Raw genomic sequence first — 144,179 nt, forward strand, 5'->3', positions numbered from 1 at the left:
TGAACAGCCAGCCTCTTTTGCAATGACCTTTTGTGTCTTGCCCTCCTTGTGCAAGGTGTCAATGGTCATCTTTTGGACAACTGTCAATTCAGCAGTCTTCCCCATGATTGTGTAGCCTACAGAACTAGACTGAGAGGGCTTTTACACTGGGCTCGTTTGCTGCGGTCCGACCCCGAGCGATTGTTCCCGGCGCCGCCTGCAGCGTTGGTCTGCTTTCACACTCAATAGTTGTATCGAACCCAGAAGCGTTTGCAGTCACCTTACGTCATTGCAAACGCACAAGGAAACACAATGTGACTGAGCATAGTTGTAAATGTTTTGTTATTTTGGTGCTATTATGCACAGTATAATAATGAATTTTAATTATTTTAATTATTTAATTTTAATTAATTTTGACTTTTAGGAGTGTGTGGATCAACCTCGGCTCTCTCGTGTGTTGAGGAAACAATGATATCGACAGTGTTACGCATGCGCAGGATACTTTACTTCCTGAACAAGTGCACACCCGAGTCCGTGTTGCTTGCACATTCACGCGAACCACGCCACAGTTCGGGAGCAACCGAACTCAGACCACCTTTTCCAGGTAGTCTCGGGTTCGGTACCCCAGTGCACACCAGGGCCCGATGACAGCGTTCACATTAGCGATTTTTCATGCGAACCATGCCCCGTTCTGTACTAAACTGCCAGTGTGAAAGCCCCCATGAGAAACCATTTAAAAGGCTTTGCAGGAGTTTTGAGTTAATTAGCTGATTAGAGTGTGGCACCAAGTGTCTTCAATATTGAACCTTTTCACAATATCCTAATTTTCTGAGATACTGAATTTGGGATTTTCCTTAGTTGTCAGTTATAAACATCAAAATTAAAAGAAATAAACATTTGAAATATATCAGTCTGTGTTTAATGAATGGATATAATATACAAGTTTCACTTTTTTTGAATGGAATTAGTGAAATAAATCAACTTTTTGATGATATTCTAATTATATGACCAGCACCTGTATATATGTTTATTTATTTGTTTATTTATATGGATCCTATTAGCTGAAAGTCTGTGCAATCAGCTAGTCTTCCTGGGGTTCATTCGAAAATGTTTACAACAACATTTCAATCATGTGTTTATATATATATATATATATGTGTGTGTGTGTGTGTGTGTGTGTGTGTACATGGCCATAGCCAGGGTTTGAAAATTAGTGAGATCCAGGGGGTTTCTATAATATCCCATATAAATACAACTAATTATATACACTAACACTTGAAAAGAGACAGAAATGTAGATGTTTTTGGAGGGATGCTCATTTCTAAATCGTGTGTGTGTGTGTGTGTGTGTGTGTGTGTTTCATCCCTGTCTTTCATGAATAACAGGTTATTAGATTTTTTTTTTTACAGAAATAAAATTGGTACCAAGGGGACGATATGCCTTACAGATCGGATAAAATTACCTCAGTCTGACAGGATATAAATTGATTTATACTTCTACAGCAAAATCAGAGTACAGGCAGTTTTAACTTAAAATCAAACATAATATAATCTATATGAGTTACAAATTATAATAGCCTATTTGAAAAAATTTCTTAGCTGATGCTAGCTAACTAGCTACCTGATGCTGACTTGAGGCCATTTTTAAATATAAAGTCCAAATGTTTTTGTTCAACGACTAGAATGCATTTGATGGAAAAACAAAGGATTTGATGTTAACTACAGTAATTAAGCCATGCCTCCTGCTGATGATTTTGACTTTATCAGGTGGATATTTTGGGGAAAACAGTAGTAGATCATTTTACCACACGCTACTCTATATTTATTGTGTGTGAGAAAATTAAGCATGACATTATAAGGACAGCCTCTTGTTTCCAGAGCCAATTGCTTTCATATTGTAAAATATATTATATACATAATCTTGCGATAATATTATGTTGTATAATGTTTTGTAATTGGCTTTTCATACTAGTAATGCCAAATAAAATTATTCAGAGGTCACCTAATGATCTAAGATTGAGATCTAAGATGTTTACTACATCATCTTTCGATAGAATTATTATAATAACATTTCATCATATTTAATCATAATTATATTAAGTATTATTAGCAATGGTTGCAGTTTTTGAAGTTAATTGTTCATCTCTCTGAACATTTATTTTCAATTTGAATTTAGAATTCATTTATGCAAATTAATCATGTTTGGTGCATATTATTTTTTTTATATTAAGCAGTCTGTCAAAAGATAGATAGATAGATAGATAGATAGATAGATAGATAGATAGATAGATAGATAGATAGATAGATAGATAGATAGATAGATAGATAGAATATTGTACCCACTGAATAGTTTAAACGCGAAGCTCAGCACGTGGCGATTGTTACTTTTCTCAGCGCTGTAGTCGATGAACCAATCACCGCTGAGTTGGAAAATACGATTCCACGAAACATGCTGCGAACTTCTTTCCTTTGCATATGAACTACAAACCATTCAAAATTTGTGTATATGAATGATAACGTTAACACTATGACGACTGTTTCTAAATAGACGAAACACATGAGTGTATTTTAATGTGTAAGTGGGTTTGTGAGCCGCAGAACGCCCCCTATAAGTACATTGTGGGAGGCGGATGGTTACATTAGTTATTCTTCTCACTTCTGCTCATCGCTTGAAATGCATGTAGGTGAAGAGTCTGCAGTGCATTCTCCCGGCTACAGTGGCGCAGGCTTTCACATCTACTCTCCTCATCTTCCTCCGGTCTCTCGTGTTTGGAAACCGAGCTCTGTCGACATGCACGCGCTCTCGTCGACAGAGACCGAGATGTCTGTGTGCGCAAAAGTGAGCTTTTATTCTCTTTTAGTCAAATGAACCTGACCGCGCCGGCCAATGTAGCCGTCTGCTGCTCACTTCTGTCCGTCAGGCGCAATGTGTTTGCGGGATTGTTTTCTGCTTTAATACATTTACGTTACCCTCGGATTGGCGAAAGCATCTACACATCAGTCGGATCAAAGAAGAGATTCGGCTCTTTTTCCTCCGAGAGTCGGGGATAATATGTCCAGACGCAAACAGACCAACCCTTTCAAAGTGAATTGTAGGTATCCCAGGTATCGTAAACACTTTTCATTTCCTCGTTCGTGTAAAGCGGGTCTCGTGGAGGTGATCGTGACCATCATGATACAGTGTGGCATTCAAGTGTTTGCTTTCGTCAAGTCTTATATCCGCATTTTACTGTACGAGGACAACAGAAACAGGCCAGGCGTTCACAAACTCTCCTCACAATGTGTTCACAGTGACAGAAACCCGATCTAGAGGATATACACGCGAAATATATATATATATAGAGAGAGAGAGAGAGAGAGTGCTGCCAAACGATTAATCGCATCAAAAGAAAACAAAATTGTTTACATAATATGTTTGTATACTGTTTGTATTTATTATGTATAAATGCAATCACATGCATGTCTATATTAAAGAAAAATTTTGTTATTAATTAAAAATATTTATATATAATATAAAATATAAGAATAAAAAATATATCAATGTCGCCAGTATACATGTAAAATATTTTCAAAATATATACTGTATGTGTTTGTATTCATGTATATATAATAAATATACTACACACATATAAACACAAAAATGTAAAAAAAAATAGTTTTTGAATGCGATTAATCATTTGACAGCACTTAATATATATGTATATATATTTACTAAACAAGTTTCTTTGTGTTTTTGTATATACACATTACTATACATACATACTGTACAAGACTGTATTACTTGTAGAGACAGTACACGATCACATCTATGTAAGGAAGCGTTTTCCTCAATGAGTAACGTTACCCTTGAAACATGCAATTATTTAGAAATGTTACACACGTTTGCAGCCAATCTTAGTGACAACTTATGATTGTCTTATAGTAATCTGTGCTGTATTATATTGATATTTTATTGTATAAAGGTGCTACCTTATATATATATAATTCTTTTTACACACTACACTGTAAAATGGTTTACATTTACAGTTAAATTTTATAGTTTTACTTCATTTTTTCAATTGTTTTAGTTTTTTTTAAAGGTAAATAAAACAGAAAAAATACAGTTTCAGTCTTTCTACTTCTAAAAGTTTAATTCACCGTATCAATTATGGTTTCTTTGTAATGGTTTGTGAAATCCACTAGTGATTTCTGAGTGAAAATAACTGAAATGAAATCCAACAGCATTATTTTGAGTATAGTCCCCAGCAACTACTTTGTCGTATTCACGATTTTAATATTTTGAGAGCTGGAGAAAGTCAAAGGCTGAGACTTTTCTGTAAATGGTACTCCGTCTTTTCCTCTTCATAGTAAACACGTGGGCTCTTGCAGACACACTGGGGTGCACTATGGGAAGTGTTACTCCATGGGAACCTGTATGACTGATCTTGTTCTTCTTTGTCAATTAGGCAAAGTAAGGCCTGAATCGCTTGTCTGGGTTTATCTGATGAAGTAGACAGCGTGTGAGGGCCCCGTCCCCTGCCTGTTTTCTGTTGGGTTGGTGGTTTGTGAAGACTGTGGGATGGTTTGAATTCAGGACTGCTCTCATTGTTTGGCCTCCGAGGGAAGTTTTGTTCCCTCTCACCCACCCCCTCTCCTGACTTTAGCCTTTCTCTGGTGTCTGATGAGTTTGTCTCTTTGTCTGGATTCAGACAGACACTGCGTCACCTCCTGCCTACAGACACACAGACTCTGAGATAACATCACAGTGAGGAGAAGGCGGAGGGAGGGTGGAGAGACAGATGTACGGACAGAACTGGTGGAGGGGGATGGGGAACACGCTTACATCAATCACAGGCTGACTGCCGCAGAGCCGCTCTGTTGTATCCATTCCTATTTTAACGCCGATATCCCTCATGCAAGTCTTCTGTCCTTGGAGATGCTCCCAAACACCCATAGAAAGTGTCCCGAGGATGATGGGAAAGTAGGGTGGAAACTCTTGACAGTCTTTGGTGATTAGTAGTGGATGTGAAGTATTACATCCGTCGGCTGTTGTTTTTCAAATGGGAAAAAAACATGTGGTGGAGGCAGTCCTGAAATGGCTCAAATGTAGACCAAAGCTTGCTCAAGTTCAACACGATGACATTATGGGATAGTTCAGCTAAAAATTAAAATTTGGTCTTTATCATGTTGTTCCAAACCTGTTTGAGGTTTTTCTTTTCTGTGGAACAATGTCTTAGTTTTTTCTTCTTTTTTTCTTCAAGGTTCCACAGTGATGCAATAAAAGAACTTTTTTTGGTTCCCCCCCAAAGAATCTTTCAGTGAACAGTTCTTAATAGAACCATCTACACTTTTCCGAGTGTAAATAACATTTTAATAATCTAAAGAACCCTTTTCCATTAAAGAAAAACTTTTGTGAAATGGAAAGATTCCAAACACTTTAAAATAAAGTTTTTTTTTAATTGACATTGATGACTCCAAAAAAAAAAAAAAGTTTTTTGACATCCATTGAACCTTTCCGTTCCACAAAAGGTTCTTTACATTAGTAAAAAGAAACTAAATTATGGTTCACTGAAAACTAATGGAAATGAATGGTCACCAGAACTGTTTGGTTACAAACAGTCTTCAAAATATGTTTTCTGCAGAAAGTCCTACAGGTTTGGAATGACATGAGGGTGAGTGCATGATGACAGATTCATTTTGGGGTCAACTATCCCTTTAAGGTGTTTCGTAAAACCCCCACAGATATGCATCGATCAGATGACTAACAACAATATATGATACAATTAAAAAAAAATTCTGTATAAAAGCTTTTTTTTAACAACTGGATCACATTACCTTTATTGTCTGTTTCCTAATAGGGATACTAGAGTTACATCTATTAGAGAGCACAGAAGACTTGTCATTGTTCAAATCAATAAAGAGCTGTCATCAAACGATTGATGATCATATGCAATTTGTTTTTTTTTTTTTATGTCCAAGTTAGATACAGGAGTTCAATTAAATGCTCATGTCATACATATATTTTCATTGCATTTGTGAGTGAATGAAAATGTATCTGAATGTGTAAAATAGGAGAGCAACACCGTATCGTGTTGCACTGGCACTTTCATTGGAAAGCATAATATCTGGTGTATTCGTATGCTGGTTGCCGTTCATGCTGCGGATTAAAGCAGCTTCGCAGAAGGTGTTTGGTGTAATGGGATGCATGCAGAGGGAAAAGCATCTCGGTGTGGGCATATGGAGTGCTTCTGGAGGAGATGGTTCTCACATTAGAGGCACGGATCCTCTGCTTCCTCTGGGACTGCAGTGTGTGTAACGTGGGGGTTGGTGAGCGTGAGGTGGAGTGTGTTAATGCAGCATCAACTATTGTTCTGATCACACAACACCACCGCTGCTCTGGCCTCTGTTGTTCATACAGTCGGCCTTTTCTTTGAAATTCAAAATTTCAGTGAGAATAATTCAGATTCAGGCTTTTTGATGTGTTGTAAACAGTACATCTAGCCTGTATTTATAATGCATTATAAGGGTATTCATTGCAATGCTTGCATAATGCCTTATATTATATACATAAAAAGTAACACTTTACAGTAAGGTCCCATTAGTTAATGGATTGACTAACAATGAGCAGAAACACTTGTTTCAATGTTTATTCACATTTGTTAATGGTAGTTAATAAAAATACAACTTTTCATTGTTAGTTTATGTTAGGTTAGATCAATTAAATGATATTAAAAGATACAACTTGATTTATCATTGCATCTTGAAATTAAGTAACATTATTAAATCCTTTAGAAGAATTTTCATTGTTAGTTCGTATTAACTAATGTAGTTAACTAATGTAACAATGTAAAATCTACAATTGTTTCATCTTATGAATAATTGTAACAACATAAATAGTGTTGTCAAGATACTAGTATTATGACTTGGATATGATAACTAAAATATTTCAATACAGTGAACAGATAGCACAGCAAAAACATAAAACAACAGGAAAATTTATTTTTATTAATTTCAATAACAATACTTGCATTTAAAAAAACGGTTACCAGTGTGTACTTATTTCACAATATGAGTACATTTATATCATGACAACATAAGAATGCATCTCAATGTGGTTATTTTTGTTACTTTGTTATTATAGATGAAAGAAGATGCAAACTATATTACTTTTTTATAACCAACATAAATATTGACCACATTCTAAAACCTTTGGATGTTTATTTGGCACTTTACATTAAAAGACACAATATTGTGCTGACTTAAAATACATTATAACTATGGAAACTATAATCCATTGTATCTTAAATTGATATTATGTGTTTTATATGTGAATTGTATATTGTGTGTTATAAATCCTAATAATCCTAATAGTTATAATCACAAATAGGTAAGAATTATGGTATAACTTTCATATTCGATTATTCATGAGATTTTTTAAATAATAATGCATGCATTATAATGCGTCAAAAACACCCTTCCTTATATTTTGAAGAACACTGGGGTCCACACAACACTGGACTTTTAACGACTTTCAATAAAAACGCCACCGATTCATTCTTCAAAATGTCTTCTTTTGTGTTTCACAGGTTTGGAACAACATGCAAAAACAAAAAATAATTTTTACTTGAAAAACATTTAAGTATTATTGTTTGGCATGTAACTTCCCCAGACCATTAGTGCAACTAATGTTTTGGATGACAAAATAACAACAACAACAAAATCTTACATTAAAGTGATCCGACTTGGGCTTTGTATTTAAGACCTTAGCAATCACCCAGAACTAAATCTCTCCACTCTGCACTAAAATTCTACCACATACGAATGCAATGGAAACCAAAGCAGGCAAGCCCTTAAAAACGAGTTTTATATATGTTCAGTGACAATGTTGTTTCACTTACAGGGCCTTTTCACACGACTGGGTTGTGCGGCCCACAGCACACTTTTGAGATGGATGCTAGAGATGACTTCATCGAGGATGGAGAATGCCATAGCAACAACTCACAGGAACCTGAAGAGCAAGACAGCACAAGCGGTGAGACACACACACCTCACGACTGCACGTCTGTCTGTGAATTTATTTATATATGTGCTAATAAAATATTAAAAACAAGGAAGACAGCTGTGATTGTAGTGTTGAGTCTTAGAAACGAAAAGCAAAGTGACCTGTGATGGAGCCATTGATATGACTTTTTTTCTCTCTGTCCCGCCAGACGACGGTGATAGTGATTTTGACAAAGATGACTCCTCAAATGCCTCTGCTGATGACAGCATGACGAGTAATAAGAGCAGCCACGGCCCCATACTACATGATGACGTCAAGGAGGTGAGTGATGGAGGCTTGATAGAAGAAGTAGATAGTTGTGTGATTTTCTAAAATTCTTCTTTTATTATGATTTGCGTTGAGTTTCTCACTGTAATATGACTTGCAAAGCATTAAGGCATCGGCCTAACTTTTTTCATTTTAATGATAAACAAATAAAATGTATTTCAAAATGTTCTAACCTAAAGAATTCCATCAAAACATTCCCCATATTTTAGTATGTTGTAGACTTGGTTTCACACAATTTTTTTTTTTTTTGGGTGACCAGCTGACCAGCTTTGTATGATTTTTCATGTGATTGTGGCCCATTCATACAAGCATAAAATATTTATATTGTAAAGTACTATCTTTCTATATAGGCTAGATCTCATTATATTGTGCAATATCCTTCTCCATGCGATATGAGAATTTATGCGCTGGCTCTAAAAATCTATATTTTAAGGAATAAGACTCTAAATACTTCATGGCTCCTCGAGGTGGGGCTCAAAACATGAATGAGGGAAATAAGTTAACTAGCCTGAGAAAACTAGGTTTTCACCCACCTCAGCTTTTATACCATTGATATGCAATAACTGCATTATTTGCATATGCTTTAAAGCCTCGCCAGTTAAATATTTCAGTTGTGTGCTGTTCTGACACGCGCCTTTTCTGAGCGTTTACACCTAAAGCACACTAAAAAGCCTGACAAACAGCGTCTGATTACTGGACTAAGTTATCTTTCGCATCTGATTGTGCTAACACGGTCAAAAACACACATGGTTTACATGTAAACACATTTGGTAATGTCTAGTGAAAGAAAACAGTTGAAAGAATGACGGATGTGTGCCACTTAACCGTTTCACAGACATTTTGTTTTCATAGTTAGATATTGTGATGTATCATTATAAGATTGACTTGCAATATTTAGATTATCTCAGAATTGCTGTAATGTGATATTATCGGTATTGTGAGCCACCTTATGATTCCCACCCCTACAAAATATATATATATATATATATATATATATATATATATATATATATATATATATATATATATATATATATATATATACATACATATACACACACACACACAGGTGCTGGTCATATAATTAGAATATCATCAAAAAGTTGATTTATTTCACTAATTCCATTCAAAAAGTGAAACTTGTATATTCTATTCATTCATTACACACAGACTGATATATTTCAAATGTTTAATTTCTTTTACTTTTGATGATTATAACTGACAACTAAGGAAGATCCCAAATTCAGTATCTCAGAAATTTTGAATATTGTGAAAAAGTTCAATATCGAAGACACCTGGTGCCCCCCTTTAATCAGCTAATTAACTCAAAACACCTGCAAAGGCCTTTAAATGGTCTCTCAGTCTAGTTCTGTAGGCTACACAATCATGGAGAAGACTGCTGACTTGACAGTTGTCCAAAAGACGACCATTGACACCTTGCACAAGGAGGGCAAGACAAAAAAGGTCATTGCAAAAGAGGCTGGCTCTTCACAGAGCTCTGTGTCCAAGAACATTAATAGAGAGGCGAAGGGAAGGAAAAGATGTGGTAGAAAAAAAAAAGTGTACAAGCAAGAGGGATAACCTCACCCTGGAGAGGATTGTGAAACAAAACCCATTCAAAAATGTGGGGGAGATTCACAAAGAGTGGACTGCAGCTGGAGTCAGTGCTTCAAGAACCACTACACACAGACGTATGCAAGACATGGGTTTCAGCTGTCGCATTCCTTGTGTCAAGCCACTCTTGAACAAAAGACAGCGTCAGAAGAGTCTCTCTTCAAAAAGGACTGGACTGCTGTGGTCCAAAGTTATGTTCTCTGATGAAAGTAAATTTAGCATTTCCTTTGGAAATCAGGGTCCCAGAGTCTGGAGGAAGAGAGGAGAGGCACACAATCCACGTTGCTTGAGGTCCAGTCTAAAGTTTCCACAGTCAGTGATGGTTTGGGGTGCCAAGTCATCTGCTGGTGTTGGTCCACTGTGTTTTCTGAGGTCCAAGGTCAACACAGCCATATATCAGGAAGTTTTAGAGCACTTCATGCTTCCTGCTGCTGACCAACTTTATGGAGATGCAGATTTCATTTTCCAACAGGACTTGGCACCTGCACACAGTGCCAAAGCTACCAGTACCTGGTTTAAGGACCATGGTATCCCTGTTCTTAATTGGCCAGCAAACTCGCCATACCTTAACCCCATAGAAAATCTATGGGGTATTGTGAAGAGGAAGATGCAATATGCCAGACCCAAGAATGCAGAAGAGCTGAAGGCCACTATCAGAGCAACCTGGGCTCTCATAACACCTGAGCAGTGCCACAGACTGATCGACTCATGCCACGCCGCATTGCTGCAGTAATTCAGGCAAAAGGAGCCCAAACTAATAATCGAGTGCTGTACATGCTCATACTTTATGTTCATACTTTTTAGTTGGCCAAGATTTCAAAAAATCCTTTCTTTGTTTTGGTCTTAAGTTATATTCTTATTTTCTGAGATACTGAATTTGGGATTTTCCTTAGTTGTCAGTTATATTCACCAAAATTAAAAGAAATAAACATTTGAAATATATCAGTCTGTGTGTAATGAATGAATATAATATACAAGTTTAACTTTTTGAATGGAATTAGTGAAATAAACTTTTTGATGATATTCTAATTATATGACCAGCACCTGTATGTATATATATATATATATATATATATATATATATATATATTTTTTTTTTTTTTTTTTTTTTTTTTTTTGATTCTATTCATTTTTTTATTTTTTGCAGGCAAACATTAGCTAGACATTTACTTATGATATTCACACTTTACAATTAACTGAATAAATTAATAAGTATGTAGAACTTTTAAAGGGTGCCGATTGTAATTTTATGTACAAGTCTGTGTGACTTCATTCAATTCTGAGTAGAAAAGCATGACAAAAGTCTTTGTGATCCCACCTCACCGATGCTGGCATCTTTAAGTGTTGATAGATATTTTTGCAGGGTGACTCATGGCTCTATAGCAACCCAGTTGACAGTTAACAGTTGGAATGAGTCACATGGCTTATGTATCCATTTTTCTGCCACACTTCTCCAGTGCTGCACCACAGCTACAGTCATTAGCAGTTTCAGGGAATAGTCACTTGTGTGCAATCATACTATATATACATATATATATATATACATATATATACATATATATACATATATATATATATATATATATATATATATATATATATATATATATATATATATATATATATATATATATATATAAAATATTACCCTACATTTCAGACTGTAAGTCTTGTTACTCTAAACTTGGCTATCATTGTAACTGTTTGTTGTTGCATTGTGTCTGTTAGGAGAATGAGGAGGGGACAGACCAGGGGAGCAGTTTTGTATGTCCTCTTTGTTCCCTGGAGTTCAATAGCCCAGATCAGCTCATCGCTCACGTCTACCAGGTGAGGACACCACTACATAAGCCTATTGTATCTTTAGACTCTTTTTAGACCTTAGACTCTTTCTATCTTGGCTGATCCAATAACAAGTGGACAGTGCTAAATACTGTACATGTGTACTGGGGTCCAAAACACTTTGTGATCAGATCAGTTATGTCCAGATTGTAGAGCACCCCTAAAGGCCGGAATACACAACATGACTAAAACAATAGGCATCATATACTTGCTGACTTTGTAAACTGTTACAGAAAAAGACTGGGCATCATACACTCAACAAATGGGGATCAAACACTAACTGACACAACAAACTCACACACGAGTGACAAATGAAAATAGTTTAAAACGTGTTTTGTATCCTTGGACTGGATGGAAATAAAAAATCTGAAGTGAAAAAATTGGTCTGCGTCAATCGTACACTTCATGAATTTCTGTGAAATATGTCAGCGTATCTCCAAAATTTGCAGTCTGGCTCCGTTATTTCTTTTCAAATTATTTACATTAAATGGCGACTGCCTCAAATGATAAGTCCGTTTTTGCATGCTTTTTGAAACTTGAAATCTCTAGTCCCTGTCATAGTTGCTTGGAAACAATGACCAGTGCATTATTTAAAATTGTCTAGAAGATAGAAAGTCGAATGGGTTCGGAACAACAAAAGGTTGAGTGAATCATGACAATGTTCATTTTTGGAATGTTCCTTTTAGTGTTAATTTCGTCACCTATTTTTAATTTAGTCTTAGTCTCAGTCTTGTGCCAAATGTCCTTGTTAGTTTTAGTCATATTTAGTCATTCACATATCTTTTTTTGTTAGTCAAGTTTTAGTCGACTAAACGTCTTGTCATTTTAGTCTAGTTTTAGACAAAAGAAAACTCAAGATATCTTAGTCAAGTTTTAGTCGACAAAGTCTTTTAATTTTAGTCTAGTTTTAGTCAAAAAGAACAATATATTTTAGTCTAGTTTTAGTAAGAAAAAAATTTAGTCTTTTTTTTTTTAAATAACATTATTACTGAGATTATTACTTATAAACATTTCAGTAAAAAAAGTTTCACATATCTCAAACATTGGTTGAATGTCATAATTACCTGATAAAATACCCTTGTTGAATGCAAATGTTAAACGTGTCTGGTTTTCAATTTCTGATTTAGGAGACACATTCACAAATGATTAACCTGTTCTGAAGAGTATTTTATTTTAACCAACACAATTCAAAAGATGATTGTACTTAAAATGCGACCAAATATCGAGCCTCTTCCTTCGACCTAGCATGTCGTCGTCGCTCGCTCATCACTCGTGTTCACTTTGGGTGTTGTGCGTTCAGCAGTTTTGTGTTGCAGCCAGTATGACCCCTGTTTCACACCGCAAGCGTGAGCGGTGCGCGAGCAGCGCGTCCGCGCAACTACACCGTCACTGTCACTGGAAGCGTATAAGTACAGCGTCACAGCAGCGGCTGCAAAGCGTGTTCGGCAGAAAATATAACCATTTCAAACAATGTGTATAATTCTTTCAACATTTGTTTTTATAACAATACACCATACTTTCACCCAAAACGATTAATTAAAAAGTTTAAATGGGTAAATACATTTGTTATACTTAATTTTATTTTCTGGCATAATTGTTAAAACACTAGACATTGTCGTTGTTGTTAAAACTCTTGACATGCTTATTCTGTGCATTTTGAACAATTTTGTGTAAAATCATATTTATTTTTCCATCAAAAGTTTGCTTTCACTTTAATTGAGTGTGAGCAGCACAGCAAAAATAGACCGGACGCCGAAACCCCCGCTTCACTGCTGTTCACGCGACGCTCCTGCTTGACGCTCACGCGCTGCTCCTGGTCCCGGTGTGAATGCACTCATTGATTAACATGGACGCCGAAAAAAATACGCGCTGCTCGCGCGCCGCTCACGCTTGCGGTGTGAAACAGGGGTGAGACCTGTAACTTGAGCAACAGCGGGAAGCCGCAAACTCGTTCTGAATTTTTAAAGGCGTAACAGTTGATGAAAAAGCAGAGACGATTGTAGACGAAAATGAAGAGAGATTTTATCTTAGTTTTTATTTTATGCAAAACATTTTCGTCTCGTCTTTTTTCGTCAACAATAATGCATGTTAATTTATTCTTAGTCAGCGTTTTTGGACAGTGGTGCAGTTTGTCATCGTCTTGTCTTGGTCATGAAAAAAAAGGTTGTTGACGAACATATTTCGTCTCGTCTCGTCTGACGAAATTAACACTAGTTCCTTTAAGTCTCTTTATTTAAGAAGAATTTATGTATGAAATCTCTTTGTGTCTTATTGTCTATGTACAGCACACAGCTGTTGGTGGCAGTAAGAGTTATGTCTGTCCTGTTTGCGGAAGAGCACTTAGTTCTCCAGGCTCTCTTGGTCGACATCTTCTCATCCATTCAGAGGACCGATTGTCCAACTGTGCCGTATGTGGGGCTCGCTTCACAGACACCAACAACTTCAACAGGTAAGCTCTTTCCTCAAGACATGATTTTACTAGGATAATGTGATTTATTGTTGTTTCTAACTGCTTTAACTGTTTACTGGTTTGAAATTCTAGGGAAAAGTTGAAGGAGTTCCTTGACACAAGTAGTATAGAGATCAACAGTGAGGGTGAGGCCTGTGCCATGTCCGATTCTTTACCCAGAAGCACTATGTCTAACCCAAACACAAGTCCTGGTCCTGGACTGACCTCATTGCCAGATGGTCTTCTCTCTTCTGCACCTCCTCTTCCCCCACTCTCTGACAGCCTCAGTACTCAAAACACAGGACTTCCACCTTTTCCAGACCTCATGAACCCTATGCCTGTGTACCCAGCTGGGGTTTTGTTGGTCTGCAACAGCTGTGTAGCCTACCAGCAAATTGTGGATGCCCAGTCGCCGTCCATGCGGAAATGGGCAATCCGTAGGAAGAAAGAACCTGTAGAGGTGCGGATGCAGCGGCTTGAACGTGAGCGAACGGCCAAGAAGTCCAAGCGAGCATGTGAGTCACCAGAGGAGCGGGAGATGCGCCGCTTACGAGACCGTGAGGCAAAGCGGCTGCAAAGGATGCAGGAGACTGACGATCAACGGGCACGTCGTCTGCAGCGAGACCGGGAAGCCATGCGACTCAAGCGGGCCAACGAGACGCCTGAGAAGAGGCAGGCACGGCTTATCCGTGAGAGGGAGGCCAAGAGGCTAAAGCGACGCTTGGAGAAGATCGACCCATCCCTGAGAAACCAGATCGAGCATGACCCTGCTGCAATGGCTGCGCTCACTGCTGATATGAGTCTATTCCAGTTTTCCTTTCCCATGTCCGTCCCTTCCATGGACAATGGACTGTTTATGAAGCTTCCCTAACAAGCACAGCTCCAAACACCTCTCAGCTCAACATTCAAGAAGAATTTGCCATTCTTAAAGAATAACGATCTTGAACATAACGTTGATGAGAAGGAGGTGGTCACCCTGACAGCGATTTGCAGTGATGTAGGCACCAGATGTCTTTTATTTTCAAAGAGAGATTTGAAGCAACATGATAGACCATGAGTTGCAATGCAACAATGTTGATCAGAGTTCAGCTTTATGCAGATAGGCCGCTACACACATGGAGACTACCAATGGGTGAGTGGACAGCAAAGTTCAGATGTTATGCTGCCTGTTAAACTTGGATATTGCAGTTGAGTACAAAAGTGGTTCTACAGGATAGACAAGGCAGGCAATTGCATACCTAACGGTAACTGATTAGAGTAGTCATCAGTAAGAAGACAAACTTTCTGAAAACTAGAGCTTGGCAATGTTTAGTAGGCTACAATGACATATTTGAAAATCTCTCTAGGGGGCTTCATCCCTACAGAGGAAAGAGGAGCCTGCAACACCAGAGTCCCTTACAATCACAAACAGTCAAGTAGGAACACCTACTAGGAACCAACACAAACAGTCAAGTAGGAACACCTACTAGGAACCAACAGCATATCAACTTGTCAATCTCCAATTATTTAATTGCTGTCAATGTGAACAACCCTTTATGGATTTCTGTAACATAAACTGATTTACATAATTAACTGAACTTGTATAAGAAATTCCGACATTCACAGAAGGGAAAAAATGTTACCCTCTCTGTAAGCATGTTTTAGGAGACTTGTCTATTTTGTTTTCAAGGCTCAGACTTTTAGCCATCTTTCTTCAGAGCAGTGAGATCCTTCCACAAGGAGGTTCTCTGTTTGGACACGGACCTACAGTGACAGGAGTGAGATGTTTAGCCACACTCCGCACTCAGCCTTCTCTTTGAATTTGCCAGTCTAAAAGGTTGGAGTTTTTTACCTGCAATTATGGCTCACCTCCCAGGACCCCAGATTGGGTCACTACTAGCTCATACTCACAGAAGCAACTACCTCACCATTGGATCCTTGCATGGCTTAGACACACCTGTGGCCTCAACAGAAACCACAGGGGGCCGTGCAGGTCCACACACTGATGCACTGTTCCCTATGCCAACACATACTCTAGTCCAGGGGTGTCCAACCCTGCTCCTGGAGGGTTCATCCTCCAGAGTTCACCCCTGAACCATCTAATCAATGTATTCAGGGTTACTTGAAACCCCCCAGCAGGTGTGTTGGAGCAGATTGGAGCTAAACTCTCCATGATGGTGACCGTCCTAGAGCAGGATTGGACACCCCTGGTATAATCATTGCTCTACATGTTCACCGAAACGACAACACCTTATTTAAATGCTGTTTGAATCCCACTGACCCAAATGCTGAAATCTATGTGGGCTTGCGGTCTCTTGGTTTTTGCTTATGCAGTCTTTTGTTCACAAGATCATAAGATATCCTACGTGTCACGATATACAAGGATGGCACCTTTGCAGCCAATGTGTTCCTCGCCCTTTAGTTGAGCCTGGAGCAGACTTTGGAAACTGACTGCTACCCAAGAGTCTATGCGGCTTTATATCTCTTAAGTTTTGGACTTCAAGAGGTACTTCAAGGGATGAGGGTGCCATTTGGGACAAGGCCTCTTGGCTACTTTGTCTTTTTTTAAAGAGAAAGGTGCGGATGTACTTTTAAATACTAAAAGTATCTGTTTCAAAGCACATTCAGACACACTTCTCCAACCTCCGAAAGGCTTTATACCTTATCACAATGCTACACGGGTTGATATTTGTCTAGGAACTCAGGGATGGTGTGGATCAACGGCATCCTCACGACCTGAAAACACAGATGAGCAGGAGACTTCCTCATTATTATTATTATTTTTTCTCTTGTTCAGACTGCAAACTCCTTACCTGAGCCAAAATGTCGATTATGGATATTACGCAACTCCATGACGTCTCAACTAACCAATCAGTCTCTGCCCTCCGCTGCTGTCACTGTACTGTATAATGTGTATGTTACCTCTTTAAACCAGTGCGAACCCGCACTGGTCCTGGGAATGCTTGTTGTTAATGGTGAGGCACTTAGTGTGTGCTCGATCTCTATGGCAACATGCATAGTGTACACATTCAAATTGTTGCCTTTGTCACTGGAAAGTTGTGCTTTGGTTTTATATTTAATGATTTAAATGAATTTGTGTGCTATTTCTATGAGATGTGCAATGATGTAAAGGTTTAGCGAATGCATGTACCATGAAACAATCAGGACGAACACTTCCAGAGAGAAATCCCTCCTATATGAAGCAGTGATGATACTGCATATGTATGTGAAAAATTAAATGACAAGGTAAAGACACATTCACACATTTCACAATTATTTAAAGGTGAAGTGTGTCATTATTGCAAAGGCAGATGCAAACGTAACACTTGCATCGCAAACGCTGCCCCCTGTCTTCCATCATTCACCAAACAGGTACTCCCACCAAAAAACAAACAAGTTCAGAAGTTGACATGTTAGAACGCCCAACAAACAATGCATAAGCAGTGCAGAATAAGTGTTTATGGTAGTGGTTCTTAAACTTTTTGGGTTGACCACTTCAAGAGTAAAATAAAAGCAGACCAGCAAATTTCATTAGAGGTACGCCTGTCACGATAACTTTTTGTTGTGCGATATATTGCCCCAGAAATAATTGCGATAATCAATATTATTGTAATTTTAAAGACCATTTTATGCCACTAAATATAAAATCATAATGTTACAGCATAAAATGCAAGAATCCCTACACACTTCCTAATGACAACAAACTTAAATTTTTTTGAGAATATTTGGACAGTGGAAACAATTTTTTTTACAAAAAAATGCAAAGTAACAAGTAGTAAAAAAAAAGACAAATGAACAACAAACTTGTATGGAGATTTTTCCTTCCCGGACCTTCTTTTCTCTGTAAATAAAGGGTGCACACTAATGCTGAAAAACATAATCACTACTTAGCAATCAGATGTCTGTATGCACAAAGGCACAGATCCCTAAACAAGACCAAATCTGCAGATTAAACTATTTTTTCTTGTTGTTGTTGTTGGTAAAAGCATGTTTTAAATTCGAACTAGCACCTCATGACTACGTTATGTACGAGAAGCTGAAAAAGACACAGGTGCAAGTGGAATCTACAAAACATGGTGACATAAATTTTTAAGTGAATATAATGGGTGATATAGTGCATCACCAGAAATTTTTGAGGTCATGTACATATATTGCACAATAAGTCAATATATTGATTAATGCAACAGGCCTAATTAGAGGGGCTCATTTAAAGGCAGGGTAGGTAAAAAAAAAAAAAATGTATAAAAAACTTTTTTTCCAAATTAGTTTCAACTTTATTTATATATCAATACATAATTAAAATGTAAGTACTCTGAAAAAGAAAGTATAAAAATCGAGTGACTGTAGACCTCTCACGACTGTTTTAAAGACAGCTCATTATTTCCATTCACTCCACCCCCTCCCTTCTGGGCTCCTTCCAAAGCCTCTACTACGGCTCGCTAAGTAATGTTATGTTAGCTATATTACGCAGCTACGTGTGCTAATGACACATGCTTCATGAAAAAAATATATATGATCAAAATACAAAAAGAAAGATTTACCTGTCCAGCAGATATAAAGCCATCAAGGAGTCACTTTTCAGGCCCTTGAGTTCCCTCAGTTCTCGCCATCGCTAGAAAGTCACGCCGACATTAACTCGCGTTTTATTTCTTTGTTTATCCAAAGACTTTTTGTTCATTGCCTTTTCTTGTACTGTTACTGTCTTCCTTTTTTGGCCTGGTTTGCCTTCACTAACTGCATAGGCTGGTACTGTGAATTTTGCTTGCTGTTTCTCTGCCATTGTTTTGGTATTCCTAGGATCCGTGCCTCTTGAATTCCTCAAATCAAACGTGCACGCGCAAGTGAACAGGTCATGTGTGGCAAAAGGGTGGTTGCCATGGTTGCGAGAGAGTGACAGTCGCCTAAGCCAATCTATGTTTCGTCCCGAAATGGAAACAATGAGCTGTGTTTAATACAGATTAAACGGTCTAGAGTCACTCGATTTTTATACTCTTTTTTTTTATCAGAGTACTTACATTTTAATTATGCATTGATATATATAGAAAGTTTAAACAAATTTGGAAGAAAGTTGTTTTTACATGTATTACCTACCCTGCCTTTAATGCCCTTTTCGCAGATTTTGGCTTGAGCCACCATTCTATATATTTTACAGAAGGCCTTTTGGTTCTTATTTTATAGAAATAAATGCTTCTTTTAGCTAATAATCCAATGAGCCGACCGATTGCAAGCCAAATGCTTACATACATAAAGACAGACCACAAAACACTTTAAATTAAAATTAATGTTAATTCATTTTTTTATTTAATTTGTTAATTCAAAGTTGGGAGTACATTACACAAGTAACCTTGAAACTTTACTCACTTCTCAGCGTTTAAATTGGGTGGAAGGGTCAGTCATGTTAAAACGGACCACTGTACATCTCTAAGTACCTCTTGAAAACAGGGTAGATTTTGTGTATGATATGTCTAACTTTCATTCCAATATCTGTTATTTATTTATTCCTCAATGACGCACATTTCAGTGTTTTAAATTCACAATGTTGTCATTACCTTCTTTAGAGATACCTCTAGTACTCAAAGTGAAGCAGCTGAGCTTTCCCGCACAGTTGCCTTCAACTGGATAATGGTCCCATGTTTATGCTGTTCTGAAGTATCAATGATGGACTCCTTAAGAAAAAAAAGGATTTAATGTACATGTGATGAAACATCACTATGCAATTGAGAGCTGTACTGTACTCAAGAAACTTTGTATTACTACTATGCAGTTGATATGAAAGTAAATGGACTCAAATGCTCCAGATCACAAACCTCAGGCAACTCTCGAGAGTCAAGCCATTGGTCCTCAACTCCGTAACCTCACCATGAGATCCATCCTTAAGCTTTGTTTTCAGTTGCACCCTTGATAAAGATCGATTTGATGTTGGCATATGCACATTCAGGAAGAACAATGTAATGATTAATTCCCTGAAAATCATTATAAAGCACTGAGTTTTTCCACTCAGTAGCATTAAAGTTGTGGAAACCCATCCTTATGCAATGAGAAAATCAAATGATTTGCTGTAGTCAAGGACAAGATGTTGGCAGGATGTATTGTCTATTTAACAGAAAAAAAGAAAACAAATTATAAAAGGGTATTTTCAAACATTAACCCTATTTAGTCTTCATTATTCCTAAACATGTATTTTAGTGGTATGCATTGCCATGTGACATGTTGTGTATAAAACAACCATTTTCGTTTACACTGCATATAAGTCAGTAAACCCCGGCAATGGAACTTGCACGTTATAAAATACATGAAATTATACAAGCTTTTCATTAAGGATTGGAGTTCAGTAATGACTTGCCTTTTTGTAAGTCTATCTAGATATTTTCATGATAATGTGTTTACACTTCTAAAAGGCCAAAATGAATGAAATTTAATGAGAGTGACAAGAATAACACTGATCACAACGCCAAATGGTCCTGTTCGGAAAGCCATGCTCCATTATTGGCTAAAACATCATGAAAAGCAGGAACAGAATGTGGAATAAACATTGATTTCTCTGCTACGAGTCTGTTTTTCTGTCTTTCTCTCTTGAAAAAGAATATACCCCTGTAAAGTGAGATTTAAAGTGACCACATTGAAATTGTCATGCTGATATCATTTGTAATGGAAAAATCTAGCATTTTCAGGAATGGTCTCAGACTTTCAAGATGCATTGTACTTGAATTTGGTCACAAAACATTTTGATTCAATCATCTTAATTATTTTCAAAAGAATGCTGAAAACAAAAAATAATTCACCCCTTTGTGGAATATATATAAAAAAAGAGCAATACACAAAGTTAAACATTCACAGACTCACTGTTTGTATTTCAGATTAAAAAAAGTTAATGCATAATACATCGGTATTTTTGTAATCAAACTATTAATAATCTATGCATTTAATACTTCAGGTGCTTTGATGCACTTTTACAACTCTATTTAGAATTTATTACAATTACTAATTGAAGTGGAATGCATATTAAAAAAAAAAAAAAAAAACATCAAGCCAGCATGTTAATATTATATAGATATATATATTATATTGTGTTTACTTAAACATTATAAATGCAATGTTTCCAAGAAGTTAGCTGTAACAATAAAAATACAATATCTTTGTGTCCTTACATAGAATTAAAACAGGAAAACAAAAAACAGAGAAAAACAAAACAGCCTTAAGTAGTTTACAGAGAGGTACAAATATACAGTACAAATCTATTTTATTCAAAAAAGGGTACAAATAAAACGCAACAAAATATAGTTATTAATGCTTTATAAAGTTCAGGTAGGTGTAGGGTAGTCTAAGGGAGCACTTTGGGTAGACGACTCTAAGGCTTCCGAGAAGAATTAATACATATTGGTACGGCCATACGATATTAAGATGTACTACAAAGTTTATACAACCTGGATTATACTTGAGGATTGAATATTACACTTACATCATTGCATATATTTCGCAGATTTTATCCATTAAACAAAGATGCCATCTCTTTTAAAACCGGTCACACATCACATAAAAAGCAGTGTCACTTAGTGCCAAGAAGTACAATGACAAATTTGAGAGTATATAATGATTCCTTTAAAACCTTGAAACCGTTAGAAACCTGATTTCAGCCCACTTTACTGACTCTGGCCTGCCGTGCCACCAAATTCTGTCTGGGATTTACACAAAACCACCATGTGTTAGCTTCATAAAGCCTTCCAAAACAAACAAGAAAACAATCTGAAGCAACGATTCCACTATAACGCACTGAAATGTTATCAATACACAGAACCGCGCACTCATCCATAACCCAGACGGTTATCCTCAACTGGGTTCAGTTGTTCTCACACTTCACAAACTATGAGATGTTAGCGCCAAAAGCTTTCCATTCACATCGACAGTCAACAGGGAGACTAAATCTACTTTCAGCCTCAACTACATCAGTAACTGCTGAGATTCTCACTTTATACACACCATCTTCTAACACAGACTCCAATAAATTTAGCTTTCACTCACTTCCTCAAACCACTTCAATGAGAAAAGCGCAAGTTCCAATGATAAAGAGCTGGTAGGTTTTTTTTATATATATAAAAAAAAAAAAAGAAAAAAAAAAATTCATTTTATCTCAATAGCAATGCCCACTGAGGAAAAAAAAAATATTCGTAATATTTCAAATACAAAATTAAAAAATATTTTTCCCTCTCTCTCTCTCTCTCTTAACAGTATTAGATTTTCCACCATTTGATTTTGGGGCAAAATATGGTTTTGTCAGTGTTGGGGGGTTACTATGTACATGTAACAGTGTTAAGCGATTTAATTACAAAATAAATGTAACCGTAAACCATTACGGTAACTGGGAAAAAAAAGTTACTTATGAAAATGTTAATGATTACAAAGGGGGAATATTTTCTGTAAAAAGCTAGGATATGTTGAATAATATTAATTTGTTGCGTTGTCTGTTTTGGATGTGCACGATGCCTCCTGCCATTTAAAGGCTGTTTAATAAAGCAATGCTATTCTGATGCTTTTGATTGGTTCTCACGTTTGTAATCTGCCAATTACATCATTCCACACTGCTGCCTGTGTTGATCAACAGTTGAAAACATTCATTAGAAAAGTAATCAAATGTAATCGGTTATATTACAAACGTACTGATATAGTCACACAAATTTCATTTTAAACAGGGCATCCTATTACATTTCAAAAGTAACCTTCCCAACACTGGGTTTTGTGAGATTCAAACATCACACGCTTTCTCTACAAAGCACTGAGGAAGTGAAGGAATCAGGGATGTTAACAGTGCAAAGCATCAGTCTTCACTTCTGTCCTCCTAACAAGAGCAAAACAAAAATAAAACATTAAAGATTTAGAAAGTATGTTAAGCTTACATTTTGTTCAACAAAGATAAACATGATGAGCTAGTCCCAAAATATCGTCTTACAATCAGTAAGTGCAACGTCACTAATTGTTGTCAGTGAGCAACCCGAGCCACTTCTACAGAGGAGTCCACGGTCAATACAACTAGAAACGAATGAGACTGTCTCCATTTGTCTCTGCGGGGAGTCACTTTTGTTTACGAACGGTGCATATCTTAAGGCGTTATTGACAAGCTAATACTATACAAAGCTTATCTTCATATCTGTACAAGCATACAAAAGTTGGATGATTGTTTTACGTGGTGTCGAATGATTCAATATGACAGTGAAACATTTATCGTAACACTACAGGTGAGGGGAAATAAGTGCAGAACAGTTCATTGCATCAAAGTGACAAACATCTATGTTACATGATTAGTTTAGGCTCTATGGAAGAACTACATGGGATTCCCTAAATGCAAAAAAGTATAAGGCATCTACACACCAGATATACTCTAGAAATACCATCAATGAAAGAGTAAAGACGCAAGTGTCTGCCATGCAACCAAAACCGGAATCTGAACCACTTTTGGAAAATAAATTCCCTGTATACAGTACTTCAACTTATCTTACTCTTTTCACATTCAAAATGCTTTCGAACCATGAACCCTTACATTTATCTAGTGTGCTGATGCCCTAATCATTACAGGGACATTAAAGGCTTTAAATGGGGACGCTGTACTTGACGTATGCAAATGTGAGGTAAGGACATGTTTTGATTAATTTTCACACATCCGTACACGGACATGTACTAACTATAGGAATGAAGCTTGTGTTAACCCTTCTGTGCTGTTACAAATAAAGATAAAACTATAAACTGACCCTGAATGATAACAATTTGAGAGTCACGTTTTTAACACTCCCCACCGGAAATTAGGTCTGTGGTCCTCAATGTAAGCTCAAGAAATGTTCACTTTTTATTTTACGATACAATACATCATTGTTTTTTAAGCTTTTGCTTGTTTTGAAAAAGGTGGTTGCATAGAAATGGCTAAATGGGCAAAATGACTACAGAGGTTGGGTTTTTGTCGAGGGAACCAATGGGATTCAAACTTTCACGATACAAGTAATCACTGCAGCACTCCATCACAAATTTTACACTGTAATTTCTCTAATATAGTTTTTAGGATGCCATGAAGTTTCATGCTGAATGGTTTACGTTGAGATACGATCGAAATGAACCTCAACAGCACAGTAGGGTTTACAAGACATTAAGAGCAAAATGGAAACACACAAATCTCCCAGAGAACAAAGCTTAATAAGACAGACCAGAGTAAAGTTAAGACATTGGGAAGGCACAAACATAGCGTCAACTCTCCTTGCACAGTGCACAGGATAGTAGCTCAGTTCTTAATGAAAGCATAACTCACTCCATCTCCGCCTCGAAGGTTGCAAATTTCATCTCGACGAGAGACGGCTGGTAAGGCAGTGCATTTGAGAAGACAGAACAGTGCAACATTGCTGACAAACAAAAAACATACAGCACCAAACAAGCGACACCATATATTCTTCGGGTTACCTGACTTGGTAGTGCGATAACTAATCACCACCATAAAGGTCACAGAGCCTGTGGGTTACTAGGAAAAAAACAACAACGCAGAATGCACGATATTGAACGTGCAGCTGACTTCTGCGAACAGACCACAGACGAACTGGTGAGATTTGAGTATTGAAGCCGCATGGGGGGCTGACTGAGTCTCTACTGCATAGCTCATGCTAAAGCTGTATCGTTCTGCGGTTTTGAGTATTGCTTTATGTCAAATCTAATACTTAAAATAATGGAACAGATCTTCATTTTGAATAACAAAGCTGTCGGTGTAGAAACAGCATAATATCTTAAGCCAGCTGGATGACCAACTGGATTGAGCACAGAAAACCAAATCGAGTCGGTTTAAGCCATTTTTTTTCCTGGTAGGGAAGATATTCGATTTGTATTTGCAAGATTTTAGATGACAACTGTGACCCTTTTGGACAGTTCACACCAGGTTAAAGATGAAGTATGTGTCCTCTGTGAACTTAGAGGGGTCCAAGCGTCACAAAACGTTCTAGGACAATGGAGACAGGAAGGAAGAAATAACATGAACTAGATTTGGACCAGATTATAAATAGCGTGAAAGTGGGACTCCTTTTAAGAAGGAACAGGATGTCTTCAAACAAAAATATGAAGCGAAGAAATACAACAGATGATGCTTGTGAAATGCTTCATAAATACAAACAACAAATGGATTTGGACCAATTTAAGATGATCAAAACCAAATACTGTTTAATGCCTAATACACACATTGCCATTTCTTCGTTTCGTTTATATTGGACTTGTTGGGATATGCCGGATGGGCTTATACAAGGACCGTCGTCAATGGAGAACAAGAGGTTATGGGGCCCACTAAGTGCACCCTCATAATTAGTCATGAGTAGGGCTGTCACAATTTCTTGATTAAATTTGAATACTCGATTATACAAAAAAAAAAAAAACCTTGATTGCATTTTGCCCGTGTCGATTAACCCACAGAAGTGGCGCATTCCACGGATGAGAATCCATTATACATCCATTATTAGACCATTTTTGAAGGCTTTACAAAATATTAAAACCATTTAAACATCAAAATAGAGCATACTGCTATTGTGAATTCACAAAGGCTGTGATTCAGTTTAATAAATATGTGCTGCGGGTTTAATATGCGCTTTATTTATATTCATGTAGGGTACTTGGGCAGACCCGCTCAACCTCCATCTTTGCACATGCTGTGAGTCTGAGTTGCTTATGACGTTCAACTGGGAATAGTGTGCACCATTCTATCAGATTTATAAGGTAAATCATTTGTAAACCTCCAGCACAGGAGAATACATTATTATCTTTCTGTATACTAAATGTTTATAATTACTTGAAAATAAAAGCTTAAACCCTCACTCTGAGTTTGCATGTTTTGATGTCCACATGTTCTTGTTCAAGAAATGATAGTGGCGGGAGCATTTATATCTTAAAGTGACCAAAAATAAAAGATTAACTGGACAATTTAATTAAATGTTGTTAGGTCAATAGGTGCGTTCATGCCGTATGTGCTTAAGAGATACCAACTTGTAAAAAGCATCCTCTTTGAACTTGTAATGACAACTTATGAAGTTTTCTAAGAGCTACAACTTGTACCACCTGATTAGGCACTATGTTTTTATAAATATTAAAGAAGGATTAGATTGTGCTGTGAAGTGTAAAAACAATCATCAGGGCATTGGCACCCTCTGTAGGAATGTGATAATACATAATGTACACAAGTTATGATTACATCGTTTCATTACATGATGTGCTTTAACTGTTTTGTACAATAAAATAAGAATGATTATTTGCTTTAGATATTTTAACAAATTATTATTGCCTCATTGCTATTATACGTGTTTTAAGTCATTTTGAACTCTATTGTTCGCTACATTTTTATATAAAAAAAGACAAAAAAAACGAATACTCGATTAATCATCAGAATAATCATAATGGTTAGTGACAGCCTTAGTCATGAGTCCTGTGATTTCATGCGACTACCCTTGTTTTATACCTATACCGAATTTCTTCTTTAACATTAGAGGTTTAAGAAGTTCACAGAAATGTGGTATTGTTGAGGTTGATGCAGTTTGAAGGAAGTCGAAATCAAACCTGTCTAATGCTAGCGCTACATTTATATAAAAAAATATATTATTTATTTCCTAAATAAAAAAAACCCTTCTCTTAAAGCCTTGAGTGATAGCAAGAGGCCAAAACAGTTTAACCCTGGTCCAAACACAGACAGCCCAGCAATGCCAAGAGCCAGCCAACAATGCAGAGAAATATCAAAGGTCTCATAAAAGAACTTGGGCCTAAATGGAAATTAAAATTCGCATTTGACAAGGAAGAAAAAGAGAGAAAAAAAACAACAACAACAAAAATGGGAATGTCAGGCTCTCTCTGGAATGCTGTTTTGAAATAAAACATGAGCTTCCTAATGTTTATATTTGGTCTAATTGCACTTAAGTCATGATTTCATCCATCTGAAAATGTTCAGTAACTATAAAATGTGCAACTACAGCATTTTCTCCTGGCTAATGTGTAAACAGTGTCAACATTGCCTGTCAGTTTCTCATGAGCCAAAAACAACCAACAAAACCGAATACTTCAAAACAACACAAACATTTTTTACCTTCATTATAAAAAAAAAAAAAAAAATTTAAACGCATATCTGATTCCCATTTAAGAGTCAAAGTGAATCGAACGTGAACTTATCTGTGCAATACAAGACCTGCAGTACAAGTTCTAAAAATCACTCGTGGGTAATATTGCCAAGAAGAGAGATAGAACGCAATACTGTACAAGAGTTCACCAATTACAAACAAAAAGAAGAAACCATAAAAACCTCAGCACAGATTTTTCCAGAGAAGAGCTGTTTCAAGATAAGTTTTCAGTTCATCACCAGTCCTAACCAGGTGTGACGTGACAAGTTTCCAGTGAATTTGACCATCCAAACATGCCTGCGATAAAATCACAGCCTGTCAAAACCTATGGATTGAATTTGAACCAACAAGGTTTTAACAGTTGGAAGAGCTACCGAGCACAAAACTATACTTAACAATAAAAACAGACAAAAGTGAAAGACAAAGAGTCCTGTTGCTTAGTGCTTTTTGCAGATGCAACAAACAGCAACTCAAGCATGACTTTTATCGCTTGTCTTATCGTTTCATACCAGGTTAGGACACAATGTAAGGGGCTAAGAGCCTTCTATAAAGAACAAAGCAGATCCTAAACTTCCTTATCAGTGGGTGTTTTAGAAAAGCCCCATTTCAATGTGTGATTTCATATTAGTCATCTCTGAAGATACTACTGGTCAGCAAGAAAAACTACCTAAAAGAAAGAGGTGTTGTTTTATGGGTAGTCGCATACTTCAAATGAACTCCTGTAGTAACTGTTAGAATACGGATTATCACAATGTAAAACTGCATCATCTTAGAAAATCAAGAGAAGTGCAGGATAAGGATAAAAAGGTCTCTGCACATAGAAAACCTTAAATACAAGGAGTAATCGGTCTTACACGGGATAAAAAAAAACAACAACAAGAAAACAAGAAAAATGTGTTCTGACACAACTATTGCTTTGATTTTGATAACGGAGCAGGTCAGTCCACACCCAACAGCAGTGACTTGACACTTGTGTGTGCTAAACGCTTCCACGGGACGACTTAATTTAAACCTGCATGCTTCAGAGCAATAATCCGTTTCCACAGGACCAGGCCGTTCGCAAACAGCTAGAACCTGTTCTGCATTTGGTCTCAGGTTCGCAAGCAGGGCTGATTTTGGCTGACATGTTGTCTCCAGGAAAAGGGCACAACAATGTAGAATTAAATAAAAATAAAGTTATGATGCTTCCAACCATGAGGTACTATTTAGAGGCAGTTTTCGTAGGCCGGCCTTACTGGGAAATGATAACTCCAATGGGTCGAGGAGGAGAGATCACGACTGGAATGCAGATTCAGAAACACCGCTAACAACCTCTTAGGAGTTGTTAAAGCAACTGTTAAGATGAGTGCTAGACTTCATTTGGAAAAGGTTCCTGATTGTAGAAAAACTGTTGGATCAATTGATTGATGTGACGACACTGGACAACCATTCTCAAACTCCAGACTAGGATAGTCTCCTCAGTAGAAGCACCCTGAGAAGAGTCTGGGAGTGGAGGAGAGGGTAGGAAAGTGAGGACAAAAACACCTCTAGAGAGAGACGCATTAAAAACGGTCCAAGTTTTAAGGTCTTAGCCAATAAATGCCTGGCGGCGCAACAATGGAAGCAGTCAACATTTAGAGAGAAAGAGCCTGTCTTTTGGGTTGTTGAACAATCTATCCTCTTATGTCCTTCTTTAAAATATATATTTATTATTATTGTAAAGGCTTGTCAAGACTCTATGGCTGTATCCCATTCTTATCCCTGGCCTTTCTGAAATAAACATCTTCTCGAGGAACTGCAAGATATCTTCACACAAGTGATCCCTGCCAAACATGATAGTTCACCCACAGGAACACACAGACGACGCAGGCTTTGGTACATGATTTACTCGGATAAAGCTGCCCATGCAGATCAATGGGATTGCTGACTATGACCTGACACAAAAGTCCTCTGCTCGTGACCAGAACTGAAGAAGGGGGAGGCAGACGGAATCTTCCATTATGTGCAAAATCTCAAACATTCTGAGACTACATTCTCTCTCCCTCCGACCACACTCCCTCTTTCATATCTGTTCGCCCTACTGACACTTTGCTCCCATGGACAATCTATTTCGTCTGCTACTTCCCGGCGTTCGAGCGCCCCTCAATGGATAGCTTGATCTCTTGAGGGATAAATGACAGCCGAGAGGAGCCAGAGGTGGCAGCTGATGCTAAACTCCCTCCCTCCTCGTTCTTGATGCTGTATCTTTGGAAGCCAGGGGCAGACCAGCGTCTCTGGGATGCTACTACAGAAGAAGATCCCACTGCGGCTCCCGGTGGAGCTTGACCCTCAGTGTGCAAACAGTAGTTGCTCTGGCTCCGAGTGTGATCTGCTGAAGTCCTGTTTGGTCTTGAGGGTACTTCAGTGTGTCGCAAACCCCCGACCTGCATGGGCTCCTCCTTGTCCCGGTCCTTCTCTCTGTGGATGCGCTCAATTTTTAATTGGCTTTGTGGCCGAGGGGTGTGTTGGGGGGCAGGGGGGCCCATGGGTTGAGGTGGGGCTCCTGACGTGGAGTTGACTTTGGTGGGAGTCCGGGCCTGCACTTGCTGTGGAGGTTTTTGCTGCGACGCAGCTTGCTGCTGCAGTGTCACGGACACGCAAACGTCGCCCACTTGCAGGTGGTGGCAGGTGAGACCGTACAGTTGGGCAGTCCGCTCAGGGCTACAGGATGACCAGCCCTGTCCGAAAACGAAAAAGGGGTGTTCAGGGGGAACATCTATAGTCACTTTGCTCTGCTGCTCCCCTACATTAAAATGCAGCGCCACTAGACCATGCCGCTGTTGACTAGCACGGATGTCCACCACCATGCTTGAGTCGATCTTCAACCCCCCACTTACTTCTGCACTCCGCACAAAGTCCTGAGTCTGCAGATCTTCTACACGCTTGAGCTCTCCGGTAGCCAACTGTATGATGGCACCCTTCATGAAGTGTGATGGGCCGGAGGGTGCTAGCGTAGGAGTCTGTGGGAAAGTACCAGGAAGCTGCTGTGAGGGCTGCTGCCCCTGTTGGGGAGGCAGGTTCACCACTGACCGCTCTGGGGTACACGCTGCTGCATCCACGGCTTTTGGATATGTAGCAGGAGCCACGTCGTTGGATTGGAAATGCTGCTGCTGCGGTTGTTGTTGTTGTTGGTGATGGTAGTCCAGGGGCACGAGAACAGGCTGCCCATTGGCCAAGATAACGGCATGTCCTTGTTGAACGTACTGCTGCGTTTGTGCTCTAGATTCAGCAGGATTTGATGAATAAAGTGTTCTGACTTCACCCCGAATCTCTCGACCCCTCCTTTGAGAGGTTTGAGACAGGTTCAAAGGGACATGTGTTGCTTCCTTACGACTCATGCAGTGGACAGGAGAGGCAAGTCGTCCAACTACCTGCTGGACCTGAAATGGAATCAAATTTAAAGTGTCAATTTATTTTAGAATGTACATTTGGATGAAAGTTGCTTTTTAGAAAGCGCCACAAGCTGGACAGTGACAAATTAAAGACAAGACCGGACTCAGAACAGATTTTGCTATAAACCAAAAAAAATCTCTGTTGTTTCTAAGTAGTAGCAGTCTGAGTTACTCAATCCTTAATACACCCAAAGAACAGCTAATAAAGGAAGGAAGTGGTGTAACTGGTGCTGACTCACAAGAATTGTCTAAAAAAAAATGCAAAACTCTAGTAGTAGTAGTAGTAGAAGTAGTAGTAGTAGTAGTAGTAGTAGAAGTGTAATAGTGATGAAGCAGGAGACATTTACTACAACAGATGTAAAATAATAATAATAATAATAATAATAATAAAGTAATATTACATCAAGTTTGTGGAAAAATCTGACTTTGTAAAGCTACTGAGAGAGAGTAGGTGTACTCCAAGTTAACCTTACGAATTGGATGGTTGTATGACATTTGCCCAGATATAACTGTTATTGGCAAACAAGTAAATGGTTGTCTCAATTAAAAAACCTCACTTCCAACTTCAATCCAAATACTGATATCTGTAGTTGCAATAACAGAATCATAAAGATTTAACTTTAAAATGATTTATACAGTGCAGTGTTGTTACTGTTATGTAATACTTCAGTAATTGAAATAGTTGTCTTGGCAACTAAATGATATAAATCAAGTTTAAGTTAAAGGATTAAAGTAAAACAAATACATTTATGCAGAAAATTCATAACTGCTTGTAATGGAAAATGAATAATACTACAAAAAATGCTAAAGTAAACATTTTCACTACAGTACATGTAAATGACAATAGTCTTGTGTGTGGAACATTAAAGGGATACTCCACCCCAAAATGAAAATTGACGTAATTATTCACTTACCCCCACCCAAACCCGTAAAAGCTTCATCTTCGGAAACACAATTTAAGATATTTTGGATGAAAACTGGGAGGCTTGTGATTGTCCCATAGACTGCCAAGTAAATTAAACTGTCAAGGTCCAGAAAAGTATGAAAAGCATCATCAGAATAGTCCATCTCCCATCAGTGGTTTAACCGTAACATTATGAAGCGTCGAAAATACTTTTTGTACACAAAGAAAAGAATAACCATGACTTAATTCAACAATGCGTCTCCTCTGTTTCTCTTCACATCACTGTAGCACCATTTTGGAGAATATGAGCTGAATGCAGGAAGTGTATTTTCATGAGGAGATGACTTGAATAAAGTAATTATTTTTGTTCTCTTCAAGTACAAAAGGTATTCTCGTCTCTTCATAACGTTATGGTTGAACCAGTGATGGCAGATGGACTATTCTGACAATGCTTTTCATACTTTCCTGGACCTTTACACTGTTATTTACTTGGCAGTCTATGGGCCAGTCACAAGCCTCCCGGTTTTCATCCAAAATATCTTAAATTGTGTTGCGAAGACGATTGAAACTTTTACGGGTTTGGAACGACATGAGGGTTAGTGATTAATGAAATTTCCTTTTTGGGGTGGATTATCCCTTTAAATCAACATTAAACATCATCCTATTTACTTAAAGCACATTCCTGGAGATACTGTGATAACTTGCCCTTCCTCTGAAATGACTTGACTTTTTAGGCATTGTGTTGGCAAACTATCCGCCCCTCACCTCAAGATCAGTGTCCGGTGTGCTCCTCTGTCCTGGCGACATTCTGCCCTCCGGCCTGCGGCTTTTCAAGCTCTTGTCTTGCTGTGGCTCGGGTGCAGATGCCTGCAGCAGTTGTGCACTTCTGGCTGAATAAACTGCATCTTGATGGCTCTCCCTGCCTCCGTGTTCTCTATCCCCTCCATTCACCTCCCTCTCCTGCTCCTTGGAGCTGCTGTGCAGGTCTCTTTGAAGTTGGACACCTCTAATGGTGGGGTGATAGTACACAGCTCTCGGGCTGAGCTCCCCGGCAGGCAGCATCCCTACAGTCCCAAGCTGCGCTTGTGTTGCTGTTTGATTAGAAGGGAGCACCAAAGGAACTCCCATTTTGGTGTATGCATGGGTCGAGACCTGCTGCTGGGAAGAGCCAACTCCTTCCTGAATGACTGATGGATATGGAACCAGGTGGGAAACGGAGTGTGGCTGGGAAATAGCGGACTGAGGTGGTATCAAATGGCTGGGAACAAATCCCGGAGGCACGGCGTAGGGAACTGCAGCGGCGTACGGAGAGCTAACAAACTGCAAGGAGGAGTGAGGGATCTGGGCAATGCCAAGTGGAGAGTAGGGAACACTCGTGTGCTGGAGGGAGGGAACGGTGTAGGCAGGAGAAATATGGCTAAGAACGGGGTGCAGACTGGTTGGCGAGTATGTGCCAGCGGGCAGAGCTACTTTATAAAGCATGCTATACTGATCCACAGGAAGCCCAACGAGACCCTCGCCACCATCCACCCCATAATGCATGCTCGGCTGGGCCCGCACCCATTCGCCACTACTTTCTCCACTCACTCCAGAGCTTTGTGAAGATGGGGCATCCTCTCCTCCTGCACTCCCAATGCTACCGCTGCCTCCCACTCCGCCGCTGATGCTACTGCTGTTATTGTTGATGGTAGAGGTGTTGTTGTTGTTAACAGGGAGGTCCCGCTTCTTGGGAGGGAGGCACTCCTGGTTGCGCTCATGGACTGGTTTCATGGTGATTCGGGATAAGAATGGGTGCTGTTACTGAACAGAGGGTGGGACGAAGCCTGGCAACCGTAGAAATAGCACCGCTGGAATGAGCTCTGAAACCCTCTCGCTGGCCTCTTCCATCACCTTACCTGAATGAATAAAGAAATCATGTATAAACTAAATATTTTTAAATGACTGGTGTATAGGCTAATGCTCAACATGTTGGCAAGACCAATAAAACATCTGGTTTTTAGGTCGTCACATTGGTTATTTTTAAACTCTGCAAAAAACCTTGTCACATTATATTGCACTTTTTCTATACATTTCAAATATTTTTGGTCAATTTTGAGTAAATATTGTGTATAATAGGTGGCATATTAATTACAGCAATTTTGCAGCAATGTGCAAAAGGACTATGAATTTTGAGTTAATATAGCATAATTTAGTTTGCATTTCAAATTTGTAAAAGACAAGTCTAAAAAATTTTAACCAGATTTGTTTTGCAATATTGGTAGTATCTGTGATTAATGAATGCTGTAATCTTTCTCCATGTTAAAATGCACCCCGATTTCACCATTTAATTGTTAGTCTCTGAAAGCCCCTGTGTTAGATATCAACAATCAGCACTGACTCAACTATTAGAGTTCAGTTCAATTCAGATTATCTGGACAATATACACAAGACAATTTGGCTATTTATTTTGCAAATTAAAAATAAACATCAGAAATAAAAACAACTTAGAAAATTAGAAATGCTACCTTGACAGCTTAAAGAGATACGTTTACAATTGAGTACTAAAATCACTAACCTGAAAAAAAGTAAAATAGCAATATTTAAAACACAAACTAAGAAAAAAAATTGCACATAAACTTTATTTTATTTTTTTTAAACTAAAATTAAAATCAGCAAAAGTCTAAAGAGTGACATGTTGAAAATCCAACATCACAAAACTGGTTAAAACTGTCAAACTTGTCCGGTCAAAAACAACATTTTTAAAAAAAAATTTATTGAGGTATGACTGTGTGTCAGAGGAAAATGTGGAAGTCTTTGAGTAATGTTAACCACAGATCTTTTTTTCTCGTAAATCAAAAGTGACCCATTGGAAACTACCCAGGAAATACACAAATGTGGCTTCCAATTTGGCCTAAATACACCGGCCCATATCAATACTAGAAAATAAAATAAAATAAAATAAACCACAAAATAAAATCTTCATGACAAACATAATTAAACCGTATTAATGCAGTTAAAGCAGAATTTTGTAAACTTCTAATTTCAGATAATCATACAAACATTTTTAGATTTTCATCATATTTTACTGTCACTAATTTTATGCCCCAAGTAAATCAACTATAATATACTACAACCTTTTAAGATTTTAAATTTTATTATATAAAATAATACCATTTAACCTTGTATCTCAGAAAGAAAAAAAAAGCACATCAACAGTTATAACAGTAAATACAACTATACCTAAAAGATAAGTATCAAATTTGCCATTTTTTTGTGTTATTTAAAATTTGGTATATTTCAATCTAAGCATATCTCAAATTTAATACATTTAGTTAAGCTTATCTAAATAAATTATATATTTCCAATCTAAGCATAACTCAAATTTGGTATATTTTTTAATCAAAGCATAACTCAAATTTGATATACATTTCAATCAAAGCATAACTCAAATTTGATATACATTTCAATCAAAGCATAACTCAAATTTGATATATATTTCAATCTAAGCATAACTCAAATTTGGAATATTTTTAGTCTAAGCATAACTCAAATTTGCAATATTTTTAATCTAAGCATAACTCAAATTTGGAATATTTTTAATCTAAGCATAACTCAAATTTGGAATATTTTTAGTCTAAGCATAACTCAAATTTTGGAATATTTTTAGTCTAAGCATAACTCAAATTTGGAATATTTTTAGTCTAAGCATAACTCAAATTTGGTAAATTTCAATCTACGCATATCTAAAAATGTTATATATTTCAATCTAAGCATCTCTCAAATTTGGTTTATATTTAAATCTAAGATAATCTAATATTTGGTATATTTAAATTAAGCATATCTAATATTTGGTATATTTCAAATCTAAAAAAATTATATACTTCAATCTAAGCTTATCTAAAAATGTTATATATTTAAATCTAAGCTTATATAGTTAAAAAAAAATTGACATTCTGCTAAGTACGGAGACCCATACACAGAAATTGTGCTCTGAATTTAACACATCCAAAGTGGACACACACACAGCAGTGAACACACACAAACCGTGAACACACACCCAGAGCAGTGGGCAGCCATTTATGCTGCGGCACCCGGGAAGCAGTTGTGGATTCATTGCCTTGCTCAAGGGCACCTCAGTCGTGGAATCACCGGCCCGAGACTCGAACCCACAACCTTAGGGCTAGGAGTCATGCTCTCTAATCACTAGGCTACGACTTCCCACACGAGCTTTACGGGTATTAAAATTGCTTCGTAGTAAAACTAGATTCCTGATACTACAAGACAGACGGATAAAAAAAAAAGCTTCTGTAATGTTCAGTTTCAGAAATCAAGCAGAAGGCACTGAAAATAATGCAAAAATGAAAAGTTTATACGAAACGGAAACTTGACACATTGACACTATTAAACCGAAACAGAAAAGCGAAAAACACTAAAGAGCACCGATAAAACAGATTTTAAAGCACAGGTTTCAGCAGTCAGTGATTGTAATCGTGAATCGTGGCACAAGTAGAGACACCACTGATGTTTTCATGAAGACTCGAGCGTTAGCCAGCTGCTATTAAAGCCTGTAACCTCACTAGCCACACATTTAACACGGGAAACATAACCATTAGTTTGTAAAAGAGAGTTCCGTACGTTCGTTTTAGTCCGTTAGACCTCATTGTGTCAGTCAAAGCGTGTTTGAAACTAAAGCAGGAGTAAACGAGGGGTTGGGATTTCCAGCGGAGCGCCGCTAACAGGCTAACCGCTCTCCGCACAGACGCTGTGACGCTGAAAGAAGCGCAAACACTCACCTCCGCATGGCATCGTGTAGACGACGTGCTCAAACGCAGGCTCTCGGTGGAGTTCGTGCGATAAATCAGTGGTTAGACATGGGCTGGTGAAATCTGCCCATTCCGCAGGCCAGCAGACTGAAGCCCAGCGGCGCGCGCCGATGACGTCATGAGGGAGCCGATCCGCGCCTCGTTTCACTTCAGCATGGGTTACGTTTTTACTGGGTTTTATTAAATATATTTTATGTACGATATATTATGTAATATTAATTTATGTATTAATACGTTATGGTATATATTCATTTTATATTGAATCGTCATATTTGTCATTTTTTCAAAACTCAAGAACAGGATTTTTATTATTATTATTACTATTATTATTATTTTATATATATATTTTCCCCTCCCATGTTCTGTATAAAATCGATAGAGGGCTATGTTGAGCTGTCACTGTGTTGGTCCTCCAGGAGATGATTAAAGGGCTTTACTGTCTTTAAAATAAAAATACCCTTGCTCTGCACCGAGATGTTCAGACTTAGAGGCTAAAAACAACAGATCTGATAATACTAATGGTTAAAGAATCAAATCTGTTAAGCAAAGGGTTTTTCAGTCTTTTAGGTGCCACAGTCTCCCAAGTAGGCCATAAACACTAAAACAACATCTATATATTTTCACCCAATTTAAGGTGAATATTTACGATTAATCTCATCCAGAATAAAAGTTTTTGTTTAGATACTATATGCATGTGCACTGTGTGTATTTATTATATATATATATATATATATATATATATATATATATAATGTACATATGTACATTACCCGACCGTCACCGCTGATAAGCTACTACTAAATATATTATAGAAACATTGCTTTGCAATGATTTGTATCATGAATAGCGCTATACAAATAAACTTGCAGTATATATTTTGAATATATATACATGTATTTCCAAGTATATATTTATATAATTTTAGATATTTACCATATAACATAGATGTGACGAGTGGGGCGGGGCCGAGGGACGTGGGAGCGAGGCCGGTGGAGTGATTGGAGATGAGCTACACCTGTTCGACCCACCGGTCTCGAGGCCCAAGTAGGAGATGGAAGGATATAAAACTGGAGCGACGACAGTGAAGGACGAGAGAGGACCAGGCCTGGGCTTTTAGTTGTGTTTTGTGTTTATTTTGTAATTAAAGTTTCATTTTGATTGTCCGCCGGTTCCCGCCTCCTTCTTCCGGATGATTAGGAAGTTTTAATCATTACAATAGAATATAACTAAATCCAGGTAGCTGAGTCCTAAGCCATCTTCAAGAATCGGCATAAAACACATCTCTTCCATCTTTATTTGCCTCTAACTTTAGCACTCACTACTCTAATTCTATTCTTATATATATATATATATATATATATATATATATATATATATATATATATATATATATATATATATATATATAAAACTACCTTTCTAATCATTTTGTATTCTATTTTCTTTTCATTCATTATACAATTATATATATAAAAAGACCTCTAACACTAGCTTGCTCTATTCTTTTTCTATTCTATCTGTTTTCTTTTTATTTATTACATTATTTAAAAGCCCTTGCTACGTGTACTGTGTTTAAGCTAACTGAGACTTGTTATTGCACTTATATATAATTTCTCTTTTGTTGTATTTTGATTTCTTCCGATGTCCTCATTTGTAAGTCGCTTTGGTTTAAAAGCGTCTGCTAAGTGACTAAATGTAAATATAACATATTTTTTCTTAAATATATACATGCATGTGTTTGTATTTATATATAAATAATAAATATACACAATACACACTCATATTTTATGGAAACAAAAACTTTTATTGTAGATGTGTGTGGAGGCGGAGGCGTGGTTTGGCGAAGTCTGCAGCGGGAGAGAGAATTGGGAGACGAACGGTGAGTGAGCGGGCTGAACGGTAATAATCAACACCTGTCTCTTGTTTCGGTAATTGACGTGGAGAGAGTATTTAACGCCAGGAGAAACAGGAGTAGGCAAGAGAGGGAAGGTCTGCTGACGACTGCCGGAGCCGGAAAAAGAAAAAATGGGATGCTAGTGTCTGATACACCATTTTTGTTTATTTTGGAGAATAAAATCGTCAGCTGACAAACCGACCCCTCGTCCGCTTCCTTTCAACCCCTGAACCCTTCTACAATGTGATTAATCGTTTGACAGCACTAAATATAATATAATATAATAGTATATATAATAGTATAATAGTATATATATACACATAATAAATATACACACACACTTTTAATTGATTAATCGTTTGGTATAATATAATATAATATAATACCTGTTCATACTACTGCACAATAGGTGGCGGTGATGCATTACTCAAGTTTGTAAACAGCCATAGAAGAAGAATAAGAAGAAGAATGTTGTGCATGTATCAAGCACTGATTCGTTCTTGCTTTGATTATGGATGTATTGTATATGGTTCGGCATCCAAGTCTTTACTGAAAAAATTAGATATAATTCAATCCAAAGCACTAAGAATATGTTGTGGAGCAGTTAAAACATCCCCTGTAGATGCAATTGGAGTAGAAATGGGAGAGATGCCTCTAGATATTAGAAGGGAAAAACTGGCAATTACATACTGGGTAAATCTTCAGCAATCAGCAAATAATCACCTTACTCACAAAGTGCTGGGAATACTCATTTGATGGAGGACACAGTTTTGGATGGAAGAGCAGAGTATGGGCTAAGGAATGTTGCATGGACAATAAGATCTTCTGTCCCAGTATACCACTTACTGATACTCCACCATGGAAAGTCCCTGAACCGCTTGCAGATTTGAGTTTACTAGACAAGCCCAAAGAAGAGTACATTGGAAATGAGGTTAATGCTTTTTTAAATAACACATTTTATTCACTATTACAAATATTTACAGATGGTTCTAAGGAACCTATCAGTCAAAAGGTTGGATTAGGTGTATATATTCCATAATTTAAAAAACAGATTAGTTTGAGGTTGACTGATGAGATGTCTGTGTACACTGCAGAGTTAACAGCTATAATAATAGGACTACAGTGGGTCGAACAAGTAAGACCAAATAAAGTGGTAATATGTTCAGATTCTTTTTCAGCTTTAATTAGTATAGTACATGCAAGATCAAACAGAGATGATTTATTAATGGAAGTATATTTATCACTATACAGACTGAAAAAGGCTGGAATAGTGGTGTATTTCTGTTGGGTACTAGCCAGCACACATTGGGGTATCTGGTAATGAAGTTGCTGATAAACTAGCAAAAAAAGCACTAGACAAGAGGGAGGTGGATGTTAAAGTACCTATGGGGAAAAAGGAGGCAAAATCGATTTTAAAGAGAAAGTTAATGAATAAGTGGCAAATTAGATGGGACCATAGTAGCACAGGGAGATGGTGTTATAGTATCACACAGACAGTAGGGAAGATACATTGTCAGGGAAGAAATAGAAAGGAAGAAGTATTGCTGTCTAGGTTAAGATTGGGACATACAGGGTTAAACTCAACACTGGCAATAATGGGGTTACATGAAAATGGATTATGTGATGTGTGTGGTGTATCTGAAAATGTATGTCATGTATTATTTATTTGTAGTAAGTATAATATTTTCTGGGATGTATTGTTCAGTCATCTGAAGAATGGAGATGATAGAATGAAGAATGAGGATATTTTAGGAAAAGGTTTAATTGATAGACCGATATATAGAGCACTAATTACGTTTATATATGATTCAGGTTTGGGATTTAGAATATGATATACTTGAAATGTTGAACCTGCCATGGGGGCTGAGTGTGGACGAAGGAGCTGAACACGCAGCACCGGATGAAGCTCAATGAAACCTCTATTGCAGGTATGATAAATAATAATTATGATGTATGTGGGATGATAGAGTAGGGTTCAACAAGGAAACATAGTTAATGGTCCATTTGTGAAAGAAGGAAGAGGAAATAGTTTTAAACCTCAGACTTAAGGTACCCAAGGTTTAACCTCACCCAAGGTTAATTTGCCATCCAACACAGTAGGTGGCGATAATGCTCCTTTGGAGTTAATCGCCATTAAACAAGAAGAAGAAGAAGAAGAAGAAGAAGAAACAACCTGTTTATTCAATCAAACTCGTGTTGATCGTAGATAATATCATAACTCTTATATAAAGCCAGGCTGTTTGGATCCGTCATGTTTCATCAGTAGTCCAAGGATGTGATAATAAACCGGCCGCTATTACTTCAGACTCGTTGAAGAGAGCTGGTTTGGATCATGCTGCTGGATGTGATTCAGACTGTAGGAGGATTCATCCTCGTGGAAGGTAACATCATCGTCTCGTGAGCTCACATCAGTGAAGGTGCTGAAAGCTGAAGGTGTTCTTGATGTGTCTTTCAGACACCGTGCAGTGCTCCGGGAGAGGACTCCTCCGGTGCTTCATTAATGCAGCAGTGAAGAGGCAAGAAGGCTTCAGTTGACCTCCATTATATCGTTGTTACACTTCGTGTGATGTTTGATCTGTGTTTTAAACTCTGAAGGGGCGAGGACGTGCATGTGCTGGGCTTCGAGAGTCCTGAAGCAGAAATGTGTGCTGGTCTGGACAGCAGCTGCGTGCAGAGGTGAGTGAGTTCAGTTCATACAGACTACTCGTGATTGAGACTGAGACATGCTCAAAACATCACATGTGTTACGATCACATTTCAACTGCACCTACAGTCTGTCATTTAGCATGCACTTCAACGTGGTTCAGTGTTAGAGTGCACTGGATTTGCATCATGCAGGAGAATACTTTTTTTAATGCAGAGTAATAACATTAATTTTGACAACATCTGAAATATTATATGTCATTCAAATTAGCCATAATATCACGTGACTGAAGAATGTTTGCCAGTATGCACAACAATAGTTACTTTTTATTTTATGCATTTACCATTATTTTTCATTAGTGTTTATTAACATAACCTTTGTAAGTGTGTAAACAACAGCAAAATTATTGTTTTATTAATATTAGCAATTGTATCAAGTGACAGATTAATTTGTGACAAAATATGCACAGCCTTTGATATAATAAAACCTCTTTTTTTTTGTTGTTGTTGATAAATCTGGTTGTTTTGCTAAATTGCTTCCATGACTATGTATGACATTGTGTACAATCAACAGCAGAAATATTATGTTGTATTAATATCAGCCATAGGATCAAGTGACAAAAGTTAATGATTAATCTGTGCCAAAATGTGCACAGCCTGGTTATTTTGAAACGTTTTATTATTTGCATTTACCATTGTGTTCTTCCTGCTTTTTTATCAACTTACATTTATGCATTTAAGTGCATAAACACCAGCAAAAGTATTGTTAATTTATTAATTAATTACCCTAACTGTGTGTACAGTATTGTTAGTTACTTTTTATTATTTACAACTACAATTATTTTCCCTGTTGTTTGTTCACATTATTTTTCTGTGCCAATTTTGTAGTAATAAATTATTTATATTTCATCCTTCGCATCTAGTGACAGATTCAGTTTTTGATGTCCTTATGGCTTAAATAGAAAAAGTATCAGATTTTAGGCGTAGTTTATTAATATTAGTCATATTATCAAGCGATAGGCCAAAGTATGCACATTTTGTGAAGTTTATAATCCTGGTTGTTTTGCTAACTTAACACAATGTATGTGCAGTCTATTCATTATAGTTGATGCAGTTGTTTTGCAACTGAAATGTTTCATCTGATCTGTTTAAAGGCTTCATTTTCACAAGGGTTTCCCGGATCCTCTCGGCTGGACGCGCAGATCGTCTTTCACCATCGAGCGGTTCACTTCTCAACACATAACTCAGCTCTTCAAAGACACACAGCGAGCCAAAGCATCAGTGCTTGTTGTTGACTCTCTCTCGATGGTTTTGAGACATCGTGACCCTGTTGTCTTCTGCCAGACACTTCAAGAGCTCAGGAAAGGTGACGCATTTCGCTTTTCCCCACAAATGTGCTGGATCTATAAACACTGTAAGATCTAGGAAAACGTCTCCGGTTACTCGCGTAACCTTAGTTCCCTGAGAGGAGGGATACATTACGTATGGGGAAATCCATTTCCTCGAAATTATGAAGTCTGATTGAATAACTCTTTTGCTTGCAAATAGCGAATGGCGCCCTCGCCCTCACCTGATTGGCTGACAGCCATCAATATAGGTGACGGCGGGCGGCGTCAGAATCTTCGACTGAAGGAGAGTTATGAGGCTGGAAGGTTTTCCACAAGGCAGGTTACGTAATGTCTCGTTCCCTCCTCTCAGGGAACTAAGGTTATGTGAGTAACCGGAGACGTTCCCTTATCGAGTCGGTCTCTCGACATTACATATGGGGAACAATAAAACCCCCGCCGTGTGGGAAATACCGTCCGGCCCAGCTCTCATCGAGCCACAGAAGAGCATAAGCACTAGTTCTTAAAGCGCATTAGCTCTAGGTCGGGTACCGGACCTGGTTGAAACACCTCTTGGCACAGAGCACCATCGTAACCCAGTGCACACAAGCAGCACTGGTGTGATATGGGGAAAATGCAGCAATATGTTGGTGCATGGGAATACACTGCCGGCTTATAATGCGGGCATAATAAAGGGGCCACACTAGATAGTGAATGAATACCTCGACCGCAGCTATTACTAAAATAACTGACGCTGTCTATATGACCTGGTCGAAACCATAACTAGTGCACACGCCAGGCAAGGCGTGCCATAGCCTAGTCCAATGACTGCTCAACTCCCTCCTCCTGCACTGACAGCACATGTGATGCGAACGAGGGAATGTCCAAATTATAGAATCTCGCAAACGTGTTGCGAGACGACCAGCCCGCTGCGAAACAAATGTCCTGAATAGACATGCCTTTCGCCCAACCCCATGACGACGCCAAACTCCTTATGGAATGGACGTGCACCCCGATTGGGCAGGCGGTTCCCCGGGAAGCATAAGCTAGTCGCACAGCCTCCACTATCCAGTGTGATAACCTCTGCTTCGACAGCGCGCTGCCCTTCTTGGCACCCGCGTAGCAGACAAAAAGCTGCTCTGAAGTTCGAAACTGGCTAGTTCTGTTCACATATGCACGCAGGGCACGAACGGGGCACAAAGCGCACTTCTGAGACACTGAATTACTGTCCTCCTCGGGGCAAAATACTTGAATTGTAACTATCTGAGCTCTGAACGGCGTTTAGAGTACTTTAGGCGAATAGCCGCGTTTGGGTAAAAGTCTGACCATACAATCGTCCGGTCCAAACTGCATACACACGCTGTTCACTGACAGGGCATGCAAGTCTCCCACTCGTTTCCCGCAAGCTAGCGCTAGCAGTAGCGCCGTCTTAAATGAGAGCACTTTAAGGTCGCTAAACTCGGCTGGTTCAAAAGGTGGGTCGGACAGCGCACTAAGCACTAACGACATGTCCCAGACCGGCGTCTGACGAAGGCGGGGTGGATTAAGCCGCCTAGCTCCCCGAAGAAAACTCATTATCAGGGGGTGCCTCCCCACTGAATGGCCGTCTAGCAAGTCACGAAAAACGGCGATAGCGGCCACGTAGACTTTCACTGTAGATGGGGTACTGCCAGCATCCAGACGTTCCTGTAGGAAGGTCAGAATAATGGAGATATCCCAACTGCTTGGGTCCTCATTTTTGTCAACACACCAGTTAGCAAATACTTTCCACTTCAGAGTGTATAAACGCCTCGTCGAAGGGGCTCTAGCCTCTGCTATTGTCTGCAGCACTCGCTGATATACTCCACGCTGATCTGCCACACATGCAGGTCCCAAAGCTCTGGGTTGGGGTGCCATATGGTGCCCCTCTCCTGGGATAAGAGGTCCCTTCTCGGCGGGATCCGCCACAGGGGAAGCTGCGACATGTTCACCAGTTCCGGGAACCACGGCTGGTTGGGCCATTTGGGTGCTACCAGGATCAACGCACATCTCTCCTCCCTGATCTTTTGCAGCACCAGCGGCATTACCTTGACTGGGGGAAAATCATACTTCCGTCCCTTGGGCCAGCGGCTCGACAGCGCGTCTCCCCACAGGGGGGATGCTGTCAGCGAGAAGTACAGAGGGCAGTGGGCGTTCTCTTGCGACGCAAAGAGGTCGATCTCCGCTTTGCCAAACAGATTCCAGATCATATTTATCGTTTGCGGATGGAGCCTCCATTCTCCGTGTACAATGCCGTCCCTGGACAGCATTTCGGCACCGCAATTCAAACTGCCCAGTACGTGCACTGCTCGAATCGACAGAAGTACCCTGTCCATCCATAACAGCAGCTGTCTCGCTAATCCCTGCAGGGATCGCGAACGTAAACCTCCCTGGCAATTGATGTACGCCACCACCGCCGTGTTGTCCGTTCTGATGAGAACATGATGGTGTTTCACAAACGGAAGGAAACTCTGCAGCACTAGATGAACCGCTTCCATCTCCAAGCAGTTTATATGCCAGCGCGTCTGGTCCCCTGTCCACATACCGAATGCTGGTCTGCCATCGCATAGGGCTCCCCAGCCTGATAGTGAAGCATCCGTGGTGACCACTACACGTCTGACCACTCTGCCCATAGCAGCACCCTGCTCGAATATGGTCGTGCCGAACCAAGGCGCCAGAGTCTCGAGACATGAACGCGTTATAAGGCGTTCCGTTCCCGCTCTCCACGCCCGCGGCTTCACTCGGCTCTGTAACCACTGTTGAAGCGGTCTCATGTGCAACAAGCCCAGTCTGCAGACGGAGGCTGCGGCCGCCATCAGACCAAGCAGCCTCTGAAACTTTCTTAAGGGGATAGCTTTGCCTTGAACGAAGAGGGCTAGTGTATTGTGAATCGACTGGATTCTCGGCTCTGACAGCTTCGCGATCATAGTGCGCGAGTCCAGTATCATACCCAGGAATGTGATCTATTGGCACGGCTGCAGCGTGCTCTTCTGAATGTTCACAGACAGCCCCAAACCTGTCAGATGGGCGAGGAGTCTGTGTTTGTGTCCCTCGAGAGCGCTTCTCGACCATGCGATGACTAACCAGTCGTTGAGATAGTTCAGTATGCGCATTCCACTGAGCTTCAGGGGAGCGAGCGCTGTATTCATGCACATTGTAAATACGCGGGGAGCCAAAGCGAGCCCCAACGGCAACACTTTGAACTGGTACGCCACACCCTCGAATGCAAAACGCAGGAAGCGCCTGTGATGTGGGGCTATCTGGATGTGGAAGTATGCATCCTTTAGATCCACTGCAATGAAGTAATCGTCGGGCTGAATGTGCGCGAGGATCTGCTTCACAGTTATCATCTTGAACGTGTGTTTCGCGAGCGCTTTGTTCAGTAATCTCAGGTCTAAGATGGGGCGTATCCTAATTTCTCCACCCCTTCCACCGTCGTCAGCAGCTGGGTCCCCTGTGCATGGGCTCGGACTGAGTAAGGGGAGCGCCATGACCGGGTGAGTTCCTCGTGGACCTCAGAGAAAAAGGGCGCGGGTCTCTGTGGGGCTTCAGCCTGGCGGCCCGCGCCGAGGAAGGAGCCGTCCTTAGACGGCAGCTCCTTGGGGGCTGTCCACTCCAATTCCATATCTGCCACCGCCTCTGTAAGGATCGCCATAAGCTCGGCATCCAGCGAGGCAGGGGCGGCTTCAGACGGGGCCTCGGACCACGCTCCCGGGTCTGAGGCATTAGTAGACATGGCGTCGTCCTCGTCATATCCAAACGAGACCATTTCCCGCGCTTCAAGTGGAGGGCAGTAACTGGCCTCAGAGTATGAGAGGGGATCTTCCACGTGAGGGTGGCATGGGCGTTGTGCCGACGCCAGTACCTCGACAGAATCCGTCGACGGAGCTCTCTGCAGTCTCCCGCTTCGCGGCTCGACGGCGGCGGACGGGGGAGAGGCAGGAGATACAGGGCCACCGTTGCGGGTAACGGCCAGCCTTGCACGAAGGATCTAGATGGGAAGCTCCTCACAGGCACGACATCCCGAACCTTCGAATGCCGCCTCTGCGTGAGTCCGACCCAGGCACAGCACACACTGCTCGTGTGCGTCCGGGAAATCAATGGGCCCACCACACATGCGGCAAAGAGACATTATAAGAGTAAAATCACCGGAACGCGAGAGGGGATAATTTTCCACAATTTTCCGCTCTGTATGCGTGAATCCACGGCGAAACCAGACTCAAGTGAAGAAAAAAGATTCTGAGGTTTTTGGCGCCCGCCGTCACCTATATTGATGGCTGTCAGCCAATCAGGTGAGGGCGAGGGCGCCATTGGCTATTTGCAAGCAAAAGAGTTATTCAATCAGACTTCATAATTTCGGGGAAATGGATTTCCCCATACGTAATGTCGAGAGACCGACTTGATAAGGGAAATAATACTCTTCTTTGTTTTTTTTCCCACTGACCACTAGGAGGCGTTATTAAAACTATCATCGGCCTCCTGCATTCAGATTTGCATCAGCAAGGCATTGTGGGTATCGTGTGCCACTTGGCCAGCACTGTTATCTCTGTGTCACCTGCAGACAATGAACGCCATTCTGTGGCAAAGACCACAAGACGCACAAAGTCTGGCAAAGTCATGCAAGAGGTAAGACGTGAGGTTTGAGCCTGAATAAACATGAGATTATAAACTGATAATTTGTGGAATCGATGTCTAGGAGGAGTATTTCAGTGTGTCCGAGGACGCAACTCTTTCAGTGCAGGCCAAACCACATCAGCCTGGACGTGGACAGAAAGAGCCAGACGTGTCTGAGGTGAGCAAAGCCGCTTTGGTTTTCAGAGCAGCTTCAGCTGGAGGTCTTGTGTTGTTACTGTGATCTGATCCTCAGACTGATCCCACGTCAAACCTGACGTTCAATCTGCGTCTGTCGGAGGAGGAGAGAAGAGCCAAAGAGAAAGTAGCATTGCCCTTTGTGTTTAGTCAACAGAAGTAAGAGACCTCAATTCTCCCCAACAGTGATGTTTTAGTACTATTAATATACTATTATAGTTTTTAGTAATTTTTTTTTTAGTAATTTTTTGTGCTTTGCCATTTTCTTATTAGTTGTTTTTTTTAAGTATTTTAGTTTAGCCTTTATTTTATTTTTGACCCCAACTGTTGTAAACTGTGTTGTTTTAATGTTATTTACTCTCATAGTTTTTATTTATATTTTGCTTTTGTACCACATTTATATCACTTTTGCTTTTCAGTATTCACTTTAAAGTTTTGTTGAAATTTTAGTAATGTTATATGCTTTTATTTTTTTATTTTATATTTTATTTAACTTTTTATTTTAGTTTAAACCTCAGTTGTTGTAAACCGAGTTGTTTAAGTATTATTGATATTATAGTTTCTATTAATAATTTGAATTAAAAAATCATTTGAGTTTTAGCTAACATTTTAATATTTTGATGTGCTTTTGCCATTTTTATTAGCTTTAGTGTTGTATATTTCTTTTTAGCTTTAATTTTATTTCAATTTTAGACCCCAACTGTTTTTTTAGGTATTTACTTTTTTATAGTTTTTCATTATATTTTTCCATCACATTTCTATCACTTTAGCTTTTCTTTTTTTATTATTTTCAGTTTTAATTTTAATTTTAGTTGAAGCTTAGTTGTGCTTTTGTAGTTTTGTTATTTAATTTTTTTGCTTCCATCTTTTTATATTTCTATCTAGCTTTAATGAATTTCGGTTTTAAGAATTTTAGCTCAGTTTTCCTTTTTCCAGCATTTTTATTTCAGTTAGTTCCCAGGGCTGCATTTCTAATTACCGTACTTAAATTTACATTTTTAACATTTAATTTGAATATTGATTGTATTTTATTTTATGTAACATTTACATTTTATTTCAGGTAATGAATTTTTTTTTAATATGTTTAGTTTAGCAACACTGGTTGTAAATCCCTATTTTTCTAGAAAAGATCTAGAAAGTCTTTCATGCTCAATTCGTGTCTTTTTCTCTTCCCTTTAGGAAATCGGCTCTTCTGAGGCCGGCTCCTGGCTCCGGGAGGATCGTGTACGAACCGGATGCTAGCGACGACTTCGACGAGGAGGATCCAGATGACGATCTTGATGTTTGAATGAAGACCTTAATCTGTCATTAAGTCTGCGCCTGTCTGTTGTCTATGAACTATTACAAGGCCAGCTCTGAGAATGCTTTATGACGGATATGAATCAATGAACCAAGTTAATGTTATGCAGTTTTTGTATTGGTAGGAAAATTGGTGGATTAAAAAAAAAAAACCTCACTTGAACATATTTCAATTTACTGCTTGATTGTGATTATCCCATGTGAGATTAAAAATGATTCTCCAAACTAAAAATATTACAATAAATGATCAATAAAATTCATATTGAAAGTCAAATGTACATACAAATTCAAGTTTTCTTTCTAATTCTTTCCAGGTTTCTTTCTTCTATTGAGCAACAAATAAAGTATTTTTAAAGAATGCTGGCAGCCTAACATTTGACGGTAGCCATTGACTTACACAGTATAGGAAATAAAATAAAAGAATACTATGGAAGTCTGGTTACCGTCAACTGTTTGGTTGCCAACATTCTTCAAAATATCTTTGTAGCAATAAGTGAATCACTTGGAACTCAGAAAAAGATGGTGCAACAATGTAACATGCAGAAGAGGCTACTGAACGGATCTTGTTGGTGAACAAATTCGAAAGATTTGAATCTCATGAGTCGATTCATCACAGCATTTGATCACTGGATTTACCAAAATCATTGAAATTTTTGTATCGCTAAAATTTTAAATGTTTCTTTAACATTGCAGCAACTACTGGTGCACACATGAATTATTAATTATCACTCAGTAGGTTATTTAACGATGTATTACAAGGCCTTTGGAAGGCTTTTTTCTTTCAAACATTAAAATGCACAAATCCACGTATTCTTATTTACATGCAATGTAGGCATGTTCCCAAAACTATTATTATTATTATTTTGTCAGCCAAATCTCTTTCGCCTAATATATTTATTTTAAGTTTAAGAAATTTCAAGGTAATAAGTTAATAAAATAAGTAACATTTGCATATTCAGTGTTATTTGACATTGACCACATATGACATGCTGTTTTATTTTGAAATACTTTGAAACTTTGGAAACCCCTGAAGTTCCTTCACGAAACATTACATTAAATCAAGGTTCCAGTTTGGGAAACATTTTATGTAGCATAACGTTATTATGCTACTAAAAATTAATTTAATATATTCTTTTTTATTTGCATTTTATATCAGTATAGTAGGCTACGAGATTATCCTATTTAAATCAATGTGATAAAAAGTAATCTAAGTAATAAGATACAAAATAAGTCTGACAATATTCTCTGAAATGTTTAATGTAACGGTTACTCTATGATTTGGAAACAGTAGTGGATTACAGTTTTCAAGTGACGTGGATCTTCGCGACGGTTGTGATTCGAACGCTTTGAATCCTGACTGAAAGCGAGTCCGTTTGAAACCTCCGCGGCCACGTGAGCGCAAACTTCATGCCCTCGCGCGGAAGTGACGTCAGGGGAGCGATGGCGGCTCGCGCTGCTCTACTGTATTGGCTTTAAACTGTTGTCAGAGGTGAGAAACTACGCGTTTTCTTTTCGCTTTCACCCAAAGGCTCTCCGAAAGAGGCGCAAAGCGCACAGTGCTGTTAAAAGCCGCAGCGGATGGACGCTCGCGCTTCTCTCGGCAGCAAAGAGACATTTGCTCGACGCTCCAGTCGGTTTGACGCTCCGGTGTGAAGCTGTGAAAGCTCGGCGGGTCTCACCTTCCTCCACAGGTGTGTCGTGTCTCCGGTGTGAATCCCTCCTCTCGGACTCTGGTGTTATGGTGGACATGATCAAGACGCGCCAGTGTCTGCTCGGCGCGCGCTCTTTCCTCGCACTGACCTCCAGAATATGGAGCTTGTTCTTGTACATCCTCAGGAAGCACATACGAACGGTGAGTTAATCACCAAAACAGCCACTTTTACACTTCTGAGCCACTTCTGTTGCATGACACGACACTCAACTTTCACGCTGGTGTCTGAAAGGGACAGCAGACTCCTCTCTGGGGTGAGTTTGTCTTTTTTAGGGACACAGCGAGGGTTTATTTAGTCCTCTGAGAAACCACATCCTTCAACCTTTTGAGTCTTTATTTAAACCCGTGTGTTTAGTTGTCAACAGCACAACTAGAGAAGAGCAGTGGCTTACTGGTTATGAATGTGTTACACTTGATTAAACCTGCATTGATTAATGACAGCAGGTCTGTCTGCTCCTGAAATCAGTTAATGTGACACTTTACTGTGGGCCATTAGTACCATTAGTGTAAAATATATTACTTTGCAACACAATTAAATAATAAATAAATATAAGTAATGGAAAAAAGTGTGTATGTGTGTGTATATATATATATATGACATGATTATACTGTGGAGCAAAATCAGGATAAGATTTGACTTGGCACCGAAATTACTTATTTGTACTTTATTATATGTTTTTTTATGACCAGTATATAATTGACCAAAAATAAAACTTTTAAAATATTTTTTATTTAAAAAATAAAAAATATTGTTAATTTAAATACATTTTCAATAAGAAATATTAGATGAAAATAAAACAATCATGTTGACTTGGCAGCTAACTGAAATAAATTAAATAAGTTAAATTAAAAACTAATGACAGCAGGTTTGTCAACTCCTGAAATTAGTTAATGTGACACTTTAATGATAAATTATATTATAAATATATTTATAATTGATGACTAAGTAATATAATGACAATATCAAATAGCTCATTGTTTTTCAGAATTAGCTGATAACTGAATCACATGCTTTAGCTCAGAGTATGTAAACACTAGGGTTTGGAAACCAGGCTGTAATCCGCCTGGGCACAGCAGGTTGTATAATAATCTTGAAGATGATCATTAAGACGCAGCTATATTAGAGGCATTACTGGTCTGGGACTGTGATATGGGCGCTGGAGCAGCAGACACTTCACTAGACAGTCACAAAGACATCGGGTCGGATCAGTCTGACCCAACATTATGATTGAGGCTTAAATCTGGTTGGGAATAAACTGCCCCCTTTTCAAAGTCACCCTGGCAGTTTCACTCGGCTGTGCTCTCCCAAGTTCCTCTGACACTGTTAGACAGCTGGGAGGGCTAAAGATAGCTCAGAAGAGAGGGATTTGGAGAAAGAGAGGAAGAGTAACCACATTGTGGTGAGCAGTGGGCCGAGGCGAAGGGTCCCACACCTCTTGAGTTCATTGCAGAAGGTATTGTTTATACCTGCTATGGAATAGGTTTTATTTTAGGAGAAGATCCTCCAACATGTTCTCTATCTGCCAAAACCGAGCGACAACCTCCTGCTCTCTCTCGTGAAGCCAACGAGGAAGTGACTTAAACTGCAATTCATCGACTGGCCGCTTGAGGCTTGCTGCAAAAGGGCGTGAATTCCATTGACTCCCTATGTTAAAATGGCCAACTTTACAGCAGGAAAAGACATGTTTACAGCCTGGTGCAAAAACTTATTTTGTCTATATAGCTAATTTAACCCTTCATGACAACTGTGAAGGGGGTGAATTTGTTTGATAACTCATCCGTTTAAATTATATTAAGCCTTAAAGTTCTGCATAATTAAGGGCGTGGCCACTTGAGTGACAGGTGGATTGCCACTGCCGTCGTGCTAGGTGGGCGTGGCTTCAGCAACCAGCTCCCGCCTTTTGGAAAATTTTCGATCACCTGGGAGTGACGCTCGGTGACGCACTGCCAAAACTCACGCAACTGAGAAAACTTTTTACTTTCAGTTAGTTCTTTTGAAGAGATGTTTAAAGGTGATTGACACCCAATGGTTGAACTAGGTATTGCAGTCCAAATTCGAAATATTGGAAAGGGTTTTTTTTCTCACCCGGCCCCTATGGAAGCATATGGGTAGCAATATTCAATTTGGAATGCAATATGCAAAATGACAATGCAATATGTAAAATGGCAATGCATTTCTGTATTTGCATTGGCATTTTCCAATACATTTGTGCAACGTTTGGTGCAAAATGAAAATTAAATTACATAATTTTCATTTGCCATTTCATACACTAGTTTTAATATGTAAAAATTAATACTAATTTTAACACTTTTTAAAATTAAATTATCATTTCATTTCCTATTTAGAATTCAATAATGAGAAATGGGAAAATGGCTTGTGTATACGTTTTCCGTTTAGCTTAACAAACAAAAAATTAGTTTTTGGCTTTATCTCATTTTGTCGTTTGGGGTTTACAAATCTGTTTATGGCTTCAATATTTCATTTGCACTTGTGGGTGGCGCTGAAATGCTGCTTTCATCTGATTGGCCGAATCGCTCTGCCTTCAACTCAGTCTTTTCAGTCTTTCAGACAGAATAAGGGTCTTATAAGAGTAATGTCTGAAACCACCAATCACTGTTAATAAGCATAATATCTGAATCAGATATTGCTGGGCACATAATTAGTGAAAAAAAATTTGTTTGATACCTCAACCAGTCAATTATGGACTAGTTTTTTTTTTCATCATAATTCTGAATCGTCTAGTTCTGCCTGCTTCAGATATAGACAAGCTTTGTTTAAATGTCCTTAATTCACTTTTCCTAAGAGACTAGCGGGTTCTTAAAAGTTATGAATTTATTAGTTGTAAAAAATGTCATTCAATCCAATATAGCATGCTGAATAAACTGTAAAAGGTGTGTTCGTTGTCTTCTGCTGTATAGTACATGTTTCACAGACTGTGGTGTACTGATCTGGCTGTCTCCTTCCTGTTCTAGATAATCCAGTATCAAACAGTGCGCTACGACATCTTACCATTGTCACCTCTTTCCAGAAACAGACTCAGTGAGTGTTTCTTTTTTTTTCTCCTCAAGATAAAAGTTACTGGTATGACAACAGAAGGCCTGATCTGAGTGTGTGCAGAGTTTTCATCTGAGCAACGTGAGTTTGTGCTTGTGTTTCTGTTCAGACGCCGTGAAGCGAAAGATCTTAGTTTTAGATCTGGACGAGACGTTGATCCACTCGCATCACGATGGTGTTCTCAGACCTACAGTGCGGCCGGGAACACCACCAGACTTCATCCTTAAAGTAAGACGAAATCATTTTTGAATAAGCTTTTAAAATTTACAGTATTCAAAATGCTCATCTATAAACAAAGGTTACCACGCTCATTGAAATCCAGGAAGTGTCAGTTTTTCTTTATGCTTGGATCCAAAATATTTCATCAGCAGCAGCTGCTCTGTTGCTCTCACAAAACAAATACATAAAAAAAATAATAATAATACCAATGACTATTGATATGATTATTATAATTATCGTTAGTAGGGTGGTATTATATAAAAAATATATATTAGTAAATTGTAAATAAATATTTTATATATCTATATATATATATATATACATACAGTCGAGGCCAAAAGTTTTGAGAATTACATAAATATTAGTTTTCAAAAAGTTTGCTGCTAAACTGCTTTTAGATCTTTGTTTCAGTTGTTTCTGTGATGTACTGAAATATAATTACAAGCACTTCATATGTTTTAGTTCTCAATGGGATTAAGATCTGGGGAGTTTCCAGGCCATGGACCCAAAATTTCAACATTCTGGTCCCCGAGCCACTTAGTTCTCACTTTAGCCTTATGGCACTGTGCTCCATCGTGCTGGAAAATACATTGTTCTTCACCAAACTGTTGTTGGATTGTTGGAAGAAGTTGCTGTTGGAGGGTGTTTTGGTACCATTCTTTATTCATGGCTGTGTTTTTGGGCAGAATTGTGAGTGAGCCCACTCCCTTGGATGAGAAGCAACCCCACACATGAATGGTGTCAGGATGCTTTACTGTTGGCATGACACAGGACTGATGGTAGCGCTCACCTTTTCTTCTCCGGACAAGCATTTTTCCAGATGCCCCAAACAATCGGAAAGGGGCTTCATCGGAGAATATGACTTTGCCCCAGTCCTCAGCAGTCCATTCACTATGCTTTCTGCAGAAGATCAATCTGTCCCTGATGTATTTTTTGGAGAGAAGTGGCTTCTTTGCTGCCCTTCTTGACACCAGGCCATCTTCCAAAAGTCTTGTCCTCACTGTGCGTGCAGATGCGCTCACACCTGCCTGCTGCCATTCCTGAGCAAGCTCTGCACTGGTGGCACTCCGATCCCGCAGCTGAATCCTCTTTAGGAGACGATCCTGGCACTTGCTGGACTCTCTTGGACGCCCTGAAGCCTTCTTTACAAGAATTGAACCTCTTTCCTTGAAGTTCTTGATGATCCTATAAATTGTTGATTTAGGTGCAATCTTAGTAGCCACAATATCCTTGCCTGTGAAGCCATTTTTATGCAACGCAATGATGGCTGCACGCGTTTCTTTGCAGGTCACCATGGTTAACAATGGAAGAACAATGATTTCAAGCATCACTCTCCTTTTAACATGTCAAGTCTGCCATTCTAACCCAATCAGCCTGACATAATGATCTCCAGTCTTGTGCTCGTCAACATTCTCACCTGAGTTAACAAGACGATTACTGAAATGATCTCAGCAGGTCCTTTAATGACTGCAATGAAATGCAGTGGAAAGGTTTTTTTGGGATTAAGTTAATTTTAATGGCAAAGAAGGACTATGCAATTCATCTGATCACTCTTCATTACATTCTGGAGTATATGCAAATTGCTATTATAAAAACTTAAGCAGCAACTTTTCCAATTTCCAATATTTATGTAATTCTCAAAACTTTTGGCCACGACTGTATGTGTGTATATATATATATATATATATATATATATATATATATATATATATATATATATATATATATATATATATATATATATATATATATATATATAAAATAGTATATTTAGTTTTTTTAAAATATAACACAAATACTATAACAATATTAAAATATAATAATATATCAATAATAAATGTAATATTATAATTTTTATTATATCATTACAATATAATAATCAACATTAAATGATCCAGTATTATATATTTTAATAATAGATCAATAATAAAAGTAATGGTATTATTTTTATTATATTATTACGATCTAATAATTATCAACATGAATGAAATGATCAAGTATTACTAATGTAATTATACTAGTTTAATATTATATTTTTAATAAAAATTACAATGATAAAAATGTTGTTTATTTTAAAAAAAAAATAGAATTTTAAGAAACTTCAATAATATTAAAACATAATAATAAATTACATTCTTAATAACATTAATATATGATAATAGTAATTAATAATAATGGTAATATTTTACAATGAGGTCCAATTAGTTAACACAAACTATCAGTGAGCAATACATTTGTTACAGTATTTGTTACAATAATAATGCATTATTATTATTATTATCCATTTACCATTTGTGACTATTTTCATCCGTAGTAAAAAAAAAAAAGAAGAAACTCCAAATGTCATGTTTTAATTTTTCTGGTATAAGCTGTTGTTGTTTTTCAGGTGGTGATAGACAAACATCCGGTGCGATTCTTTGTGCATAAAAGGCCTCATGTGGACTTCTTCCTGGAGGTGGTCAGTCAGTGGTATGAGTTGGTGGTGTTCACTGCTAGTATGGAGATCTACGGATCTGCGGTAGCTGATAAACTGGATAACAACAAAGGATTGCTCAAAAGAAGATACTACAGACAGGTAACCGCTAGACCTCTTGATTTGGCATCAACATTTGCTATGAGGAGTACGGAAAAGGCAGAAAATGTGAAAGTATGTCTAATATTTTCTCTTCTTTTTGTGTTGTCTTTATCGTGTGCAGCACTGTACGCTGGATTCAGGTAGTTATATTAAAGACCTGTCCGTCGTACATGACGACTTATCAAGTATAGTCATTCTTGACAACTCGCCGGGAGCGTATCGCAGTCATCCAGGTAAAACTAGACCTGATTTCAGCAGCACACATTTGTTTTTGCAGGATTAAAGTGTGTGTGTGTGTGTGTGTGTGTGTGTGTGTGTGTGTGTGTGTTTGTGTGAGCGGTTGTCCAGCTGGTCTCTCTACATGATGTCTGTGCTTGTGTACTTTAAGCCATTTCACCCTCAAAACCATAAGCACACATCAGATTTTATATTGAATTTATATATTATATTACATAAACTAAAGACAACTTTACAGAATCCAAATAGTTTGGATGAAATCAAGCCCCCTATTAATTTGACTCTGAAATGCATCACTTTATGAAAGTATTTTATAAAGCTGGCTTTAAACTGATTGATCATGTCTGAATCTAATGTTGAGAAACATCTGTACTTCAGGTTGCAAATCTACTTAAAGGGTCATGTATTTAAAAAGCTGACATGTATGTGACGAGAGCTTTTTGAGCAAATATTTGTGAACTTGATGAAACTGAATATTTCCTAAGAGGCATAAGTAAACAGACATATGTTCATATGACGTAAAACCTGTGTAAACATGCGGATCATGTGTTTTATTCTTTTTAATCTGACTCAGAAATAGTATGTTTCTGTTGATTATTCCAGGTCTACACCATTTTAATGCAGGCGATTGAGGTGTTTGCATGAAGGCTTTTCAATCCGATTGAGCCATCGATAAATGTAAACGTAGCTATTGTCTTTTACAGAGTACAATACAAGAAAATGTAGTTTAGTATTTCATGACTCTTTAAGAAAAGCTCAGTCAGTCAATACCACTTCATAAGTTAGAGGAGCAGTTTAGAAGAACTGATCAATACATGATTAGCTCTACATAACTTTTGTGAGGACTTTTTGTCACTATTAGACACCAATGTATATATTTAGATTAATAATAGTCAACTGAGAAAAGATCCTTCTCTCTTAGATTGTGTTTGTTTTGAATATGACTGGAAGCCTGTTTCCTCCACTGAATAAAAACATATAAAAAGATGATCAGAATTGCATGATATAAAGTTGCAATTGAGTTATAAAGACAGAATGTCAAAAAAAGATTTGTATTTGTAAAATATACTTTTCTTTAGAATTGGACTTCATAGCTCTTTATAACTTTAAAATGAAATTTAAATTCTAAGAATTTCAAGAAAAAAGTCTGAATTTGCAAGATCTAATAGAAATAAACATCAGAATTCAGAAGAACTTGCGAGTTTATATCTCACAATTCAGATTTTTGAAATGAATCAAGAAGCTAGAGAATGTGTTGACGTATTTTGTTCTCGATTTATTCTTTGCTTTCTTTAATTGCTTTTAAAAAGGTGTCTGAAAAGTCTTAAGTTTACCTTCATTAAACATGCAGAAACCTTAATATATGATCCCACCATTGCATTTTAAATAGATTTTGAGAATTATTTATTACTGAATTGCAAGTTTATAACATGCCGTTCTAAGGGGAAAAAAAGTAATGATTGTGAGATTTAAGGGGAAAAATTTGCAATCACTTTTTCTTTTCTTTTTTTTAATTCAATGGCAGAAACTGGCTTCCATAAGTGAGTGATTATTTGTAACACTGTTTTTTTTTTTGCTCCTAGATAATGCAATACCTATAAAGTCCTGGTTTAGTGACCCCAGTGACACAGCACTTCTCAACCTGCTGCCGTTGCTGGATGCTCTACGGTAAAGATCTGCAGCATTCAACACATGCAGACATGACTTTTACAGTGTTGACTTGAACTCCACTCCACTGTGTGCTCCCTTCTCAGGTTCACGGCAAACGTACGATCCGTCCTGAGCAGAAATCTCCACCAGCATCGACTCTGGTGACCATCCGGCCGAGGGCTTTCTTCAAGTCTGCTCTACTTTCTTGGTTTTGTTATTTTCCAGCTGCTTCCCTTGAGTGGCATCTGCCTGTCCGCTCTCCCTCGACTCTTCACCTCCCAGAAACAGCCTTACATCACGGCCATCGGGAGCAGAGTCTGTCCCGGACTTAAAGGGGATGAAAAACTTCAGGAGTCTCTGCCTTACAGCTCTGCATATGCTGACTGTGTGTGTGTGTGAGAGAGAGAGCGAGAGAGTTATGTTTGTGGTATGTGTGTATGAGGACATCTGCTGTTTTTCTTTTTAAATATTTGAGGCAGACCTTCTCGTGACTTGCATCTTCAATCCCAGCTTGGGACGTCATACCTCACTTCTAGAGGTGGTGCGAATGGAGATCTGGCCAGCAGCACTCTGCACATCGAAAAACTCTTGTTCAGACGGATTATGACGGACCGCTAGACTTCAGGGTCATCATGGTAGAGTTGTATATGCTATTTTTAAGGTACTGTCTTTGTAGACATGGGGTTTTAATGACTTCTCAATGGTAGGCCTGTCCAAATTCATGGATCTTGGAAATAAATTCTGCAGCAGAATTTTTAAGTTTTATTCTTCTGGTCAATTCTCATCCTGTTTTATTCTGGGCAGTAAATAAATTTGTCATGATTATCAGGAAGGATGTAATCGATATGAGCTTTGAAGAAGCTGAACGACAGATTTTAACCCTTTCTGCTCTAATTTTTCTCTACAGAATGTATGTGGTTGGATAAGAAATCCTACCACTTGGACTCCTTTTTACAAAGGTTTTTTTTTTCTTTTCTCTTCTGAAAGTGTAATAATGGCAAGACTTGAATTTATAAAACTTCATTGTATTGAAGAGCTGACTGAGCAACAGACACCTTTTATTTTCTTTACTCAAGGCTATGCTGGTTTCTCTGCACCCTTCAGATAATGTCAGTTCTGTTCTCATCAATCTAACACTTGTCGAGTCTCGAGGCAGCTTCCTGGGACACAAGTCCATAGACCTGTGCACGTTACTAATAAAAACGTGTCACTATCCTTTTCTGTGGGTTCAGTTTTCATTTGTGCTCTCATTAATAGTTAAAGGCAACTGTTGTAGAAAACATTTCTAATGCAAAATCTTCTCTAAGCAACAAATATTTTCTACTCTGCAGATGCATAATAAATTCCTTTTATTTAAAAGAATCTAAACATTATAAATGTTTTATATATATATATATATATATATATACACACACACACACGTTATGAGTGATTAGTAATGTTTTATTAGAGCAAAGTACACAAAAAGAGTGTATGTAACCTTAATTGTCACATTTTCTCCAGTGTTATTTTAGTATGCATGAAATTAGTTTTATAATATTTTTGTTTTTATTTATTCTTTAGTCATTTTAATCAGCTATTTATATATTATTTATTATTATATATAGTTTACTCATTTATATATTTCAGTTTTTTTTATTTTAATACAAATTAAACTAGATGGAAATTAGAAGTTTTTCCTTGGAAGCTAGCTGAATTAAAATGTATTTTTATATTTTGTTTCAGTTAACATTTATTTAATTGCAAGTAAAACAAATATATGTATGTATATATGTATATATATATATATATATATATATATAACTATAATATATATGCACATACACGTATATATTATATATATATATATATATACCCTGATTTGCTCCTAATAATAAAAACCGCTCTGCGTCACTTTGGAGACCGGAAGTGAGGGGAAGCGGTCATATGACGGACCGGAGTACCGCTTGTAAATCTGTATACGCGAAAAAGTAGTCCCTATCTCACAAACACAACATAACGAGATATCAGAAACGTCTTTAGTAGCCATCGATCATCTGTAATAGCCCTTGTTTAAAATGTGTCAAATATTTTTTCTGGATGTGTGATTTTCGGGAAAAGGCGGTTTTGTATTGACATAAATAATGTAAATGTAGTGCGTCCGTCTTAATGCGCGGACGGAAAGCACAACATCTGTGTGTGAAGCGCTCGCTAACACCTCCGACACTTCTGCGTGTCAGTCTGTTTAAAATACGAACTTACTCTTGCTTTAACAACCATGAAGTTTCAGTACAAAGAAGAACATCCTTTCGAGAAGAGGCGATCAGAGGGAGAGAAAATCAGGAAGAAATACCCAGACAGGGTTCCTGTAAGTCGATGTGATGTGTGTAAACAGACGCTAACGTTAGCGTAACGAAAACCGCGACAAACGAGTCAAAACGTGCAAGAAGTGATGTTTAATAACATTAAAATAACTAGAAGCGATGTTTCAACGTGATTTAAACGATTCGTCCGTCATAAAAACACACAAACAAACTCGTCCTGTGTTCATTCGCTCTTTGTAAGCATTAGTTAGACGAACGTAAACATGTTTAGCTTTAGCAGCGCATGAAGGCCTCGTTGATCTCAGCTTCTTTATTATTATTATTATTATTTAAATAAAGTGTCTGTTAGAGTGATTATTAATGAACATGATTCGATCAAATCAAATCTGCTTTGATGCACGAACAGTTAAACATTCGTTAAAGTGGTTTATGTTTGTATTGTCATGTCTGCTTTTATTCCTCAAGGCTTTATGCACAGATTTGTGTGGATGGTCGTATTTAAAGTGTATTTTGGGGGTAAAATAAAACATTTGTGTATTTTTGGGATAAAATAATACATTTAGGACCATGATGAATAAAATATACCTCGAGGGCCTTCATTCAACATGTAAGGTTTCCTTTTGTTTACCATATAAACAACCAAACCAGTAAAACAACAAAACAAGAATTGGATATTGCAGTATCTTTTTTTCTGTTTGAAACGGTTTCTCCTGTTCGAACCTCTACTAAAAGAAGGTTATTTATAAGATGCTTTGTGGCATATAAATGACATCACTTCGAAACACTCATTTTGTCTTACAAATATAGTTTGGAGAATCCACTACAGGGCATTTCTCTGAGACATTATGAGAAAGAAAAATATGATAATATTTCCTGGGTAGCAATATAGTCTTAAATAGTCTCGGGTCTCAATTGTTTTATCTCGTTCCTCATCTGCAGCCTAAATATCAAAAATAGCACTGCTTCTCTCAGATCCTCAAAAACCACCCTTTGTGGCCTTAAAAAATGAAATATGAAAGAATTGAGTGAAAGTAAACCAGCAGTTTAGATCAGTTTCACCTAAAGCTAGATTAGGGAAATAGTTTGCCCAAAAATGAAAATGTACTTTTTATCAGATGTTGGGACTCTAATTTTGACGGCACCCATTCACTGCAGAGCATCCACTGCGGAGCAAGTGATGCAAAGCTACATTTCTGATGAAGAAACTAACTCTTCTACAGTACACTGTCAGCTGATTTAAGTTTTTTGGGTGGACTGTTGCATTACCTGTGCACTATAATTTCTACACTTAAAATTGTTTGTATGATTCTGTTTTAGGTAATTGTGGAAAAAGCTCCCAAAGCCAGAATAGGTGACCTAGACAAGAAGAAATACCTGGTGCCCTCTGACCTGACGGGTAAGTGCTTTTATGTCTCTAAAGATGTTTATTTACAATCAGAAAATCAAATGCTGTCAAAAGAAGATACTTTTTGTTCTGTAGCGAGTGTTTTTATGTTGGCGAAGAAAAACAGCATAATAAAGAACACATTTTCTTTTTTTTTTAGTGGGCCAGTTTTACTTTCTCATCCGAAAACGAATCCACCTGAGAGCCGAGGATGCTCTCTTCTTCTTTGTAAACAACGTCATTCCCCCGACCTCCGCCACCATGGGCCAGCTGTACCAGGTCTCTCTCTCTCTCTCTCTCTCTCTCTCTCTCTCTGATTGGTTTGTCAGTATCAAATTCATTTTGTTCCTCTTGTAATGTCACTTTCTCACTCACAGGAACACCATGAAGAAGATTTCTTCCTTTACATCGCCTACAGTGACGAGAGTGTGTATGGAGAATAAAGCCAAAGAGAAACGACCCTCATCCTCTCTCTCTCTTCTCTCTCTCTCTCTCTCTCTCTCTCTCTCTCTCTCTCTCTCTCTCTCTCTCTCTCTCTCTCTCTCTCTCTCTCTCTCCTCCTCCTCTATAGACGTCATGCTGACAGCTTAGAGCTCTCAGCACTGAAGTATCAGATGCACTTTCGCTTTGGGTCTTTCATATCTCCTTTTGTGTTTTTATCATTCGGCCTGACGTTCAATTCTGACGTTTATTAACAATTTACTAAGAAGCAGTGTTTCATTTTTCATGAATCTTACAAAGCTCTAATGCTATGAAAATGTCACTAACAGTGTTAAAGTTCACATTTATTTCCGCTTCTATGCTGGTGTGTCCAGTTATAATATTTAGACCTTTCCTAGTCAAGCTGGTTTTTATTTATTTATTATTATTTTTGCTTTTTCTAGATGGTTTCTAACTAGCATGTGCAGTCCAGCACTCGCTGGTCAGTCAAGTCCAGAAAAGGGACTTAAGTGTATTCTGTGGAACTTAAGTCTAATATGCTGTTGTTACCTTGATTTACTTTTTTTTTCGTCCCTAAGTGAATGTAGATGAGTAGGTTTATTTTAAGTTGTAAATCTAAAGTGCAAGTTTTATTTGCAGTTCTGTTTAGTTTTTTTTTTAATCTTGGTATTCAGTTGTATTTCTGATACCCTTTACAATGACCATATAAACCAAATGCACACCAATTCTGTCTGTTGTCATTTTATCTCACATCTGGTTAAATAACCTGCCATATTTAATGTGGAAGCTCAGATGGAAACAGCTGTGCGATAATTAAATATTCATATAATTGCACTAATGTCAGCAGCTGTAGTGTCCACAAATCTAGAATCCTCCTCATTTCCTTCATTTAACAGTTTGGCTCCACTGTGAGATTTTTTTTTTAAAATACACAAATACATCACATATATAAATAATGTACAGTTTTTTTCATTTTAAAATGCAATGTTGATAGTGTGACAAAGTAGTGTAAACTACAAATGAGCTACAGAACTACAACTCCCATGTTTTGTCAAATCAAATTTCCGGTTATTGACTGTTTCAAAATAAAAGTTCGTTACTTTAATCTTTTCATCTGTTGAACCGGTGCATGAATAATGAACCAAATGAATTCGGTTATGTATAATATTCGATTATAAATAGAAGTTGATAAATAGCATCTTTAAAAACCGACCTATGTTCATGCAAATATATTTTAAATTAATTTTAGTAATGTTTAAAGCGGATTAAAATTATATTTATTTATTTTTGATCTGAAAATGCCAACACATGAAATTTCAATAATTACAATAAATAGAACTTCCATTAAATAAATAAAAAATATTTTCTCAGGGCATATCAAATGCAACGCCAGAATGGCATGGACCACGTGGTGACGTAAAATGTTTGAACCGATTCTTTAACATGAACCGTTCAAATGAACCGAACCGCGGAAATGAGCCAGACTTCCACGATGTCATGCTGCAGCTGTATTGATCATGTTATGCAGTGAAGACTGTTGTGTGTAGCTGGGAATATGGAGTTTAATTATATCTGAATTTTAGGTAACCTGTCCAGGGGTGCATATACCCGCCAAAGATGATGTTTACATCAGTGTGAGTTTGATGAATAAATACAGGAAGACTGAATATGTAATCAAAAATGTACTTGAGTAGTTTAGAAACATCAGCAAAGCCTACTCTCTTTAAGTACACTTAAGTGGCCTTTTATTTATTACATTATCTGCAAGTAGCCTACACGTTTTAAAGAATACAATTTTAAAATTAAGAAGTGCACATTCAAAACAATGAATCACACTTCTGTGCTCATTATTAAAGTGTGCTTCTCCTTCAGGACAAGGACAAGTACAAACTTGCATAAATTGCCCTTGTGAAAAAGAAGTACGCTTTAGCGTACTTTAGCATTCAATTCTAGCATTTGGAATTGCACAAGTAATATATTTTAAAACAGTATACTTAAGTCTGAGCCAGATAACGAACAAAATATTGACTCGTTTATTAATGCAGCTTTGAAATGAAATCATATATTCCTGGTATTTTTGAAGATTGGTGGTTTTTATCTATTTATCTATCTATCTATCTATCTATCTATCTATCTATCTATATCGTCCATCTATCATCATCCAAATCATCCATCCATCTATAATCATCCATCCATCCATCATCTTTCTATCTAAAGTGAGAAAAAATAATCTGGAAAAAGTAAATTTATGGATTTATTTTTCAGGTGTAGACACACTTGTCTTTATTATTTTGTGGATACACATACAGTACCTGTTGAATCATACAGCATGACTAATTTGACTACTGTACTGTTTAAATACAGTTGTACAATGGTGTGCTTTACGGTGCTTATTCAGTTCCAGAACCTCAAACACAGACCATTAATGCTTCACATTGATTGTTTTCTCTCATTACTGATATAACCCATAGTATGAAGAAATTAAATACTGTAAAAGAAAGTTAAAAATGGCTCAATGGCAGAAATTTGGCACGGACAAAATCATCAGTGTGGTCTTTTAAAAATATTCTTCAAAGTAGCCCTAATTAAACAACAGAATAAGTAAAATAATAAATTGGTGGCTTGCTGAAGAAACTATTAAAGCTTGCCACTTTCATAACAAAATAATTGTGTACAAAGGATCTGATTTAAATTTTCAGTCCAAAGGCCATTTCAGTACTCCACATTAAATCCTTATCATGCAACGTTTGTATAAAAAAAATCAACACATTAAATTTGGCACAAATCTGAAATGAAAGACACGCAAAGCTCATAAAAATTTGGCCTTCAAAAGCAAGTGCAAATACAGAACTGGCAAACATTTCACACGTTACTGAATTTGAAAATTGAACGTGATTTGCGAAGATAAAATGTGAATGCAGAAGTTTCGATAACCTTAATTAAAGTCAGCGTTTTCGGAGTATAATAACATCGGCTAGTTAGCAACATGCGTACGTTACACAAATCTGACGAGTTTCTTTCAAACCGATGCGCAATATTGCACAAAGCTCCTACTCATACACACAAATACGAAAATCGCCTACTGCTAAAAAGCTATTCGTTAGTACAAAACCAAAGTAAACAACTGTTGTTAATAAAAGAAAACAGCTTTGCATAATTAATGGAAAATATGTTAATGAGCTATGGAAGCACAGTTTTCTCACATCCATTTTTTTCCTCTCAGTCTAGCGGACACGTAAGTTCAAGAGCAAGGTTGGGAAAATGAAGGAAGGAAACCGCAAGGGCAGGTATTGCTAATGTCTGCGCTCAATCATGTCCTCGCTAATGGCTTTCCTTCCTAGTCATGGCACTGGTTTTATGAATGGCTCCTACCTCTCTGGATCTCACTTGTTCAAAAACGAGCGCCACGTGCCTCTAAAACTGCGAGGTCTCGGTGAAGGAAATAGCGTCGCTTTTGTCGATGGTGAAGCCACCGTTGACGTAAGATTTCTTCTCACACTCGTCGTCGTCCAGCGTGGTCTCCAGGGCGAAGGGGTTGACTGCATCCACGTCTGAAATCAGGTCCATCCTCTCTAGTTCTCGCTTCGACAGCTTCTGGACTATTCCAGCGCCGTACGCATCTCCCAGCACGTTGATCATGGTACGGAAGCGATCGCTGATTTCGAAGAGAGATATCAATGTAAACTTTCACACTATAGTAGCAGCCGTTACTCCTCTTCTAGTCTTTGAGTCACATGGTCCTTCAGAAATTATATACTTCCAAGTCTTGTCAAATTTAAGGATTCCTAGGAAGTTTGTATTTATAAGTCGTTTTTACTAGTCAGGTGTTTTCAAGTCATTTGGTTGGAGCTAGATGGAGGCTTATTTCCGTCACATGATGAAAAATCTTAATTGTATCACAATTCTGATTTTCTTTTTCCAATTCTGAGTTTATATCTCACAATTGTTTAGAACTGACAGATATAAACTCAGAATTGCTCATAATTCTGAGGGGGAAAAGGTCAGTAAACCTGACTCTTTGGTCATTAAAACCATATACTTACAGCAGCCAGTCGACAGCAACGATGAGGGTGACATCACTGGCAGGAAGGCCCACTGCTGTGAGCACTATCACCATGGTTACCAGTCCAGCATTTGGAACTCCTGCTGCACCAATGCTGGCGACTGTTGCCGTGATACTGTGGAATGAACGTTTAAAAAAAGTATCATTCGGCCCTTTGTCCTTCATGAAGCCACATAACTCTATTATATCACACCAGTTGGCTTATATCCCACTTACCTAATTGTAACAATCTGGCCAGCGTCCAGGTCGTAGTTGTTCAGCTGAGCTATGAATATAGAAGCAACAGCTTCATACAGTGCAGTGCCGTCCATGTTGATGGTCGCACCAACTGGAAGAACGAAGCGAGTGATTCTTTTGTCGATCCTGTTGTTCTCCTCTGCGCATCGAAACGTGACGGGCAGAGTGGCTGAGCTGATACAGTAAAGACTCTTGTTAGTGCATAATAGCAGTATTCTTTGATAGTTGTGGATTTAAAAAGTCTGTTTGCTCACAAAAACATCTAAAACTGGAAAGACAGATCTTCAGGAGCAGGACTGAGAAGCCTTGCTATAAACAGCTAGAAAATAACGATCAAAACACAACATTAAAGGCTGCTTTTCTGAAAGAATTATTCATAGCATTTAAGAAATGCATGCCTTTTGCTTGTGCTGAAATTTACTCAAAATGTTCTCAGGATCAGAGGTGCATGTTAGCATAGTTTTAAAAAGAGTTCTTTAAAATATTACTTTAAAAGAAAATACACAAAGTGCAAACCGAACGTAATGTTCTTGGTCACTTAGTTACATTTTAATTGCTATTAAAATTATATGAAACATTTATATATGATATAACATTTATATTAAATACAACTGGCTGAACTTTAGTGCGTTTTGACTCAACAAATACATCTTTATATGTAATTTCATAATGAAATATGGTTAAATTACTGCTGAAGTCTTTTTTAGATTGTGTCTTCAGTTGTGTATTCCAGCCTTTAGTCGACATACCTAGATAATACAGACGGCAGAATATTTGTCGGCTCACCTTGAGGAAATCATGAGAGCAGTCAGCAAGGCCTGTGCCATTCCCAGAGTGAAAGTGAATGGATTCTTCCTCACAAACACAAAGTATATCAGTGGGAGGAATATTATGGAATGGATGGCTAGTCTGTGAAAGGAGAACACATTTTAAAAACAATCCACTATCATAAGCAATGAACATAGGAATAGATATTTTACAATAAAGAACAATATTTGTAAAATATAGCTTTAATTTCAGTGGAACTAAAAAGCTGTTTGGTGTTATTTAAAAAAAAATTTGGAATCAGATCTGTGATTAAAACATAGATGAAGTAGATCGCTTCCATCAACACTCCTGAGTAGAAACTTCATTCAGTAACTTTAGGCAGTTGCTGTTTAATTTCTGATGGTTGTGTTATTTTAATTTACTTTTGCATCTGCTAACATACATGATTGCTCATTTCTACTTCTTCTTTGCCGTGTTTGATCTAGACATTCAATACTCTTTCAGAAGATATGTGATAGCGCTTCCTAATGTAAATCAGTGAAAACACTGGAAGCAGTCAACGGCGCGTAAAATTCGGTCACTGGTGGGCAAGGAGTTAAAAGCATTCAGTATTTTTTACCAATGTCACTTGGATTTAAATCCTCTGTAGTCTGAAGAGGTACAGTTTTTCTGTTCGACTCAGCCGTGTGCAACCCAAACACGTCCTTTCGGTTCATTCCACACGAGTGCATACAGATAAAGAATCTCCTGACTGATGTTTGGTCGCCTACATCACTCAAATGAGTGGAAATGTGGAGTTGATGAAAGCTATACTAAGCACATCTGCAGCTCGAGCAGTTTTAAATGTCCATGGCTCTTATCTGTGAGTGAACAGAGCCGACAGTAAATCTGCTCCTCTGCTAATCAACAAGGGAGCATTAAAGAAGCTTTTTCACCCGCTGAGCACCGTCACCATGTACAGGCCCATCTTCCTGAAGATCTCCCAGTCGTCCACCTCCATGATCTTGGCAGCGATCAGGAACAAGATGCCAACAGGCATGTAACTGCCGCAGAAAAAGTATCATTACATTTATAGTCAATGTTACTCATAATTCCAAGAAGCTTTTCATTTACAGGCTGATGTATCTTCCTACATCTTTTTTTCAAAACTCATAACTGTAATAAAAAATAGATGTTTACTTTTTTTTAAAGAAAAAATGAGTGATGCTTCCTGTGGGTGGTTGCTGGGGTGTATCTATTGGGTTTCTAAGGTATTCTGAAATGGTTGCTAAGGAACTGCTATGTGGTTTCTAGGCTTTTCTGGGTTGTTGCTATGCCATTTCTAGGGTAATCTAAGTGGTTGCTAGAAGGTTGCTATGTGTTTTCTTGGGTGATCTGAGTAGTTGCTCTGTTATTTCTAGTAGTGTTAAATTTGTAAGCCATTTTTAATTTAGTCTTAGTCTTTTAATTTAGTCTTAGTCTTTTAATTTAGTTGTAGTCTAAGTCTTTTAATTTAGTCTTAGTCTTTTAATTTAGTTGTAGTCTAAGTCTTTTAATTTAGTCTTAGTCTTTTAAATTAGTCTTAGTCTAAGTCTTTTAATTTAGTCTTAGTCCAAATCTTTTAAATTAGTCTTAGTCTAAATCTTTTAAATTAGTCTTAGTCTAAATCTTTTAAATTATTCTTAGTCTAAATCTGTTAAATTAGTCTCAGTGTAAATCTTTTAAAGTAGTCTTAGTCTAAGTCTTTTAATTTAGTCTAAATCTTTTAAATTAGTCTTCTCTAAGTGTTTTAATTGTCTTAGTCTTTTAAATTAGTCTTAGTCTAAGTCTTTTAATTTAGTCTTAGTCTTTTAAATTAGTCTTAGTCTAAGTCTTTTAATTTAGTCTTAGTATTTTAAATTAGTCTTAGTATAAGTCTTTTAAATTAGTCTTAGTCTAAATCTTTTAAATTAGTCTTAGTCTAAATCTTTTAAATTAGTCTTAGTCTAAGTCTGTTAAATAGTCATTTAATCATCAAATATCAAAGACCTAGATATGCACTCTCTCTACATTATGAAAACTGGTAATAACAAACAACAAAGATTATTACAGTGAAATTCCTGATAGTAATTCCAATAATTCCAAAATGCTTCAATGTGTCTCTATTAAAACAACAGCGGTTGAGTAAGTCATGCAGTCATGCTGATGCAACCTCATCAGCAATGCTGCATGTTGATACAGTCATTATCGTTTCTTGACCTTATTGTTGTCTTGTCATCGTTTTGTTTTAGTCATGGTAAAAAGCTTGTCAATGAACATGTAACGTCATAGTGTTCGTTAACTAAATAAATACACCTAGTGTATTCTAGGGTGGTTTCTAGGGACTAGCTAGGGAGTAATAGATGGTTGCTAGGAAATTGTTATGTGGTTTCGATGGTATTCTGGGTGGTTTCTACGGAGTTGCAATGTGGTTGTTAGGGTGGTTTCTTACTGTCCCACGTCAAAAGAGCCCATCTTCAAGTCTGAGTATGAGCAATAATTGTGTTAATTGTAAATAATGATTCTTGCTTGTAAGGTGTCAGAACTAACCACATAATAATCTGAACAAGTCTCATGGTAGCCTCATTCAGAGCATCAAAGAACTCGAGCAGGATTCGACCCCTTTCTCCCATCTTGCCGATGACCAGGCCGAAAGTCACACAGAATACGATCAGACCGAGAACATTAATGCCATCTGAATATAAGCCCACAATCTTGTAGTCTTTGGTCAAATTCTACGGAATAAAGAAGCCAGAAATCAATCCATACATTCTCCATCATATATTCTCCATTCATTTTTCAGTCTCTCTCTCACCTGTGCCACTGTTGAAATAATTGTGGTGAACGGTGGAAATGTAGAAATATTACTTGTGCTTGTGTTGGTTTTCAATGGTTCAATCTCTTTGCGCTGTGTCTTATACTAAAACACAGATGATGTTTATTTAAAATATGATATTTGCATGACTTGATATAAGTTAAAACATATTATATTTTACCTGCTGAAAACAGGCTTGCACAAGATTTTCAGGAAACATATTCCTATGAAGAAAAGAGAAAAACAAATCACTTGTTTATAGTGCTTGATATAAATTCATAATCATAGGTAACACTTTAGGGACCAATTCTCACTATTAACTAGTTCACAATGCATGTGTATTACTAGCATATTGGCTGTTTATTAGTACTTTTAAAGCACATATTCTGCATGAGCGTGTTTTAGATCCCTTAATTCTACCCCATTCCTAAACTTAACAACTACCTAACTAACTATTAATAAGCAGCAAATTAGGAGTTTATTGATCAAAAAAATCTTAATTAATAGTGAGAACTGGTCCCCAAACTAAAGTGTGACCAAATTATGTTATTTTGTAATGTTATATGTTTTGTTATGCTATGCTATGTTATTTTTTTATGTTGTTATTTTATGTTATGTTATGCTATGCTATGTTATGCTATGCTGTTCTATGTTATGTTATTTCTTATGTTGTTATTTTGTTATATGTAATCTTCTGCTATGTTATGGTATATTATGTTATGCTATGCTGTTATGCTATGTTATGTTCTTTTATTTTGTCATGTTATGTCATGCCGTTATACTATGCTATGTTATGCTATGTTATGTTATTTTGTTATGCTATGTTATGTTATTTCTTATGGTGTGCTGTTATTCTGTTATATGTAATGTTCTGCTATGTTATGTTATGCTATCTTATGCTATATTATTTTACGTTATGCTATGTTATTTTGTTATGCTAAGCTGTTATGTTATTTTATGTAATGTTATGTTATTTTGTTATGTTATGCTATGCTATGTTATGTTATTGTTATGTTATTTTTTATGTTATGTTATGTTATTTTGTTACATGTAATGTTATGTTATGTAATGTTATGTTGTTATGTTTGTAATATGTAATGTTATTTCATGCTGTTATGCTATGCTATTCTATATTATTTTGTTATGTTATGCTATGCTATGTTATTTCTTATGTTATGTTATTTTGTTATATGTAATGTTATGTTATGCTATGTTATGTTATTTTGCTATGCTATGTTATGTTATTTTTATGTAATGTTATGTTATGCTATGCTATGATATGCTATGTTATTTTTATGTTATGTCATGCTATGTAATGTTATGCTATATTATTTTGTTATATGTAATGTTATGCTGTTATGTTATACTATGTTATGCAATGTTATTTTATGTCATGCTGTTATGCTATGCTGTGTTATGTTATTTTTTATGTTATGCTAAGTTATTTTGTTCTATGTAATGTTATGTTGTTATGCTATGCTATGGTATGTTATTTCTTATGTACATATTTTGTTATATGTAATGTTATGCTATGTTACGTTATGCTATGTTATGCTATCTTATTTTGTTATGTTATGCTATGTTATGTTATTTTGTTATGCTATGCTGTGCTATGTTATGTTATGTTATTTTGTTATATGTAATTTTATGCTATGATATGTTATGTTATTTTATGTGATCAGGACATATAAGCCATACCAAAAATGGTCAGTGCACAAGTTTGTTATTTATTGCAATGAATATCATGCATTTTTAAGTATTACTTAAGTGTTAAAATATGCATTTTTCTTATAACATAGACCAAGGTGTGCAATTTTTTTACCTAACCAGGTCCAGTAAGGTGTCAACAGTGGTCACATTCGGAGTGCTTCCTGCTCTCTCGATATTATCAGCACTCTGAGACACCCCGGGTTTAATCGTCGTCACAAGAGCGATCCCTTTTAAGCACAACATCATTTTTGAACAATCACAATTTACGTCTTTAAAGTGTATTGATCTGATTCTTACGCGACTCACCAAGAATGACAGCAATGATGGTGGTGGAGAAGTAATAAACCACCGCACGAAGACCGATCCTTCCCGACACCTCGGAGTCCAGCGCTGCCACTCCTTCACAAACAAGAACGGAAGTTATGACTACTTATGCATTCTCCAAAGAGCACGACTGACCGACTTAACAATGTCAACCAAGAACATTAACCAATGCAAGTTACACTACAACTAAAAAAGCTCTGTAGCTACAGTTTTCCTTCAAATGTTTGGAACTGTTTGCCCAAGACTTGAGGTTTCAGACGTTACCATCAGCATAAATCCCTATCTTTTTGTGATGATTTGCACTGATAAGGGACGACACAAAGTTTGAAAACATTAAAATAAATTTAGAACATATAAAAATACTATAGCTATTTATAAAAGATCTCTAAACTGTGTTCTGATTGGTCTATTACACATACAGCTTTATTGTCAGTCGGTCAGATAAATAAACCTGGGCACATTTAATCCAGTAATCAATCATTGCAGATGCCGATTGTCATTATTACAGAATGTAAACAAAAGGAAAGTATTATCGCTGGTCTTCGGTGATAAAACCATTCAGTGTTATTGCCTTTATGCTGTGAAATGATAAAGACATTGTCCAAAACCCAGACTGATATTATTCAAGACTTAGACACTGAGTGCATTTCATTCTTTGGGACAACACTGTAGTATACTGTACATATTTCAGCAATAACATCTTTGGCTATACTATGCCAGCGTTTTCTATATAAGAGTTTATGAACCCCTGAGTATTCATGAGGATACTACAGGGGGTTTGTGAGATGATAAAAAGCTAAAAATTACTTAAATCACAAAATGCAAAATTAAAATATTAACATTATTTTGAAATAAAAACAATTGAATTAAAACTACTTACTAAAGAAATTATATTAAATGTTGTATAGATTATATAGCAAAATTATATATATATATATATATATATATATATATATATATATATATATATATATATATATATATATATATATATATATATTTATGTTAATGAACATGTTTTTTTTTTTTTTATAACCCTGCTTGGCTGACAGAAATGTTTGCACCCTCGTTCCTGAAGGTGGCCCTGGACACGTAACATAAGGACAATATTTACAACCTATGAATTTTCACAGCGAGACATAAATGGAGATAGTGTGATGAGCTGAAGAGGCAGCGATACCCGTTATCATGCTGGAGACGATGAGAGGCAGGATGACCAGCTTTAGCATCCTCATCAGGATTTCTCCTGGGAAGCCAAAGTACTGCTTCTCCAGCTGGGACAGAGAGGTGTAGTCCCGAACCAGCACTCCCAGCGCGATCCCTGCAGACAGAAAGACAGAAAGCACATCAAACTGACTATAAATGAGAAGCTCTCTGCTGTGCCTAATCTACATACAGACCTAAATATTCCAATAATATCAACTTGATTGTACTGTATCAGAATGATCAAATATACAAAGTGTCGTCCCTGATCTTCAGAGTGATTTCACAGTGAGTGAGACAGAACGCAAATCTCCAATCTCACTGACATTTAGAAAAGATGCTAACAATAAATAGAGCAAGCTCGTAAATGCTTTGTGATATCCAGGGCCACAAATAATATCCCTGTATCTGTCTGCATTAACACAGGGTGTGCTGTATTAGCTGCTGCTGTTAAACTGATAAATGTGACCCTGGAGCACAAAACCAGTTTTAAGTCGCTGGGGTATATTTGTAGCAATAGGCAAAAAAACATTGTATGGGTCAAATTTTTTTAAATTTTTCTTTTGCAAAGAATTCATTTGGACAATTTACAGGCGATTTTATCAATATTTAGATTTTTTTTTTGCACCCTCAGATTCAAGATTTTCAAATAGTTGCATCTCTGCCAAATATTGTCTCGATCCTAGCAAACCATACATCAATGGAAAGATTATTTATTCAGCATTCATGTGGTGTATAAATCTCAATTTAGAAAAACTGACACTTAAGACTTTTAAGGTTTTGTGGTCCATGGTCACGAATATATTATAGTGTCATTTTAAGTTTTCAACCATCTTAGTTTCATTGTTCTATAATGATGGATTTTGATACAGTCAGATATAGCATTTATCAAACGAACTAAAAAGCTTTCCAATACCCTTAATGAAGTCCATTTGACTGCACTGCAGCTACAGCAAATAACATTTATATTTATGTGTCTGTCTGCAATCTCCTTCTATAACGTCAGGCAAAAAGTTGCACAGGAAAATCTTTGCTTTTAACAAAGATCAGATCAAATGTGTGCTGAGGTGTCGATATTAAAATTATTTTGTAAAAAATAACTTGCGATTAACAACAACAAGTTTTCACTTAAGTACTATCTTTTTATTCTAAAGGATATTATTCCCGTAATAAGTAACGTATGCTAAAATGCACTACTTTTTCACAAGGGATGGCTTCACTGAAGACATCTTGAATATTTAACGAGGCTAAACCAAACCCAAGCTAAACCACAAACGCAACAGTCAATTACAATAGTCTCTGATGTACTGTAACATATCTTTATTACATGTTAGCTTATGACTGAGTAAATAAAAGATGTTAGAAAACATTTGCTTGTGATTTGTTTTATTGTAGGTGACTGCACAAGTTTGCATGGCATCAAAACAATCTGTTTTGATCATTACACAAACATGGCCATAAAAAATCCAAAAGATAAAATTAAATAATAATAGCATCATTTACTATAAGTATTGAATCACTCAGGAGTGTTTGTAATACATAAAACATTTACAGCGATTTTGGTTATTTTTATCATGTAAAAATGCAATTAAAATAACATTATTATAAATATTATAATAGCAATAATATTGCACATATTATAAAAATGTATAAAATAATACATGCATAGTACATTTTGAAAAAGTAGGGAAGTGTTAGCATTCGGGGAAAGTTGTCTCAGTAACTGTAAAGTTATATATTTTAATTACACAAATGGCTTTTCAAAGCTGTATTTAATTAGACTATTTGTGAATACTGCCCTTTAAAAAAAGTTTGTAGGCTAATAGCTGATAAGCAAACAAATGCACATAATTAAACCATGCTGGCATACATTAAGACAAGGTTCAACTATGTGACGAGGATATATTTTAACAGAAGGGTTGAACCATGCTCTCAGAAAGTTCTCATGTTCTGTATATTGTGATTTAATAATTACATTATTTTGTATCACAGTTCACTATTTTCACTGCATGTTGAATTAGTATATTGTAAAAGATGGCTTTTTTTAAGCAATAGTTAATCAAAAAATGAATATTTGCTGAACATGTACTCATCATTAGGCTTTGCAAGATGTACATTAGTTTGTTTCTTCATCAGATTTGGAGAAATGTAGCATTGCATCACTTGCTCACCAGTGGATGCTCTGCAGTGAATGGGTGCCGTCAGAATGAGAGTCCAAACAGATAAAAACATCACAATTATCCATACTCCAGTCAATCAGTTAACATCTTGTGTAATGAAATCTGCAGGGTTATAAGCAACAAATCCTTAATTTGTTTGATCATTTGACTGACTCTTTTGACCAAAATGTCCAAAATAATCCATAATAAAATATAACCATTAATAATACACAATCCATAATAGCGCTTCCTACAGTGAAAAAGTCCTTCCTCTGTCGTCTCTCACACTAAAATTAACCATATATTTCCTTAGAATGGTTTTGGACTGTTTTCGATAAATGATGCTTGATCTGTGCAGATTTCTCTCCTGATTGAGATTAAATGACCTGTTCACTGGAGAAAACTGTATTATGGATAGATGACTCATATTTTAGCATGGAAGCAATGATTGATAAAGTTAAAATGCTTTAATGAGGTATTTGTTTCTTACAAACAAGCAGCTTTTCACTTCACAAGACATTAACTGATGGACTGTGTGGATTACTTGTGAATTATTGTGATGTTTTTATCAGCTGTTTGGACTCTCATTCTGACGGCACCCATTCACTGCAGATGATTCACCGGTGAGCAAGTGATGCAATGCTACATTTCTCCAAATCTGTACCGATGAAGAAACAAACTCATCTACATCTCGGAGTAAATTCTCAGCAAATACAATTTTTGTGTGTGTGTGAACTAGTCATTTAAATTAAGATCACATATTCTTTTAAACAGGGCTTAAGGAATTTCAATAGACTTTCTAAATCAGCAGATTCACTGGAATAAAGTGTGACAACTAGCCCCGATCTCTTTATGCTTCAGTGTGTCACTGCTTGTGTGAGATGAATCGCAGAGAGATTGTCATACTGGAAGTCAGGTCACGTTTCTCTGTGCCAGTAGTAAAATATCTAGACACACACAGACTGATCAATGGCTTCATTCATCATTCACCCATCAACACACCTGCAGATGCATGCAGCTAAATGCAACAAACACAAACATTTGAATTGCTCTTTCATTGAATGATATCAAAACGGCGCAGCAGATCCATCAAACAGCAAACACAGACAGAGAATCAGTGCTGATTTTCATAAAAACAAATGCACTAGATAAATAATTAAGACGTGATAGAACACAATAATGAAGCGAGATATGCGTTGCAGAGAAACGTGAACGCGCTCCAGTCCATCTTACCCAGTATCACCGCACTGATGGTCGCTATGAGAATCCAGTTCCTCTTCAACATGCCCTTCACATCCCGTTCTCTCCGCTCTTTCTTCCCCAGCACATCCATGACGGAAACGCGAGTGAATGTGGCGAGGCTCGCGGTCTTCTGGTCGTCTCGGTCAGATGATATGATGATGTGCGGCGGAGCTGCTGTGGAGAGGAGGGAGGGAGGGAGGGGTGGTCTGCTTCTGTCTGTGACTGAGTCTCCTGATAACCTTTGCTCGGTCGTTTATTGCAATCTGACCTCTGATTTGCTGTCATTTCTTCCCATATGACCATGAATGAGGTATTAAAAATAATAGAATTTAGAAAGCACAACATATCTCTGTCATCGTGCTTATTGTGCAATAGCGTTAACATATAAACATCAAATTCACTCGTTAGTTAAACATGAAAAATCTTGCCTTGTTTTGTCTATATGTAGCTAGGTACTGTTTGGTCAGATTAACAATTAACATTCAGATTAAGAGGAAAGCACGTTCACACCTTTGCTTTCATACAGTAAATAGCCTACCTTTTTGGCAATAATTGTTTTACTGTGAATTTTTAGTCTGTAAGTAGTATCAATCTGAGTGCCATATGTGTGTGTGTGTGTGTGTGTGTGTTGTTGTTGTGTTTGATTTCCTGATTAAAGAATAAATAAATTCTCTATTCACATCTTTGTTTCCCACAAGCAGTTGCAATAAATAAATACCCCCTTACCTCTTTGTATAATATATAGGAGATGTAATAAGCTTCAATAGCTACTTCTTCCCACCGGTGTCCTGACCCGCTCAGCTGAGGTCTTTACTAAGAGACTTGTTTAAAAGAAGTTTATAATCATCATAGGAAATGGTTTCACATAATTAAAAACAATAACTCATAAGCAAATAACAATAAAAAGTAAACAATGAGAAGTCTTGTTACGATCGGAACCCAGAGAAACACAGGAGCATTTCCATTTTCAGTGAACACTAACACAAACACCCACACACGTACACGTACAGCACTTGCCATGGATATAGGGAGTCTACAGGGAGTCTGGTCTCTTACTCAGCTAGCGAATTCACAGTAGCATTAGTTCAGATTTAGTAATTGCATATTTTTCCAGTAAAGCAAGCTAATCTATCCCTTTCTTAATCTAAACCATTACAACACCTTAAAGGCGTAGGCTAGGCAAGTAGCCATTTCTAAACACATCATAACACTTCTTTTTAGATAAAATAAATCATGTAATGGCTGATTTCTACTTTTGCGTCAGAACTACACCCCAAAGTAACATGCTCGTGGACATTTTTTATATAAACTGTTAAATTTATTAAACTCAGTGTCATTCATGTAAAAATTTCAAATGTTTTACAAATAGTGTAAAATTACAGTAAAATAATAATATTATGTAATATTATATATTATACTTTTATTATATAAGTATATAAGGCCATCATACTGTAAAATGAAACTGCGGTAAGGCCATCATTCTGTAAAATGAAACTGCGGTAAGTCCATCGCACTGTAAAATTAAGTGAGTGAGTGAGTGAAGTGACATTCAGCCAAGTATGGTGACCCATACTCAGAATTTGTGCTCTGCATTTAACCCATCCGAAGTGCACACACACAGAGCAGTGAACACACACACACACTGTGAACACACACCCGGAGCAGTGGGCAGCCATTTTTTATGCTGCGGCGCCCGGGGAGCAGTTGGGGGTTCGGTGCCTTGCTCAAGGGCACCTCAGTCGTGGTATTGAGGGTGGTGAGAGAACTGTACATGCACTCCCCCCACCCACAATTCCTGCCGGCCCGGGACTCGAACCCACAACCCTTCGATTGGGAGTCCGATTCTCTAACCACCAGGCCACGACCTCCACTGCGGTAAGGCCATCATACTGTAAAAGGAAACTGCGGTAAGGCCATCATACTGTAAAATCAAACTGCGGTAAGGCCATCATTCTGTAAAATCAAACTGCAGTAAGTCCATCACACTGTAAAATGAAACTGCGGTAAGGCCATTATACTGTAAAATGAAACTGCGGTATGTCCATCACACTGTAAAATGAAACTGTGGTAAGGCCATTATACTGTAAAATGAAACTGCGGTAAGGCCATCACACTGTAAAAGGAAACTGCTGTAAGGCCATCATACTGTAGAATGAAACTGCGGTAAGGCCATTATACTGTAAAATGAAACTGCGGTATGTCCATCACACTGTAAAATGAAACTGTGGTAAGGCCATTATACTGTAAAATGAAACTGTGGTAAGGCCATCACACTGTAAAAGGAAACTGCTGTAAGGCCATCATACTGTAAAATGAAACTGCGGTAAGTCCATCACACTGTAAAAGGAAACTGCTGTAAGGCCATCATACTGTAGAATGAAACTGCGGTAAGGCCATTATACTGTAAAATGAAACTGCGGTATGTCCATCACACTGTAAAATGAAACTGTGGTAAGGCCATTATACTGTAAAATGAAACTGTGGTAAGGCCATCACACTGTAAAAGGAAACTGCTGTAAGGCCATCATACTGTAAAATGAAACTGCGGTAAGGCCATTATACTGTAAAATGAAACTGCGGTATGTCCATCACACTGTAAAATGAAACTGTGGTAAGGCCATTATACTGTAAAATGAAACTGCGGTAAGGCCATCACACTGTAAAATGAAACTGCTGTAAGGCCATCATACTGTAGAATGAAACTGCGGTAAGGCCATTATACTGTAAAATGAAACTGCGGTATGTCCATCACACTGTAAAAGGAAACTGCTGTAAGGCCATCATACTGTAAAATGAAATTGCGGTAAGGCCATTATACTGTAAAATGAAACTGCGGTATGTCCATCACACTGTAAAATGAAACTGTGGTAAGACCATTATACTGTAAAATTAAACTGCGGTAAGGCCATCACACTGTAGAAGGAAACTGCTGTAAGGCCATCATACTGTAAAATGAAACTGCGGTAAGGCCTTCATTCTGTAAAATCAAACTGCGGTAAGTCCATCACACTGTAAAATGAAACTGCGGTAAGGCCATCACACTGTAAAATGAAACTGCGGTAAGGCCATCATACCTTAAAATGAAACTGCGGTAAGGCCATCATACTGTAAAATGAAATTGTGATACTATTACAGTAACTTACTGGCATTAGTGCTGCCAGTAAGTTACAGCAAAAATACAATAAAAAGTCAAACAGTGTACGTGGCAGTCCTAACTGTTGAGCAAAAACAGAAAGTAGCCTACATCTCATTATTGCCTTTTAAGGCCTTTCAGATTTTATGGCAGACATCTGCAATCTCAAAGTTCTAATATAATTTGCGAGAGATTGTAACTCCAAATTAAAATTCACTAAATCCATCATTTCCTTCAGCATTCTCATGATTTTCTTATTCAAATCCCACTGTTTCTGTAGAAGTTATTCTGTAGACTTCTTATTCTAAAAATTATTTCCTGCTGTTCCATCAGTTGAGGAGCCGTCCTGTTTTTCTCCTTTTTTTCTTCTTCTTCTCTTTTTAGACTTCTTTGCTCTAGTTCCTCTGAAGCCCTTCAACAAGATCATCAAAGTGAATATCTAGTTTACCTGGTTCATTATTACAGTTTCCAATTAAGAATTGATTGGGGAAGGGAAATTCTGCATTTAATGGATTATTAAAAAAAAAAAAAAAAATATATATATATATATATATATGTGTGTGTGTGTGTGTGTGTGTGTGTGTGTGTGTGTATATATATATATATATATATATATATATATATATATGTGTGTGTGTGTGTGTGTGTGTGTGTGTATCAATAAATGTTTGTTTGCTTATTCACCTGATTTATGAGAAGACACCAATTTGAATTGCACTGAATTGAATCCATTTAGTCATTGTATTTTTCTGCACACAACAAAATTAGGAGCATTACTCCTGACTAGTGTTACAAAAACAAACATATAACCACAGACAAGAAATAAGACTATAAGACTGTACAGTACAATTTTCAAGTAAATACAATCATGCTATTTACATTGAGCAATCTGTATAATTTGTACAATTTCTATAATTAAACAATGTTTTATTAAACCTAAACAATGTTTTATTAAAAATGTAAAACTCTGAAAGTTTTCTGTTAGTGTTAGGTTTAGGGTAATAATATATAAAAGTTTATTCGGTTACAAAACATAAAACATTAGACAAAATATATGTACAGCAAATTCAATACAAACAAAGAGGGTAACCGAAAAGGTGTAGGTGCACCGGTATTCAGACTGACTAGATCTTAAAATTGTATTGTTTTAAATTAGCTGAATATTGAGTTTGTCGGTTCATTATAGGAAATAATTGACTATCCTTATGGCTTTTTTTTGGTAAAATAAAAATAGGTTTTGTGTTTGTGGTGTAGACATGCCCCCATATTTCACACAGTAAGAAATGTATGGAACAACTAGATAGTAAAGTTTGTGGTCAAACTTTAAGTTGGCTTGAAAAAACCTAACCAGAAAAATTGAAGCTAGCATGTAACTAGCCTGTTCCCAGCATGATTAGCAAGTGACTAATATGTCGTTAGCAAGTGACTAGCATGTCTCTAGCATGTTGTTAGCATGACTAGCATGTTGTTAGAATGACTAGCATGTCTCTACCATGTTGTTACATGATTTGCAACTGACTAACATGTTGTTAACATGACTAGCATGTTGCTAGCATGATTAGCAAGTGAATAGCATGTTTTCTAGCATGACTAGCATGTCTGTGGCATGTTCCTAGCATGACTAGCAAGTGACTAGCATGTTGCTAGCATGATTAGCAAAGTTACTAAAGCATGTTACTAGCATGACTAGCATTTGCCAAGTGACTAGAATGTTGTTAACATAACTAGCATGTCTCTAGCATGTTGCTAGCATGACTAGCATGTATGTAACATGTTGGTAGCAAGCGAGTTGCATGTTGTTGCTAACATTATTAGCATGTCTCTAGCATGTTGCTAGCATGACTAGCAGGTGACTAGCATATTGTTAAAATGATTAGCAAATTTACTAGCATGTTGTTAGCATTATTAGAAAGTGACTAGCATGTTGCTAGCATGTTGTTAACATGATTAGCAAGTGACTATCATGTTGCTAGCATGACTAGCAAAGTTAAAACCAGCTAAAACCAGTTGATTAAGTAAAAAAAACCCAGCTAAAACCAGCTAAGATCAGCGTGACAGTAGCCAAAACCACTTTAAAACCATGTTAAAAGCATGTTTCTAGCCTGATTAGCAATTTAGTAGCATGTTGTTAACATGCTTCTATGCTAATCCAGCTAAAACCAGTTGGTTCAGTAAAAAAACAGCTAAAACCAGCTAAGACCAGCGTGACAGTAACCAAAACTACTTTAAAACCACCAGCTTGGGAGACCAGCCAAAGCAACCGATCAGCTTAGGCTAATTTTAGCTGTATTTTCAGTAGGGAGTTTTAAGCTTTGCTATAGTAGTAGACAGCTAAACTACATTTTACGTCTTATTGTATCAAGTTTGCATCCCCTCAATGAAAGTCTGTGGAATTTTAGGTGGTTTTGATAGTCTGGTATATGAAAACCGTAAGCCGGATCAGTTAGAAAAGATATAGCAACCCTAGTCAGACCAGTCTGAAGGTCTGACCCGAGTTTAGTGGTTCTAGCTCTAGGAGGAGATACATTTTTAAATTTAGTATAAGAAGAAGAAGAAGAAGAAGAAGAAGAAAAAGTTTAAATAGGATTTCAGTAAGTTGGCTTTTTCAAGCCAACTTAATAAGACAACGATACAGAATATACGGAGAAGGTGTATTTAAAAATACTTGGTTTTATGTAATATAGCTATTGTTTTGGACAGTTTTGATTGAACATGAGCAATTTGTGGTTTCCAAGGTAATTTATGGTCTAATATTATTCCAAGAAATTATTTTTCATTCACCTTTTCTAGTACCACATCATCAATCTTTAAGCACATGTTAGTTTTAATTTGTCAATTACTGAATATAATATATTTGGTTTTACTTAGATTAAAGGTTATTTCGGTCAAACCATTGCTTGATTCTGGATAGTTCTCTGGTCACATTAGATGGTGAAGATTATCCCCAGATACATACAGTGTTGTGTCATCTGCAAATAAGACACATCGGATACAACAAATCGGATACCTTACAGATGTCGTTGATATATAAAATAAACAACTTGGAACCAATCACAGAACCCTGGGGCACCCCAAAAGTTTACTTACGCATTTCTGATTGATGATCATTAAAATGTACATACTGGTATCTATTGTCAAAATAGCTTTCTAACCATGAGTAAGCACAGCCCCAAAGACCATACTGCTCTGGTTTATTAATTAACAATTTATGATCTATGGTATCGAAGGCTTTTTTAAGGTCGACAAAAACACCCAAAGTTAAGTACTTTTTGTCTAATGCAAAAGCTTTATAGTCAACTGCCATTAAAGTCGATCGACCGCTCCTGAATCCATATTGATCATCACTTAATATCATACATTTTTCTATAAAACTATCAAGCCTCTTCAGAAAAAGTTTTTCCAATATTTTTGAAAATTGGGATTATAATGAGATTGGTCTATAACTTGAGTATAAATGACTGTTACCACTCTTATAAATGGGAATGATTTTTGCAATTTTCATCTGATCTGGGAACACACCAGATTTAAAGGACAAATTGAAGATATAGGTCAGATGTTCTATTATAAAATGGATTGTATTTTTAACTAGTTTCATATCCATATCTGTCCAATCGGTTGATCTTTTATTTTTAAAACTATTCACAATCTCCTTTATTTCATTTTTGGTAATGTCAGACACATACATGGAGGAAATGTCCCTACTGATATATTCACTACTCTTTATGTTTTTTACTTTTTGAGTAAGAAATGCCTTTTGCCAGATTGAAACCAACATAAACAAAATTGTCATTGAATTTGTTTGCTATTGCCTTTGGATTTTTAATCAGGACTTCATTGTCATTTTTGAAATAACTGGGACACTCTCGTTTGTTATTTGTTTTTTATAATAATTTTGTTTAGTTGTTTCCAAGTTCCAACTGCCTTTTTATATTACAAATGTCAACTGTAATTGAATCAGTTTACTGAGTACAGGCCTTTACAACTGTATTTGTTTCTGAGAATGATTGTACAAATGAAATTATACAAGATATTGTACTGATAATACAATACATTGAGCACAACATATAATACAATATAGTGAACTTCACTGCCTGCTTGCTTTTTTAATAATGTTTAGTGAAAGACTGATAAAATGATAAGTTCACATGAATTAGCTGCTCTAAGTTTTTTTTACATTAGGCCTAAATTATGTTTTTTCCCCTTGACCAATATCTCTTTGTACGTAGAATGTAATGCAATATTTAATGTGATATTGAAGTAATAGCTACTAACTGTTAATTAAATAGTTCATCTAATAGTTGATAGTTAGTGTTTTGCCAGATCTTGTAATATATTAAAAATGTTGACAAATAACAACCGTTCACACTGCATCATAAGTTTCTCAACAAATTCAAGTACTCGTGCTAAACATGTTGAAATTAACAAATAATAATTGCTTTCATGTGAGTTAATACGAATCTTACAGATGTTTAGTGTCATATAAAGGTGGTAAATCAAATTTTAAATCAAATTCGACATAATTAAATGTCCTTTTTGTCCATTTATAATCAATTTAGGGACCGCTGATGAGAATTTGCATTAATGATTATGGAGTTTTTCGCCTACTGTTCATAAAATCAGACATCTGGCCTATAATAGTATAGTAAATCCATGCATCATTATAATATAATTTTATCGTTGTAAATTTATCCTCACAGTTGCAGAACTGTTAAAGAATATAAGTGCTTTAATGATTTACTTCACAAACATGTCCAGTAGAGGGCATTACTTCATTAGTTAGTGGTGTGAATAAAACTAGTTGTCATTCTCCTACCTGATTTGATCAAAAACTGAAATAAAGAATACAATTCACCAGTTCACGGGGCTAAAAGAGAGTTTATCTTAACTAAAACCATCGCATTTTATTAAAACATGGAAAACTGAATGAAATGTAACTGCAAACTGTATTTAAAAGCTGTGTGCAATTGTATGAACTGCATCACAAAATCTGGGGCACAGTAAAGGACAATAAACTTTTGTACGCATAAAACCTATAACGTAATTACGTCATGACGGAAATGAAATGAAGCGTTTAAAACGAACCGTTTGGAAGAACCGGGTCGCGCAAACGAGTCGGACTTCCTCGAGCAAATCCTCAAGGGGCGTGGTCTGCTTCAACGATAACGTAGTCTACCAATCAGCGTAGAGACAATAACCTTCAGTGTGGACCACGAGCCAATCAGCTGAGAGGAAGGCGGGGCGTCGCCGCGCTCGTCTGCTCTGTGCGGAGAATCATCAGACAGCTCGCTCACTAGAAGGAAGTGCATATGAAGTGCCCTTGGTTTTATTTTGATGCACAAGAGCACTAATATCTTCGTATTAAATAACATAATCCCCGATATCAGTACAGAGGGGTCTCTCCTGGTTGCCCAAGCGGCAGAGGCTGTTTTCACCGGAGCAGCGTGGGTTAAGGTGGGCCTTGCCCGGATATCTCTGTCTGACAAGCGAACCAAGACCGATCCGGAACCCGCCTCGAGATAACCAGCACACCCAGTCCTCCGGAGAGCACACTTGGAGCCCCTTTTGGACTACAACACTCTCACACACACACACACACACACACACCAGCCAGATGGGTAAGTAATGCGAAACCTGAAGATCTGCAGATTCCTGAACTCCTCCGGATCAGTCTTTAATGTTTAGAGATGCACACTAGTGAGTGTGTGAGAGCAGCTCAGGCAGTAACTAATGGTTTTGAGCCCATCCTTCAGAGACAGGCTGTGATGTAACGTTTCCATGGACTTATTCACATGCTCATCATCCCCCATCCTTCATTTTTGGGCTGATTATATTGGTGAGATGGAAACCAGTGGCTGATGAGTGTTTAAATCTGCTGTGAATCACAGTGCGTGTTTTCTTAGACATCCCCAGTCTTGTGTGACTGACAGCCTGTGATGTAATACTTGACACATGTATGTGAATTAGACCGAGAGAGATCTTGCTGTGTGTGTTGAGCTGAAAGTGCATGTCAGATTGATTGAAATGCATATACGAACAATCATGAAACAGTAAGATGGTGAGTCTGCAGAAAAGCAGGTCACATATGAGCAGACATACCATGAATATCCTGATGGTGGGATGGGCTTCAGTGTGAGTCGAGGCAGTGATTTTCAACCTTTTTTGTCTTATTTACCCCAACAGTGGACAGAAAATCGTAAATATGTTCTTATTAACTGATGTTATCATTGATTTTATTATTGTTATTAACACCATATACTGGATATTCTGCTACGTCTGTCATCTATGCATGTTTTTAGGGCTTAAACACAGTATTTCATTTACTTTCGTTGAAGGGATAGTTCAAACAAAAATTCACCCTCATGCCATTACAAATCCGTATGGCTTTTTATCTTGAAAAATCATTCATGCAAGTATAAAACATGCATGAATGAATATGATCGGTAACATGCATCGAGAAATTAAATGGGATCAATTCTGTTTTCATGATGACTTTAAAATAGAGCTAAAAGATAGTGAGATTAATCACGCTATTCACCTATTTTCTAAATGCATGTTTTAGATCTTATTGTGAATTAAAATCCTCCATGCATATGTTTTTTTTTTTTGATAATTATTAATCTGAATAGACTTCTTTCTGGTGTCTTCTGGCGACCCCTCTCTCTTACAGTCGACTGTAAGATAGTGTTCAGATCTTCCTCCATTCAATAGACAGAGCCAAATTCCTGCCTTACATTTTTTTCTGTTGCACTTGGATGTACGTCACAATACAGAAGCCAAAACTGCTATAATAAGATTAATAAGACCATATCTGGAAAACTCTGTAGTGCTCCAACAAATGTGAAGCCACTTCAATCCATCAAAAGTCACTTTTGTGGAGGAGAGAGTTTTCATTTTTGATCTCTGAAAACAAGTATCCATATATTACTTCTTATACACTGGAAACTTTAAATGTTCAGTTTTGTTCAAAACTCACTAGAGATATACATTGCATGTTAATTTACTTCATCCCATTGTTTTGCTTCTAAATAAATGAGTTAAATGTAATTCATGTTCAGTCTGTGAAAAGGCAGAAGTTACAGTTCTAACAAGACAAGAGAAACAGCGAAGATATGTTACACACCACAGTATCTGCGTATGGCTGTATTTGCTTTACCCCATTTTTCTGCAATCAGCCATTTCACCCTTTTAAATGGATATTTCTCCAAAAAACATTTAAATTAAAATTAAACATTTACTCACCTCTTGTTGTTCCAAACCGTTAAAAAAATCTCTTCAATCAAACAACAAAGAAGATTATTTTGAAGAATGTTGATAACTGAACAGTTGCTGGCACCCATTGACTAACATAGTATTTTCTTTCCATATTATGGAAGTCATTGGGGACCAGCAACTGTTTGGTTGCCAGCGTTCTTCAAAAGATCTTCTGTTGTGTCCCACAGAAGAGAGAAACTCAAACAGGTTTAAATCAACATGAGGGTGAGTAAATAATGGCAACTTTTTCCTTTTTGTTTGAACGATCCCTTTAATATTGCAAAGTACAGATGAGAAAACCTTTGTGCATTTAAAAATATTGCACAATAAGATTAAAGTAATTCATTTTGGTTGCGTGTTACTCTTTTGTTCCTTGTAATTGACCCTTCACGGCGGATTGCTGTAGCGCCTCAGTTCAAGCGGCACGTGAACCTCTTTACTAGTTATTTTAGGGCTGCTCCGATCACGATCGTTAATGCGCATCTCGTCAGTAAAGTCGGTTCTCTAATCAGCGGTAAATTCCCTCAGGTGCGTGATTTCACATAGAGCAGCTGTTACTACACAGAGCCGTTGTTAACTGAGAAGATGCGCAAATAAACGCTGGTAATGAACGTGGATTTGCACATCTTCTCCGTTAACAATGGCTCCGTGTAGTAACAGCTGCTCTATGTGAAATCACGCACCTGATCGGAGCAGCCCTAGTTATTATAGCACAAAAAAATAAACATGAATGAACATAAGAGATATCTTGTTTCAACCGCGGAAAGATGTCAGCACACACCATCTTTCAAGTTCAAGTCCACCGACGTTAATCTACTTTGTCTGGTTTGTTTGTCGGACAAAATGGCAGATTCGGCGTTATGATTGGTCAGTTTGCCTGTCAATCAAACTCCCTGCGAAGGGTCAATTGCAATATATTCATTTACAACAAAAGTGTTTTTCTGGATCCTGTAACCCCAAATGCAAATTATATTTAAATGTATTGTCATTGTAGCTGTTTGAACAGTTTGTTTTTCAGATTCACTTTTTTGGTGTTCAATCGAGCAGAAATAAGACACAACCCGCTGATGTAGAAAACTGCACCAAATTGTATTTATTTTTTGATGCAGAAAAGGACATTAGTTGTGCATTATACAGGAGTATGATATAAGTTTGTTTGAATCTGAAAGTTCTTGGGAATTGGTTCCTTTATTTAATTGTTCTAGCCTGAGTATAAAGTAGACAGGTGATTTGATGATATACCTGAATCATTGTCTCTGCTGGCCTTTATCTTGACGTGATTTGTTAATGGAACGAAGCTTTAACATCCCTAGAGTGACAAGTATGTTCTAGAATCACCATTCACACTTTAATTGGCTTCTTTTCTGCCCTTGTCTTATTAGTTGAGCTCTTCTACCTAAAGAGCTTCCAAACATGACAGATGTTTCTGTGAATCAGACAGTAGAGCATAGCGCCTGCAACATCACGGTCATGGGTCGAGTTCTCAGAGAATGCATGAAAACTTTGGGCTACAGCATCAGCAATATGAGTGTATGAGTAATGTTGGAGAAAAACCGTACACGTTATAAACATGACTTTCTTTCTGGTATCACTACTATTATAATGTAAAACATTTTTCAAGACCTTAAGCATAAAATAATGTTCTGAAAAATCACATAAAAAAAGAACTTTATATTTAACTATTAGACAAAATATAAAAATGAATAAATAATCTACAAAAAAAAAAAATGCATATGGTTTTTGTTGAGATTCATAGTTTTTTAGATTCATCAACCTTTTATGGCTCATATAAGTATGATCTATGAGAACATGGAGCTCATACTTGAGGATAAACACCTAACTGAGCAAACATGAACTAATAAACATTCAAAAAGCCTGACAATCACTTCTGATACTCACATATTACCGTATATGAATTTTCTCAACAGAAAAAAATGAAGTTGTACTTAGTCCAGTAAGTGCTCATCTTGAAATATTACAAACAATATAAAAGCTATTCTTATGTTTATGATAAAAATAAAAATAAATCAGTAAAGCTTTCACAGCAAAAAGACACATGAGCCACTAACTGAAGTGGGTCATTTTTACAGTGATCCCAAAAGGCCTTTTACTTGCTAAAAATTATGAACTATCAATCAGACGACAGAAGGCATGCGGTAGACTGTGTGCAAACAGTTTTCTCAGCAAGGTTTTGATCATGTTAATAATTAAGGTCGTAGAATTTTATGCATCGATAAATGCCGGTCGGTACCTTTTCAGAAAGTATTAATATGTACCATTTAGGTACTAATAAAAACCTTTAAGGTACCAGTATTCACTCTTTAGTGGTAAAACGAGTACAAAAGTGTACCTTTTGCAAAGATACCTACACTAGAGCGTATAGTGATTGATTTGGGCTCCTTGAGAACACTGCCTTATAAAAGTAGGTTCTTTGTCTTGTCATGATTTTGTGCAGTTGTGAAGTATTGAAGAGATAAAGCTGTTTGTTATATCTGGTCCATCAGCGGATAACCTGAGCGAAGCCCTGAAGACGCTGAAGCTCTCGTCGGCGGACAGTGTCGAGGGCTGCTTGGACTGCCTGCTCAAAGCTTTGGCCCACAATAGTAAGTCTTTTATATAGCTGTTCATTTTTCTCATTCCTTACAGCATCTGGTGAAATAAAGAATGATTGAAGAGGGCAGGTGCCTTGATTTAAAGGGATACTCCACCCCAACATGATTTTTTTTGTCATTAATCACTAACCACCATGTCGTTCCAAACCCGTAAAAGCTTTGTTCGTCTTCGAACACAATTTAAAATATTTCTGATGAAAACCTGGAGGCTTGTCCCATAGACTGCCAAGTAAATAACAGTGTCAAGGTCCAGAAAAGTATGAAAGTCGTCGTCAGAATACTCCATCTGCCATCAGACGTGCAATCTGTGTTACATGAAGTGACGGGAACACTTTTTGTAAGCGAAGAAAACAAAAATAACAACTTTATTCAATAATTCCTTTGTCAACAGTCTCCTCTGTGTCACTTCGCATCACCGTGCTGCGTGTGCGCTTCTGTGTCCTCCGCGCCACAAGGATGCGCTGTTTTATTTCAAATCAAAGCTAAATACATATAGAAAGCGCATCCTTATGGGGCGGAGGACACAGAAGCGCACACGCAGCAGGGTGATACGGAGTATCACAGAAGAGACGTTGTTATTTTTGTTATTTTTCTTCGCTTACAAAAAGTGTTCCCGTCACTTCATAAAACCCAGATTGCACATCTGATGACGACTTTTCATACCTTTTCTGGTCCTTGACACTGTTAACACGAACATAGCTTTTACGGATTTGGAACGACATGGGGGTAGGTGATTAATGACACAATTTTAATTTTGGGGTGGAGTATCCCTTTAAGGACATCTTAGGCCTCTTATGTCTTATATTCAAATTATTCAAGGACGCAGGATTGAACTAAATTTTGAACTTTTTATTCTGCTGTGAAGAAAAATGTAGCCGACTGAAACAGTAATGAAAAATAAAATAAATACAACGTCTCAGTTGAAATGCAATGGGAGATCAAGCTTATTGTTTCACTAATGATGTTTTCAGGATGCGGCAGTATTACTTGAATCCTCCTCTGCTTATTCTTGCCAAAAAAATGCCCACTTAGACCGGAAGAGACCGTCTGATTAAGTTTTATCTACCATTTGGGGTTGAGGTTAGAGAACATTTAAACAAATTACAATTAGAATAATGGAGGGAACGATGAATGATTAAAAAAGATAAATAAATAAATGGAGAGGAAGTGTGTAGGCTTTGTGATCAGTATTTCTGTCTGTGCAAAGGTAATAAATATGACTACATAAGCAGCTCAGAAAACGAGTTTGAATTAATGCTTCAGCTTGTGGATGTTTAGTTTATTTTAATGTTTAAAGTTCTTATGCCATTAACCTCGCAACCCTTAGTTCTGCGTGTTGCATCAACCTTGAAAAGCAGTGTTATTTTAGTATTATTATATACCGTTATAGTACTGATTAACATTTTAAATACATTGCTATTATATTTCAAGTTTTTGTCATTTTGATTAGTTCTATTTTTTTTATTTTCTTAACTTTATTTCAGTTTTAGTCATTTAAATCAAGATTTCTCGTTTTCTTGTAAGTTTCTAATATGTAATATTTATATAAATGTTTTTATTACAGCTTCAACGGAAACATTTATTTTAGTTTTAGTTCACAATAACAAAACTGTTGTAAATATGACTTTGTTACCGGGCGGATAAGAGCGTGTTCCTAGTTTTGTTGTGCTTAGTTTCAGCAGCTAGTTATTGCTCTTCATATGTGGTTTTGTGAAGCCTCCCCACAAACCATCAGCGTTATCATCAGTTTTTCTGGTCTAGTCTTTTAGAGATATTTGCACATTTATGGTATTCTTGTGCAGCTGCATTAAATCCATAGATGGTCTCTAAAATGACAATCTATCCCACTGATCTTTTCTGGTGGTCAAGAATGATTTTAAAGGACATGAGCGTCCTGGAAATTCATCGTTCAAAAAGTGAACCCTGTAAGAGTATTAAATGGAATACCTGTGACTAAATCTGAAATCTTTGGGATCCTTTCTGATTATCATAGAATCTACTGATGTTCCTGGCTCTGTTTTCAGATGTTGAGACCAGTGGAAAGATCCAGGAGATGGGCGTTCTTGCCATGATGCCTGCTCTTCTGTCTGCGCAGAACTCATGCACACCAAAAGTAGCCAACATCATTGCAGAGGTGGCCAAAAATGGTAACTACTCATACATCGCCAGTTGTAGCTTTTTGGATATACTGACACCTAGTGTTGTGGATGCAGCGTCACACAAAAGTCAACAGTAGCTTTGTAGAAATGGTTAATTTATTCCATGAGAATTAAGTGTCTGATTGAAGAAGCTGGTACCAAATGAGTAGGATTAAAATGGTCACGTGATGTCAATACGGCGGCCCCCAAGAGGCGACTCACTGAGGGTTATTATTAGTGGTGGGCCGTTATCGGCGTTAACGTGAGACTCTAAAAATATAAAAAAATATATCGCTGTTAATCTATTCTCAAAGTTGGGTTGGGAGCTGAGTCTATACTAAGCAAGCTATGATGACTTTCATTTCTCCTTGATATTTTATATAACCGACTGAGGTCAGCCTAAAAACATGCTCAGGAGAGTTGACGGGCCACTGCTGTGCATCGTCACGAAAGCTTATCTTTTTCACGTGTTTTTAAGCCTTACCGCTTGTCGATTTAAACATTAAAGCATCCAAACACAAGACGCGGAAAAGCTGAACTGAGTAGCTGGTTACTCGCGCGCTGTGTTCGGTGCGGAGAGAGAGAGAGAGCCGCGTATCACGGACAGCGACACTGAACCGAGCTCTCTTCTGCGAAGTTCTCCTTGAAGTCCCTCCTGCACCTGAACGAACAAATACAAATCGCAGTTTGAACAAACAAAAAAGATGTGAAAGAGCCCAATTCAGTACTCGCGGTGTTCTGGTGTTCAGGGCTCACGCAGGGAAAGGCGTCTCAAAACACTTGAACATCGAATTTGCTTGTTTTTGCTCTTGTGTCGACAAATACGTACAAAATATGTCAAAATATCCACCTTGGAAATTATGCTCGAAAAAACTGTCAGTCATTTCTTAAGTGAAAGTAAACAGTTGAGGAAAAAAATGGGATGTGTATTATATTGGATGCGTTCATCGTCTCTTAAAGTGACCGCGCCTAATTTAGCTACTGACTGCTGTAATGTTAATCCAAGAAAATGAAAATGAAAATCACTCACTGCTCTTGACTGAATTACTTTGTAGTTTTAACAGTCAAACCAGAAATTATTCAGACACCAGATATAATTTTTGATATATATATAGCAAAACTGTAATAATGTGAGAAATGTTGAAGGTGTCTGAATAAATGTAGGTTTGATTGCATATTTCATTTTTACATTGAAGACTATCCAGTGCTATTTTACATTTAATTATTCGGTTTCTGTACCTTGTCACCTACAAACTTGAAAAAAACTTAAACATTGTGTAAATAGCACAAATAAATAAAAATAAACGAACATACAAATTAAACAATTTCAAACAGGGCCCACTGGTACAACCTTCACCGGGTCCCTGCTGACCCCAGCTACGCCCTGCTCACGCCTGTTTCACACATACTCCGTCTGCAGTGCGTGTGCAGTTCGTGTGCGTTACGTATGTGGTGCAGCACGGACTCGATGTGCTTTCACACAGGACACGTTTGCAGTCCGCTACTCGGTACGTAAACGATCGCTGCAATGCTGCAGACGCAACGCTCCTGGAACGCAACTGGAATCCGTTAACATGGGTGCGTAAAAAAATATGCAACGCATACGCACTGCAGACGGAGTGTGTGTGAAACAGGCGTAAGGTTGTTTGCACCTTGTGCAATGTGGAATTAGTTTACAGCTTTTTCAAGCACTTTGTGATGCATTTTGGAAACAGGAGATGAGCCCCTTTTCTAATGCACCACCTAGCTTGATAAACCCCTTCTCAAAGACTTACTGTTTGTCAATTTTATTGAATGCCTTCATATTCTGAATGCCTTCGGCAGAATTCGAATGAGCCATTTTAATCTAGATTAATTTCAAGATCACAGTGAGATTATTCTAGATTGAAAAAATTAATCTATGCCCACCTCTAGTTATTATAGAAAACCAAAATCAAAATAAATAAAATACAATAAAATATATAAAAAACTAAAACTGAAATAAAAATGAACAACATAGAAATTTATGAAAACAACAAAATAAATCTAATAGAAATCATAAAAACACAAAAAATACTAAAACGAACTATATAAAAATAAGTGGATGAGAAAATGGAAAATCTAAAATTAATAAAATAACACTGGCCTTCTTTTTTTTTTTTTTTTTTAAATAAATGCCATTTATTAGCCTACCGATGTAACTAAAATCTACATATTTGTACATTTTCTCACTCAAAACTAAGTTTTTTTTAATATTAAAAATAAAAATAAGAATTCAGAGTGAATCTTTAAGAAAGATTGAGGTAATAGAAATCACTGGCATCGTAATAATCAATGTCTTAATTTCTGTGAGTTCGGAGCATTGATATACTGCTATATTATCATTCTTCATAGAAACCTGTTTTAAAATAATAAAATAAACCTGTTTTGCCACTCGGGTCTGTTTGTTTGTGTCTGCTATTCTCTGCTCCCCAGTTTCACTGACGCTGCGGTCGAGTCTGTGGTCAGTCATGCGTGTCGTTATTACTGCTATTGACAACGTGAAGGAAATGATGTAAGCTTTACAATCGGCGCAGCAGAAGCAGTCGATCTCAAAACAGACAGATTACTATGGAGTTGACTTATAAACACACCACACTACGCATGACGCAGTCCTGAGAATATGCAACAATTTATGAGAAAATGAATATTTCTAACTGCTGTAAACACTTTAGATCTACTACGTATAATAAAATGTAATTTTTACATTTAATTATCGCAATTAGAGTATGGCTATATCTAAAAAATAGTTTTGAAAGTTAATGTCAATTATTGCATTAATTTATCAGCGAATTAAAGAAAAATGTATGAATGTATGCTGTACATGCATGATGTGCAAAAAATATGAAATGTATATTTACAAATGTAAATATATATGTTAAATATAAATGCTGCAATATTAATTGCCTGTAAGTTTTCTCATAAAAAAACATGCATTACTTGCATAACGTGATTTGAATGTAAAAGTAATTATTTTTATTATCCATTTTACTCATGTTTTGCTTTTGAGGCCCTGATTTAAACCTAATTACGTTGTCTGAAGTAATTAGTAATATGCATTGCTAAGAATTAATTTGGACGACTTTGAAGACGGCTTTCTCAGTGTTTAGATTTTTTGGAACCCTCAGATTCCAGATTTTCAAATAGTTGTCTCTCGCCAAATATTGTCCTATCCTAATATACCCTACATCAACAGAAAGCTTATTTATTCAGATTTCAGATTATGTATACATCTCAATTTAGAAAAATTTACCCTTTTGACTGGTTTTGTTGGTCCAGGGTCACATATTTATAATATATCATAACAAAATATTTATATTGCATTTAGCTTTTATGAGTGTGTGCCATTTGCCAGATTTGATTATTTTTAGCAACATTATTCTCCCTGGATGTCTTTCTTTTTCAGAATCCAATCACAGATGTGATGTTAACAGGGTTGAATAACAGCTTGGCAGGATTAACTAGAGTACAGGAGAGCTTTCTGTGTGGAGCTGAGAATCTGTTTGCTTTGTAGACATGACTTCAGTCTGTTTTTGAACTCTGTTTGACAGAACCAGTCGTTCGTCGTCAGATAAGTTACCTTGTTTATGCAACAGCAGATCAGCAATTACATTTCTTGAGCGAACACACCAGCGCAGCGTGCTCTGGTGTGGTATCTTCAAAGAAAATAAGCCTGGAGAAAAACAGCAATTACTAAATCATGCTACTGGGTTGTTACTAGGATTCGAGCTGGGTATCGTTCCAAGTTATGTTTTTAAATCCGTAAGTATTTTATTGAGCTGAAGTCTTCTCTGCAGAGTTCATGAGGAGCCCGTGTGTGGAAGCAGGCCTCATTCCTCCACTAGTTCAGCTGCTAAACTCTAAGGACCAGGAGATACTGCTCCAGACGGGACGAGCCCTCGGCAACATCTGCTACGACAGCCGTAAGTGCCCATTATCATCACCCCCTCAGCCGATATTTCAGAGTCTCTGGGATGATTCGAAGGAGAGCTGCTGCTACAGATGTCTGAACGAGTGACATAAGGCAGGCAGTGCAGCTGATAGATGAGCTAGAAGCTTGCTTTTAGATGTCTAGCTACACTTTTCCTGCACTTTTTTCATTTCACACATGGTTGCCGGTGGTAATTGTTCAAGAGCTTATACCATTGCTGAATTCTTGATTCGGATTTGTTGACAGACGTCCCAGAGTATTATAAGATGTAACGTGATTGTGGTGTGTTATAATTGACTCTAGACCATTGAATTATTGAATTCATGCACATTTTCGCATTAGAAATTTAACTACTATTTTGTACATTAACAATATTGATGAACTAGCAGTGGTTGGTCATTGACATCATATCAAATCTTTTTCCTTATTCCTATATTTTATGGCAGTAATGTGTTTTGCTGTATTTGCCCGCTTTGTAACCGTAACAGTACAGTGGTGTGATCTGTATTGACAATTACTGATAACTGATTACTCCTTTTAAAAGTAATCACATTACTGTTCAGATTACTATATTAAAAAAGTTATTAGTTGTTAGTTACATTACTAGTTGCGTAACTTTTTTTCTCCATGAAATGTATGAAATCCCAGCATACACGCTCCCGATAAGTATTTGTTATTAAAGTGTTGTTAATAAAGCGCGAGCGGCTGCTGCGTTAGTTTGTTTGAATGGCACTGCATAAAATACATAGCTCGAAACTATTTGCTATTAACTATCCTGAACATGAACGTCAAAGACAGATGATGATGATGATGATTTATTATTATTATAAGGACTAGTAGTGGTGGTAGTACTCTATATAATTCATTATTTATGTAATTGGTTGCTGGGACTGCATACAATGTGCACTATTAATTTAAAACGCTTCAACGTTCCACGGCCCTGTTTTGTGTTTATTTTGATGATTAAAGTTTCATATGATTGTCCGCCGGTTCCCCCCTCCTTCTTCCCGATGATTAGGAAGTTTTAATTCATTACACAGTGCTTTTCAACCTGTGGTCCGCGGCCCCTAGTGGGTCGCGGTGGTATTGCAGGTGGGCTGCCAATTATTTTCTGTTCATTTCCAGTCCATTCTAGGGCTGTGCGATTAAAAGAAATCGTCATAAAATCACGATTTGAGAGTGTGCGATTTTTAAATTGCTTTATAGCACGATTTTCCATGACCCTGACCTACCGTAGTATGCTATCCGAACCAATCAGAATGCAGCGCGCCTAGCGCGAGAACAGAACAGACTGGACATATGCCTAACTCCAGGTTCACACACTGTCTGTGATGCACCTTTTTTCCGAGCCCATGCTGATGGATCAGAGCGTTCACACTGCACGCGGTAAAAGGCTAGAAATAAAAACGTGTGGAAAGAATAAATATCTAGCACATGAGCATAGAGAGAGTTGTGAGTGCACAGGACGCAGTTCAAATGAGAGGAGACATGTTTTAAGTGCGCACATTCTTTCTGGGCTAGAGCAGCGTGTATATCTGAGTAAGCACGTCTGGTTTTGTGACATAGCAAAGGAAATCTGTGTGCGAACAGAGAGATTTGCGCTCATGCATTATTTTAATGTGCTTTCGCGTTACAATAACGCGCTCTCGCTGCTGCTTCTGCACACTGTATACGCACTGCAGACAGAGTAGGCAGTGTGAACCTGTATAATGTATAACGAATCTATTTCAACACCTGAGGCACTGCTACAATTAATGAGCTCTGTGAACAATGCATGGCAAAAAGGAAAAAAAAAAAACTGGACACTGGATTTATTTATTTATATTTTATTTATATTTTGCTATAAGTCTGTTTTGTTACACCTTTACTGTAGTGATTATTTTGACTTATGTCTGTTCTAGAGACCTCACAATTTTTTGGTAAAGCTTTAATTGATTTCTTTTGGAAATATGTTTCAAAATCATCCTGAATGCATTTATGATTGTAAAGCATATGTGTCAAAATTGTGATTAAAATCGAAATAGCAAAATTGATCAAAGAAATCATGATAGTTTTTTTTTTTTCACATTGCACAGCCCTAGTTCATTCAATAAATTCAGTTAACAATCTAGCTTCTGAATGCTAAGTTATTAACCCAACAATAAAATTTTTTTGGCAGTGCGCCGCACAAACATATGTGTTTGGTTGTGTGGGCCTCGAGTTGAAAAAGGTTGGGAACCACTGGTTTATATTTTAAATTTGTTCTTGTTGCTTTTGTGCAATAGATGAATAACAATTGATTTGTTTTAGATAGAGAATTTAGGAGCATTTTGGAGAATATCTGCTGAACACAAACAGCTTAGGCTCTTCTGTGTCAGCCATAGAGTAACCCTTTAAATACGCACACTTGTATGGCAAAATGCCCATCTTTGCAGATATCCTTGTAAACACAGTAATTTAGGCCTATTTAAAGTGAACAGCTAAGAAAGAAAACATGTGCAACAGTATATTGGATCCTGCAGCTCTTAAAGTGACAGCAGTCTAATATTCCTGCTGTCTGTCATTCTTTTTTTTTTTTTTTTTGTTTAACCAGGAAGGTCCCATTGAGATACAATATCTCTTCTACCAGGGAGTCCTGGTCAAGATAGTCAGCACAAAACAGAAAATACAAAGTAATACATACCACAACAGAATAAACATACAAAGAATTTCCAAATCTGAAAGACAACACAACCCACAATCAATTACTAAAACATTTACACCGTTCTATAAAAACAGACTTTAAAGTGTTTTTAAAAGAAGTGAGAGATGGAACATATTTCATGTGTAATATACCTTGAAGCATTCCATTCATAATGGAATACATTCCATGCATAAGGAGCATAATTAGAGAAGGCTGATCTACCTAGTTCTGTATGGAAAATTGAGTCCTTGAGTAAAAGTTTAACTGTTGATCTAGTATTATAGATACTAGTACAGTATGTCAATAAATTAGATATATACTGTGGTAATTTACCCAGTAAAGCTTTTAAAATAAAGATCAACATATGATGTTTCCTCCTCAAGCTCAGTGAAGTCCAGTTTGTCAACTCATATAAATTACAGTGATGTGTACGCACACTTGAATCAGTCACAAATCGTAAAGCAGCGTGATAAACAACATCCAATTTTTTTTCAAAGTATTTAGGGGCGCATGCATATATATTATATCACCATAGTCCAATACTGGCAAAAAGGTACTTTGCACTAATCGTTTTCGAAAAAAACAAAGGAAAAACATTTTTTCAAACGAAAATAAAAACCCAATCTTGGTCTCAATTTCTTTAAAAGTATATCAATATGAGAACTAAAAGTAAATTTATCATCCAGCCAAATTCCAAGATATTTATAGGATGCGACTCTCTCAATCAGAGTACCATCAAAAGTTTTAATCATAAAATCATTTAGTGATAATCTGGAGCGTGTGAAGATCATGTATTTAGTTTTTTTTTATTCATCACCAATTTTAGATTATCAAGTGAAGTCTGAAATAAATTAAAAGCATTCTGTAAGGAATCCATTGCCACTTTTATGGATGAAGCCATTGTATAAATGATAGTATCATCTGCATAAAAGTGTACTTTTACGGTCTCTAATCCTACACCAAGTTCATTTATGTAAATAGAAAATAAAATTGGTCCCAAAATTGAACCTTGAGGGACACCTGTCTTCACTATTAATGGATAAGAAGTATAATTATCTACAGACACACATTGAGTTCTTCCAGTCAAATAATTTGAAAACCACTTTAAAACTGTACTACTAAAACCTACACATTTAAGCCTTTGCAAAAGAAGATTCATGTTAATCAAACAACAAAAAACAGAAAATCTCTCACTGTTCTTGACTAAATCACTTTTGAAACTTTAATAAGAAGAAATATATATTTAGCGAGTGAGCTATCACTATTTATATTGAAAAAAAATATTTAAGCTAGTATTATTTTTTTTGTGATACTGACACTGGTGAAAAAAATTATGAAATTTAAATGGTATCAAAAAATTGTATATCATAAAGACCTTATTTAAAGCAAAAATAACTAGCCTATATTGTGATATATATTGTTAACGTTAAATAAAATGTCTCTTGATATAAGATGTTGGTTATATCGCCCACCCCTAGTGCTAAGTAATAATTATGACATAGAGCTTCAAAAAGTCACAAAAATTCAGTTAAAATAAATGTAACTTTTTATGTCTAATATAAATATACCTTTTTTATTTCTATATAGAATATACCCCTACAGAAGGGAACAGCACAGAAATTGTCTAACCAAACAGATATTAATATTATAATATATTAAACACAGATTCAAGAAACTCCACAAATCTTTTTTTTGTTGCAAACTAAAATGATATATTTTTTTAATGCAATTTTGCGCAAAACTTTTAACTTTCCCTTTTGTACAAATGATGTTTGGGTTGATGGTGACATTTTGTACTTGTTGACTTTCAGTGATCAAACTTAAACTCTGTAATGCAATTAGTTTACTTTCTAGTTCTAAATAAACTTGGTCAAACTTAGGTGCCTCTTTTAAAGGAAAGGAAGCCACTGTTTTAGTTTAAAAATGAATAGTTTGTGATAAAGGCCACTTTAGTCATATTAATGATTATGATTAAGAGATGATGCTCAGTGAAATTAAGTGTAATTTGAGTTAAAAGGAACACATTTCTGCCTTTATTTTGATAAAGGGGTGCCTATATAGGGTTAAATAAAACAAAAATGTTTGGAAACTGGATTGTGTAAGGATGTCAGGATTATGGATTGTCTGTGTGTGTTTTTCTCCCCACGTTCTATCCGTTACCCAGTTTATCCCTTGTGTGATTGTCTCATTTGGTTCACCTGGGTTCGTTAATTATCCCTAGCTAAGTTTAGTATTTACAGGTGCTAGTCATATAATTAGAATATCATCAAAAAGTTGATTTCACTAATTCCATTCAAAAAGTGAAACTTGTATATTATATTCATTCATTACACAGAGACTGATATATTTCAAATGTTTATTTCTTTTAATTTTGATTAAATTAGAATATTGTTAAAAGGTTCAATATTGAAGACACCTGGTGCCACACTCTAATCAGCTAATTAACTCAAAACACCTGCAAAGGCCTTTAAATGGTCTGTCAGTCTAGATCTGTAGGCTACACAATCATGGAGAAGACTGCTGACTTGACAGTTGTCCAAAAGACGACCATTGACACCTTGCACAAGGAGTGCAAGACACAAAAGGTCATTTCAAAAGAGGCTGGCTGTTCACAGAGCTCTGTATCCAAGAACATTAATAGAGAGGCGAAGGGAAGGAAAAGATGTGGTAGAAAAAAAGTGTACAAGCAAGAGGGATAACCGCACCCTGGAAAGGATTGTGATACAAAACCCATTAAAAAATGTGGGGGAGATTCACAAAGAGTGGACTGCAGCTGGAGTCAGTGCTTCAAGAACCACTTCGCACAGACGTATGCAAGACATGGGTTTCAGCTGTCGCATTCCTTGTGTCAAGCCACTCTTGAACAAAAGACAGCGTCAGAAGAGTCTCTCTTCAAAAAGGACTGGACTGCTGTGGTCCAAAGTTATGTTCTCTGATGAAAGTAAATTTAGCATTTCCTTTGGATATCAGGGTCCCAGAGTCTGGAGGAAGAGAGGAGAGGCACACAATCCACGTTGCTTGAGGTCCAGTGTAAAGTTTCCACAGTCAGTGATGGTTTGGGGTGCCAAGTCATCTGCTGGTGTTGGTCCACTGTGTTTTCTGAGGTCCAAGGTCAACGCAGCCGTATACCAGGAAGTTTTAGAGCACTTCATGCTTCCTGCTGCTGACCAACTTTATGGAGATGCAGATTTCATTTTCCAACCGGACTTGGCACCTGCACACAGTGCCAAGATAGAAAATCTATGGGGTATTGTGAAGAGGAAGATGCGATATGCCACACCCAAGAATGCAGAAGAGCTGAAGGCCACTATCAGAGCAACCTTGGCTCCCATAACACCTGAGCAGTGCCACAGACTGATCGACTCCATGCCACATTGCTGCAGTAATTCAGGAAAAAGGAGCCCAAACTAAGTATTGAGTGCTGTACATGCTCATACTTTTCATTTTCATACTTTTTAGTTGGCCAAGATTTCTAAAAATCCTTTCTTTGTATTGGTCTTAAGTTATATTCTAATTTTCTGAGATACTGAATTTGGGATTTTCCTTAGTTGTCAGTTATAATAATCAAAATTAAAATAAATAAACATTTGAAAATATATCAGTCTGTGTGTAATGAATGAATATAATACACAAGTTTCACTTTTGGTGAATTAATGGAATTAGTGAAATAAATCAACTTTTTGATTATATTCTAATTATATGACCAGCACCTGTACAGTGTAGTCTGCCCCATGTTTCCTTGTTGGATCTTGAACGTTGTGATGTGCAACATGTGTCTCCAGCCAGCTCTGTGTAACCCTTGTTTTGGACTGTTAAAGACTGTTGTCTTGATTGTGATATTCCCTCGTCGCCACATTCGTCGCTCCTCATAGTAAGCATTCGTGACAGAAGAACCGACCAACAAAAACTTTGAGTTTACCCCTCCGTTTGTTGAGTGTCTTGTTATCTGTGTTCCCCATGCGTCCCCTCTCCTCAATGTTCACCTCCCGTAAGGACCTTCCCCTCTTGGACTATACGGTCGAGTTCAGCCAGCTCGCCGTTTTGATGGCATTCAATGATGCTTTGCTGAACTCACTGGAGTGGGGAAAACTACTACCGCCCCGTTGACCTCCCTGACACCAGCGGACAGAGCTGAAGAGAAGCTATTATCTGATGTCTGGAGAGCGTCTCTCCTTGATCCAGAGAACAGGCCAGAAACAGTGCCCAGCGCTGCGGAGCCAATGCTACAAATGACGTCAGACCAGGTTCAAGAGCAGGCAACAATGCCTGGCATAAGGGAAAGAGCCGTGGACAGTGAGATTGGGGAGAGGAACTTTGCCCACTGCACCATGGCCATCTCATTTGATTCACCTGTGCTCGTTTTGGAAATTGTTCAGTGTCTCTGTTTTCTGTATTTGGATCTTTTACTTTGTTTTGTTGCATTTAAATCACTTTCTTTCTTCTTGTTCTCTGTCTTACTGACTCTGCATGGGCAAGCATCAGTGTAAACAAACCTGAAACATTGTTCATATACCAGCTAAGCTGACTCATATCTGAAACGCAAACACTGTCATCTGTTCACGGAGCTTACTGGAAAACGTGACTAGACATAGCTCAAATATAAATCGCTGATTTCTGTGGCAAGTATGACTTAAAATGGAAGTAAAAGGCTGTGAAATCAGATTAATGATTTGTGAATCACTTTTATGTTTGTAGTCAAAGCATGTTGTAAAGTAGGACAGTGAAGTGTAGGGTAGGAGGCTTGAGGATGGGCTTTTTATTTGTATTTTTTTGACTTGGGCCAGTAAGCAGCAACCCAGCAACAACATTACAGTATGCTAAACACATCCACAACGTTGTAATATTATGACACAGATTTTTCACACAGGCAATCCGCAGTCTTATTTTAGTATTATTTATATACTATTAAAGTATTTATTTATGGTGAATTAGCTCTTTTATATTTAGTTTTCATTTTATGTTTTGTTAAAGGTTTAGTAATTTAGTTCTGTGTTTGTCATTTCTATTATTTTTTTAAAAATATATTTCTATTAAGTAATCATTTATTTTTATACGTTTTATTTTTATTTATTTTTTTATTTATTTTTCTTACACTTATTTTATTTTAGTTCGTTACATTCCTAATTTTTATTTAAGTTGAAGTTTTTCATCTAATATTTTATTTTATTTTATTAATCTTGTATGTATGTTTGTTTATTAGTTTTTGTTAACAATAATAACACTGGGAAGCAGTTCAAATTTTCTAAAAAATGTATTATTATTATTTTCTTATAGATATCCATAAACCAACCAGAAAAAAAGATGAAATACTCTGAATGTTGTCAGAGTAAGTGATGTAAATAATGGCTTCTTGTGGAGGTTTTAATGCCCAAGAACTTGTACTTTGTATGTACTTTGAGTTATAAACTTCATCAACATATTTGCTTGATGATTTTAGTGCTTTTCAAATATTTTTTTTGTGTGTGATTATTGATGTTGTCCAACCTTGGCCAGCAGTCGATCCCGTAGGAGTGAGTTTCATCTATGCACATTTTTCAAAAATGTTATTAAATTGTGATATCTTAATGCACAGTTGCCTCTAAAAAAGACTTTTGGTTTCATCTATTACCACCGCACCATACCGTTTTAACTTTTCCAGATGCTGCTGTTGTGTTTTTGTGTATAATGTCAAGCCCCACCATACATTAGCTTTTTCTCTAAATGCATCAAAAGTAAAATAGGTTGCATTTGCCATTTCATATTGTTTTCAAATCTTTTGCTCATTCATTTTTTGAGTACTCATCATTTCTATCTTTTATTAGCTGTAACTGACTGAAGACTCGAGCTCTTGTCACACTCTTGACTTTGATGCTCTGAGTAAATAATGCTGGACTCCGCTGGACCTCGGCATCTCTGTGGATCTTTTAACACCTTCCCTTGTTAGCGATTCTGCTGCAGTCTGGATTCAGTATGCTGTGCTTCTGCTGCACTTCTGGTCTCTGGTTTTGCCTTTAGTTACATCTGCACCTCATGTCAACTTGACCGCTGTAAACAGATCCAATGCTGGTGTAATATGCATTTTCAATCTCATTTGCTCTTCTTTTATCTCAACATGGTTATTTTCTTGTGTTCTCCATGTCACGTTATCAGTTGTCATATTACATTCCTTAAGGGTGCATTCATGGATGTCCCAACCTGTCCCTCCATTAAAAGAATAGTTCAACCAAAAAGGAAGATTTGAACTATTCCTTTAACATCCTCTTTTGTGTCATTCTGTTCCAGGTTGATGTTTCTTTGTGTCATTGGTTGCCTTTTTTATTGTTTCTTTCTTTTTTATGTGACCTCTTTGTTTTGCAGATGAGGGCAGAAGTGCAGTTGACGCAGCGGGCGGTGCTCAGATAGTTGCCGAGCACATTAAGTCTCTGGCCGAAAGCACTGACCCGGCCACCGGGAAGCTCTTGACTGTCTTTTGTGGCATGCTGATGAACTATAGCAATGATAATGGTAATGTCCGATCCCCCAAACCAAGAAGGCAATATTTTTGAATGGTCCCTTATTGGTATAGTCAGAGATGTTCTCTAAATTATTCACGTGTTAATCAATTCTACATAGACAAGGCTGCTTTTCATTTCATTGTCTATACAAATTTCAATTGTGTTTAAATTTGAGTCTGAAGTCAGTGTTTCCTCACAGTTGAACATTAACATTAATATCTGTAGGGGACCACTCTAAGAAAGCCTATGTGTTGTGTAACTTCTCCTATGTATTCTGAATCTTATGTCTTTCACTGATTTGACATGATAGGTTTGAACTTTTTTTTTTTTTAGCAAATAAATGTTTTTAAAAATTATCGTCCATGATAAATAATGTTACATTTTGTTACGTGCAGTACCAGCAAATAAATAACGAATAATTACTATTACAAAATTATATATATATATATATATATATATATATATATATAAATATATATATATATATATATATATATATATATAAACTTAATTTTGATATAATGAAAGAATATTTTTCAATTTAAAACCTTATTAACCTTATTGAAATGTATTTTCATTTTGATCGCCCTCCAAAATTAGCTGTGTATTCTGAAGAAAAAAGAAAGAAAGAAATTATATGCATAAAAAAAACATAATTTTTTAATTGGTACACTGCAATTTTTTGTGATCAATCATTCAATGACTTGATGTAATTTTTATTGGGGATTGGCTTAAAAAATGTATCAAAGAATCCAACATACAGGTTGTCTACTTCAAGAGTTGCATGCTCCAGCCAAGCAACTGTCATTGAGATCAATGGAAATGTTAATGTATAGCTTACTTTTTGCACTGCATAAACAATAAGAGCAATTGGCTCTGCATATTAATTAGTTCATATATTATACTAAATCACATATTAGTTCACCTGAGATATGTATTTAGGACAAATCCTACCATTGTCAGTGTCTGTATCACTTTTAAAATACATGCCCAGGAGGTTACATAAGGCTCTGGCCTTGTTCTATTCAGCAGTGCAGTGCATTGCACATTTGGAATGCAGGCAGTGTATTTACATCTTTGTGACTTGATGTCCTTGAATAATTGATGGACAGGCCAAGCCCTGCTTCCCTCATCCCCTGTTTGATGGCAAGGCTTGAAATGGTAATAGCATTTTTTCGATCCATTACGTTTCACATCCAGAGGCTAGTGCAAATCAACAAATTTAGGTCATGCGGTTTCAGTTTCCTGATGAAAACAAATGGTGAGATCTCATTTTAATGGAAGAAAGCAGCCAGTGGGCTGCTTATTATTGCTGAATATCATCCTCGCGCTGTTTTGAACAAGTCTTTTTCTTTTCCTCATCTCTTTTTCTTTCAGATGTTGTGTCTTGTAACAGATTGTGCTTCCTTGTGTATCTGTTTTAACTTGAAGCCTGTCATCATGTTTACTAAGCCACCATATAAATGACTCATCTAATCACACAAGCTTATCACTTGGGAGGTTTTAAGTACATCTTTCACTGTACATGCCTGGTCATATGTCATTTTTTTTTATTTTGCTTTTCCATGTATACAGTATCTGCAACCAAAATACTTTCTGAACCGTAATGACTTTCATTGCTGATTCATTCCTTTGTGAATAAGAAGCACACTGTATCATACTTTTAAAAAGAGTAGTTATTAAAGAAATAATTGAAGAGTTTTAATTGATTGGTTGAGAGGATATATCGCATTCTGCATAAAAGGGAGACTGGCGTTTGTCGCGGTTTGGAAAAAAAGGGGGGAAAACATGACCTTATAACTCTGCAAAATTGCCTTTTCAATACCGACCAGATACAGTACTGATTTTGGCAGAACCTTTCTCTTTTTTGTTATGCCGTTTATCGGATTTTATAACCAAACTGGTCAATTCTTTAAAATAATATTCTTTAATATTGACCACTCAGCATCCAGGGATAGAATTATCCTTTTAATTGCATGTGTTTCTGTATTATTTATATCGTTAAGAGTAAAGTCATTAGTTATTCAGCTATTCGTATAATAAAGTTTTGCTGTTTGTAACCTGTCAGTGTTTATAGCTCTCCGCTTTACTGGAAATTAAAGCACCTAAGCATTTAAATCTTACATGAGCTTCAGATGAGATGCAAATACTTCACAGTTCTCCTAGAAAACATGACTCTTTCTCCATCAGTGCGATCTGCAGGTGCCTGGTTGACATTTCCTTGATGTGATTTGGGCTTTGATTACTGGCAAGAGTTCCTCAATAATATCTGGATAACATCCAGTTCTGCCAAGGCTTTTTATGTTGTGTTTTCTCATTTGATACGTTTAGCCAATAGCTGTTGCTCAAATTCTCCTCTAGCTCAGACCAGCAAAGCTTCTGTGGTCGATAAAGCAAATGACAAACAATTATGTATTAGGGAAGAAGCATTTTGGACAGTCAGCTGTTTATTAAATGTGATGAAGGGACTTCTGTTGCATAAATGTTTTAAAGGATATGTGCTAAAAAAAATTTTTGTACTAAACTCTGCTTCCATGGTCTCTCATACTCCGTATCATTTTCTCCTATTTCACCTGTGGATCTTTTCCTCTGCTTGGGCCGTCTTCTTTAACACAGGTCTCTGCTGTCTCCGCTGCCGTCTCCACTTTGCTTAATTGAATTTACTGATCAACATCTGCTACCTGACAAATCAATGGGACCAGATGTGTGCCGGTGCTGCCCACATCGTGGAGGTTCATTGAGATATTTGATGATATTTTTTTATGGCCTATACTGATATAGTAAAAAGCAGGGTGACCTATACTGATATCTTAGTCAGGGTGACTAATGGGCAATAAAAAGCAATATTAAAATAAGTAGTTGTCAACTAATATTGATTTTTCTTTATGGCCGATATCGGTATCTATAGAGCAGGGTGACCAATGCCTGATATAAAGATAATATTAAAATAAGTATATGTAAACCGATATAGATTTTTTTTTAATGGCCTATACCGATATCTTAGAGAGCAGGGTGACCAATTGACAATAACGTCAATATTAAAATAAGTAGTTATTAACCAATATTGTTTTTGTTTTTTCACATTTTATGAAAAAAAGTCCAGGTAACAGTAACTTTGCTTTCCAGTACACAGTGACAAATGACCAAGTGCTGCAAGATGTACATAGTGCAGCATTTAGGAAGCATTTTTTTCCATTTAAATTATTCTGGTGTCAGTTATTTTCTCTTTACATTTTTCTAGACTCTGTTTTAATGGTTAAATAACATTGTATTAATCAAAAAGCATGACTAATTAATTTAAATCATGGAAATTACACAATTTTACAGCATTTTATAAAATTTTAAGTCCCTGAAGTGAAATGTTAATATTTTCTGGATTCCATTTTAATGGTTTCATTAAAGGCGCTATATAAATTAAACATTATTATTAATATTATTAATAATAATAATATATTGTAATAATCAAAAACATCTCTAATTAACTGATTTTATAAAAATAAAATATTTATTATTATTATTATTTATTTCTCTGCATTTACATTTTCTGGTGAATAAATTCTGTTAACAAATTCTTCTGGTAAACATTCCTTAAAAAAATCCAAATGCAATGAGAGAATCCAATTGGCTCAAATTTTAATTTAATTTATGCATTTAGCAGACACTTTTATCCAAAGCGACTTACAGTGCATTCAGGCTAACATTTTTTTACCTAACATTAATAATTAATAGTTAATAGTTTTAATAATAATATTATTAGTAGTAGTAGTAATAGGAAAAACATTCCTGTCACAGTTTCTTCAAGTTAACCAAAACTTTTATTTTGACGGGTGGCTGTGAAGAGATTTAAGTTTCTGTTTGTATATAATATGCTCATGAAGTGACTTTTAGAGCAGCTCTAGAGATTATGTTCATGTACTCAGTCAAAATATCTGCTGTCAAAATAAAAAACTGCTTCCGACATTTATCAGCCAAACTTATAGGCCGATGCTGATAATTTAAAAAGGTCAAATAACAGCCAGTATATTGCCCTGGTGATGTATGTGTTGATGTCTGTCAAAATTACAAATAAGATATTCTCTATAAAAGATATTAAAATCTGATGCAAGCTTAATTCTCAAGTAGATTTCTTGTTCTAAAGACATTTGATTATTTCTTCTAGGAAACAAGTGTGGATGAACCCAGTATTTTCAGGGGTGTATGTACATGAAATGGTGACTAGCTTCACTGTGGTCTTGATTTATCTTTCACATTTTCAGGTCAAGACTATATTTTCTGTGCGGGTCTCAGCAAAGCACTTTACAAAAATGAAATCTCAGAGCATTATATAATGTGGCTGGATTTTATGTAAGGTGTATTTGAGCTGATAAATCTGCTCTTTCAGCCTGCAGCCTGTTTTCAGTCATTGCAGGTTAAAAATGATGTTGAAATCACTCATAACAAGTGATACATTTTTGACTTTCATTTGAAAGCCTATTTTACATAATTTAGTTTTAAAAGACTTGCCGAAGAAATGAAATGATGTACAATAAAAAAAGAACATTTGATGAGTGCTAATACAAATAAGCTTTGAGTGGACATCAGTGAATTTGTTAATAAAACATTTTGAATTAGCTTAAATTTTCCATTTATTTATTTTTTAGCAATTTTATGTGCTTTTTTTAATTAGTTTAGTTTTTTAAATGCTATATAGCTTTCATTTATTTTATTTTTTACCCATTTTAATATTTAACCATATTTATTTGATTTAGTTTCTAAGCGTTTTCATTTTTTTTTTTTTTATATTAATATTTATTACTATTTTATTTAATCTTAAAAAAAATGATGTGTAGCAGTTTTAGTTTCACCCGAAGTTATCGATAACAACACTGATACAAACTTATTTTTTGATGACAATGGTGGACGATACAAGTTTCTACAGTTTTATTCATTGCAAAAATCAAATTTTTGTCTGTGACATTTGATATCGAAGTATGAAGTAAACTTGTAGTTGCCAGTAGAATGATAAATATGTAATACCATTATGTAAGGTGTAAATGACTATTGTCTGTGTTGTCAGGAAAAGATGTGCATGCACCAGAATAAAGAGAGTCTCCTGTTTGCTGTTTCCTGTCTAGACTCGCTGCAGGCTCAGCTGATCATCATGGGTGTGATCCCAACCCTGGTCAGACTGCTGGGCGTTCATTCTCAAAACACCGCCCTCACTGAGATGTGCCTCATTGCCTTTGGCAACCTGGCAGAGCTGGGTGAGTTACCCATTCGATTCAGTCACACTACCTAACTACATATCCAGATTTTCATATATTACAATACATCAGAACATGTTGGATAAATCTTGCACGTCTCTTTTGGCTGATCCTCAAACAGAGTCCAGTAAGGAGCAGTTCGCCTCTACTAACATTGCAGAGGAGCTGGTTCGCCTCTTCCGTAAGCAGGTGGAGCACGAGAAGAAGGAGATGATCTTCGAGGTGTTGGCACCACTCGCTGAGAACGGTGAGAATCATTGTGGTCGACATTCAGTAATGATTTTTGAGCGTTTATTTCATGTTGTGTAAATGGTGTTATTTGTTCTGTTTGCATATTTTAAATACATTGCAAATAATGGGATTATTTTATTTATATATATATATATATATATATATATATATATATATATATATATATATATATATATATACGTATGTATATTATAATATTAGTGCTGTCAAATGATTAATCGTGTTTAATCACAATCAAAATAAGTTTTTGTTAACATAATATATGAGTGTGTACTGTTTGTTTGTTATGTATATATAAATAAATACAGTAACTTTTTTATATACACATATGTTTATTTTATATTACATATATAAGTATATTTAAAATATAAACATAACATATTAAATCTTAAATGTATACATGCATCTAATAGATCTACACAGTCTACACATATATTATGTTAACAAAATGTTTATTTTGGATGTGATTAATTGCGATTAATTGTTTGACAGCACTAATCTTTGTCTAAATGTTCTCACACCATTGAAAAATGTTTTTTTTTCTTGCATGAAATTTAAATAAAGCACTTTAATTATAACAAGATCTACATAAAATAAGTACAATAGCAAAATATTTATATAAAATTAAATAAAAATGAACAAATTAATAAAATGAAACGAAAACCATTTTAATACTAAAATAATACTACAGTTAGATAGATAGTTAATTGAATTTTATAAAAACTTTGAAAACTAAAATAAGATTATCCATAGTCAAGGTTGTAGTTAGACTAATGCAATTCTAATATAATAATGTAACCTTGAGTAGAATAATATAGCAAAGAATTTTATTTTTATGTATTTTGTTGGGCTTTGAAATTGATGCAAGAAACCATCAGCCGTGCTGATGAGTTCAGAATGGCCAAAAACTGAACCTGTCCTTTGGAAATACTATATAACCAGGTAAAATGAATTGTATTCATATAGTACCGCGTCCCTGTATCTGACGTGTCAATCAGCCAAGTATGGTGACCCATACTCAGAATTCGTGCTCTGCATTTAACCCATCCAAAGTGCACACACACAGCAGTGAACACACACACACACTGTGAAAACACACCCGGAGCAGTGGGCAGCCATTTATGCTGCGGTTCCCAGGGAGCAATTGGGGGTTCGATGCCTTGCTCAAGGGCACCTCAGTCGTGGTATTGCCGGCCCGAGACTCGAACCCACAACCTTAGGGTTAGGATCAAACTCTCTAACCACTAGGCCACGACTTCCCGAACAGTCATGACAGTATGTGTCCCTGTGTCACTGTAAATGTTTGTACGGAGTTTCTTTTGTCTTTGTGGTTTGAGCGAGCGCCACTTTTCATTCACCGTTGATGGATTTCTGTTCTGTAATTTCCATAATGCATAATTCCATCAAGACAGCGCAGGTTAAGCTTTCAGTTTTGTCGAGCAGCTTTTGCGTTCAGCACGAGTTGAGGGTCTGTAGTCGTGGATCAAGATTGATTATGGATATGGATGTTGGAGACCCACTGACCCGGAGACGGAGCGTTCAGCAGCTCAAAGGCTTTTCCTCCCAGCTGTGAGCGTGTTGTGTTACTTCTATAGAAAGTCAAACTCTGCCACCTGTTGTGGTTGGAAACAAGACACTTCATGAAATTAATGCATGCGTTTGCAGCTGTGTTTTGGCTCGGGAAGCTTGAGCATGAGCCAACAAGATTTCACGCTCAAATATTACATTTAAGCATCACCCGTTTACCATTTTTTTGTGCTTTCATGTAAGCTTGAACATCAAAACTGTCCGAGCCATAGAGCGCGACATCTCTCACAATGCAAAACCTTTGTTTTCAAGACTGTGGCTGTTGTCTTCAGTTGAGACGCGGCAGAGAAAGCTACAATTACACAGATGCGTGAGATTTCTCGGCTTCTTCTCTGTTTGGATAATAAGTGTTATCACTGCCATGGTTTCCCCCGAATAAGACTGTGGGGTGTGCTCACAGCTGCGGTCTGAAGGCTAATGTCTGCGAGCGCGTCTGAGGATTCGAAGCGGCTTTGAAATGTGTCCCAGAAAGAAAGCTGTGTGTAAAGACAGCGAGTGTTTGTTTAGATGGTTGTTGAATTTTAGTTGAATATTTAGTCATTTTGTGGTGTTTTTGTCATTTTTATTAGCTTAGCATTTTTGTGTACTGTATTTATTTATATATATGTATTTATCTGCATTTTAGTTCATCAAGATAAACTAAATGAAAACGTGAAATGCCAAAGCTACAATCTGAACTAAATTTTTTGTTTTCAGATTTTATTTTTATTTTAGTTAACATCTATTTCAAGTAACACATTATTTTTTATGTTTTTAGTTTTTGTTAACTAAAATAACACTGATTCTTCTAATACAAGTCTTCTTATTTTCTTAATTTAATAAAAAAAAATGTTTTAAATAAAATGATTCAATCTTAAGATTTAATAATTTTGTTGTGTTGTTCACGTCTTTATTTCCTATTGTGTTGTTTTCGAAATGTATCTATATAGTTTTTAAAATATATTTCTATTTTTAACTTCAGTACATCAAGATACAGTTAATTAAATGAAAATGTGAAATGCCAAACCAACGAATTATTTATTTTACTTTTAGGTCACATTTATTTCAAGGAACAAGTTTTATTTTTATTTTTATGGTTTTAGTTAACTAAAATAACGCTAATTCTGCTAATACAAGTTTTATTATTTTCGTAATGTTTTATTTTTTAATAAAATGATTAAATCTAAAGTTTAAATAATTTTGTTGCGTTTTTCACATTTTTATTAGCTATTGCGTTGTTTTTAAAATGTATTTGTAATTTCAGTACAAAATACTAAATGAAAATGTGAAATGTTGCTTTGGCAACTAGGTGAAATATAATGTCATTTTTTAAATTTTATTTTAATGTTAATTTTTAAATTGTTTTTGTAATTTTTTTTACTATAATAGCCCTGATTCTCTTAAAACAAGTCTTAGTATTTTGTTCCATATTTAGATGATTTCACTTGTTTTTTGTCCAAGCATGGATTTATTCTAATCAAATTAAGTTAAATCTAATCTTTTTAACAGCCATTTTTTTGCAGTGTACCATATGAGTGCAGTGTAGTATAGAATGTATAAAGAAGCTGAACCGTAAGAACTCCGGTATGTTTTGGTAAAAGCAGCGTGAGATGGAAAGCCGACAGCATCAAGAGCATGTGTGAACGCGCGGCTTTGGTTGTTAGCATTCAGCGCGCATCGCCGCCATCCCATACTGCCAGTCTCCAAGACAACGGCCTACTTAGAGCCACTCCACAGCAGTAAAGGCGAAGCTCTGCCAGTCACGAGGAGCGCAGGAAGAGCAGTTGTGTGTGTGTGAGGGATATAGAGGGGAGAGGGTGAGCTGTGCTGTACCTGAACACTGCAGGCGTTTCATAACCAGCCAAATGCGTAGCGAGACGGCCATATGTCTGCAACAGTCGGATCTCAGGGTTTTCCCTCTGGGTCGCTGTGTAATTCACTGACACTGGATGAATCGGCAATATGTGGTCAGTTGGATTGTTACCCTGCATTTTTTGGAATCATACGAATTGTGTCCCGGTGTAACGCTTGTTGCATCACTTGTCTGGATTAGTCTTGGGTCAGAGAGTTATGTAATTCAGTCTGTTATGTATTTGAAGGGGGAAGAAACATGCATTAAAAAAACGCTAGAGTTTGATCTGGGTCTTGGTTTATGGTCTGACATAGTTTTTTAGCGGCTGATGCCTTTTCTAACAAAAAGAGTTGTCAATATAAAGCTAAATAATGCAAATGAATGAATGCCAAAATCAAACCTTTTATCTTAATTTATTTTATTCATTATAAACTGAAAAAGATTATTCATTAGACTAATGCAGTGCCTTTATATAAATCGTATTATTATATGATAGCACGTAAAAAGCTATCAAACTGTACACAAAATCAATTGTAATTAGTTTTTTTTAGTTTGTTTTAATTTGATTAAACATTAAAAAAAACTGACACAGATAATATATAATTTAATGAATTCAAATAAGATCATACGTACACAAAACTACTCAAATCAAACAATATTTTAGATTATTTTATAAAAACATTGAAAACGGCCAAAGATTGTCTATAGACAAGGCTCTCGTTAACCTAATGCAATTCAGATGTATAAATAAAATCAGTTAATGGTAGCTAATAAGATTATTTCTTTAAAAATGGCAAAGATTATTGATGTATTATTTTACAAACACATTGAAAACCATAAAAGACTTTCTACAGACAAGGCTGTTCTTAGAGTAATGTAATGCTGAATATATCAATAATCTAATTTAATAATAGCAATTGAGAAAAAAAATATAATTACTAATTATATTTTTAACTAATGTAATGCTGATACATAACTAATATAATTAAATGATGGCAGATGCATACAGAAATGCTGTAATCAAGCTTTTATTTGACTTCATAAAAACACTGAATATATACGATGCTGTTGTAAGGCTTTGAAATTAATCCAAGAAACCACCGGCCAATGCTGAGGATAAGCTCAAATCGACCAATCATTGATCAGTCACAAAAATGAACGACTGTAATCAATTCAGCATTTCTCTACCTCATTTTACTTCAATCCAACAATGCAGCCTGGTTTTGTTCCAACAGGTTTTGCTTTGGTTTCTGTGGTTCGGTTACGCTTTTGTTTTTTAGTCTCGACTGTAACTCTGAGGTGCAGCACTAGGGTTTTAATATGGCTTGTGAAGTCCCTGTTAGACACGAGGGTGTCTATAATAGTCTATGTCTCTCTGTGTCAGATGTGATCAAGCTTCAGCTGGTGGATGCTGGTCTGGTGGAGTGTCTGCTGGAGGTCGTGGCTCAGACGGTGGACAGCGACAGGGACGAGGACGTGGCTCAGCTCAAGACGGCTTCAGACCTCATGGTCCTTCTGCTGTTGGGAGGTACAGGACCTAACCTCTGACAGAACTCAAACAAATCTTAAATAAAGGCCTTGAAAGAACAGATATAGGTGCATGCAACAATAATGCCCCCTCTGTGTGAATAAAGCAAACAGGGTTCTTATAAAACATAATGACATAATCTCAAGCTATGACTCACGGTGCGTTTAATTAATGAAGTGTGCTATTCCCGTTCATTCAGTTTTCCAGCAGTTATATAAGCTTATTACTAGCTAAATAGGGATGCACCTCCTTTTACCTTGAGAAGGTAAGGCTGAAGTGAAGCGAGGCTTCTCTGGCTGATGTGTATTACACTTCATCAATGTTAAACGCTAGCTGAAAGAGTTGTGGGGCATTAAAATGACTCACCAGTGCTGCATTTATTTGATCCAAAGTGCAGTAAATACAGTAATATTATTCCAATTTAAAATGACTGGTTTATATTTTGATATATTTTAAAATGTAATTTATTTCTTTGATGCAATGCTGAATTTTCAGCATCATTATTCCAGTCTTCAGTGTCACATGATTCTTCAGAAATCATTCTAATGTGCTGATTTGATGCTAAAGAGTTTTGCACCGTAATATTTTTGTGGAAACTGTTGCAAGTTTTTTTCTTTGATAAATAAAGTTCGAAAGAACAGAATAAAAAAATATAATTTGCATTATAAATATCTTTACTCTCCCTTGTAATCAAATGAATCCACCCTTGCTGAATAAAAGTATTAATGTCTTTCATAAACGAAAATAAACAATTATCATGATAAACTACATTGATCAGTCGTTTATATTGCTTCATTACAAACATGATAATCATCTACTTTGTAGTCTGCCTGCTTTTCATTTGAAAGAAGGGCGCTTTCTGGTTCCCATTCAATACCACATGTATTAGTAATAATGCTTTAAAAAGACATCAAAATAAAAAAATGGCTTTACAAGATTTTCACCCTCCATTTTCTCTGAATCTGAGCATAGTTGAACTGATTTCTGAAGATCATAGTCTAAGAAGCCCGATTTCACTCGTAACTCAAAAGGTGACAGAATGTGTAGTTGATGCATTTTGCCTTTTGTAGATTGGCATAAGATCAGTGCACTTTCTGCTGAATACACCAGCCTTGCTGGTTCATTGAATAGTTTTACCTGGTTCTGGTTTGGTTTCTAATATAGCTCTAGTTATCTTTATAGTTATTGCTCTTAGTGTGAACGGCCTTATAATATCGCTCACATTAATGTTTCTGTGTTGTGTCTGTGTCTGTATCTGTTTTCCTGTAGATGAGTCGATGCAGAAGCTGTTTGAGGGGGGTAAAGGCAGCGTGTTTCAGAGGGTCCTCTCATGGGTGCCCTCCAACAACCACCAGCTCCAGCTAGCAGGAGCGCTCGCCATCGCTAACTTTGCCCGCAATGGTAAGACATCAGCAGTGTTGGGGAAAATTACTTTTAAAAGTAATGCATTATAATATTGTGTTACTTTTTCTCATCTGAGCTGGGCTTGCTTGTTTGTTTTTAATATATTTGGCAAATGTAAAAGTGGAATGAATAAGCCTCAGGCTGAAGAAAATGTAAATTCAGGTCTGTACAGTAGAAAGCACAGCTCAAACAAATCTTTCAGCTGTGCTGCTGCTATTCTGGATTACATGAAGAATAGGACGCAAGAGAAAAAAGTTCAACAAATGTTATGTTTATCTAAAGTTATTTTTATTTATTGGTATGGTCGAATCGGATCATCGAAGGTCAGCAACAAATAAAATGGGATTAAATACATTAAAGGATATTTGTGCTATTTAACATATTTCATTATTGCAGGTTTGCATCCTATTCGGAGTTTGCATTTCACTGTTTTTATTCGTTTTGAGGAAAACCTAATCTGTTTTTCTAGAGTAATCATGTTCACACAGTGCACTAACTCCTAATTTCTCTCAACATGGACACCAGAGAGCTGTCAGTCAATAAATAAAAAAAAGTCATCTGATTACGTAATTCGCATTACTTGTAATGAGTTACCCCCAACACTAGACATCAGTCCTGCGACTGCAAGATCATGACGATCACTGTGTTGAGAGTGTAAATAAGTGCTGTTTCGTCTACAGATGGGAACTGCATCCACATGGTAGACACTGGTATCGTACAGAAGCTTCTCGAGCTGTTGGACAGGCATGTTGAAGAGGGGAACGTGACGGTGCAGCACGCCGCCCTCAGCGCTCTGAGGAACCTCGCCATCCCGGGTCAGTCTCAACCGTTGAATGATTCACTCACCTGTGCAGGAGTGTCTTAAAACTAAATCTGCTCCATCTTCTTCTCTCTTTTCTAGTGGTCAACAAATCTAAGATGCTCTTGGCTGGTGTGTCGGATGTAGTGCTGAAGTTCCTCAAATCTGAGATGCCGCCGGTCCAGTTCAAGCTTCTGGGAACATTACGGATGCTCATCGACACTCAGGGTATTTATTAACAGCAAACATTTCAGAAGACAAAATCACGGTCTATGTACAGATAGCCACGTCCCCAGAATCGTGCCATTGGTTGAGCTGGTGTTGCTGTGCTGGACTGGTTGTGATGCTCAAACTAAATTGTGCATTAAAATAAAACACCAATAATGTTAAATATATATAAATAAATGAAAAAAAAATAAAAACTAATAAATGCATGGCCAGATGCTTGAAAATCTCTTTCACATATTAAAGGGGTCATGAACTGCCTTTTTAAATTATTTTGTACTGTTCCCTAAGGTCCACTTATAATGTTATCGAAATTTTTACATCAAAAAACATAATTTAGAAGTAAAGGCCCATTCACATCAAGAACGATCACTATAAAAATAACAATATTAGTGTCCACACCAGAGGACGAAATCGTCTGTTAATTCCAAGCATACGCTTGTCTCCTGCTTTAAATTCTCGAGCAGGATTGATTCTAATTGGCTGTCAATGTTTTTATCATTCATCATCTGGAGAAAATGATTCTAATAGTGATTCCGATGATATAGTTTCTCTGTCTTTATTGTTATAGCTGTGGTGTGGACTCTGCCATTGTTTAATATTTAGAAAGACTTTTAGAACAATATCTTTCTAAACAGGCAGTGATGTATAATCAGTGGGCGGAGCTAAACAGGCAGTGGTGTAGAATCAGTGGGCGGAGCTAAACAGGCAGTGATGTATAATCAGTGGGCGGAGCTAAACAGGCAGTGATGTATAATCAGTGGGCGGAGCTAAACAGGCAGTGATGTATAATCAGTGGGCGGAGCTAAACAGGCAGTGATGTATAATCAGTGGGCGGAGCTAAACAGGCAGTGGTGTAGAATCAGTGGGCGGAGCTAAACAGGCAGTGGTGTAGAATCAGCGGGCGGAGCTAAATAGGCAGTGATGTAGAAGCAGGGGTTGATGATCTGCGGAGACGGGGTTTATCCACACATTTATGTCATAAAGTGGCACATTTTGGAAGATTGGCTTCAGTATAAGCTGTTGATAGACTAATAAATAAGGGAATTTAGATTTCTCAGTTCATAACCCCTTTAATATGTATCCTTTTGAAACAGTAAGTTGGGACAGGGAATCAAAGGGCTTACTGCAAGTGAATGTTATTTGGTAATGTTATTGTTAACTAAAAACTACTAAAATAATTGTTAATTGAAAAAAGCTGAAATAAAATATTTAAACTTTGCATTATTTATATTTTATATGATTTTTATACACTGCAGACATGGGCTCTGCCCCGGACGAATTTGCATTGTCTTTCATTGGCAATGGCCCAGCTGTGTTAGCTCTCAGTGACAGCTTGGGTTTAAAATGAATAATCCTGGGTGAATATAACTTGAGCTGTATCGACAGAATCTGAGACATGCTGCCAGTTACCACAGAAAATATCTCCCATCCGTCTCTCAGTCTGAAAACAGTGTCCATCCATCCATCCATCTTCTACCGCTTATCCGGGGCCGGGTCGCGGGGGCAGCAGTCTAAGCAGAGAACCCCAGACTTCCCTCTCCCTAGACACTTCCTCCAGCTCTTCTGGGGGGACACCGAGGCGTTCCCAGGCCAGCCGGGAGACATAGTCTCTCCAGCGTGTCCTAGGTCTCCCCCGGGGTCTCCTCCCAGTGGGACGCGCCCGGAACACCTTCCCGGGAAGGCGTCCAGGAGGCATCCGGAACAGATGCCCGAGCCACCTCAGCTGACCCCTCTCGATGTGGAGGAGCAGCGGCTCTACTCTGAGCTCCTCCCGGGTGACTGAGCTTCTCACCCTATCTCTAAGGGATCGCCCAGCCACCCTGCGGAGAAAGCACATTTCGGCCGCCTGTATCCGGGATCTTGTCCTTTCGGTCATGACCCAAAGCTCATGACCATAGGTGAGAGTAGGAACGTAGATTGACCGGTAAATCGAGAGCTTCGCCTTGCGGCTCAGCTCTTTCTTCACCATGACAGACCGGTACATCGACCGCATTACTGCAGAAGCTGTACCGATCCGTCTGTCGATCTCCCGTTCCTTCCTTCCCTCACTCGTGAACAAGACCCCAAGATATTTAAACTCCTCCACTTGAGGCAGGAACTCTCCACCAACCTGAAGTGGGCAAGCCACCCTTTTCCGACTGAGGACCATGGCCTCGGATTTGGAGGTGCTGATTCTCATCCCAGCTGCTTCACACTCGGCTGCAAACCGTCCCAGTGCATGGTGAAGGTCCTGGCTTGATGAGGCCAACACGACAACATCATCCGCAAAGAGCAGAGACGAAATCGTGTTGTCACCAAACCTGACCCCCTCCGGCCCCTGGCTGCGCCTAGAAATTCTGTCCATAAAAATCATGAACAGAACCGACGACAAAGGGCAGCCCTGCCGGAGTCCAACACGCACCGGGAACAAGTCTGACTTACGGCTGGCAATACGAACCAAGCTCCTGCTCCGGTCGTACAGGGACCGGATAGCCCTTAGCAAAGGGCCCCGGACCCCATACTCCCGGAGCACCCTCCACAAGCCGCCGCGAGGGACACAGTCGAATGCCTTCTCCAAATCCACAAAGCACATGTGGACTGGTTGGGCAAACTCCCATGAACCCTCCAGCACCCTGTAGAGGGTATAGAGCTGGTCCAGTGTTCCATGGCCTGGACGAAAACCACACTGTTCCTCCTGAATCCGAGGTTCTACTATCGGCCGGATTCTCCTCTCCAGTACCCTGGCATAGACTTTCCCAGGGAGGCTGAGAAGTGTGATCCCCCTGTAGTTGGAACACACCCTCCGGTCCCCCTTCTTAAAAAGAGGGACCACCACCCCGGTCTGCCATCCCAGAGGCACCGTCCCCGACTGCCACGCGATGCTGCAGAGGCGTGTCAGCCAAGACAGCCCCACAACATCCAGAGACTTGAGGTACTCAGGGCGGATCTCATCCACCCCCGGTGCCTTGCCACCGAGGAGTTTCTTGACTACCTCGGTGACTTCAGCTTGGGTGATGGACGAGTCCACATCTGAGCCCTCAGCCTCTGCTTCCTCAATGGAAGACGTGACAGTGGGATTTAGGAGATCCTCGAAGTATTCCTTCCACCGTCCAACGACATCCCCAGTTGAGGTCAACAGCTCCCCACCTCTACTGTAAACAGCGTTGGTAGGGCACTGCTTCCCTCTCCTGAGGCGCCGGACGGTTTGCCAGAATCTCTTCGAGGCTGACCGATAGTCCTTCTCCATGGCCTCACCGAACTCCTCCCAGGCCCGAGTTTTTGCCTCCACAACCACCCGGGCTGTAGTCCGCTTGGCCTGCCGGTACCTGTCAGCTGCCTCTGGAGTCCCACAAGCCAACCAGGCCCAATAGGACTCCTTCTTCAGCTTGACGGCATCCCTTACTTCCGGTGTCCACCACCGGGTTCGGGGATTGCCGCCTCGACAGGCACCGGAAACCTTACGGCCACAGCTCCGAGCGGCCGCTTCGACAATAGAGGTGGAGAACATGGTCCACTCGGACTCAATATCTCCAGCCTCCCTCGGGATCCGGTCGAAGCTCTGCCGGAGATGGGAGTTGAAGATCTCTCTGACAGGAGACTCGGCCAAACGTTCCCAGCAGACCCTCACAGTACGTTTGGGTCTGCCGAGTCTGTCCAGCTTCCTCCCCCCGCCATCGGATCCAACTCACCACCAGGTGGTGATCGGTTGAAAGCTCCGCCCCTCTCTTCACCCGAGTGTCCAAGACATACGGCCGGAGGTCGGATGAAACGACCACAAAGTCGATCATCGACCTACGGCCTAGGGTGTCCTGGCGCCACGTGTTCTGATGGACACCCTTATGCTTGAACATGGTGTTCGTTATGGACAAGCTGTAACTAGCACAGAAAACAGTGTGTACAACATTAAACACGTAGCAGAAATATGCATCTTTCATAATGTATTGAAAAGCACTTCCTACGAGCTTTCACATTTTGGGGGGGGTTGTGCCATTTTTCAGATTTAAAAAAGTTTGAATTTGAAGAGTTCCTGTAGCTCAATTGGTAGAGCATTGCAAGGTTGGGGGTTCGATTCCCTGGGAACACATGATAGGGAAAAATTGATAGCCTGAATGCACTGTAAGTCGCTTTGGATAAAAGTGTCTGCTAAATGCATAAATTTAATTTAATTTAAATAAAATTATGAAATTAATTATTTTTGTTTAATAATATTAAACAAAACGATTACACGTACTGTAATATTCAAATATTACAGTATTTAAAAATAGAAAAAAATAATATAAATGAACAAATGTGTCGATTATGTTTAGTACTGTGTGTGTGTGTGTGTGTGTTGCAGCTGACGCAGCAGAGCAGCTGGGCACAAATGCAAAGCTGGTGGAGCGTTTGGTGGAGTGGTGTGAAGCGAAAGACCACGCTGGTGTGATGGGAGAGTCCAACCGCCTGCTGTCCGCTCTCATCAGACACAGCAAGTCAAAGGTCTCTTCATTCTCTCTCATTCAGGGCCTTATGATTTCTGTTATGCTGATGAAACGAACAGAATGGTGGAATCCAGTCATAAAAATGGAATTTACTGTAAAACGATAGGAGTAAAAATAAATAAATAAAAAAAGGTCAGTGCACATCAAATTGCAATATGGACTAGTGTCTGTGAATATTAAACCGCAAAAAGACCATTTAAATATGAATCCTGTAGGGGTGCACGATAAAATATCGGCCGATAATTAATGTGCATCTTGTCAGTAAAGCCAGATTTTTTTTTGTCATTTTCAGCATGGATTTGCGCTGCTTGTCAGTTAACAACGGCTCTGTGCAGTAACCGCTGCTTTATGTAAAATCACGCACCTGCTGGAATTTACCGCTAATTAGATAACCGGCTTCACTGATAAGATGTGCATTCATTATCGGCCGATATTTATCGTGCACCCCTAGAATCCTGCATTCTGCGGTGAGGAATTTACTGTTTGATTCTTTTTTTTTTTTTAATCTACCGTCAACATACCGAATACACACAGATACAAAGAAATGTTTGTTTTAACTCAAAAATTGTGTCAGACATATATTACTATTGTACAGTAGAATAATCATTGCAATCATAATAATGAAACTATTATTAAAATGTCATTTTTAAGGAATGATCTCACAGTTTTTCATCCATGTTTTAATTTTAATTTGATTTAAAATATAAATTCAAGTAATGTTTTATGCCTTCATTTGATTTGATTAATAAAGTAAGTTGTTTTTGTGATTTATAAAAATTTCGTTTAACCATCAAAATGGAATCCAGAAAAATCAAAACGGGGAAAACTGAATTTTGTCAAATAAATAAATAAAATGGAATTTGAGAAATAAATAAAATGTATTTCATAGGATCACATTTTTTACTTTTGTTAAACTTTTGATAAATTGTTCTTAAAATTGTATAAATTGAAATGCTTTTTGATTACTAAAATTTAATTTAACCGTTAAAACGGAGTTCAGAAAAATTCCAATGGAAAAAAAAATGATATCCAGAAAAAAAAAACAGAGTTTGGAAAAATAAAACAGATTTTATAGGGCCCTGCTCATTTCAGTGATGCTTTAGTGATGGTGCAGCACTTTGACTACACATGCATCATCTCACATGTCATAACCAGGAAGGACACGACTAAGCAGCAACCACAAATCCCATCCTTACCAAGTAATGCCAACCAGACACAATACTTGGTTTCGACAAAATGTCTAGCATGTCTGTTCTGGTGTAGAAACTATTTTTCACTGTTGAGGAACATGCAACATGTTGAAGTAAACAAGAAATTTTAAAGTAGAATGAGTATTTTCTAGTTAAATGTACTACAGTCATTTTTTTTTCACTGCATGTTCTGATTGTATTGTATCTGGTTGTATTGTTTCGTGCTGTGGAGGACTTCTTTTATTGCAGCTGATTTTTCCGTCACACATTCACATGCTCTGGAAGATGCTGACTGCTTTTGTCTTTCTGAATAGGATGTGGTCCGAACAGTTATACAAGGTGGAGGTGTCAAGCACTTGGTAACAATGGCGACAAGTGAACACATGATCATGCAGAATGAAGCGCTGGTGGCCTTGGGTCTCATAGCGGCACTAAATCTGGGTAAAAATCTAAGATTACTGTGTGTTAATGTGAATTCAAGTAAACTCTGACACTTTTTGCCATTTGAGATAACAGGGGAAAAAAATCACCCAACGATCCTGAATTAATTCTACATATATCTTTAATATGATGCTGATAGACCTGAATTGAAGTAAATAATTATTTATATACGTTTATAGTATTTATTCAGATTTTAAATTAGCTTTTATTCTGTATATTTTCATTATATAGTCATTTTGTTATGTGCTTTTTCATTTTTCTATTTTCTTTTGTGTATTTTATTTCCTTATTTCTTTTTAGTTTTAGTATTATTAGTACTTCAGCTTAAACTTATTTCAGTAAGCTACCTGAGGCAACATTTTGTCATCAAGTTTTTAAGTTTAGTTAACCTAATATTTATCAATTATATATTTTTTAGCTTTATTTCAGTTAGTGAAAATAATTGATAATTTTTTTTATTAGTTTTAGTTTTAGTTAACCATAGTATCACTGGTAAACATTTGTCTTTGAAATGAATGGCAAAAAGAGTTCAGCATCATTTAAGCCTTCAGTGACATTACTTTTACATTTATGAATTTAGCAGAGACTTTTTTTCCAAAGCATGTTGCAAAAGAGAAACAAAACCAATTCATCAGAGCCAACAATACTCAGAATACACAATGCCACGTTTTTAAACAACTAAATTAGAGAAGATTAGGTGTGTGTGTATAAGTGCATTGGTTAAAGCTGTTCAGTCACTTCATGGTTTTGATTTCAGATTGCGCAGAGGAGGACTTTGTCGCCTCTAATCTGGTGCAGGTTCTACACAAACTACTGAAAGAGGAGCACAGTGCACCGGAGATCAAATACAACTCCATGATTCTCATCTGCTCCATCATGGGATCAGGTGAGTCGGGAGATCACACAAACAAACGACTCAACACATTCACAAGTGTATTGACCCTAAAGAAGCCTGAAACACTAACACTAAAACCAGTGTTGTTATTGTTAAGGGGCACCTATTATGCCCCTTTTTTTACAAGATGTAATATACAATGTGTCTGTGAAGTTTCAGCTCAAAAAAACCCACGGATCATGCATTATATCATTTTGAAAATGGTAATTTTGAAAGGAACAGAAATGCGCTGTTTTCGTGCCTGTATCTTTAAATGCAAATGAGCTACTGCTCCCCGCCCACTTTTCCACAATAGGGCTGTGCCTTTACAGCTCGTACCTCAAATACTCATTTGTTTGATTTTGATTATCATGTCTGTCACACTGAAATCAGTTTAAACTTCTGATAAAGTGTTTTATAAGCACACAGAAAGTGGCTTTCACATGGCATGTGAGTGCTAAACTAAGTTCTCTTTCATGTCTTATAAACATGGTGGTGTCAGTCAGCAGCTGTGGGCGGGGCCTAAACATTGTGACATCACATTGCTCAAAGAATCAAAACGCCATGTCCGAGACTGATTCGGTTTAATGGGGATAAAAAAATAAGGAGTGGGTGAATTTTTTATCATTGTAGGGTGGTTATGTTCACACACATTTATGTCCAAACACCATGTATAAGTGGATTTTGCATAACAGGTGCCCTTTAACAAACTGAAACTATTTAAATCAGTTGTGTTCATTTAAATGAAGATGAAATAAAGCCGAAATATTCAGTAAAAAATCTAATGGAAATATTGCCTTAGGGACTAAATGAAAGAAGTTGAAGTAATTCCATTACAAAATCGGAAAAAATATAAAACTAAAAGTAAAACTAAAGTAATTGTCCATCAGTTCATCACTACGTTACTCCAGTTTTGCAAAAATTGTCTTCATAATAATACGTTTTTATAAACCATTAATAATTTACAGGTTAATATCCTGACAAATACCTGGATATCCTTGTGAATACTGTTTAATTTGCCGAACTACACTCGCATGAAACTTTCTTCCTATTGTATGATTGATTTGTGCGTTTTTTCCTCTCCTCTCACTTCAGAGCCACTTCATAAAGAAGTGCAGAGCTTGGCCTTCATCGACGTGGTGTCCGGTCTGCGCTCACATGAGAACAAGACGGTGGCGCACCAGGCCTCTCTCACAGAGCAAAGGTTAACGGCGCAGAGCTAAAGGACTCTTCCACAGCATCTCCTCCCTGCCTGCTTCCCCTCACACACATATCTCTCGTTGTCATGTGCCAAGCTGTTGTCCCCTCTGCGTTCTCTGCTACAGACTCTCAAAGCCCTCTGTTTGCTCCGCGCTTGGAGAGATACGTTACCCAAAGGCGGCCATACTTTGTAGACAGCCTTCTGCAATAGATTCATACCTGAACAGCAAAATATTTTTAAAAGACCATAGCTGTGATAAAAAAAAAACACACACAAAAAAACATGAAATTCACCTATAAAAGCTGAAAAAAAAATAGAACACGAGTGTTGGCAGTGGAAATAGCGCAGTTGTGATTTCATGACATGTAAAATCACACATACCAACCGACTTGTGCATGTTCCATTTTTTTTTTTTTTAATCGTCCGGTGTATCTGTGTTCAGCGACTCAAGCCACGCCAATATGACATGCCCCGCCCCTTTCCTTCTGCTTACTATTTGACATAGACGAGTAGAGATCAAACGTGTTTGTACTGTATAGGGCACCTCTGGACCAGAATGGACCTTTTCATATTTTGCCTCCTGGTCCTCATGCCACCCATAATCCATATCTCCAGGAAAGAGCTAATTACATAATCATTAGTCTGTTGCGTTTACAAAAATAGATCATTATTGTCATATGGAGAAGTAATATATCTTGATACCAAGGACTGAAGTTGTTGTACATGATGCCCTCAGATACGCGTCAAAAAAAGTGATGTCATTATAGTGTAGTTTTAATAACTTGAAAGGATAGTTCCCCAAAAAATAAATTCTGTCTTTATTTATTCACCTTCATGTTGTTCCAAACCTCGTAAGACTTACAAAAGGAGATATTTTGAAGAATGCTGGTAGCCAAACTGTTTCAGGTCCCACTGACTTTTGTACATTCTGTGGAAGTCATTGGGTTCAGAACGGTTCAGATACAAACGTTCTTCAAAACAATCGTCTTATTTTTGAAGAAGAAGAAGAATGAAACTATTTGGTTAGCAGATTATTCAAAATATCTTATTTGGTATTAATATACATACAAGATAGTTTGATGAATGTTGGTAATTAAAAAGTTTTAGGTCCCATTGACTTCCATGGTATACCAAATTCTTCAAAATGTTTTATTTTGTGTTCCATAAAAGGAAGAAATGGCATTGTTCTATTGAAGATATTTTAAAGAATTTTGGAAACTAAATGGTTTCAAGTCCCACTGACTTCCATACTATTTTTTGTCCATACTATGCAAGTCAGTGGTACCAAAATCATATGAATACCAACATTCTTCAAAATATCTTCTTTTGTGTTCTACAGATGAAAGCAATTCCAACTTTCTATAGAAGGTACTTTGATGAATATTGGTAAACAAACCATGGTTTTTGAAGAAACAAAGAAGATTAGGTGTGCAAAGAACAAAACCAAATAAACTTCTGTGGTATTTGAAGAATTTTGGTAATCAAACTGTTTCAGGTCCCAGGGATGACCTGAAACCATTTGTTTACCAACATTCTTCAAAATATCTTCCTTTATGTTTCACAGAAGAAAGAAATGCCAACATTCCATAAAAGGTATTTTAAGAATCTTGGTAACAATTTTGTGTTCCATTGACTTCCATTGTATTTTTGACCCATATTATGGAAGTCAATTGCATATGGAAAAAAATCTTCTTTTGTTTGTCCAGAGAAGAAGGAAATACCAACATTCTATAGAAGGTATTTTGAAGAACAAACCGTTTCTGGTCCCCATTGACTTCCACTGTATTTTTTGACCAGACTATAGAAGCCAATGGGAATGTTGGTTACCAACATTTGTCAAAATATCTTTAAAAAGTAACGCCTACAGATTTTGAAATGACATGTTTTACATTTTTTTGGGGTGGACTATCCCTTTAAAATCGATCAGGAAATGATTAGCATGACTGCCAGTACATTAGCACACACACATACGGTAGGCTCATGGCAGATTACTGAGACATGTAAGGGCTGGGACTGGTCATGTGTGTAGCTGAAACCGCCACAGTTACGCTGAGCAAGGTAACCGAATAATAATAATAATAATAATGTCTCAAACGACAGACTCGTTGTGAATGTTTTTTTTTTTTGAGAAAGTGTCTTTTTTTTTGCATGTGGAGCTGCCTGTCCTTTCCATCCTCTCCAGTATCCTCTGAACATGCACCTCCCTGCATGTCCGATACTGTGAAAATCACTGTTATGTGGCCGTTTTATGTTGGGTAATTAAGTTCTTATTTATCATGTTTGTACCCTCGAGAAACCACATGGCAATCCAGTATATCTACAGTAGGGACCGTACAAATATAAACGGAATTAATTGTTGTAAATGTCATTGATGAACTGTACATTTCAAAGATTTAAACTTATTAAAACAATCGCTGGTGACAAATTTATGCTCTGTGATTCTACCTTGCCTTCTTGTCAAAGTTAAAATTAGTTGATGTGGAAATGGTTTGTTAAATGTTGACAGGAAAGTCTTGATCGAGCCGCTCACTGAACACACTGCTGTGGACTTTTATTAAGTTTATAAATCTTTAGGTAGAATAAAAACACTTCAAATGTCTTTTCTATTTTTATGTCAGGAGGGGAATAAAATGTTTTGAGAAAGTGGATTGAATCAGCAAAAGCACTGCTGGTGCATTGTAGGATAGGAAAATATATTTCTGTCAAAAAAGGATGTTGAAATATTCTAAACCAGCTTTAATAAAACATCAGGTGGTTGTTGTGTATATATATTCAAATAATAAAAAGAAATACATGCATAAACACACATAATAAAATATGGAAGCCCATTTCCACTATATATTGAGGGGGAAAAAAGCTTTGGTAAATCATAATTACAGCATAAAAAGTCAATTATAAGATAAATTGAAGTGTTATAAGTCGTAGTTATGAGATTAACCCCTGGTTTCACAGACAGGGCTTAAGACTAGTCCTAGACTAAAATGTAAGTCTGAGCTGTTTCCACTGAAATAAACTTGCACTGACTGATCTTAAAAATATATCAGTGCCTTTTTAGTTTTAAGATGCACATCGGTAATGTTTTTTTTCTAAGCATGTTTATAAAAATTACTTAAATGTCCTAATTGATCTTTGGTCTAATCCTGGCTTAGTCTAAGCCCTGTCTGTGAAACCGGGCCTAAATCTTTTGTGACATAAACCACAATCATGGCAAAAAGTCAAATTTATGTCAGTCTAAATTTACACAATAAGTGGAAATTATGTGATAGTCTAAATTATGACGTCTAAATTTTTACTATAATAGGTCAAAATAAGATAAAAAATTCATAATTATGACAAATCTAAATTGACAATGCTATACAAGTTTAAACATAAGATAAAAAGTCAAAATTATGACAGGCTTGACATTGTGTCAAAACTGTCGAAAAGCCATAATTATAGCAAGACGAAATTGACAAATTTGTCAGTTATAACAAAAAAAAAGAATAATTAAGTAAAAATTATGTCAGTTACAACTATAAGATAAAACGTCTAAATTATGAAATCAAAAATCGTAAGTCAGAATTGTCAAAACAACTAATTGAAATGAGTCATAATTATGACAAAAATGGTTTTGCCGTAACTTTTACTATTAAAATCATAATTTTGAATCTCGTAATTAACTTTTTTTTTTTTTTTTTTTATAATGATTTATCAAACCATGATGTTTTTTTTTTATGTCTAAAATGGGCATGCATAAATATACCTTGCGTGTTTATATATTGATTATATTAAATTGTCCCTTAATTTAAGTGGAAATCAACAGCAGTCTTTACTGTTACACAGGAACGATATTTCCCAGACAGCAACACAGTGTTGGCACAGATCCGGCCCACATCCAGCCCACATCTGGCCCGCATAAAATCCATGCGGGCCAGATGTGGGCCGGATCTGAACCGAAACTGCTTGCTGGGTTGTTGCTAAAGATATTCTGAATTAATATAGTCTTTTTTTCAGACTTTTTAAGGATAAATGGTAACATTCAACAGAAAGCTTGATTAATCAGAAAACCCGAGAGATCATTTATTGAAAATGTTTGTTCTTATTGCTGGAGCATCAAATAAATGTATGACACACAGCCTAAATAACAGCCAACATTAATATCCTCTCAGCTCCAGTGAGAGGAAAGTTCAGCTTCAGACTCTTGAACATTTTCCCTTCCTTTTATAAGCATGAACACATTTGAAATGCATTGCAATTATAAAAGATAAAAGGAGACATAAACCATGTTAAAAGCAGTTTTAGTGATGCACAATTACACGAGTGCTACAGTACATACAGTAGTGTGTTACACTGTCACAACTACGTTTGCATTGTAAAAATGATAAAATATAACTCAGATATTTATAACAACCTGCAACAAGCAAGCTTCTGATTAGTGCGTACGTTACAGAAAAACACAATCACGGTGCATTTTTCTCTTTTATCAGAAATTGCTTGTTAAAGATAAACATCTGAATAAGTAATTTTCTGGCATCTCTTAATTTGTTAGTGCAAGAACACCATTTTACAAAAACGAAATAAAAAGTATGAATGACTTCCTGACTGTTTTAGTGAATATAATCTGCAAGATTTGCATCAAACGTTTATACTTAAGAGTGATATGTAATATGCAATTTAAGTGCAAATGTGAACCAGTGTTAACAGAATAATTCATAAAAACATTGCACAGAGGCTGCGCTACAAATAATCCCCCGCCACTGAAGAAATGTGTCTATTTTTATCAGTAATTGTTTTCATTTCCCAGATTATTATATAGGCCTAGATGTATTTAAGCTCAAACCATGGGAGAAAAAAAAAAACCTATTCAATTTGGTGCAGATGCTGATATTTATATTACATAAAATGCATTTATCTCCCAATAATATGTCTTGGTAAGATGATATTTAAAGTTTGATTAGTTTTATGATCAAAGCTCTGTAGGTTTTATTGTGGGAGTAAAATATATAATGCAGTGCAATATGATGATAAAATGTGAGTCAAATATGATCCATCTGGCTTTATTTATTTATCTCTTAAACATGATTTTTCTAAAATATGGATAATTTAAGCAAACCTATGTTTCCTCAAAGAGATGGCCACTGGAAAAAAAAAATACTATGGAAGTCAATGGCTACCGTCAACTGTCTCAATCTTCAAAATACCTTCTTTTGTGTTCAACAGAAGAAAGAAGTTCATCGAGGTTTACTCACGACAGGATGAGTAAATTATGACAAGAATTTCATTTTTGGGTGAACTGTAACCAGCTAATACATATATGACCTCTTGTTATTATCATTATTATTATCATGGTGTCTTTTGACCAATAATTTATATAGTAGCTAATCACATTAATTTGTCACTTTGTATGCATATTATCTTGTTAGTTACTAATGCATTCGAGTTTAATTTAGTGCGTAGCTTAATACAATAAAATCATTATGCCAAAATAAACTCATTTGTTGTTATTAAAACGTTTATGTGATTTAGTATTAGTACACAGTGCATTGTGGGAATGTTTAGTAACTTGACTGTGTCCTGACTACTGAACTAAACACACCTGATTCATGTTACATGAAAAACATTTCAGATATGTCTTTGCCTAGTATTTACATTTTGTCAAAGTGACAGATTATTTAGAATTATGCTTTTTGAAATACTTCTGCAGCGGTGGAATTTTTTTTGTTTAACGCAACTCTGTGGACACAGACATTTTTTCACATTACACAATAAGTGTTTTAAAAAAGTAGCACTATTTACAGATGGTAAAAGGTCACGGTGCACATGCACACAGGATCCAGCGCACTTGGCATCTTGTGTTCACCATTCTGGCACAGGCCTGTTTACAAAGAGAAAGAAACACAGTTTGGACGAATCAAATCTTTCTAGTTCGGTTGGTATTAAAGAAAAAGTTTAAATGTACTTATCCTCAGACCATCCAAGATGTAGATGAGTTTGTTTCTTCATCAGAACAGATTTGGAGAAATGTAGCATTGCATCACTTGCTCACCAATGGATGCTCTGCAGTGAATGGGTGCCGTCAGAATGAGAGTCCACACAGCTGATAAAAACCTCACAATAATCCACAAGTGATCCACACCACTCCAGTCCCTCTAACATTTTGTAAAGTGAAAAGCTGTGTGTGACCAAAATAGGTCCATATTCCATAATAACGCCTCCTCCGGTGAAAAATTCCATCTCTTGTTGTCCAAAATAAACCCACATATTTCTTTAGAGCTGTTTTTGCTTGATCTGTGCATATTTCTCTCCTGACTCAGAGTTTTTCACTGGAAAAAGCTGTTTTATGTATTAAAGAAGACTTATATTTTAGCTGGAATCAACAGTTTGAAGATAAAAATGCAGTTATGGATTTGTTTTTTATAATTACACACCTTATCATAAGATGTTAATTGATGGACCTGAGTGGTGTGGATTACTTGTGGATTATTGTAATGTTTTTATCAGCTGTTTGGACTCTCATTCTGACGGCACCCATTCACTGCAGAGCATCCATTGGTGAGCAAGTGATGCAATGCTACATTTCTCCATCTTGAATGGTCTGAGGGTGAGTGAGTTTTCAATTTTGGGTGAACTGCTCCTTTAAGAATATTAAAGTCAGTGGGAAATCAATATTATATCAGAATTTTACTTCCGAAATATTCACCTTCATTTCATGCTGACTTAAAGGATTGTGTGTTATGTAAGTGCATACATGTGTGAAGTACCTGTGAGTGTTTGAACGACTAGCTGCCATTTCATGTGAACAAACTGCAAAGACAAAATAGAAAAAGAAGACATGGGTCATGAACAGAAGTCTAGAGCCAACGGTGCAAGGCCTCATTAAGAGTTGGCATCACTCCATTGACTTTTCTAATAAAAACCAAAGTAGAGCTTTATTTTTTTCTGCCAACTTAATAAATGGGGCCTTGCATTAGAGAAATCAGAACTGCAATCTATACAGTGTGACTGACTGATTTCAGCTAGAGAGAGCACGACTGATGTGGGATGCAGCAAGGCCAGCTGGTGGATCAGGGTTATAATGAGCACACGGTCCGAGGAGCTAAACGGGGCTAGAAGTGGGAGAGAGGAGCGGGGTTAAGATGACGATGAGCGTGGAGCCAGACACATTCACATTCACTGCAGTAGATCTCTGTGAGATTGGATTTTTTTTTTACTTAAAATAAAACCGAAATAAAATTCAAATACAAAAAAAGTATTTTTTTCATTTTTGTTGATAGGACAACATTTTATCATTTTTATTCAGTTTAACCTGTACTAAAATAAAAACTGAAATAAAAAATAATGATGCAGAAAACTAATACAAGTGGCAAGAAACACACAGTTAAATTACTAGAACTAAAATGAAAACGGTAAATATAGAAATAAAAAAATTATAATTAAAAATACTAATAAAAACTAATAGCACCTGAATTATATATTCAAACAACACTGGCTCCAAGAAGGAAAATAGTTCTTGTATTTGCACATAATTTAATACAGAAAATGTCATTACAAATATTATATAAGTATAACAATTTAAGCGATAGCTGAATTAAAAAAAGTTAGAAAAACTTTAGTATTTGATGTCATATACATAGATGATTAGTATAATAAAAATAATGCAGAATCGTACATATTTATTTTTATGAACTTAATGTTTCTTTGTTTTTTCTTTATTTTACATACTGCACTTTAACCATATTTCAAAGTAATTATTAATTGACATCTAAAAATGTTCAGCTAAGGTCAGCTAACTGCATTTATTATACATTTAAACTATAATACATTTTCATTTAATTGCAATTAACATGCACTGAAGTGTCTGAAAACGTCACATTCAGTTCGCACTTATGCATATTATTTTAAAAGGATGTTATTTCTGTAATAATTACTCAAAAGGTATTTTAAACTTGGTCCCACTTTATTTTAAGGTGTCCTTGTTACACGTTACATGTACTTACTATTATGATAACAATTAATTATGCATAACTACATGCAAGTAACCCTAAACCAAACCCTAATCCTAACCCTTACTATACAGTAAGATGGTTAAACGTGTGAATGTGTAACTGGTTTGTTGTTAGTGATTGATGAATGATTACTGTGATGGCAGGAGGACAAACTGATAAACATCAGCTGATGATCTAGATTAGAAGAACACCGAGAGCACACACAACACAAGCCGGCATGTTTCACACCCACCAGGCCAACCTCCCTCAGGAGTACACCGAGACTTTCTTGCTGGAGTGGGACGGGGGTCGGCGGGCAACGAAAGAGGGGGGCGGCACCCTGAAGAAGGCATGGGGAGGAGAAGTGAGGTTGTGAGGTGAGTTGGCATGGATATGACAGAGAGGACGGAGGAGAGTGAGTGGAGATGTGTGTGTGTGTGTCGCGAGGAGTTCAGATAGGAGTAAAATCACAAGAACTCTGCTAATTTGCTGAAAAGCCTAATATTAGGAATTCGATGATTCCACGTTCTAAAAATATAAATTAAAAAAATTACATCACCTCCTTTTTTTTTGTCTTTTTTTTTCACAAATCAGATATATTTCAAATTAAATGCGTGTCACCTAAAGGAATAGTGAATGGGTGCCGTCAGAATGAGACGCCAAACAACTGATCAAAACATTACAGTTATCCACACAACTCCAGGCCATCAGTTAATAAATGAGTCTTGTGAAGTGAAAAGTTGTTTGTTTGTAAGAAACAAATCCATCATTAAGACGTTTAACTTTAACTAAAATATGAGTCCATAATCCATAATAATTCTTCCTCCAGTGAAAAAGTCCAACCCCGGTTGTCCTCTCACATATATTTGTTTTAGAAATGTTCAATTGTACATGAGTAGATTTCTGTCCTGATTCAGACAAGTGGAATTCTTCACCGGAGAAAGCAGTATTATGGATATAAGACTTGTGTGAAGCAAATAACATCTTAATGATGGATTTGTTTCTTCTAACACACAGTTTTTCACTTCATAAGATGTTAACTGATGTACTGGATTGCTTGTGTATTATTGTGATGTTTTTATCAGCTGTTTGGACTCTCATTCTGACGGCACCCATCCACAGGATCCACTGGTGAGCAAGTGATGGAATGCTACATTTCTCCAAATCTGTTCTGATGAAGAAACTAATTTATCTACATTTTGGATGACCTGATGGTGAATACATTTTTTGGGTGAACTGTTCCTTTAATGCATTTATGAAGATAACATTTTTTATTTTAAAGTTTCAGTTTTAAAATAACATTTTTAGATACTCTTTGCTGACTTCACTGACATTTAATGTTTAATACTCAATCATTCATCAGAATTTAGATATAAATAGTTTTTGAGGCATTTCTTCTGCTGATGAACAAATATAATTCGAAAGCACAAAATGCACATTATATTTTGTAAGAAAGTTACATGGTAGAGCAAACAGTTTTTTCACAGTTTTCAGCTGAGAGAGCTTTGATCAAACATCATCTTCGTCTGATTCTTGTTTTGTCCACATGGTGGGCACATGGTTTTGTCCACATGGTGGCACTTCTGCATTATAAGTAAAATATTAGATGCACAGGCATCAAGCACTGGGGTGAAAGAGAAAAGCTCAAGCAAAATTAGAGCAGGGACAGAGACAACGTGTCGTGAGTTTGCATGTGTGTGTTCTTACCAGCTGGCTCTCACAGCTTCAATATCACTGATTAAATTCTGTGCAAGGCATATTCCAAATATCTGGAAAAAGAGAGAGAGGCATGAAGTAGAAGCAGAAGATGCAGTCAGCCAATGCAGATGAAGGCATTGGTTCTCACCTGCAGCAGAGCGATGCCGATGAAGATCCCAGCCACTACTGTCAGGTTGTCCTGTAGCCATTTCTCAAACTGCGGCACACAGCCTTTGACATGAATGTATGTCTTCTGCTCTGCGTCCTAATGATGAACACATGGGATCAGGATCAATAATTTGTCCTCTTTTTACACATGCATAGTGTTAGTCTAAAATTTGAACACACCTACATTTATTTCTCATATCATCTTACAGACCTTCTATCTAAAGGATTATGCTTATGTATTGTTTATACACACACACACACACACACACATGTATATATATATATATATATATATATATTTATATAAATGGAGTACATTTTAAAATTAAATACTTCATTTCACACTTAATTCATTGTTACTAGCCATTTCTTTGTAATTAGTTGTGAAATTTCTAAGTGAAAACTGTTTCTATAAAAAAAAAGGCTGTGTATAATGAAAATATTGTATTCTTTTTTTTTTTTTTTTTTTTTAAATTTTGAATTAAGATTTAGAATATAAATATTATACATTTTGTAAATTGGACCTGACAATGAAGAAAAACACATTGACAATACTGTTTATAAAGCATCTCAGGATGAAGTGTCTCTATGTAATGCCAATAGTCCCGTTTGTTTGATTTCATTATAATTTTGAAAACAGCAAATAATAGAAAATATTAATAATAATGACTATACAATGAGAATAAATGAGTGCTCTCTCACAAACGTATTCTACGATCCTGTCAAGTCTCTCTCTCTCTCAACCTCTTAATTCTGTGCGCGCTCAACTCTTGACACACGCTCGCTCAACTTACAACAGCGTTACAAGTGTGCAACAAAATCAACCAATCGGAAAATTAAAGGTCAATTGTGATTGGCTGTTGGTCTCCAATCAAATCGCTAGTAGAACCAAAGCCCGTCTGGTTCGTGTACGTTTTGATCATTTCATTTCCTATTTAGAATTCAATAACGAATTAAAAAAAAAAAATCTCAAAGCTCTTTACAGAATATACTTTGAATATACAGAATCTTAGAATATACACTTCATGAAAAATAAAAGCTCCAGAAGGACGAACATTAAATGCATAAACCAGTGTGAATAAACTATATCTTAAAACAAATTTGGAGGTAGGTTGAAAAAGCCAGATTGGGAAGTTTTAAAAAGTTGTACAGCTTGAAGTGTGAAGTTTATTCTTGTACACAGATATGGCATATTCATGGCAGTACACATGAAATTCATGTATATATTTGTCACTTAAACTACTGTAAACAGAAATCCTGTCGCCCCCTCTAGTGGACATTAAGTGTTACGGCCTTCATTGCTCGGGTAACAAAAGTCACTAAGATTATTTGGGAAGTTAAGTCTGACCAGTTATACAGCAACGCGAGTCAGACGAGTCTGAAGATCTGAGCTGAATTTGGTGAAACATTAAAGTTCTAGTCTGTGTCAATTACTCTTATAATAAATAATAATAATAATGTTTAAATATATGTTGGCTTTCTCAAGCCCAACAAAGAATACTAAGAAGAGAAACATTATTCAATTTAGTATGTAATAAAACTAATATTACTAATTTATTTCATAAATTTAACTGTATTAATTTTCACAATTATTTATTAATGTCACACACACATACCTAGTGCCTTTTGACTTAAAAGACGAAAGTAATAAATGTTACAGACATATTATCATGGAACTGTTCAGTCTATTATTGATTTTGATTTCCACTTCACTGTTATCCAAGGAGACAGAACTATTTGCACTGTATTTACAGTGGGACAATATTCATACAATACTATAACCTAGAAATAATTTAAAGGGGTCAATTGCAAGTCGCAGCAGCACAAATTATGTGCCCAGCTACATTTGTTTCAAATATTATTCTAATTAACAGTGAGTTGGTTTCAGACATTACAGTGCTTCACTCGCACTGACTCTTATTCTGCTGAAAGAATGAAAAGACCGAGCTGAAGGCGGAGCGATTCGACCAATCAGATGAAAGCGTTTGTCAAACTAAACGGAAAAACAAATAAACTAGCCATTTTTTCATTTCTCGTTATTGAACTCTAATTAGGAAATGATAGGGCTTTGGTTCTACTAGCGATTTGATTGGAGACCAACAGCCAATCACAATTGACCTTTAATTTTCCGATTGGTTGATTTTGTTGCACACTTGTAACGCTGTTGTAAGTTGAGCGAGCGTGTGTCAAGAGTTGAGCGCGCACAGAATTAAGAGGTTGAGAGAGAGAGAGAGACTTGACAGGATCGTAGAATACGTTTGTGAGAGAGCACCTGAGTAAACTGCGTGAGAGGGGTTATTACTGCACGTTAATATGGATAATAGCAAACAAGCAAATACATTTATTGAGCACGGAATCTTTTTTCTTTGCTCAAGCGAATTTTTTTTTTGCGATTGTTAATTTCCGTTCAAAATATAATGTAATGTGCTTGCAAAATATAGTTCTCTGTGCTCAAAACTTACAATTACTTGTTCAGGATTGAGGCACAAAAATAACGCCATAGGTAAACACTGCCTTCATTTTGCATCAAATTGATGGAGGGAGTGTGAAAAGTCACAATACTGTGAGCAAGACTCACCGATTTTGCCCGAACATCATATCCACACTGAGTGTTGATAACATCTTCCTGCAAAACAGTCAACGTCACTGATGTTTAATTAATTGAAGACAATGGTAACATTTCAACTTAAAGGAAGTGTGCTGACCGTCAGAAGAATTCAGTGTGGGTGGAGTGAAGAGATAAGGACTGGAAATAGCAAACTCTGAGGGAGTTAGTTGGTCATTTTTCATAAGTCTTCCTCCTTACAAACTAATAACAGCATGTGCCTGTCATAGGTTGAATCTTCATTAGTGATCAACCGATATAGATTTTTTTTTTATTACCGATACGATACCAATTATTTGCATGTTTATGTGCCCGATAACCGATATGTACCTGCAGCTGTTGTTATAGTCGTCTCGTCTCCCCTCAGATGCGCTGCAATGGCGATCCTGCATGCTATTCTCAAAAGATGACAGCTTTTATCTGTGAATCCGATATTACAAAACCGATATCCGATTATGGTAAAATGCTTAAAATATCGAGGGAAATATTGGTAAATCGATATATCAGTCAATCTCTAATTTTCATGACTTATAAATAGTCAGTCAGTTCTGAAAATCTGGTTGCTCTTTTCATTCGTCCAGTGGTTTTAATACATTTCATTTGAACATTCCAGATTTATAAACTCTTTATTTACTCCTTTAAGTATTTGAACAGTTATAAACTTAAATAACTCTTTATTTAGTTCTGCTTTTCTAATTCTAACTTAGTGAATGAAAGCGTGACATTACTGTCAGCATTTTCCCTCGAAGTGAAATGATGAGTCGCTGCATTCACAGAAGAGCTCATAAGCAAATCATTTAATGTCTATGGTGTTTATTTGTTATGAGTTAATAGCTCATAATAGGCTATCATTTCTTTCCTCATTGCTGTAGATGTTGTGCTTCCAGTGCTTGTTTATTGTCTGTGAAATGTTATTTTTACTCTGTTCACGTAGACCAAATCCTGTTTAATAGTTCCCTTTTGTTGCACTCTTTGTCATTGATTGTTTGCACTTTCCCCTCTCGTGCTTTTAGTCTCTCTTAAATCATGAAGCATGACAAATCATGGCATACAAATTGTGTTTAGAAAAAAAAAAGGATTATTAGTGGAGCAAGATGATGAGTACTGTATCTGTGTGGCAACATTTTCAAACAAAGTCTCAGTTGCGTCACATCACATTCGTTGCTTTCAGCTAAAATACTCTGGAGTCCTCGATCCATAATATTGCTTTCTCCAGTGAGAAAGTCACCTCTTCTGAATAAGGAGGGTAATATGCACAGATCAAGCACCGTTTACAAGCAAAAAACAGTCCAAACCAGTTCTAAACACCGGTCTACAAATTAAAACATTGTGAAGGGAAAAACTAATTTGAAACAATTTTAACTTTGAACCGTTGCTTCTGGCCAAAATATGAGTACATAATCCATAATAATGCTTCCGTCAGTGAAAAAGTCCATCTCATGTTGTCCTCTCACTTCAAAGTCTACCCACAAACTTGTTTACCACTGTGCATATTTCTCTACTGATTCAGACGAGACAACTTTTTCATTGGAAACAGCATTAAAAACAAGGGTTTGAAGGTAAACACATCTTAAAGGTGGATCGGTTTCTTGGAGTGGTGTGGATTACTGTGATGTTTGTATCAGCTGTTTGGACACTCATTTTGATGGCACCCATTCACTGCAGAGCATCCATTGGTGAGCTGGTGATACAATGGTACATTTTTCTCCAAATATAATGAAGAAATAAACTAATCCCCATCTCGGATATCCTGAGGGTGAGTACATTTTTTTGCAAATGCAGACACATAGTTTCTACACACTTCCAGTCCGTTGCCATACAAATTCATCTCTTACCGCTGGGTCTTTGGTGCAACAGGAGAAGGGCACGCCACATTTTTCTCGGCTGGGGTTGCTGTCCGTGCAGTTGAAGTAAACGTTGAGGTTCCAGTCATCTGCTCCAAACGCCCCACAGCATTCCCACTGCAAAAACACAAATATTGTGCATGCAATTACATTTCTTGAGTTTTGGAATGCACTTTCATCATAAAATTGAGATAGGATTCCAATAATTTGGATTATTGGACACATCTCCTAAAGCAAGTACGGAGAAAGCATTGAATGCATTAGACTGTATCGGTTTAATATTTATCAACGTCACAGATGTGGCATAAATAACATGACAGCATCTGCCTAATTCTGATCAAATTAAATCTGTCCTGAGGAAAGGCATCTGCTAGAAAGAGATCTGCAGTAGTGAGCATAATGCTTGAAATACGCACAGTAAAGCTGCAGTTGCAGTGCAGTGTTGAACTTTAGTAGGGTTTTGCACAGGAAACAATGTCTTCTGTGTGCAAAGTGCAAACTTCTACTCATATCATTAACAGGAAACTAAGAGTTTCCAGAATCCTTATTTGCTGTCTATTAATAGTTTGTAAAGTTATACTTACAAACTTAGTTAAACTTGACTTGAGGTATAAGGTGGATTAAGGGATCTCAAATATGATTATGCAGAATAAGGCATTATTATGTGCTTTATAACAGCTAATATGCTAGTCATATGCATGCTAATAAGCAACTAGTAAATAGTGAGGATTGTTCATTAAAATGAGTGTTAGTGTTAATGAGTGTTAACAACATTTTAATTGGTTAATTTATATTGATTAGAAATATAGAATATGATGAATAAAAAATGCCAGAAAAATGAATAAAATATTTTTAAAAATTAGAATTGATTTCTATGTTTGAATCCTAATGCAAGTGACTGACATCATATCTTTTTCCATAAGAAATTCTTTTGAATATTAAAAAAATTATATGTGAAACAAACCACAAGAATATTGACTAAAATCACGGGCAATGATATGTTTGCACTTTGAACCTTGCAACATTCAAATCCAAAACATTTCAAATGTAAATATTAAAGTTTTTTTTTATTATACGTTATTAAAAGGCATGCCAAATCTATGGTAACTGACATTACTTAACATTATATTTTCTGCCGTAGTTATGATAAATAATTATAGGTACTTCGCAACACTGTAGAAGCTCTCACAGAAATTAATTGAAACTTGGGGTAAAATGCCATCAAAATTAATTAAATTCAATATATGAGGACAAAAACTGCCCAGTGTGAGTTCTTGTTTTTTATATTTACAACCTATGAAAATTTAAAGCAATATCACACATTAAATTGTTAATATTAAGTGAGTTTAGTATTAGTATTGACAATATTGTCTGTTTTTGCTCTATTTTTATACTTTATATATCTATTTTATATTTACATTCATGCATTTAGCAGACGCCTTTATCCAAAGCGACTTAGAGTGCATTTAAGCTGTACATTATTTTATTTAACCAGTATGTTCTCCCTGGGAATCAAACCCACAACCTTTTGTGCTGTTAACGCAATGCTCCATCACTGAGCCACAGGAAAATTCAAAATATAATATAAAACATTAATATCCTATCATTATGCAACTATGATTGCAGTGCAAATGCATTCATGCCAACTCAGAGCTGCATTAAAGCGTCTGTATGAATTCAATACCACTTCAGATGCATGCTTTTGATATGGTAACTTCTTCAGTAAAGATATGTAGCGCAGATAAACTGATAGTTTGCTTTTTTTCCTACTGTGTACACTTTTTTTTCTCTTTTGTCTTGTTTACAACTTTCCTGATTTTCACTTTCTGGTGTATTTTCCCTGCATCTTACATATTCCTGAGTGAAGTCGATGAGGTTCTGCAAGTCAATGTCATCTCTGTAGGCTCGTATGTTGTTGTTGATGAAAAAGTTGAGCTGATCTTTAATCCAGTCTTTAAAGACAAAGGCCAGGATACCGGTAGTCAGCTCCAGGAAGAAGATTATCCCCAGAAACACAGAAAACTGGGAGAGGAGAGAGACACATACACTTTACTACAGATATTAACACTCATTTTACCTCTATACCTCATCCACCGCTGTATTTCTTTTCTGTTGTGAATAATAAAATAAAAAGCCAAAATAATAATAAAAATAAATAATTGCTTTATTGCAAAAATGTCAATTAGACTGTAATAGTGCAAATTTAGTAAATGTATTTTTTTATTATTGTTACCAAAACACATTGGCACCAGTTGAATTTTTGCAATCGGAAATTAAAACAATTACACAAACATACAGTGTTTAATTGCTTTATTACAGAAATGTCACTTAGTAACATTCTTTATTAATTACATACTTAGATTGTATAGTGTAAATTTATTTGTTAAATGATTGTAACAAATGCATTGATACTAGTTTATTTATTAAATACATAAAATGGTTAAAAAATTGAAAAAACTAATAAAAAAAAAATAATAAAAAAAAGACCTCAGATTAGTGTATGTTAGTGATTTTACAATAATTTGCATTAAGAGGTGTTGCATTTAGAAGTGACAAGTAAAATATCAGATATATATATTTTACACTCTCAGAAATAAAGGTACAAAAGTTGTCACTGGGGCAGTACCTTTTCAAAAGGCACACCTTTGTACCTAAACAGTCCATATTGGTACCTTAAAGGTACATATTAGTACCTAAAATGTACAAAAGTGTACATTTTGAAAAGGTATTGTCCTAGTGACAGCTTTTGTACCTTTTTTCTGAGAGTGTATCTGTGTCTAAAATCTGTTTATACTATTTGAGCAATCTGTGCATTGCACTTTCTGGTAGATATTTGTCCTGCATCTATTAATAGTTGCAGAAACACCCATGGATGTACATGTAAAAAAAAAAAGCACCTAACTAATCTGTTTTGCAGGAGGCTACACCTAATATGAATCAAAACTTGAAAACATACAAATTTGAGCAGTAAGGTGTTTTCCCTCAGGGCCCCGATACAGCCAGCGAAACCCAGGATGAACATCACCCCTCCAACTACCACGAACAACCACACCGGATCAAATCCACCCATATCCGTGATGGACGAGATGTTAGACAGAACGCCCTGAAGAACACACAGAGCTCTGATTAGCTGAACTGCTTCCCAGAACCTTGAGAATTTGCTTCAAATGTGTGTTTTTTTTTTTTTTGCAATTACGGTAGATACAAATATTGGCAAATATTTCATTATAAACAGAAACAGTGTAGTTTCAGTATGGCACAGAAATTGATTGAGCATACACAGACACACAATATATCACAATAAGTATATATATATATATATATAGTATGGATTATGCATTAGACTGGGTTTTTTTTCTCACCTTCTCACTCCAAGCCCATAATCCGATTCCAAGGAAAGCCATCCCAAGCAACTATAAAACAAGACAGATATGGCATTAATTCATTCAGACGTGATGAACATTTTTAAGAAAGCAAAGAAGATTAAGAAGTTTTTAAAGGTCGTAAAAGTCTAAAACACATTTTTAGATGTTACAGTATGCATGCATTGCACATTGTTGAAAACGTTGTCAGATATACTTATGCCTGATAATTCAATTTTAAATTACTCATAATAAATCAGTATGAAAGGGAAAGTCTACAAAAAAATGAAAATGAGGTCCTCCTTTCACCCAGAAAACACAAATGAAGAAGAATTTTGATACACAAACAGCTTCAGTTACCATTGACTTGCACTGTGTGGATAAAAATATAATGGAAGTCGATGGGTACCAGAACTGTGTGCTTACCAAATTCATTCATAATATCTTCGTGTCCAACAGAAGAAAGCAAAAATGACATGAGAGTGAGTAAATTATGAGAGAACTTTCATTTTTTGGTAAACTCAACTTCTAAGTGGTTATTTAACCCACAAATATAGGAACTTATGTGCAGGTTGTACCAATGGGTCCTGTTTGAAATGGTTTAATTTGTATGTTCGTTCTGTTTATTTGTTTGTGCTATTTACACAGTGTTTAAATTTTTTCAAGTTTGTAAGTGTCTAGGTACTGAAACTGAAAAATTAAATGTAAAATATCACTGCATAGTCTTCACTGTAAAAGTGTAATATACCTACAGTCAAACCAAAATGTATTCAGACATCTTCAACATTTCTCACATTATCACAGTTTAT

At 36.8% G+C, this 144,179-nt stretch overlaps 8 protein-coding genes across 12 annotated transcripts in view; 5 read left to right on the top strand and 3 right to left on the bottom strand.

Moving 5' to 3' along the window:
- The first annotated feature begins 2,582 nt into the window (after positions 1-2,582).
- On the top strand, positions 2,583-15,623 carry LOC132110756 (zinc finger protein 821-like). 2 transcript variants are annotated; one of them, XM_059517628.1, is made up of 6 exons: positions 2,583-3,070; positions 7,858-7,989; positions 8,168-8,280; positions 11,629-11,727; positions 14,025-14,188; positions 14,282-15,623. In XM_059517628.1, exons 1-6 carry the CDS (start codon positions 3,031-3,033, stop codon positions 15,057-15,059), a joined length of 1,326 nt encoding a protein of 441 aa, XP_059373611.1. In that variant the 5' UTR covers positions 2,583-3,030; the 3' UTR covers positions 15,060-15,623. The 2 variants fall into 2 exon arrangements, with proteins under 2 accessions (XP_059373611.1, XP_059373621.1); XM_059517638.1 differs by having other exon boundaries at positions 2,584-3,083.
- Positions 15,624-27,506: 11,883 nt separating this feature from the next.
- LOC132110761 (ataxin-1-like) lies at positions 27,507-36,539 on the bottom strand. The gene is made up of 3 exons (XM_059517654.1): positions 36,366-36,539; positions 32,359-33,488; positions 27,507-30,677 (listed from the first exon to the last, which is right to left on the bottom strand). The coding sequence occupies exons 2-3, from the start codon at positions 33,361-33,363 to the stop codon at positions 29,376-29,378; spliced, it is 2,307 nt and encodes a 768-aa protein (XP_059373637.1). The 5' UTR covers positions 33,364-33,488; positions 36,366-36,539; the 3' UTR covers positions 27,507-29,375.
- A 3,886-nt stretch (positions 36,540-40,425) lies between these two features.
- Positions 40,426-48,657, top strand: elp5 (elongator acetyltransferase complex subunit 5). The gene is made up of 8 exons (XM_059504475.1): positions 40,426-40,670; positions 40,745-40,812; positions 40,889-40,965; positions 42,087-42,298; positions 46,726-46,901; positions 46,972-47,067; positions 47,143-47,243; positions 48,264-48,657. Exons 1-8 carry the CDS (start codon positions 40,622-40,624, stop codon positions 48,370-48,372), a joined length of 888 nt encoding a protein of 295 aa, XP_059360458.1. The 5' UTR covers positions 40,426-40,621; the 3' UTR covers positions 48,373-48,657.
- Positions 48,658-49,728: 1,071 nt separating this feature from the next.
- ctdnep1b (CTD nuclear envelope phosphatase 1b) lies at positions 49,729-59,045 on the top strand. Its single transcript, XM_059517670.1, has 7 exons — positions 49,729-50,235; positions 53,068-53,134; positions 53,259-53,377; positions 55,755-55,943; positions 56,065-56,176; positions 57,764-57,848; positions 57,935-59,045. The coding sequence occupies exons 1-7, from the start codon at positions 50,122-50,124 to the stop codon at positions 57,993-57,995; spliced, it is 747 nt and encodes a 248-aa protein (XP_059373653.1). The 5' UTR covers positions 49,729-50,121; the 3' UTR covers positions 57,996-59,045.
- A 914-nt stretch (positions 59,046-59,959) lies between these two features.
- LOC132110767 (gamma-aminobutyric acid receptor-associated protein) lies at positions 59,960-62,683 on the top strand. The gene is made up of 4 exons (XM_059517699.1): positions 59,960-60,177; positions 61,451-61,529; positions 61,678-61,796; positions 61,895-62,683. The coding sequence occupies exons 1-4, from the start codon at positions 60,088-60,090 to the stop codon at positions 61,958-61,960; spliced, it is 354 nt and encodes a 117-aa protein (XP_059373682.1). The 5' UTR covers positions 59,960-60,087; the 3' UTR covers positions 61,961-62,683.
- Positions 62,684-64,504: 1,821 nt separating this feature from the next.
- Positions 64,505-76,668, bottom strand: LOC132110763 (excitatory amino acid transporter 3-like). Its single transcript, XM_059517685.1, has 12 exons — positions 76,468-76,668; positions 73,053-73,193; positions 71,855-71,947; positions 71,661-71,775; positions 70,020-70,062; positions 69,839-69,943; positions 69,574-69,758; positions 67,962-68,069; positions 67,045-67,167; positions 66,238-66,432; positions 66,002-66,136; positions 64,505-65,613 (listed from the first exon to the last, which is right to left on the bottom strand). The coding sequence occupies exons 1-12, from the start codon at positions 76,565-76,567 to the stop codon at positions 65,373-65,375; spliced, it is 1,584 nt and encodes a 527-aa protein (XP_059373668.1). The 5' UTR covers positions 76,568-76,668; the 3' UTR covers positions 64,505-65,372.
- Positions 76,669-84,855: 8,187 nt separating this feature from the next.
- On the top strand, positions 84,856-126,048 carry rap1gds1 (RAP1, GTP-GDP dissociation stimulator 1). Of its 2 annotated transcripts, XM_059517864.1 has the most exons (15): positions 84,856-85,224; positions 89,365-89,463; positions 91,497-91,619; positions 95,426-95,551; positions 104,558-104,704; positions 109,809-109,937; positions 110,059-110,184; positions 114,992-115,135; positions 116,405-116,536; positions 117,220-117,354; positions 117,441-117,566; positions 121,882-122,021; positions 123,528-123,654; positions 124,412-124,540; positions 125,624-126,048. In XM_059517864.1, the coding sequence occupies exons 1-15, from the start codon at positions 85,221-85,223 to the stop codon at positions 125,749-125,751; spliced, it is 1,815 nt and encodes a 604-aa protein (XP_059373847.1). In that variant the 5' UTR covers positions 84,856-85,220; the 3' UTR covers positions 125,752-126,048. The 2 variants fall into 2 exon arrangements, with proteins under 2 accessions (XP_059373847.1, XP_059373857.1); XM_059517874.1 differs by lacking the exon at positions 104,558-104,704 and having other exon boundaries at positions 84,857-85,224.
- Positions 126,049-131,123: 5,075 nt separating this feature from the next.
- LOC132110775 (tetraspanin-5-like) overlaps positions 131,124-144,179 on the bottom strand; it is a 21,689-nt gene continuing 8,633 nt past the window's right edge. Inside the window, exons 2-11 of one of the 3 annotated variants that reach the window (XM_059517712.1) lie at positions 143,371-143,421; positions 142,965-143,111; positions 141,860-142,030; positions 140,000-140,125; positions 138,138-138,185; positions 135,540-135,656; positions 135,401-135,462; positions 133,947-134,033; positions 132,470-132,512; positions 131,124-131,583 (exon numbers count right to left, since the gene is read on the bottom strand). In XM_059517712.1, coding sequence (XP_059373695.1) covers positions 133,961-134,033; positions 135,401-135,462; positions 135,540-135,656; positions 138,138-138,185; positions 140,000-140,125; positions 141,860-142,030; positions 142,965-143,111; positions 143,371-143,421 — 795 coding nt within the window. In that variant the 3' untranslated portion in view covers positions 131,124-131,583; positions 132,470-132,512; positions 133,947-133,960. Of the gene's footprint in view, positions 131,584-132,466; positions 132,513-133,946; positions 134,034-135,400; positions 135,463-135,539; positions 135,657-138,137; positions 138,186-139,999; positions 140,126-141,859; positions 142,031-142,964; positions 143,112-143,370; positions 143,422-144,179 lie in introns of those variants that run through there. The other 2 variants (XM_059517720.1, XM_059517728.1) reach the window with 2 other exon arrangements.

This window comes from Carassius carassius, chromosome 2 (assembly GCF_963082965.1).
Source record: "Carassius carassius chromosome 2, fCarCar2.1, whole genome shotgun sequence".
Taxonomy (NCBI): domain Eukaryota; kingdom Metazoa; phylum Chordata; class Actinopteri; order Cypriniformes; family Cyprinidae; genus Carassius; species Carassius carassius.

Excerpts from the sequence above, each read along its gene's own strand:
- rap1gds1 (XM_059517864.1), top strand. Across the intron at positions 104,705-109,808 it reads GAACTATAGCAATGATAATG|ACTCGCTGCAGGCTCAGCTG; the intron begins GTAATGTCCGAT and ends TTTCCTGTCTAG. Across the intron at positions 123,655-124,411 it reads CATAGCGGCACTAAATCTGG|ATTGCGCAGAGGAGGACTTT; the intron begins GTAAAAATCTAA and ends TTTTGATTTCAG.
- LOC132110763 (XM_059517685.1), bottom strand. The coding sequence starts at position 76,567 with ATGGATGTGCTGGGGAAGAAAGAGCGGAGAGAACGGGATGTGAAGGGC. Across the intron at positions 71,776-71,854 it reads CATCATTGCTGTCATTCTTG|GGATCGCTCTTGTGACGACG; the intron begins GTGAGTCGCGTA and ends TGTGCTTAAAAG. Across the intron at positions 66,137-66,237 it reads GGCCAGATTGTTACAATTAG|TATCACGGCAACAGTCGCCA; the intron begins GTAAGTGGGATA and ends TTCATTCCACAG.
- elp5 (XM_059504475.1), top strand. The coding sequence starts at position 40,622 with ATGCTGCTGGATGTGATTCAGACTGTAGGAGGATTCATCCTCGTGGAA. Across the intron at positions 47,068-47,142 it reads AAGAGCCAGACGTGTCTGAG|ACTGATCCCACGTCAAACCT; the intron begins GTGAGCAAAGCC and ends TCTGATCCTCAG. Across the intron at positions 47,244-48,263 it reads TTTGTGTTTAGTCAACAGAA|GAAATCGGCTCTTCTGAGGC; the intron begins GTAAGAGACCTC and ends TCTTCCCTTTAG.
- ctdnep1b (XM_059517670.1), top strand. The coding sequence starts at position 50,122 with ATGGTGGACATGATCAAGACGCGCCAGTGTCTGCTCGGCGCGCGCTCT. Across the intron at positions 55,944-56,064 it reads AAAGAAGATACTACAGACAG|CACTGTACGCTGGATTCAGG; the intron begins GTAACCGCTAGA and ends TATCGTGTGCAG. Across the intron at positions 57,849-57,934 it reads CCGTTGCTGGATGCTCTACG|GTTCACGGCAAACGTACGAT; the intron begins GTAAAGATCTGC and ends CTCCCTTCTCAG.
- LOC132110761 (XM_059517654.1), bottom strand. The coding sequence starts at position 33,363 with ATGAAACCAGTCCATGAGCGCAACCAGGAGTGCCTCCCTCCCAAGAAG. Across the intron at positions 30,678-32,358 it reads CACCGGACACTGATCTTGAG|GTCCAGCAGGTAGTTGGACG; the intron begins GTGAGGGGCGGA and ends ATTCCATTTCAG.
- LOC132110756 (XM_059517628.1), top strand. The coding sequence starts at position 3,031 with ATGTCCAGACGCAAACAGACCAACCCTTTCAAAGTGAATT. Across the intron at positions 11,728-14,024 it reads TCATCGCTCACGTCTACCAG|CACACAGCTGTTGGTGGCAG; the intron begins GTGAGGACACCA and ends GTCTATGTACAG. Across the intron at positions 14,189-14,281 it reads GACACCAACAACTTCAACAG|GGAAAAGTTGAAGGAGTTCC; the intron begins GTAAGCTCTTTC and ends TTGAAATTCTAG.
- LOC132110767 (XM_059517699.1), top strand. The coding sequence starts at position 60,088 with ATGAAGTTTCAGTACAAAGAAGAACATCCTTTCGAGAAGAGGCGATCA. Across the intron at positions 60,178-61,450 it reads AATACCCAGACAGGGTTCCT|GTAATTGTGGAAAAAGCTCC; the intron begins GTAAGTCGATGT and ends ATTCTGTTTTAG. Across the intron at positions 61,530-61,677 it reads GGTGCCCTCTGACCTGACGG|TGGGCCAGTTTTACTTTCTC; the intron begins GTAAGTGCTTTT and ends TTTTTTTTTTAG.